General features: G+C 39.6%; 9 protein-coding genes and 1 long non-coding RNA gene across 12 annotated transcripts; 3 read left to right on the top strand and 7 right to left on the bottom strand.

The window, feature by feature from the left end:
* Positions 1-2982: 2982 nt before the first annotated feature.
* Positions 2983-20894, bottom strand: pex1 (peroxisomal biogenesis factor 1). The gene is made up of 24 exons (XM_041810014.1): positions 20702-20894; positions 17533-17679; positions 17345-17428; positions 17045-17159; positions 16167-16840; positions 15934-16053; positions 15664-15784; positions 15471-15577; positions 15240-15322; positions 15030-15162; positions 14021-14117; positions 13768-13938; positions 13519-13673; positions 12943-13129; positions 12692-12858; positions 9837-9971; positions 9697-9761; positions 9450-9592; positions 8013-8116; positions 7644-7820; positions 7129-7377; positions 5243-5428; positions 4989-5119; positions 2983-3150 (listed from the first exon to the last, which is right to left on the bottom strand). The coding sequence occupies exons 1-24, from the start codon at positions 20810-20812 to the stop codon at positions 3066-3068; spliced, it is 3747 nt and encodes a 1248-aa protein (XP_041665948.1). The 5' UTR covers positions 20813-20894; the 3' UTR covers positions 2983-3065.
* A 961-nt stretch (positions 20895-21855) lies between these two features.
* Positions 21856-24621, top strand: rbm48 (RNA binding motif protein 48). Its single transcript, XM_041809525.1, has 5 exons — positions 21856-21985; positions 23090-23280; positions 23370-23515; positions 23854-24398; positions 24478-24621. Exons 1-5 carry the CDS (start codon positions 21857-21859, stop codon positions 24538-24540), a joined length of 1074 nt encoding a protein of 357 aa, XP_041665459.1. The 5' UTR covers position 21856; the 3' UTR covers positions 24541-24621.
* A 29-nt stretch (positions 24622-24650) lies between these two features.
* Positions 24651-27226, bottom strand: efcab1 (EF-hand calcium binding domain 1). Its single transcript, XM_041809988.1, has 6 exons — positions 27144-27226; positions 26849-27007; positions 26663-26767; positions 26424-26575; positions 24787-24891; positions 24651-24701 (listed from the first exon to the last, which is right to left on the bottom strand). The coding sequence occupies exons 1-6, from the start codon at positions 27217-27219 to the stop codon at positions 24651-24653; spliced, it is 648 nt and encodes a 215-aa protein (XP_041665922.1). The 5' UTR covers positions 27220-27226.
* Positions 27227-28453: 1227 nt separating this feature from the next.
* Positions 28454-32408, bottom strand: LOC121524223 (zinc finger protein 480-like). 2 transcript variants are annotated; one of them, XM_041809497.1, is made up of 2 exons: positions 32180-32408; positions 28454-29449 (listed from the first exon to the last, which is right to left on the bottom strand). In XM_041809497.1, the coding sequence occupies exons 1-2, from the start codon at positions 32331-32333 to the stop codon at positions 28638-28640; spliced, it is 966 nt and encodes a 321-aa protein (XP_041665431.1). In that variant the 5' UTR covers positions 32334-32408; the 3' UTR covers positions 28454-28637. The 2 variants fall into 2 exon arrangements, with proteins under 2 accessions (XP_041665431.1, XP_041665432.1); XM_041809498.1 differs by having other exon boundaries at positions 32199-32408.
* A 2673-nt stretch (positions 32409-35081) lies between these two features.
* sytl1 (synaptotagmin-like 1) lies at positions 35082-56297 on the bottom strand. 2 transcript variants are annotated; one of them, XM_041809315.1, is made up of 16 exons: positions 56128-56297; positions 55652-55780; positions 52434-52582; positions 48594-48745; positions 48367-48484; positions 48229-48286; positions 48115-48151; positions 47556-47593; positions 44690-44800; positions 44371-44537; positions 44179-44281; positions 43118-43279; positions 42713-42791; positions 42532-42631; positions 40222-40427; positions 35082-35619 (listed from the first exon to the last, which is right to left on the bottom strand). In XM_041809315.1, the coding sequence occupies exons 3-16, from the start codon at positions 52556-52558 to the stop codon at positions 35477-35479; spliced, it is 1599 nt and encodes a 532-aa protein (XP_041665249.1). In that variant the 5' UTR covers positions 52559-52582; positions 55652-55780; positions 56128-56297; the 3' UTR covers positions 35082-35476. The 2 variants fall into 2 exon arrangements, with proteins under 2 accessions (XP_041665249.1, XP_041665248.1); XM_041809314.1 differs by having other exon boundaries at positions 55673-55780; positions 56128-56296.
* A 6005-nt stretch (positions 56298-62302) lies between these two features.
* On the bottom strand, positions 62303-65110 carry cd164l2 (CD164 sialomucin-like 2). Its single transcript, XM_041809719.1, has 5 exons — positions 64516-65110; positions 64028-64114; positions 63712-63878; positions 63300-63427; positions 62303-63064 (listed from the first exon to the last, which is right to left on the bottom strand). Exons 1-5 carry the CDS (start codon positions 64784-64786, stop codon positions 63046-63048), a joined length of 672 nt encoding a protein of 223 aa, XP_041665653.1. The 5' UTR covers positions 64787-65110; the 3' UTR covers positions 62303-63045.
* Positions 65111-70765: 5655 nt separating this feature from the next.
* gpr186 (G protein-coupled receptor 186) lies at positions 70766-76665 on the top strand. Its single transcript, XM_041809169.1, has 2 exons — positions 70766-71031; positions 72781-76665. The coding sequence occupies exon 2, from the start codon at positions 72809-72811 to the stop codon at positions 73799-73801; it is 993 nt and encodes a 330-aa protein (XP_041665103.1). The 5' UTR covers positions 70766-71031; positions 72781-72808; the 3' UTR covers positions 73802-76665.
* Positions 74819-92429, bottom strand: wasf2 (WASP family member 2). Its single transcript, XM_041809168.1, has 9 exons — positions 92317-92429; positions 88217-88380; positions 87870-88004; positions 87580-87733; positions 84707-84824; positions 84493-84614; positions 81010-81168; positions 80243-80721; positions 74819-77448 (listed from the first exon to the last, which is right to left on the bottom strand). Exons 2-9 carry the CDS (start codon positions 88347-88349, stop codon positions 77291-77293), a joined length of 1458 nt encoding a protein of 485 aa, XP_041665102.1. The 5' UTR covers positions 88350-88380; positions 92317-92429; the 3' UTR covers positions 74819-77290.
* A 5522-nt stretch (positions 92430-97951) lies between these two features.
* On the bottom strand, positions 97952-109284 carry LOC121524591 (methyltransferase-like protein 24). Its single transcript, XM_041810040.1, is given in 7 exon segments — positions 97952-98370; positions 98855-99122; positions 99294-99433; positions 104629-104727; positions 108674-109077; positions 109080-109157; positions 109160-109284. Coding segments are annotated over 7 exon segments (1320 nt in total). The 5' UTR covers positions 109185-109284; the 3' UTR covers positions 97952-98064.
* On the top strand, positions 100320-103637 carry LOC121524592. The gene is made up of 3 exons (XR_005993134.1): positions 100320-101779; positions 102487-102634; positions 103357-103637. It is a non-coding gene; the product is annotated as an uncharacterized LOC121524592 (long non-coding RNA).
* Positions 109285-112576: the final 3292 nt, after the last annotated feature.

Here is a 112576-nt window from a genome sequence, read left to right as displayed (position 1 = left end):
GCTGCTCTGCCATGGAAACCCATTCATGAAGCTCCGGCTGCACAGTTTTAGTGTTTACATTAATGCCAGTGGGAGTTCTGGACTCTTCAACTATGAAATCAGCAGAGCGTTGGCGACTTTAACACACCATGTGCCTCAGCAGTCATAAACCACACAGTGTTTTTACATGGTCTTCTACTTTCTGGTGGTTGTTCCTAAACGCTTCCACTTTCTTCTAATATCACTTATAGTTGACTGTGGAATATCCAACAGGGAACAGTCTTGTTGCAAAGGTGGCATCCATCACAGTACCACACTTGAAGTCACTGAGCTTATATAAAGAGCTAAAATACTTTTGTCCATATAGTGTATATTGCCTCTTTTCAAATTTCCAATCTAATATAGACAAAAAATGTCTGAAAATGCAGTATTTTTTATCTATTGCTGGGAAAAAAACCCTGTATTTAATTTTCACTTGTATGGTTTTCAGGATTTTCTATACAACATAAATGCATGAGTAACATCCCACTCTTAAAGCTTTTGCTGACTGTTATATTTATGTACAGAGGCTGTTTTAGAGGGCAGGTCTTGAAATAATGACATTGTCTTCTTGTAGCTTGATGTTAGTGATATTAGAGTTATGTGACTGTGGCATGGTTTTTAATGTTAGATCGTCACTTCAGGTGAATATACCCAAAGTTTTGTTCAAAAGTGCTGTTCATTCAGTTTGGATTCTCCTTTAAGCGATCGACACTGTTCTAACATGAACTGGACGAATAAACACAGTTAGTAACACCTAATCTAGGGGGGATACTTGTATTATTGAATGCTGAAAGTGCAAACCTTGAAAACTTTCCTCCCTGTATAGGCAGATGAGCAATGACTGTGACTGCTCTTCCAGCTGCTGCACCTGGGGCTGTGGACCAGGATTAGCAGGGCGGAATGATTGCATTAACCCAGACAGAGATCACCCCAGCAGAGGGGGAAACTGGGATTTAGATAAATGGATTCAGCTCTGAAATTGATTTCCATGTCCACCCCCAACAGTTGCTTAATCTTAGCTATCTTGCAGTGAATCCAAAAGTCTTATCTTCCCTGATGGAGGAGCTGATTGATTGAAGATGCTGCTGCAGAGAGCCAGTGTTTACAAGTGTAATACAAGCACACCAAGACTAATGCATTGGTAATGGGCTGCAATAGGAGTGTCAGCAAAGGCAGTCAGTCTGCATGACTGGAAAACTTATGGATTAAAGTCATTTTGATTTGTTTATACATCCAACTGCTTTAAGGACACTAACTCTATTGCTGAACATTGCAAACAGCAGAAAACATATCACCACAGAGACTATTTAGTCGTTTTCCTTCACATTGACTTCAGCATTGTTTAACAATCCCTCCAGAACAAGAAGGACCCCATGAGCTTCTGGCCTTTGTGTAAGAGCCTTTGTGTTTGGAAAATAAAGAAAAATAAGCACAGAAAAGAAAAACAACAGAAGCACCCTGAAAACTAGTGGGATGCTTTGTGTGTCTGCTGTCTTTGGATAAACGATAATATAAGGATTTATACATGTAGTGCTTCCACACAAAAACAAATCTCCTGAAAATCTTCCAAAATATCAGGGTGACTTAACCTGACACGCCAGATGGATGTTTCACACATCCATCTGGTAAACCTCTCATAGACAGCGTTTCTTGGAAAGGGCCTTTAAAAAACAAAAAATCAGAGTGATAGGATGAACGTTCTGTCTGTCACATCTTGTCACACAATCAGAGCAACACAACACGTGACATAGCCGCTACCGAGGTGCGCCCCTATACCGAGGAGTAAACTTCATAGAGAACTGCATAATGAACCATGGCAACTGTAGGCATGTCAGTACAAGAATTTTATGGTTTTAAAAAGAAAACCCAACGCTGTTCTTAGTTCTTTTCTTAACAAAGAAATGTCAACTTCTGATAAAACTGGCGCTTTAGCAGCATCCGTGCTTTCTTCTGCCATAATTGCACCAGCCTCTTTTTGCTGCTTGCTTACGTCATGACTCCGCCGCGTCTGAAAGTACTGCCCCTTGACGCTGATTGGTCCTGTCACTTTCTAACCAGGCCTAAACGGTTCAGATGGGAGCATTGTAAGATGGATTTGCCAGTGAGAAACAGGGAAACGGGCATATCCATCTGCTTTGCAAGGTTAAGGGGGACTTGCATGCTTGAGATGCAATTTATTTTTCTAAATAATTTTAAATTCAATTAAAATTTAATAGGGAGAGGGGTTGATGTCTTTTTAAAATTCAAAGTGTGAGCTCCATGCAATAAATGAAACTGCCTTGCTAAAGTTAACAAGTTTACTTGTCGTCCAAATGATTCATGAGACGGACTTGTCTGTGTTTTTAGATTTTAATCAGAGTGGTGAATCCCACCCTGACTTAAAATAACATAGTAATATGGATATACACAACAATAACTAGCAGTGAGCTCAGGTTTCATTTACGTGCTGAATGCTGGCTGTCTACTTCAATCATACGTTAGAAACTTTACCTGTATTTTAGAAATCTGTTCTCTTTGCTGAACTCATTTTCCCTCAACTTTGGTTTAGCCACCGTGGCCTCGTCTTCCACCAAAGATTGCATAATGACAAGAGGAGCACTCACTTCTTCCCCATTTCACGCACAATCAACGGTTACCTGAGGAGTGAGTCGCTCTGAGACCAAAACGGTTCGGGGCTTTTATGAAAACATCCCATAAAGCCAACCCCTAGCTCCGCCGATGGCTCTCCTCAGTGCTGTGATAACTGTAATGTGTGAGCAGACAGTGCTGTAATGTGATGTAACTTCTCTCAGCTTTATCATTCTCATTACAAACTTGAATCAAACTTTCTTCAACAGCATACAATGTACTGCAAGCAATGTAAAGCCATTTTAAAGAATGTAGATGCCAAATAATAAAAAACAATGCTGGACTCATTTTTAGAAAGATTTTAATTAAAATTATGACATTATTTATACAATTATACATATATACAGTTATTACAATTTAGTGCAGAGAATTCAAAATTAAGTCAGTAGGAGCATTTGATATTTTGACATGTGTGATCAAGCCAGAGTGACACGTTGTCCAGGTGTAAACAGGACAGAGGGAGGAGATTTTCCATCTCCAGCAGCACCAAAGGCTTCATACCTTCAATACACAAAAAAGAAAGGTTACTTAAAACATACTATACATTATCCTTTTAAAAAGGTCAGTCAGATTCAACAGCTCTATCTAGAACAACAGACAATCTATAACTTCCTAGATGTTTTCCTTCATCTGACATTTGAAGGATGAGTCAGCAGCTCAATTTAGCTGTTTGGTCCTACTTCCCCATTCAGCTTTGACTTCCAGTGATTCACAAAAGGCAAAACGTCATCTGTCTTGATTTTTAAAAAGAGTCAACAATTTTAGTAATGATTCATATTCCACTGCTACAGTTTCTTGGCAACAGCTCTGAAACACCAATTTGTCAAATGTTATTCATTTCCTCCTGCAGCCGAGAGTCGAGAAGCTCAGTACAGGTGCATGTCAAAAAATAAAAGTAGCCTGTAAAAATTTGTTTTGTTTTAATCTTGATGATTATGGCTTACAGCCGAGGAAAATAAAAAATCCACTACCTCTAAATATTAAAATATTGTTGAAAAGTCCAATTTGCAAAGGTTTCCTGTGTCTTCATTCACCCATGCTGGTTCAGTCCACACAACCACAGACATGGGGAAGACTGCTGACTTGACAAATATCCATAAGACAATCATTGACACCCTATACAAGGAGGGTAAGCCACAGAAGGTCACTGCTGAAAGGTCAGGCTGTTCTCAGAGGCTGTATCAAAGCATATTCATGGAAAGTAGACCGAAGGGAAAAGTGTGGTAAGAAAAGGAGCACAAGCAACAAGGATGAGCTCAGCCTTAAGGAGACTGTCAAACAAAGCAGATTCAAGAACTTAGAGGAGCTTCACAAGGAGTGGACTGAGACTGGAGTCAGTAGATCAAGGGCCACCACACAGACGGGTCCAGAAAATGGACTACAAGTGTGTTCTTAGTGTCGAGCCACTCCTGAACAACAGGCGCCATCAGTGTCTCACCTGGGCTAAGGAGAAAAAGAACTGGAGGTTGTGGTCTCAGTGGTCCAAAGTCCTGAAAGTAAATTTTCATTTCATTTGTAAATCAAAGTCTAAGAGTCTGGAGGAAGACCAGAGAGGCCCAGAATCCTTCAGGTCTTAAAATCCAGTGTTTCCAGTTTCCACTGTCAGCAATGGTTTGGGATGCCAAGTCATGTGCTGCTGTTGGTCCACTGGTCTTTATTAAGTTCAGACTCAACGCTGTCAGCCGTCTACCAAGAGATTTTAGAGCCCTTGGTGCTTTCAACCGCTGAAAAGCTTTTGGAGATTCTGATTTTGTTTTCACCTGCCCACAGTGAAGCCAAAACTACCAAAAACTGGGTTAACGACCATAGTGTTTTGTGTTTGATTGGTCAGCCGACTGGTCTAAAGAACCCCACAGAGAATCTCTGGAGGAAGATGAGAGACACCAGACTCAACAAATCCAGATGAGCTGAAGGCTGCTATCAGATCAGCATAGGCTTCATAACACCCAGCAGGACCACAGACTGATTGGCTCCATGCCACGCCACATAGATGCAGGGATTCGTGAAAAAGGAGCTCTGACCATACTGAGTGCATAAATGAGCATAAGGTCAACATTTCTTTATTATAAATCCCTTTTTTGGACTGATGTTTTGTAATAATCTAATATTCTGAGCTAGTGGATTTTTACATTTTCAAGATGCACCTGTATATGCTTGATACATTTTCCAGCCAGTTGAATGACTCAAGCTCAAACTTCACCAAAGTACACTGACAGCTCTGACAGGATTTCTTTACTTCTTGCGGAGCAGACAGTTTTTGTTACAGAGGCTTTATTTTTCAGCATCAGCGTGATTTTTTTTTTTTTTCCTGACTGTTCCTGTGCTGGCCTCATACTTACAGTTTTTTGTATTTGATCCAGTCGGTTTTGCTGAGAGACGGTCTGGTTCCAGTCAGGGCAGAGTTCAGGTGAGCCTGACACAGCAGAAGGCCCGGCTGGCTCGAGGCTGAATGCATCCTGACACACTCCTCCTACACAGAACGAACAACAGTTATCTAGCTTCTGTAGTTCTGGTGTTGTGTTGTCATAAAAATGAATAGAAACTAAATAATTTAGACACTGCACAACAGGACAGATCTGAGGTTTTTATTTACATTATTTCTCCTGTAGTTGTTCTTGATGTTTTTAATTTCTTGCTGCAGACGCTCCAGTTGCTCCGGGCTGAGCTCTTCGTATCCGCTCTGGAGGGAAGACATGTAGGCAGGAGGAACAGAGCTGCCATGGTCACGAGTCCCTGGTCTAGCACAGTCATGGGTCATGGAATTTGGTCCAGAGATGCACTGATGTGGAAGAAGAGAGAAAACAGATTAAAAAAACTAGAACAAAAACTGTGTTTTTTTTTAAACTACTGAACTGCACCACTGCACAGGGAACAGCAGTTACAGAGAGGGTATTAATACACAGTAAAGTACATTTTTCCTACTTTGGAAAGTGCACACAAATACTGGGAAATGTAATACATTATTTTTCTGACAAGACAAGTAGAAAATAACTGTTTTGCATGAATTAAGTTGATCATCATTAACTGAAAAGACTCTAAAATTATGATTTACAATTTTTTTTATTAAAGAATATAACAATATAGGAAGTCTTGAACCTCTGGGATGATGTTGGGGTTTCATTAAGATTATGTTGGTGTTTCTTTTATTGAAGTTTTTTGTGGGGGCTTTTTGCCTTTATTAGATCCAACAGCTGAAGAGAGACAGGACAGTAAACTAGTGATGCATCAATGTTTCTAAATGTTTTTTTTTTCAGGGGACTTTAACACTCTTCTGTTAATTTGAACATGACTATTATGTCATATCATGTAGTCTGGTTTGTTTTTAAACAATGATGGAACAATTGGATGTGGTTGCAATTAGCTGAAAAACAGGGGGACATTTAGATTCTCTAGTTCCCTTTCTGAGCAGCCAGGCTATGTAGGTTCTGTCAGGAGTGTAGCCACAGGCCACAGCAGGACGTGTTGACCTGATGGTGTAGAAAGTTCCAAGATGCCAAGCCTCTTGGAACAAAAGGAAACGCTCGCCATATATGCCTCTGACTACTACCTCCCTGCAACTTTAACTGCACAGCAGTTAGTTTGAAAACTTTATCACACTTCAGCACACCGGATTAATCAGCTGCTGGCGTGATCCCCTCCCAAACTGCTACTTTATTTGAGGCTGTTAGCAAAACATTCGACCAAATAGAGTCTGATCCACTTTTCTGCATTGATACCTTATTAGATCTTGGTGCAAGGTCCACTGTATTGCTGAGGATGCAAAGCACAGCTTGACACACAACTGGCTGGTATGCACGCCACCGGAGACTGGTTCAGCCATGGGGGCTGCTGCATATCCAATCACATCAAATCTAATCAAGAGGTAGATTTTAAGGTTGGACGGGGTGTTATACCAGCATCTTGGAGTTAGGGATGGTAAATATATCGTTTTTAATGATATGATTGTATTTTTATAGAGGATTTTGGATTAAATACGACTATAACAATATAGTTTATGTTGAAGATTATTTGAAAACTAAGTAGTGATTCATTTCAGGCTAAAGAGGCTATGCTGCAGTTATTTTCAAAAAAGTATCTTTGTTAAAAAAGTTTAAATAAAAAGTTGTATTGTGGCTTTCTGTGGTTGAATTTGCCCCCTCTTAAGTTGTGAAAAATAGATTTATAATGTTGTTTAATAATAAAAATTATATTCAGTCTGTGGCCTAATAAAGGAAGTTAAAAGTCACACAAATAAAACAACTAAAAACAGTTTACGGAAAAACATCGGTATCACCATCTGCCTTGATTTTCACAATTGATGCATCACAAGTCAACTGGAGGAGTAAAGCTTCTGTTTATGAGCATCTGATTTACCAACTGAGCTGAATAGGTGTCCTAAGTGGGTGTTCCTTTATATTTTTACTGTTGTTGAAAATGATTAAAACTAAATGTAAATGAGTTTAACCAAAGACTTTCCATTATTTAGCTAGTTCTACTTACCAGTCCTGAAAATGGTGAATTCCCAGACTCTGACTCACAGGAACTTCCGAAGTAAAGCCTCCAAACATTGTCAAAATACTGTTCCCCTTCTGTTTGAAGCTCGCTGGACTCAAGAAGAACCATGGACTGATCAAGACCCACGCCTGGGGCATCCCCCTCCCCTACTGAGTCTTCAGAGCCACTGCTGTTGTGGTTTGGGAAGATCATGGAGGAAAGACTCATTTCGCTTTCTGAGCCGGAGTTCAGCTCCTTAAACAGCAGATAACCAACAGAGGACAGCTAGTGAATCACTTCAATATGTATCTGCAACCCAAAACAGCGTTACTTATTTTTCATTCTGCCTCTGGTAGAGCTTATCTTTAAACTGTGCATCATGTCTATACAGACCAAAATGATCAGGTTTTGTAGTAGAAACAACAAGAATAAATGGCTTTATCATTAACATAGAACTTCTCTGCCTTTCTGGTTCGTAAACAGCTCCTCAATGACTTCTCTTTAAAATACAGCAGGCTTACATGCAGTGAGCTAAAGCCCAGACTGTTATGAACGGCCTCCAGCTGGGCATTATAAAGTAGAGCCTTCAGGTCTGCCCCCGTGAACTGCTCTGTCACTGCTGCCAGCTGCTCCAGGTCCACATCAGCAGCTAGGTGGACACCATCACTCAGAGCCTTCAGGATCTCCACACGGGCCTCCTGGAAGAGTAGCATAAGAGGAATCCCTCTGTCAGTAATAATATTTAAAACTAAACATCTGTGTTTAATCATAACATTAGCTTAATTATGTTTCTTTGCACATTTCCACTCTGATAATTATGAACATGGGTATGTCTAGTGTCATTAGTGTGTAACAAAATGATAATTGGAAGCGGTTCTCTTCAAACAGACCAGGTCAGGAGGAGGGCAGTAGAGAGACTTGTCCAGTCGTCCAGGTCTAAGCAGAGCAGGGTCAATGAGATCCGGTCGGCTGGAGGCTGCAAGCACATACACGCCTGCAGATGAAAACATGAAAAATTCCTTTTAACTTCAATAGTTTCTGATTTCCCCACATTTGTCTAATGAGTATGAAACTGCATGATTTGCTTAGCTTAGCAAAAACGCTGAAATTAAGGGAGAAACGGTCAGCCTGTCTGTGCAAAAGTACAAAACTCTGACTATAGCTCACTATCACAGGCTTGCATTTGGAGGTTTTTAGCTTTAAAGCTGTTGAGAGGTTTTTTATTCATCCTACAGACACAGGAGCGGCATCAGTCTGATCATTCTTAAACTAAAATGTAAACAAATGCATTCATTATAAAAACATGGTCATGTCCTGATTAAATATAATATAGGTCACTTTCAACAAGTGGTCTGGTTCAGTTTGATGCCATATGCCTACCCCCTACAGTCCACCCACCAATGGAGGGTACACAGCAAAAACTAGAGTGTTGATTTTATCGTCAAAGTGTAATTCTAACTCTATTCTGAGTCAAATGGCCTTCAGTGTTGGAGTGATTTGACAGCGTTGATCCGTTCAGTGTTAATTCAACTCTGTAAAGAGTCAATTGGTCAAAGCCTGTCCTCTATTTATTTCAAATCTGATGGATTGAGTTTTCCCATCATGCTCCAGGGCAGAGTGTTTAGATGTATTTATATGTGTTTGAATTTATATAGATAATGCGTGTTGTACGGCCATCACTGCTGGGATTCCCTTTGCTTTCTGATGGATTATTGTTTTTGATGCTAAACACTTGTGCACCATGAGAGTAGTGGTCCACTATATTGGTCGCTTTCTGGCTGTAGTTGGGGATGGTCTATACTGTAGGCGGGAGTGCTAGCTTGTAACTCAGTGCATCTAGTCAGTGCAGGTAGCTCTGAGTCTGTCTCTTTGCACCATAATTGCCATAAGACACCTGACTCTGTATCAGGAATTAGATATGAAGTGGAAGTTTTTTTGTGAAGTGTTAGAAGTGCATCGCTTTGTGTGAACAATTACAGAAGTAAATACCAAAATTAACAATGAGAGTGATAGGGAATAACACAATATTGTGTTATAAGTACACTTGAATGTGTAAAATATAACACTATAATTAACACTATAATTAACACTATAAGAGTAACACTTTCCAAAGTGTTATTTTAACTGGGAATCCATGAGAAATACATAAACTCAGAAAAAGAGTCAAATTTAACACCATGTGAGTTAAATAAACACCGATGATTTTGCTGTGTACAGGTGTCTGTGGAAATGCAAACTATTTCAGGGTTTACTGTACCAAACTGTACTCGACCACTGGACCACCAGCGCAGCTTTACATACCAGTAGTTTACTGATGTATAACTTACCTTGCAGACCCTCCACCCCGTCCAGCTGGGTGAGGAGCTGGTTCACCACCCGGTCGGTTACACCTGTGCTGTCGTGGCCTCTCCTTGGAGCCAGGGAGTCGAACTCATCAAAGAACAGGATGCAAGGCTTGGCAGCTTGTGCCCTGTGGCAAACAGAGGAAAGTAAGTTTTCAATTACCATTAAAATCAAAATGTAAAGATCTGAAGTAGTCAGAAGAAAGTGAAAGAGAGTAAAATGTTGACAAACCTCTGAAAGACATCACGGACTCCCTGCTCACTCGCTCCGATGTACTTACTCAAAAGTTCAGGTCCCTACAGAGAGGTTAAACTCATGTCAGTAGGAAGACACAGCCCTGTATTTTGACTGTCAGTAAAAGCTTAGCTTACCTTGATGCTGATGAAGTTCATGCCGCTTTCTTTAGCCACAGCTCTGGCCAGCAGCGTCTTTCCTGTACCTGGAGCTCCATATAACAAAATCCCTGAGCGATGACGAATAGGAAGGTTGGCAAACAGGACGGGATACTGAAACACATCAAAGACTCAAAATTAATAAACATTTATAAAAATTTTTTTTACTTTCACTACATGAGAGATTTGCATCGATGAGTGTGAGCAAAATTCTCAGTTCTCCTGTGATTTATAAATGAAAAAAAATCATCATTCTGTAACACATTCTTTATCCTAGTATAATATAAATCACGGTTTAACATCACTTGACCAATCTGGTGCTATAATAAACACAACACTATATAGTAAGTACACCAAATTCTCCCCCTTTTCTCAAACAGTCTAATGTATCACAGGAGATGTAAATCATGTTTGTTCTTTCTGCCCAGAATTTCCAGAACCTTCCCAAGAGTCTAATCCAGCCCAGTCAACAGCAGCAGGATGGAAACAGGAGGTTCGGAGGCATTCAAAATATTGACAAAAAAAGTTTAAAATACAGAGATGCCGGCTATGCTTAATGGTAAAATTTTGGGTCTCTTGTACAGATTCTGGACCTAGGTTTGACCCCCATACTCGACCATTTACTGCATGCCACCGCCCTCATCCCTGTTCGTGACTCGGTCCACTCTCCTGTCCTCTCAAACACAGCTCCTGTGAGGATCATTTGAACTGTGTTGATTCTAGCGCCCTCTGTTGACCAAGCAGGATGATTCAGTCTCTTTCTCTTCCTGTACTCTGAAAAAAATCTAACTCTGCTTTATTTTTATGCCTATCTTGCAACTCTACAAGACATGAGAAATTTTAAATAAAAGTATCCTTTAAATACTGTAGCCTACAGTACAGCAGGGCCAGACATGTAAAATACTAGAAATTAAAAAAATCAATCTTCCCTCTGATGGTTTGGTTTATTTGTGCTGATCATAACGAGTAATAAATTATAATTTAACTGCTTTTTATATCCTCCTAAATACGGCAAGATCCTTAAAACAGGGCATATGCAGAAAATCAGACAATAAATGTAACATTTTTTTCAGACCTTGTACAAGATCCTTTCAGTATAAATATTATATGACCCAGTTGCATCTTTAATTTCTAACCAGCTACACTGGTGACACAGTTATGTGCATGTTTTGTGTAGATTTTAAGATGAAAATGACAACACAGTCGAGAAAATGCAGATAGTATTTGTTATTGTACTAAAAAAAAATTAAGCTTTTTTTGAGATGCTAGCTGTGCTAACGTTAACAGACCCTGTGCTAGTGTTACACTAGGCAAAAGCTTCACTACAAAGCTGCTTTGTATTTGCAAAATCCTGTGAAATGTTAACAAGTACTGGCCCCAGTCTCAGCTCCAATACCTTTTCCTCCAACTAAATTCACCTTTCATTTACATGCACGTATCACTAGATCACACAGTTAACTTGCTGGCCACGGACTAAAGCCACCCAGAAGGGGGGAAAATGGGGAAGAGCTTTCTGGGGCCCAGCCAAATTGGGGGGTCATAGAGGTCAGCAAAATTACCGTTAAGCAGTAATAATTTTATTTGTAACCTGAATAATAACCACTATTGTCAAAGAAGCAAAAACAATATCTGATTTATTTATACTGTAGTAAAAGAAAGCCTTTTAAAAATTGTAAACCTCTTTTCGTAAAACAGATCGATCTTTTTCTGGTATGTTTACAATGTGAAAGGGCACATTCACTAAAGCAGTTGTTCTCAACTGGTGGGCTGTGAAATGTCCATGCTGTCTTGGAAAAATGGAAGTAAAATAAGACGTGCATGCCTGACCTTCTGTAATGAGGTGTTTTTTGAACATGCTTGTTGTGTCCTGTCCCTTGTTTAATTATGTTGCTCCTATCTGCAGTCTAAAATGCAACATTTTCTGTAAAATAACTTCTAGCCAGTTGGAAATTTTAAAAAGTTAAGGTCATGACTTCAATTAAGATGTCTGTTGGTGGGTCCTTAGGCAAAGCAAGTTGAGAAATACTTGACTACAGCATTTGAAGAGAAATATCAGACTTTATAGATAAGCCATGATGTGGACAAATGTCAGGATGCCAGACATTAAAGTAGAAGGACCTGAAATAACTCCAAGGGGAACATAAATAATTGCTAAAGAGACAGAAAAGTGATAACTGGCAAAAATGTGTTAAAAGTGGCAAGATCTGGCAGACAAATGTGGTAAAAAATGGTTACAGAGTGGCAAAAGTGGGAAAAAAGAAGCAAAAATTGGCAACAATGGGTTACAGAGGCAAAAAGTGGCAAAAACGTCAAAAAAGTGAGACTGAAGTTGTGAAAAAGGTGTTAAAAGTAGTGGAAATAGGTCAAAGTGGCATGAATTGGCTAAAAGATGCCAAAATTGAAGAGGAGACATGGTAAATAATATATACAAATAATATATCAGAGCCAATTAATAGCTTGACACACTTTCAGCTCCAAACTGAGGTAACTGTTAGCCAGGACACTAGCAATAATGCTACGGGTCCAACACACATCCATCAATATTAAACCAAAACTGGGGAGGGCCCATTCACTGGGTTTTTCAGAGGCCCTGCCAATTCTATGGGCAGGCCTGCTCAGGACACAGCGGTGCTTTAAGGATGCATGGATGTTTCAGTGCATCCTTAAAGCCAGAAAATGTAAACACAAAAGCAGTAAAGATCTTATAGCCCTGCATTTAAGACTTCAATTCTTCCTTAATTTTTGCTAAACTTATTTATCAGCTGTTAATATTTTCTAAAAACCTGCAGACACAGTTAACATTAACAGTTTGCTGTATGATTAGTCACACTGACCTTAGCAGGTAGCAGAATGGTGTCCATCAGCTGCTGCCGCACCTCCTTCAGCCCTCCCACTCTCTCCAGCCCCACTCCACTTGGGACATGGAGGTCTGCACCCCACAGTGAGGGGGGTGTGAATCCTTTTAGAGCCTGGCTAAAATCCCTCATGGACAGACACACACCTTCAGAGACACAGAGCACAAAAAAAACACAATAAAGAAAAACTCAAATCAACTTTAAACAGCTTGCAGCTTTTCCATCCTTACCTCGGTCACTGTGTCCTCTTTGTACTGTGCTGGCATGGACAGCCCGCTCCAAAAGCAGTGCCAGGTCTTGGGGTGTGTATCCGTCTGTCTCCTTGGCAACAGTTGCCAGGTCTAGAGCCTGCAGAGTCTCCTCTGACAGGCTGTTTTTTCTGATTATAAGACGACGTAATATTTCTGCTCTCTGAACCTACAGAAAAAAACGCAACAGCTGTTATCTTGATTTTATGATTTAAATTTTTGTTAACTTTTCTGGCAGTAGACAAGTATAAAAACACATTGAAATAAATATAAATCTAACAAAAGACAGAAAGCATTACAGACATCGATTAGTTTAGCAGAAATAGGGTATAACAATGCAAAACTGTCAGAAATGAATGGTCAGTGTTGCATGTATGTGTTTACATAGCACATAAGATCAGAATCTTTCAGTATATGGCTCCTAAGAAAAGTCATTTGCAGGCTCAATCTTAGAGAGACCAGGGCATCTAGTCACCTTGGCAGAGTCTATCTAAAATAATTCAACTATTTACCTTTCATACTTAAGAAGTATGTTAGTGTTCATGTGTGTGTAACCACCTGGTTGGGGGGCTGAATGTTCACAAAGCCCTGTATGAAGTGGGACCCCTGCACCTCAGTCAGGGTGGGATGGAGGGAGTGCTCGCTCTGGCTGGTAACGATCAGACACACAAGGCTAGAATGAAGCACCACATCATCCACGACATCCCTCAGACCTGCAGCCACACATTCAGAGGATCAGCATCAGGCCTGTCTGAGCTCAAACGTGACTACAGACATATCAACACAGGTAAAAGAATCACGGTTTACTCTGGGCAATGTGCAGCTGCAGCAGCGCCTCAGGACCATGCTCGTGTTCTGGCGACGTTGGTGCCCCGGTGATGTGATCCAGGTCATCAAGTAAGACAACTGAAGGCTGCCTCCATTCCGCCTGCTCGAAAACATCCTTAAACATCTGTCTCACCGTCTCTGCCCTTTTTCCTGAAAAGAGAAATCACTGATTTTATGAGAAAAACTTTCAACTGTTAATATTTACTACATTTTCAAGGAAGACTTTTTTTACCCTGAAGTTTTTTGCAGTCCACCACCTCCACATGTGCATCCAAGACTGCTCTTGCCCTTCCACAGAGAGCTCGGGACAGAGTACTCTTTCCACTTCCCTGTGACAATACCACTTTAGTTAATAGGGGGTACTTAATGTTAAGTATGAAAATGCTAAAATAATTAGACAGTAGCTAGTACAGTAGTTCAGTGTAACTGTAGATATTTTATCCATGCTTTATAAAGGGTAGAAATAACTGTATTTTAACAGGCAACTCCGAGATCCTGTAAATTACATGAGACATGAGACAAGACATTTTTAGAAAAACTACTTGAATTCAAATTTAATGCCACCATAACCTTTTTGTAGGTTTTTTGTGTTTTATGCCCTTATTTCAGAGATAAGAGAGTGGATAGAGTCAAAACCTGGGGAGAAAGAGTGAGTGAGGAATGGTATGCAAGTGGCTCTCTTTGAATTTCTGGATGAACCTTCTCACTCCAGTTCTTGACTCTTGGAAACGCTGTGATAACTTTGTAGATCCTACTCTGGCTTTGTGAGCATCAACAATTCTTTTAATCAAGTCTAAACTGTTTTTTTTTTTTTTTTTTGCCATGATGCTTTCTCCAGTGACAGCTCAATGTAAATGTGAAGATAACCCTCAGTTTAACTTGATTTTACAGCTTTGAGCATTTCAAAGTTAAAGATCATTATACCTTGGTAGTTTTTCTTTTTTTGTGAAAAAATCTGTTTCTGTGTCCAAGGTAAAATAATTTTGGCATCCAAAATAAACTAGGATGTTAAGAGAATGCTGTTTTCCATTTCCAGTTTCCATGGGGGAGTTATAAATTTCGCCCCCCTCTGTATGATGGAATGGCATTTTTAATCCTATGCAAGACCAAGAAAAAAAATAAGGCTATAAAACAAAACAGAATAATTCCAAGGCAATTCCTAGACTTGTAGGGCCTCAATTTGGGAACAGAAAGACCCTTTGATTATCCTAAATTAATATTAAGGTTAAGTAAAGACATACCTTAGCACCAGAAATAAGCAGCGCTCCTCCTTTGAGTCCCCTTCCAGATGTGCCAAGCTCCCTTGAGAGTGGACTACCCAGAAGGCTGTGCAAGATGAACTCAAATCCGGTCCGGCTAAGCTCATCAATTCCACTGAGAACAGAAGGTAACATGAGGAAAGGCATGAATGCTTAAATGATTCTTATTTAAAATGAGTAATACACTCTTACCCCAGAATGCTGAGGGAGGGGAGCTCTGGTGTGACGACTTCAGCTGATTTTACAGCCGATGTAGCTACTTGCTCTCGATCTACCTGCAGGTAAAGCACAGTGGCCTTTAGAGTATTTCTTAAGCACTGCAGCATCATGAAAGCTATAAACATCTCTCTGATTCAGGATCTATGTAAATTAATGCTGATAAAGACACATGAAGTGATCTCCATTGAACATGCATGCTTGTACCTGTATATCTTGCTTCTGGAGAACAGTGGGTGATAGTAAAAACAGCTGGTCTGGAGGGTCGTTTTCTGCTTCTGGTCTCAGCACAGTTAGTGCAAACTCTAATTTTACTGTAGACAAGAAGAAGGAGGCACAACCAAGTCTTTTAGTAAGAGCATTGTGTGTTTTTTGAACCATTAAGACTTTAATTAATCACCATCATTTCCATGTAGGAGGACATTGCCAGAGCGTGCAGTCAGGCAGGCTAAAGGTTCATGACTCTGAGTGTGCAGCCAACTGAGGAAAGCCGTCTGGATCTCCTCATCATCCTCCTCGGGCTGAAAAAAAAAAGTTACACTAGCTTAGAGAGAAGAGGCAGTTTAAAGCGCAAGCAGCTTGGAATTTAAGTCGTTTGATGACACAACAAGTGGCAAAAATATCCCTCAATGAAACACTGGAAGCTCATTATCAATGCTTCAAAACTCACCAGAGGAAAAAGAGACTGGAGGCGAATGGAGAACGCAACTTTGATGGTTGATTTGACAGGTTTTATTCTCACTGTTGAATGTGGGATGACATTTAACCTGATGGCCAAGGGCTGTGGGATCTAGTAAATAATATGTTGCGTATCAGACACAACAAAGTATTAAAAGCAGCATGCAAAAGACAGCAAAACATAGTCAGTTTAACGTTGTATGGAAAAATAAACAGCATACTCACCCATACTCGTCCCTGATGGATCTCTCCCTTGTTGAGACTTCTTTTCCAGCCTGTTAGCTTCTGGATATCATGGCAAACTGCCCTCACAACCGTGACCTCCTCCTCTTCTTTCGGCTCCTCTCCTTTGTCTACAGCCGCTTTAGTTCCTCCTGCATTTTTCTTTGTCTCCATTGCCTGCTTGGCTCTGATCCTTGACTCTTTAGGGGAGGGAACTCTAGTGATTAGGCAGTAGGTGATAGGAGATGGACCTCCTAGTAACCCCTCTTCCAAGCTTGGACTCCAAGGAAATAAATGAATAACACTGGTTGCTACCTGGCTAATTGTGCAGAGAGAGTCTGGAGGTGAAGCACAAACTCTATACACAGAGTCAGTGAGGAGGGGAGGGAGCTCCGGTACAGGCGGGAGCTCTTTCACTGGATCATAAGCCCCCTTTATCATGTAACGTAGCAGGCTCTTCACATCAGCAATGCCACCCCACTGGTGGTTCTGAGGGACAGGGGAGATGCTGTCTACAGATGGTCTTGATGGGGGGCATTGATCTGAATTTGGCTGCTTCTTTCTGGCTTTTACTGGAGAGCCACTGAGGTTGTCCGTTTCAATGCGGCTCTTCGGGGAGACGACAAGTTCTGTGAACTGCTCCAAGCGGCCGTAGGGGACAGGTGGTGAAAGCGATCCTGTAAAGAATTAGAAACAAAACATAATAATATAATAACCAAATTTATTACTGAGTGAAACATCTAAATTAAATCTTCAGAAATCAATCTCAAAGATCACAAACTACACAGGCAAGTTTGGCATATTCCACCTTGAATTTTACTACTTATCAGTCTGTTTGAAACAAACAAAAGAGATGTATGAATTTCTGTATTATCGCTGACCAATTCTGATATAGATTGGTGTGTGGCTGTCCACCCAAACAGGAAACACAGCATCTTGGAAAACCACTCGGATCTGATCCAGCAGCTGCTGCTCCAGTGCGGCACTGTGGAGCTCCTGGGGGTGTGAGTCACAGGAAACAAAGGATTTCACAAAGCACATTTAAACTTTTGCACTTTTTAATTTCATCAGAGTACACTCCTACACAAGTCTCTAAACTTTTAATGATTTATAATATTATACAAAACAGTCTTTCCATTCTATGAAATTGCTATTGGTCACAATGCTCCTCTAACACTCACCAAGATTTCCCAGTCATCAGACGACAGAGGCTCCACAAACACCTGATGCACTGAGGACACCTGGTGACATGGTCTCAGGAAACCCTGAGTTAATCAACACAGCAAGTCAGTCAATGAAAACACTTTCAAGTACAATGATGTGTTAGATGAGGGATTATTCAAGTCCAAAACTCAGATTGATTTAAAACCTGCTCTCCATCTTTCAGACCCAGCTTTTCCCCCAGTTGTCTACACAGCTCCACTTTATGACTGTCCAGGTTCGAGGTGGTTCGGTTTTGAGTCCAACTGAGGAATATGGGACATCCATGGCCCCAGGATAGCTCCAAAGCTTGGTTCTGAGAAAAGGCACACAAAATGCAGTTTACTGTTATGTGTTGTTTTGGTTGCTCTGCTGACTTTTTTTCCAGTTAAAGTCTGTATTAAAGTTGCCCTCTTGTGTGCCAAAGAGATCTAACAATTCTCCTCATTTGATTTAATTAATCGAATCCTAACAATAATGATACAGACACCATGAGTCCTAACGGGTGCTTGAAGTAAAGTCTCCTGAGGGTGCTGTTTGCCTGATACTGGGCATTTTCAAAGCAACGATAAAAGAAGGAGGTGACCTGAGTACAGATACATCTGAGATAGAAAAGATGATATGCATCGCCTTACATATGTTTAGTATTATACATCCATCATTAGAGTCTCTTTTAGATCAACAGACTGATAGATGTACTTTATTGATCCCAAACTAGGTAACTGTGGTATTACAGCAGAAAGTTATCACACAGGTTAAACAGCAGAATCATAAATACACAGTAAATAAACACAAAAAAATATGTAGAAAAAGTACAAACTAGGGGTGGCAAAAGTACAACTGCATGGAAAAAAATGATGAAAAAACAACAATTTAGCTGAAGCTCCATCAGTATGATAAACAACACAGAGCAACACAATAGCAGCAGGAAAACAGGAAGTGGTTCCATACACCCACTGTGTCAGTGGGTGCCAGGCTTAAGTGCTGATTGGCTGGACACCTAGCCAATCAGACTGTGTTGTATGCAGGACATTTTGTGAGACTAGGGGGAGTGGAAATAAAGCCAGAGGGGAAGGTACACCATGTAGTGCAGCTAAAGTGTGCACTTTTTGATTAAAGAGACATTTCGGGATTTTTGAAGTTGGGTTTTATGAGGTATTGGTTAGTGTCATTAGCCTCCAGTGATTTCTGTGAAAGTTGCTCATCTTGTTATTATGAGCTCAGAGAGATCTGGAGCATAGTGGCTGTAGTCCACGTGGTTTAACAAGTCTTTTTGAAAAAGAAGCCAAGAAAATATGTTGGATCGCCTGTACGCTGTGTCAAAAATGTACAAAGTGATTCATTTCTCCCCAAAAATCCCTCTGTGTCAGCCACTAATTTACGATGCAGCTTTCGCCATTTTGTCTCCTTCCACGCACAGAGGAACTTCATTTGAAAGTTTTGAGCAAGAGAGATCCCGAGTTACCGGTCAGTGTAGGTGTGGACCTACGAACCCATGCTTAGGATCTCTCCTGCTCAAAACTTCCAAATGAAGTTTCTCTGCTCTCTCTTTCAGCCCGCTGATTCTCCATCTGTACAAGTTCTTCTTTGGTATACTCTGGTTCAGCTAAAATGCTGATACTGATAATCAACCAAATGCAAATATCGGCCTCAATGATTGGCCTACCCATGGTACAAATATGTAAATACAGCGAGTTATACACTAGGTCTATTACTGTGTAATCTAGAATGTATAAGTACTTTTATTAAGATTCTAACAACTGCAGTAAAATAGGACAAAATATCATGCACAGGCTGATGACAATGTTTCTTGATTTACCCAAGGTCTATTCTAAAATGTAAAGTGTTGTCTCCACCAAGTGAAACTTCTTCGTAACTGCTACAAAAATGGTCATATCAAAATGGAATATCAGTTTAAAACTGGTGATCCTACTAGTGGTGTATTTAATGTAAAACATAATAACCCAATCCACCTGTGGTAAATTAAATTGATTGGACATGATTTGGAAAGGCACACACCTCTCTATAGAAGGCCTCATAGATAACAATGCATATCAGAGCAAAAACCACATCCTGAGATTAAAGGAACTGCCCACAGAGCTCAGAGGCAGGATTTTTGATAGGCACAGATCTGGGGAAGGCTAGAAAAATATCTTCTGCTGCTCTGAAGGTTCCCAAGAGCACAGCAGCCACCACAATTCCCAAATGGAAGGAGTTTGGCACTACCAGGACTCTACAAAGAGCTGGTCCACCAACCAAACTGAGCAATTGAGAGAGAAGGGTCTTAGTAAGAGAGGTGACCAAGCACCCAGAGGTCACTCTGACTGAGCTCCAGAGATCCTGTGTGGAGATGCGACAAAGCTCCAGGACAGCCACTGCTGCAGCCCCCCACTGATCTGGGCTTTATGACAGCGTGGCTGGACAGAAGTCTCTCCTCAGTGCAAAACACATGAAAGAGTGGAGTTTGCTAAAAGCAGCAGTGTTTTTCAGCAGCAGGGACTGAGAGACTGGTCGGGGTTGAATGAAAGCTGAATGGAGCAAAGTATAAGATAGCCTCAATGAATACCTGCTCAGGACCTCAGACTGGGCTGAAGGTTCACCTTCTAGCATGACGATGACCCTAAGCACACAGCCAAGACAGCACAGGAGTGGCTTAGGGACAGTTCTGTGAATGTCCTAGAGTAGCCCAGCCAGAGTCCCCATCCAACCTGCCTGAGCTTGAGAGGATTTACCAAGAAGAAAGGAGGACAATCCCCCACCTCAGGTGTGCAAAACTTGTGTCATATTCAAAAAGACAAGAGGCTGTAATTTCTGCAGAAGATGCTTCAACTAAGTACTGAGTCAAGGGTCTGAATATCTATGTCAATGTGATATGCAAGTTTTTAAATGCACAAAGTCTACAATTCTGGTTTCACTTTGTCATTGTGTAGATTAATGACAGAAAAAAAAGGTTTGTTTTCCCGACTATAGCATCAGACTGCAACATAACAACACTGATAAAAGTGAAGGGGGTCTCTTTCTGAATGACTTGTATGTAATCAGTCAGCTCGGTGTTAAAATCCCTGATGTCTCACTGTCAAAGTTTAAAGATGTGTCAATACAATATCATGCTGGTGAGGTCGTTGTCATGATAGTAAGTTAGATTAATAACAACAGGGGGTCACTTTGATTGAAAATTTAATTTTTAATGTCAGTTATTAGAAACTGACAACTCTTAAAATGCCAGGAACGTAGCAGCCATTAAGGATTACCGACATTTTTAAAGCTGTTCCACTAAAGTAAAGTTCTGATAATATGAGCTTACTCTGGCACTCGTATAGCTAGCTAAGCTAACTTACCTCGTTCAGAGAGAGGTGTGTTATCAGCCTCGATGGGAGGTGAAGGAAGCAGTTCTTCGTGTTGTTAAAAACAACAGTGACGTGCTGAATGCCCTGGTTATTAAACATCATTGAGCGGACGTGCACTGTATTTGCAAAGCAGGTTGCTCTGCTAGCATAAAACGTGCCATAAACTCATTGCCGATCGATGCACTCTGTGTGTATTCGCTTAGACCAAAGCTGTCGATACTGAGAGTGCATTTTTTCAAAATAAGATATCTCTGTGACCGTGGATGGGATCCACAGACGCAGTGAAGGGATTTCTTAAAAATGAACTTTATTAAACATTTAAATGCAAAACAATCTGAAGTTAACAATATTAACAATATAAAAAAGATTAAGTGTTCGCATGCAATGACAAAGAATGATTAAATAATTAAATACACAACTTGAAAAAAGGATGGTAGAAATAGATAAATGAATAAAAAATGGACAAAAATAGATAAATAAATAAACAAATGAATAAATGAATAAACGAATGAATGAATAAATATATAAATAAAACTACTCAGACTTAGTTACAGAATAGCCCTGTGTAAATGTGAATCACTGACATTGATTTTTTTTAGTTAGAAGTTAATTCGATAGACCTAAAATACAATTTAAGTTCAGTTAATCTTAAAAAGAAAGAAAGAAAGAAAAACAAGTTGTGTTGGAGACACTTGCCTTATGGATGTGAAATTTGGCTTACATAATAAAGAGGTTGACGACTGTACTTTTTCATCTTTACATCCAAAATACATGAAAGCATTTATTCTTCATTTTGAATGATAATCAGAGTCTTTATTTTAACTTAGACAGGATCATTCAAAATATCTTGTAAAGGGTACATTGTGGTTTCAAGTTCACCATTGCTAAACGCATATTGTTTATCAACATTAATGGATCTTGAAATGTAGACTTTTTTTAGATACAAAATTATATATTAATTTGGATTTAATTCCTTGTTTTGTTTGTCATACAAAATTTCAAGGGAACATTTGTTATTTGTTAAAATGGTTTTCCTTTGTTGTGATATCTCCCTGTTGTTTTGGAGACATCTTTGCGGCAATGGATGATTCGAGAGAGAATTAAGTCTTATTTTGAAACAGCAAACCGGATATTACTTCCAGAAAGATGGCGGCGTCTGGTAAAGACGGTTCGGGCTGTTGGGGTGTCCCAGTCGTGTATAAACATCACGAACAGAGTAGAGTGTGCATTTCGCGACCAAAATATAGAGAAGGGAGGAAGGCAAGAGCTGTTAAGGTAAGGATAGCCGTAATGTCAGTCAGGAAAATAATAATCTGAGAAGAGCGAGCAGTGTTTTGGTTTAACTGTGGATGTACAGCGAAATGTGTCTCTGGTTGTCACAGAAACTGCAGATGATCAACAAATCAAACAATTTTAAGTTTTTTGTTACAGTGTTAAAATACTTGTGTAATAATAATTGTTTTTAAATGAGGGTGACAAGTGGGATCATGTTTGTAAAAAGTTGAGGAGAGGGGACCATGTTTTTTTAACTCCTGAAAAAATATTTGTAAAATAACAGGAAGAGGTTTGAGGCGTTTGTTGAGAGATATGATTTACTGAATGACCGTCAGTGCGGGTTTAGGAGTAATCGCTCAACACCATTACTGGTGATGGATTTTTTTTAATGGGTCCATGACATGACTGACCCATATTTTTGTGTCTGAATCCACTGCGGTAATTAGTGGGGATGCTGAGCATCCACACCACTCCTTCATGAAAAAAGGTGATAATAACTTCATGGCATTTTTTCATCGAATTTTGTTAAAACCTACTTTTCTGAATACATTTTCACTTTATTTAAAACATATATTTACATACATATGTTTTTTCAAACCCTAAAAATGTCAGGAGATGCAACCGCCGAGTAAATTAACAGATTATTGACGCTATTTAAATGGCATTGTGAGGAATTCAAATCAGAATGTACTCAAAACCCTAGAAATTATGTTTGAAACTTATGTGAAACTTGTAAAATGAGAACAAATATTAAATATAGATATGTGTCAGTTTTGGGAGCGAAGTGTCATTGGGATTCAAGAAGACTTTAAAATGGAAAATATTCAGGGGTTACAGGTTGAGTTGAAACTGACTGACAGTTAAAGACTTCTTATATAAAGTGTCATGTTTTTAGTTTTTAGTCATTGTATTGCTGATTTTCTGGGTTAATCCTTCGATGGTAGAGGACAGGCCAAAATAAGTCAGTGATTGACAAATCTGATGTAAAATGATCTTGTCTGATGCTTGTTTTGTTCACAATAAAACATTAATTCATACAAATAACAAGGCATTGCAAATGCATTTAAAGTCATGTTTTATCACACTTCTGTCCTGCATCATCAGGTGTACACCATCAATTTGGAGTCTCGTTACATAATGGTCCAAGGAGTCCCAGCCATCGGCGTGATGTCAGAGCTGATCCAGCTGTGCGCACTGTATGGAGTTGTGGAGGAGTACAGACCCCTAGATGAGTATCCTGCTGAGGAGTTCACCGAGGTCTACCTTGTCAAGTTCCAAAAACTCACCAGTGCCAGGTTCAGGTGGTTTTACTTTCAAACTTTACTGCTGTAGCATTGTAGAAAGACTTGCTGAATGGCTTTGCCCCATTGTTTTTTTATTGCAGAGCGGCCAAACGTCACATGGATGAGAAGAGTTTCTACGGTGGTGTGCTGCATGTTTGCTATGTCCCAGAGTATGAGACTGTGGAAGATACCAGGCAGAAGCTACAAGACAGGAGGAGATATGTAATAAAAGCTACTCAGAATAAAGGTACACTCCAAAATCAAATGTAAAGTACAAAACTTATAAAGAGTCATACATTTTCTTTTGTATGCTTACTCAATGTTTCAGTACACATTTATTTGAAATATCACAGATCTGTTCATAGTTAATGAAAAACAAACAAACAAAAATGACTGATCTTCAGGCAAATTTTAACCAGAAACTGTTTTGCGCAAAAGAGAAATCCTGTGCAAACATGCTAACAATGTTCCTTTTACATGCAATTTACCCAAATCCTAAAAAATCTGTTGTTCAACATTTGTACATTATTCTGAAGTTAAACTGTTTGTTAACAATGCTTTATTTTTTTATTTTGTTTTCCAAAGCAAGAGAAAAAAAGCGGAAGGAGGCAGAAAATGAGCAGGCTACATCATCAGACACAGCTTCCTCATCAGAGACGGTCGCTGCCAGACGGGATATAACCACAGAAACTGATGAGGCAGGCAACCCTTCAAACATGAGCCAGTATGTAGAGTTTCCTCCTCTGCCATTACCTCCTCAGGAGCATTATAACTACGGACAAATTAAACAATTCACTAAACCAACAGAGGACAATATGGGGACATCACATAATGCCATCATTAACAAAAAAGAGAGGCCAAGACCAAGCTCTAGTCACACCTCTTCAGACAGAGACTCAGGGCACAGACTCGCCTCAAATCACTGCCCTGCTGTCAGATTTTTGCCAAGGACCACTCATTTAGAGAACAGGAAACGTAAGATTGAAGAGGCTATGGAAAATTCAACATCTGATGATACCAGCAGCAATGAGCCTCTTATTGGGCCAAAACTACCAGAATTAGCTAAAGTGGACATGGAAGATGAGTCACTAAACACAACTGTACACCTTATCAGGAACACAATGAAACAGGTAAGATATATCTGGAGGTTAAAGGATTACTAAATACCCTTTTATACTTCAGTAAAATCATTTTTCTCTTCTTTTTCAGGTGGGAGCAGTCTCTGATCTCAAACCAGTGGATAAAAAAGTTAAACCCAGACGTCGGATTTGATCAAAGGGCTGCCTTGATGCTGAACTAATGTCTCTTCCAAACACCTTCTTTTTTTTTTTTTTTTTAAATAAAGATTATTTTGCTGAAAAATACAAAAAGGACATGTTTCTTCAACGTTCCCATTGCTCCTCAAATACATGCCTCTCAAATGCCTCAATACCCTGAAAAAAAGGAACATGAAAAGTTAATGTACTTTTGTGCATTGGGATTTAAATTAAAGACATTAACTGCTTTCACAGTGATTACCGTCGAGTCTGGGAGGCAGTTTCCAAAACCTTCAAGTAAGAGAGTCTCTTCTTTCACTGCTTTCTCAAAATCAGCAAAAGACAGCCGACCATCATGGTCATGATCCTGCAAAAATATAAATTATGAGAGTGAATATACATTAGTAAATCGGTCCCTAACCTGGGGTCCAAGCACCGCTGGGAGGGAGCAGAGTCCTGTTTTTTCTGACGCTCTCAAAATTGGATTTGCATATATTCAATTTAAAATCATGACAAGAAAAATAATTTACAACGGCGTATCAGAGCCACCCTCAAAGATAAAAAAAAAACTAAAAAGGATCCATTAAAAATTTTTAAAGATATATTTCTGAAGACAGTGGAATCAGAAACAGGGATGAGAGAGTGGGCATGAGACATGCAGGAAAACAGCCGCAGGCTGGACCCGAACCTGGGCCACTCGTACGCATTGGGTGCAACCCAACCACCAGGCCATCCTTGCCCCTCCATTAATTTTTAAGAAAAAAGTGGAAATTATTTAGATAACTTGTAACTACTTGTGACTACAACAAAGTTGTTTATTTATAAGGAACCAAACTCAGGATATCTGATTTTAAAAAGTTGTAAATTTACAAGAAAAAACTCCAAGCCTAAAAGTTTTTAATTTTAACCTTTTAAATTCCATTATATGAAGTTTTTAGTCATAAATTTAAGGTACTTTGTTGCATAAATTTACAAGAAACCAGACTGAACACAGTGACTGGATGACCTCAGTCTACAGAATTGTCTCCTTTAAGTCCAGGAAGTAATGATAATGCTTTAAGTCTGGGCCAAAATCACAAGGATTTCTTTATTGATCAGTACCAGTAAACTGGTAATTTGATTGGGCTCTCAACTTTTAAACTTGTGTGAGAAGAAATGGCTTCATCTGGTCTGATTTTCTTCCACTCTATGGGTGATTTTGAACCTTTCAGTGTCAAAAATTGTAAGTTTTGGGTCATGTAAATTTGTGACTTTTAATGGGAAAAAGTTCTTTTCTTGCAAATAAACATCCTCTGTTTTTTTAAGGGGTCCCAATACACCTTAGTAATACTGGATAATTTATACACGGATCTTATGACAAGACCAAGTGTGTATAGGTTTATTATGTTGGGATTTTGACAATGGAAACAATTAAAATTTAAGTTTAACTTTTCACAGTAGGTATGGGGGGTGCTTAGGGAAAAAGTCTGGGAACCACTGTCTTACTATATGGGACAACCAGTTTTACAATGATCTTTTAAACTTTATATTGATCAATTTTAATAAAATTTGTTCTGTTAAAATATTTTAACTGTAAAATCATGCTAAAGAGTATTCTAATATGAATCCCTCACAGTTAAAATTGAATTTTAATAGCATCATTTACACTGACAGTTGCACCACCTGAAAGTTTTAAAGTTTGAGATGCCAAAATCTGTAATTATATAATATAAAATATACTGAAAATGTATTTGAACAAATAGGTTTCATAGAATAAACTGATATATGCCTTGAACTGATTCATTTTTTTTTCAAAAGGAAGTAATAGATTTGGACACAAAAATATGCATGTCATATCATTGACCCATAATACAGGTTCATGCATTTAAATCAACAGGATGGTGGCTTCCATCCACTTACCATCTTCTTGAGCGTGATCTCAACCAGGTCTTTGATTCCCTCATCAGGGTCCTCCTCTGTGGGCTGTCTGTTGAGGCTGTTCTTCAGCAGCTGAAACATCTCCTCTTTGGAGATGTAGTTGTCTCCATTTAAGTCATAAATATGAAAGCAGTCTGAGTTGCGCAAAGTAAACAGTTATGAGCTGGATATTATATTGTGAGTGAGTTTTATGTGAAGGATTTAAAAGGTTGAGAGCTTACACTTTATTTTCTCCTCCAAACTCCCTCTAAGGATAACAGACAGCCCCTCAATCCATTCTTTAACACTGACTGAGCCATCATTGTCTTTGTCAAACCTCCTAAAAACTTGAAGGCATGTAAAAAGTTGATGACATTTGTACATGTATCTCCTGTATGATGATAATAGGCAAATGTATTTCATATTACCTCCATCCATGATCATGTAGTCAGTCATTCCAAACAGATCATGCAGAATGCTCCTAAACCTTCCCCTGTCCAGTCCGCTTGCTGTATGTTTAGAGATGCTCTGCTCCTCAAGGAGACGGTTAAATCCACGAATAAGGCACTCAACCTCTGTTTTACTGACTGGGGTAAAATGATATAAATAATTTAAATGAGTTGTGTATGCATTTAGGTTTAGTAAGAAAGTATCATGGACATTTCTGAAGTTGCTTTGACTAGTTTAGCTTAATATGCTAACGTACAATAAAAAAATACTCACAGTGTTTCACTTGTTTTGAGATCGTTTCAGCGAGAGCTTGGATCACTTTCCGGTTTACAGCAGACATTTCTGACATTTTTAATTCAGTCACGACAGGAGAGGGGCGAGCAAGCAGGAGGGATGTTGATGTTTCGTCGCCATGACAACCGAGTGGCATGGCGTTAAAGATTTGCGCAGCCGCATTAGGAAACTTCCGTTTGTGTTTTCGAACAGCGTAGAAATTTCGTGGCTTTTCTTGTAAAAGAAGATTATCGTTATATCACAAGTAAACTACAGTAGTCATACACTTTATGGACAAAAGTATTTGGCCACATCTTTTAGTTATGGTGTTTTAATCAGACCTGTTGCCGGGGATGTAGAAAATCAAGCAGTTAGCCATGCAGCTGATACAAAATGGAACAGTGATGGACGCAGCTTTACAGTAAGACAGTTAGGGAAATTTCATCTCTGTTGGATATTCTACAGTCATTGTCAGTTTTGCCACTTCTTTTTGGCATTTATTGAACATTTTTGTCCATCTTTGCCACATTATGCCAATTTTTGCCACTTTTATCCAATTTTTGCTTCCGTTTTGCCACTTTAAAAAATGTGTGCCCCTTTTTACCCATTTTTGCTGCTATCCTCCATATTTGCCATTTTCTATCCATGCTTGTTACTCCTTTTTGCCAGTTTTAACCAATTTTTGCTTCTTTTCTGCCCATTTCAGTTGCTTTTTACTCATTTTACCTTTCTGGCCATATCTACCACGTTTAGCCTATATTTTTTTTTTTGTCTTTTTTTTACAATTCAGTAATTATTTTCCATTAAAGTTTTCTCCTTTTTGCTTTATTTTTGGCTTCCTGAAGTTTGTGCACATCATGGCCAGCCTTTGAAGTCTAACATTACTTTCCCAATGGTTTAGGTCAGTGTGACCATCCACGCTGTTAACTTTACCAATAAAAGGTCATTTTGTTTTAAGCAGTTTACATTCTGAAAAAGGCTATATTTGACCTACAGCATAAAAAAATACAATTTGTGTTTTGTTGCTTTGATAACAGTGGCTACTATTCAGGTTAAAAATAAAATTATCACAGCTTTACTTTAGAGTGGACTGTGATTTTCCTGACCTCCATTGGTCCCCAGTTTGGCTGGGCACCAGAAAGCTCTCTCCTTTATCCCCCCTTATGGGCAGCCATATATCCACAGTAAACAAACCACTCACATTACAAAACCAGACCTGGTCAGCTCAGAGGAAATATTTAACATTCACAAATGTGTTAAAATGACATGATACATTTTCAAAAAGTCAATCTTAAAAAAAAAAACAGATAGTTTATAGTAATACATTTATTACACAGTTATGAAAATGTACATGCTATCACCACTTTAAACTGTTACATAATTAAACTTTTACATCACTATTTCCCCTTGCTCCATAAACCTGAATAAGCCATTATATCATGAATTCATGCCAACTGAATTGCTTCTTTATACACTTCTCATGTTCAGCGTCATTTAACTGGTGTGTATAGCCATGTGTTTTGTCATCAGATAATTCCGACTGAATTTCTTCCCACACACCAGACAGCTGAACGGTTTCTCTCCAGTGTGGATTCTTAAATGTACATTCAAGTTGCCCACATGGCGGAAAAGTTTCCCACAAAACCTACAAGAGTATGGCTTCTCCTCCTTGTGAATCTTCATGTGAGGAGTCAGACTTTTGCCATGTCTAAACCGTTTGCCACACACTTCACAGAAGTAGATCTTCTCCTCCGTTTGGACTTGAGCGTGTTTCTCTAGACGTGCACTTTGGCTGAATTCTTCACCGCTGACATGACAGCAGTGGGACTTTCCTCTTCTTTTCTTAAGGTTATTTGGTGACGTGGGGCTGTGAGGCTCACAGTTTTCAGTCTGTATGCTTCTCTCTGTGCAGCTCACTTTGATTATTTCACTGGTACTGCAGCCTGAGAGCATGTCTGAACCAAACTCAGGGCTTGTTTTGTTCAGTGTTACAGAACAACCAGGTAAAAATGTAGAGTGTTTTCTGCTAGACTGAGACTTTCCCTCGACCTTTGTGTAAACAGGGAAGGTGTTCTGTACAGGCTTGACATCTTCAATCACAGTCCTGGAGCTAAGGTTCTCCACGTCCAGCAACTGCTGTTCTCCTGGGCTGCTCCATAGCTCTTGATCTTCCTGCTTGATTGCTTGATTGTCTGGGACCAGCCCAGTACTGTCCTCCTGGTCCTCACTGGTATTCTGGCAGCTCTCCGGACTCTGCCCAGGCCAGAGTTTTGGCTCGTGCGCACTGATGAAGACTGTTTGCACATCTGTTAAGAGGAGAACAGGAGATGTTAACTTTTTATCAGCTTTGCTGGATGCCGTAGTCCATCTTTCCCATGATTTCCTGTCATCTCTGCATCTTTTAGGCCCAGTTCACACCAAAGATTTGCAACGTCGCTGAAAACAGATGCAGCAGTCTGATGGATTCAAAAATCTACCAGCCACTGCCATTTTTACCACCCACTTTATTTTAACAAGCAGCACATTAACACAAGGTATCCTGTAAAAACCAAGAATTATTATATCATTTATGTTGAATAAAGGGAAATGTTCCAACTATTTAATAAATACTGGAATGCAATCGGTCTTGTGAATTTGACTTTGAGGCTGGTTTGAGTCTCTATTTCAGCGAGGTCATAAAACTTCAGATTAAACTGCAATTAAGCCTCAGCTGAGTGCAAAGATAATCAGTTTGTTGCTATGAGCTCATATTAGTAGAGTTATCGCAGTCATTAAGCTTATGCTGGAAAGTGTAAGTGCTGTAGTCTATTTTAAACCACGTTTCCGACCAGTTTGTCCTGTACCCCACCGTGCAAAAGTTTGCTGTATGACATACTGGGACACTGGAAATTGATTCGCCGTTTTCCTGTATTATGAGTGTCAGCCTTGCGATTATCAAACATTTTGTGCATGATTTCTGCATTACAGCAGAATTCAAAACATCGGTTTTTAGAGCGTTAGCAGGCAGATCAGCTGCAGCAATACTCAAAACATTCCAGCACACAGCTGCCTTTAAACTTTTGACAGCAGTTCTGACAAGGACAAGGGTGGGGCTCTTTTTTCAATTAGTGGTGAGGGCCGCTAACCTTATATGCCAGATGGATTTGTTTCACACATTCATCTGGTAAACCTTCCATAGACAACGTTTTGGACAGGGCAGAGCTTTTGAAAAAAAAAACACTAGGAGGGTGATTCGATGAACATTCTGTCCGTCACATCTTTACAGGCCAGTCAGAGCAACAACACGTGTCGCCGTAGCCCCAAACCGAGTTGGGTTTACCGACAAGTAAACTCCGTAGAGAACTGCATAATGCAAACCATGGTGACTGTAGACATGTCAGTACATGGCTATTATTAAACTGTTCAGATGGGAGCTTTGCAAGATAGATTTGCCAGTAAGACACATGGAAACAGGCGAATCCATCTGCTTTGCAAGGTTAGAGGTCCGCTGGGTTCTGATCAGAAAACTGTAACTTAACTTATGCCATTTACTGTTAAAAAATTAGCCTGTTATGTAAATGTTTCATTTATCTGCATCAGTGGCTGGTAGGTTGAGCAAATTCACCAGACACTGCTCAAAAATACCCACATTTGGCTGGTGGCGGGTGCTGATTTCCCTCCCCTATGTACATTGAATTTTGCTGCCACTCTATGATGTTTATAACAAGTAGCACTGTCAACTCTCACTGTTCCCACCATCAAACTCTGTACCTATGGTGACAGAGCCTTCAGGACTACAGCCCCCATCCTCTGGAACACCCTCACTAGAAACATCAGCAATGCTCCATCTTTGGACATTTCATGAACTCTTCAAGCACCACCTGCTCACTGAGAGTCTCCAAAATCTGCTCTCTTCTAAACTTTATACTTGGCTTTTGTCTTTTGTGTTGTCTTGTCTTCTGTTCTTCTGTAAAGCAACCTTGAGTCCCATGAAAAGTGCTATATGAATCCAAGCAATCATTATTATGATTGTTATGATTATTATTATGTCATTGTAAATGAGACTCTTAATGTCAATGAGGTTTTCCTGGTTAAATACATTTACATCAAATAATCATGAAACAATATATATCATAATGACTGTAGTTATCATCACGTGATTATCATGAACGTAAAGATGCAAAAAAAAAAAAAAAGTTTATGTGCGGTGCTGTCCCTCTTGAAGAGACGTGTATTATGCAGTAACTTCTGAAATAATTCATCATCAATGGAAACTATGCGTAGTCTCCTTCAGTTGCAGAGGTGTGAACTGGCTGGAGCTTAGAAAGTTGCAGAATGGCGGTTCCAAATTTCAACTCATCTCGTCTTTGGCCTGAACTGGACTTTAAGAGAAATAAACATTTAAGAGACATTTAAGAAAATAAAAAGAAATTCAAGAAAAGCCCCAATGATTTATTCATTAAAGTTAAGGCTCAAACAAATCTGTTTTCAGCAAATACTTGTATTTTAGTGAAGTGTCACTGATCTTTAAATAACAAGTGTGCCGATGAATCTAACTGTCCTACTCCCAAAGTTTTTTCTCTTTGATTAATGGCACTCTCACACATACAGAGGACTCCTGAAAATGTCCTGACCTTGTCCAAAAGAGCTGCATGTGTGAATGTAAACAGAGATTTTTCACTCAAGACTTCTTCCTGCTTTCTGGTATTGCCCCCTCCCCCACCCATATTTCTTCACAACTGCTGTTAAAGACAAGTGTGAACAAGTCACTCAGGAAATACTCCCGAGAAATCTCAGAGGTGAAAAACAGCTTATGATTAACATTTGTTGTTTCAGGCACAAATGGCGTATGGATAGGTGTTTCTTTATTTGTCTGGTCGATATAGCTTTCTGTGATTCTGGTGTATTTGCCTAAATAATAAACACGTTAGCACTACGTTAAACCGTTGTAAAGCGCCTCTGAACACAACAGTTCAGCTGTTACTGCTTGAGTGCATGAAACTGCTGTCTTTCCTTAATGAGAGCTAAAAGAGGGAACAACATGAGCAGAAACATACCTTCATTGCTTAAATGTACCTCGTGTTTAGCTCTGTGCTGCTCACTGTCCTGTTCATACTCTGTTAACGTCCTGTGAACAGCAGCAAAGATCTCCTCTGCTGCCACACTGAGCCTCTCACTGATAAACAACCTCAGCAGCTGCAGATGGGACATCTTCACCGACCGATAGCCCTGTATCTGTAACAGCCTGTACAACCTGTGGTCAACTACAACACAGCGTCCATTAAAGACAAGCTACATCAGCGGGGACGTCAAAACATCCGGCTGGAACCTTCACAATAAAAGTAGCAATACGGTTTGTTGTGTGATTTATTTACATAACAGAGTTATTACAATACGATACATTACAAATAATAAAATATCAAAGGTATGTTATACAGGGGATAAAGTGAACATGCAGATGCATCTAAAAACAGAATATCAGCAAAAAGTTCGTTTTTCCTGTGATTTAATTCAACAAGCAAAACCTCCATATATCCTACATTAATCTCATACAAAGTTAAATATTTCAAGACTTTTTATGCTTTAATCTTGATGATTAGGGCTTACAGCACATGGAATCTACTAGCTGTTAGCCATATTTATCAAAATTAAAACAAATAAAGTCTTGTTATATTTCAATTTGTTGGAAAACATTTTTCTTAACATGAAATCCTTATATTTTTAGATGCACATGCAAAATCTAGAGGTTGTGCCACTTCACCTTTACTGAACTGTTGTATCCTTTATATGAAGTTTTGACAGCTTTCAGGAAACTTTTTCCAACTCTAAACAATTCAGTCATTCCTAATTGATGACTGATTGTATCAAATGTAAAAAGCAGCAATATGCTGAGAAGTGGAAAAGATATTAAAAGAATAGAAGTCATTTTACAAAATACAGTATAGAATAAAGAAATTGAGATTAGACTGAATAATTCCTTATCTCCATAGTATTCTCAGATCCCCCTATAAATAGTAGAGGTATTTTTTATTTCCCTAAATGGGCAATGATTTCATGCAAAACATTACAAACTAACAGCATGACAAACAACATGGTAAGCACTAAAATATCTACAATTAATAAACTTTTATAGTTGTTGAAACATGATTCAGATCCACTGTATGGTATCCGTAAACAAAAAAAGTTTGTTTGCTTATATCAAAGGACTTTTAGGAGTTTTAAGCCCGTTACCTTCACAAGACTTTATTTTGGAGGGAAATAGCATTACTTCCGGTCCCTCGCCATTTTAATGCCAGTATCTATATATTGCCATCTACTGGACTGGAGTGTAGATTCTTTTATGTCACTGCTGGAATCGTTATTTCTACTGTGTAAATATACTGTAATTCTTGGAATTACCTCAGTCTCATTCTGTATGCACTATGCTGTAATACTATTATTACTCTCATTACCACTGGTTCTTTTATAAAAGAATTCAATTAAATATTTTTTTAATAATTAACAGTGTCTTAGCTGATTATCAGCCAGGTTTTAGAAAGAGGCACAGTACAACCACTGCTGCCTTGAAAGTAGTAAGTGATTTTACTGAGTACTTGGACAATAACGAGCACTGTGCAACACTTTTTATTGATTTATCGAAGGCTTTCGATACTGTGGACCATGTCATTCTGAAAGATAGACTGCGCTGTATTGGTCTGTCTGGAAAATCTGTTTGTTGGTTTGAAAATTATTTATCAAACAGAACCTAGTGTTTGCAGGCTGAAGGATTTACCTCTAAATATCTTGGAGTTAAAAATGGAGTGCCTCAGGGCTCAGTCTTGGGACCGCTGTTGTTTACGCTTTATATCAACAGTACAGGAGACTTTGTCTTGGAGAGCTGGTGTCTTTGAACAATTTTTAAAAGTAGATTGAAGGCATTGGTTCTTAATGCCTTCAATGGACCAATGCCTTCCAGTTGTAGATGTTTTGACCAGTGATTTTGAGCTCTGTGATTCAGGATTTGTTTGATCTGTATTTATAACTGTTCTATTTCATGTCTGTAACTCTGTTCATTGTGCTGCTGCCTTTCTTGGCCAGGACACCCTTGTAAATGAGATTATTGATCTCAGTGAGGTTTTCCTGGTTAAATAAAATAAAATTAATTAATTAATTAATTAATTTTATACTACATTATTTCATATATTATAGTATTTCAATTATTATTATATGTTATTATATTATATTATAGTATATTATATTATAGAATATTATATATTACACCTCAGCTTTTAACTCATACATGCTTTTCTTATAATATTTGTATATATTTGTGATATTGAATTGTATTAATCAACACCAAACTCTTCTGTTTACCTATATATATTTTGTTTAATCTTTATTTGTTGTTTCTCTATACTGCACATAGAACACCTCATTCTTACTGGACTATTTTTTCACAGTCCCATCTACATGTCTTACCACCAGTGTGCATAGAATTGGCTGACAAATGCACTATGTCACGTTACACAAATTGGTGCCAATTTAATACTGACTCCATAGAATGTTAATTGTACGTCCTTTCCTTTTGAGTTTAATTGTATTCAGTTTATTTTTGTTGCTTATTTTTATTCAAGTCTCCTGTTCTATTTGACCTCCTTTGTTCTCTTCTCTTGTGTTGCCAGGATTTCCCCTCCATCCATCCATCTACTAGGAAGAGGTACATAATGCTGTGTATTTTCCTCTGTCCTTAGGCTCTTAATCTTGGTATTTTCCACTTTCCAAAAATATAAAGGCAGTATAAAATCTGACCACAAGGTGGTAGAAAAGACTAACTGCTTCATCTTTTTCACTGCCTCCTCATTTATGATGCAACACCTTAAGTTTTAAAATGAGGATTTTCTGTATTACAGCTTTTATGCACATTTGAGATTTGGGGAATTAGAACCAATTTTTGGCTAAATGTTTTAGATGGGCTTCGGGATGAGCAGGTTTATCTGAATCAGAAATTAGAAATTGATTCCTTTATCTCTCCTCTTGTCTTCTGTTTCTACTGAAGGGATGAAAGAGCAGCACATACTGGTTTGTTATTTAATTAATAAACTACAGTGGATTGAAAACAAAGACATTGAGTCAAATTACACAAAGACAGACCTCAAACATAAAAGTTAAACATTTAAATTGCAGACAGATTTGGTTTCAAAACTAAATTTTTCTGATCTAACCGCTATTTCACAATATTGCCTCCATTGTCTGAGTGTACGTGTATAAAAACAGTAATTCATTGTGACAGAGAGGCCAAGTGCACCGATGTGCTGAGGGTGTCCATTCAGTCAATTCATTACAGGAGAATATTCTTAAATGCCTTGGTGTCAGTGTCAGTCATATCGGTGTGTGAGGTTAGTTCTGATTGGTAGTGTTGCGTCGATCCAGTGGTTTGGGTTTGTGATCATGGAGGTCCAAACAGCTACCTCCTCCTCTGAGGAGTCCATCCAGCTGACCGCCTCACCATAACTCTGACCTGAAAACAAAAAACACAAACATTTATTACTATCGACATTTAAGACCACTGAAGTGTTTTTAGATGGACACATGGTAGTGATTTTGGGAATCAAGAATGTTAAATCTGGTCACAACACCAGTAAAAATCAAATGTTATTGATAATTGCTTCAGTATCAAAGAACTAAAAATTTTGACAACCATACCATACTCTTACTGAGGCCATATTAATCAGTGTTACTGTATTTACAGTCATAAAGGCTATTTTCCTTTTCCACTGTGTAAAATGTAAGCAATAACAGCTGACAGATGGAATGAAAAATCCCAAATCCCAGCCCCAGTGCTAAACTCATCAAGACAAAGGTACCCCAAAAGTGAAAGAATTAGGTTCTGTCTGTTTAATGTGAAAACTTTATGCTCAAAATCTGTTTATAACAAGCCAAACTTCATCAAAGTTGTCACTTCCTATCACTCCTCTTTTCATTCAGAGACAGACACAGACGCTGCTCCATCAGCGGTTTGATCTTTAGAGCCACACACTCCCTGTCAAGCACAAAAAACAAGAACTAGGAGCAAAACAACACCATCTGTAACGAGGCAAACAACTTCACAAAGATAAATGATCTGAAATAAAAACTGTTTACCACATAGGTGACATGTAGAAGATATTTAGCATTGCACAGTCACAGGTGACCTAAAAGTGACCTCACTCTGATGACAGGACTGTCTGAAATGCCTCTAGTGCTGACAGGACAAAATGCAAAGAAGTAAAGTCCTGGACTGAAACACTGTCACCATAAAGCTTCAAAACAGCACTGTAGATAAAGCATAACACTGCTTTTATGGCTCCATCTACAAGCAAACCATAAAGTAAAGCAGGCAGACAAACATCACCTTTAATGTGACATCCCCTGATGCTGAGTGCTATTTTCCAAGCAAACAAAATGTCAGGGGACTCATGAGAAAGTATTTAATCTGCAATCACAACTCAGCTCAGACGATGAGATGAGACGTCAGCAGAGTTTAATATAAAACTTTTAAAACTTCACATCATGAGGACAGCAGGAGGACAATTACTGACCGAGGACAAGGTAAATAAAGGTGTGTTTTCCTCTTATCTGTTACATCCCATTTTACAAAGAGTACACTAAAACAAACAGAGCCTGGTTAAAGGACCAGTCTGTATATTATTTGCCATCAGTGCAGAGGATTAAAATTAGTTAAACACAGCAATATTACATATGCAGATACACTTATGTATGTAAAGATTCATAATCATATAAAATACATCAGCACTAAAGCACTTTAACTGTGATGGTCACTTTATTCCTGTTCAATCTTAAGTATGGTCACAAAGTCAGCTTCTGTATTATTACAGTGGGTCTTTGTATATGTTATTGTACTGTTTATGTTCTTTGGTCACTGCATGATGTCTTGTTTTATGTCTATTTTTTATTTCTCATTATGCACAAGCTTGATGTACACTTTTATATGTACTAGGTATGTTTATTAAATCAGGGGTTCTCAAACTTTTTTACCTGAAAAATAACCACTCTAATCAAAGCAACAAATGTCTTTTTAAAGTCATTTGTGCTGTAGTATATAGCCATCTAAAAAAAACACTTTTCTTAAAAACGGGATTAAAATGGGCTAAAAATGGCTAAAACAAGATAAAATGGTAAAAATTGACAGAAAAAGTGGTAAGATTAGAATTTTAAAGTAGCAGATATGGGTTTGAAGATGAAAAAATAGAATAAAAGTGGCAAAAATTGCCTTAAAAAGAGATTAGAGGGGTTTGAGTGGCATTACTGGCTTAAAAGTGGCAGAAATGGGTGGCAATGTAGTGAAATGGGATAAGTGTGCAAACTGGCAAAAATGGTTAGGGTTACTGAGGCTACTAAGGCAGAAAATAGGCATAAAGTGGCAGAATTGGGATAAACAGGTAAAATGGGCATGACAAATAGCAAAATGTGTTTAAAATTGACAAAAAAGGGCATAAGAAGTGGTGAAAAGGGGTTAATAGTGGCAATAATGGGTCAACAGAGACAACAATGTGTGAAAAGTGGCAAGAATTGGTTTAAAAGTGGCAAAACAGGCAGAAAATGTGGTGGAAATGGTTTAAAGGGACAATCAACGTTTAAAAGTGAAAGAAATGGGCAGAAAGGGTGGTGAAATGGGATTAGAGAGTGGCAGAAATGTGTGAAAAACTGATGGAAACAGGTTAAAATGTGCTAAAATTGGTTTAAAGTGGCAAAAATGGGTAAGAAAAAGGCAAAATGTGCCCAAATTGTGCAAATCTGATGAAAAATGCTAAATAATAGTGGCAAAATTGGGTAGGGAAGAGCAGTTAAAAAGAGGTACAAATAAATACCTTCTACATTAGAACCCAACAATAGTTCAGCACACTTTTCAGCTCTAACCTGAAGTATCAGTTAGCCAGGATGCTAGCACCAATGCTACCGATAATCAACAAATCTTAACAGGGGAGGGCCCACACTCGAGGTTTATCAGGGGCCCAGCCAAATCTGTGGGCGGCTGCGTGCAGACTTACTTTTTGCAGATTTTTTAAACATTACTTTCATTTCAGCAATAGTCTCACCAAATGACCGTGTTTTTTATTTGACATTTAACTAATTTTATGCATATAATTTCATTAAAATGGGTAAAATATACAGTTTGAAATCATTTGAAAAATATTTTTAGTTTTTTAAGGTATCTGGTGACCAACTCTCAGTGTCCTGCGTCGCCCAAAGGTGTCCCAACCCCCATGTTGAGAACCACTGTATTAAATAATGGTTTCCCTTTATCCTTATGAGGATAAAATCCCGAGGTTCACAGTCACACTGACTGTTATTAAAGGTTGGGTATTCACTGCTGTAAGTTTCCAATCAGTGACGTCTTTAGTTTACTGCTAGTTACTGATTGAAGTGCATGTGTTTTTTCTAAGGCATCAGAAAAGTATTTGCTTAAAGTTGAGCAACACATACCTTGAAATTTTTGGTGAAACTGAACAACAACCGCACTTGAATCTTTTGGTGCATGAACTCAAGTGCACTGGGAACACTGCATGTCACATGCATGTGTGTTTGAATGGCACTAAAGATTTAGTGAAGGTGGAGAGGATGTCCAAGACGAGGGATGTTCTGAGCACCCCTGCACATCAGAAACTTCTGATAACGTTCAACAAATTGAGCAAATCATTGGAAATGATTGGTAGCTCAGTAAAGAATGAGAGCAGAAATGACCGCCATTGATAAAGAGACAGTTCGGCTAATTTTGCATGAAAATCTGAACATAAAAAAGTGTGTGCTAAACTTGTCCCAAAACTTCTGACTACTGATAAAAGAAAAACTCAAGCAAAGTTGTGGAGACATTTAGGAATACACTGAAGGAAACCATAATTTTTTAGAAGGAGAGATTACAAACTGGATGCGCCAATATGATCCTGAGACAAAACAGCAGTAAATTCATCAGAAAACACCATCGTCACCAAGGATGAAGAAAGCACCACAAAGCAAGTCCACATTTAAGGCCATGTTGATTGTTTTCATTGACATTAGGGTATCATTTTGTCAGAGTGGGTGAATCAACACTATTGCAAACAGGTTCTAGAAAAACTGAGAAAAAGTCTGAAAAAAGAGGCCACAATTGTGGGAAAATGGTTTCACTGTGCGCTCTGAGTAAAGCAGTTTCTGGTCTAAAAACAAATCACAGTGCTTGATCACCCTCCCTAGTCACCTGATGTAGCACTGTGAGACTTTTTCCTTAGATCAGGAACATGTTTAGAGTCTGTGTCAGAAGTTAAGAAAAGAACCACAGAAGCTCTGAGACAACAGTCTGAAGAAGATCAAGTGCACTGCTTTGATCAGTGAAGACCTGAATGCAGCCGTGTGTTGATGTAGAAGGGGGGATAAAGAAGGAGGAAGACAATGAAAAATATTTATGTTCAATAATACTGGATTACAGCATTCTTTTAAAATAGCCATAACATATACATGCCACTCCTGTGCAATAATACAAGCATAAATGCATCTGTATATGCAAAGTGTGTGCAATGGGACTATGTGCAATTATACCACTTAAATAAACAGGCCAAAGGCATCAGCACTTAAACACTTCACCATCTACCTTTTGCCTCATTTACATGTCCATGTTCATTAATGTGCACTGTCCCCTATAATAAAAAACTAAACATATACTGTACAAGTGTAATATTATCAATAATTGCATAAAAAAGCCTCTTAATTAACCTGTAATTTGGATCCTATCACAATAAAAAAATCAGCATCTAATCTCAAAGGTTTAAGGCCATTTTGCTCCCTGTTTACACATAATTAATCCACTTATTTAATCCTAGTGGGTTCCTAATCCTGAAGTAAAAGACAGCTGTGTATGTGCAGCAACAAGCATAAAAAGACTGCATTCTGCGTGGCATTACTGTGTTTTTATGGTATGTTAACCGACTCTAAAGTATGCTTAATCTGTCACTGGAGCCACATACATAAAGAATCTCTTACATAATAATCCCCTACAGAATTTCATGAATCTCATTCTGTTTATTAAGGACTAAAGAAGCTGGTCCTCTTAGTGTGGGCATAAACTGTAGCAGAGAGAAACACTCACCAGTCCCGCAGCTCAGACGAATCCCACCCAGGGTGTGTGTTTTTAACCCTTCACGCTGCCACACAGTCAACTCGGCACAGGCCTCTCTCAGGTCGCTGGTCTGGAAACCGTCGTACACCATGGTGTGGTTGTAAGTGGGGCTGATGGAGCGTTTGATCATCCGCGTCTTCTGACCGCTTTGTCGACTTGCATCTGGGAGAATGTAGCTGGGGGGAAGTGGATTATGACAGTTAAATTATAGTTAAAAATATATATATATACTGATTAGACCTTTGGAACGATTTTATTTCTAGATTTCACAGCAATAAGACTTAGGAAGTACAAATGCAAGATTTTTTCCCACTCTATTTGTAAATTCAACATAAGAGTCTAGTATCTGTATCAGTCGTTTAGTGATCACCATAAACAGCAAACCAAAATAAGCTAAAATTCCTTCTTTTAGAGTTTTTTGTCCTTTACCTTTATTAATGAGACAGCTGAGGAGAGAAAGAAAGTGAGGAAGAGAGGACAGGACTGTTTGCATGTTAGAGCTGAGTCAGTGACTATGGCATCAAGGAATATCACACCTTATTGTGAGAACATGCTCCATCAAATGAGCTGAACCATGAACAATAGCAAACATGGGCAATATATATACAAAAGTATTTGGCCACACCTGTTGATTACTGAATTCAGGTGTTTCAGTGATCAAATTATACTCCTACTACATCATACAATATATGGACAAAAGTATTTGGACACACCTGTAATTACTGATGGTTACTGGTGTTTCAATCAGACCTGTTCCCACAGGTGTATAAAATCATCACCTAGCCATGTAGTCTCCATTTGCAAACATTTGTGATCCTAAATGGTTCGTTCTGAAGAGCTCAGTGACTTCAAGTGTGGTACAGTGATGGATTCCACCTTTGCAATAAGACAGTTCATGAAATTTAATCCCTGTTGGATATTCCACAGTCAACTGTAAGTAATATTGTTGGATTGTGGAAGCGTTTAGGAACAACAGCAACTCAGCCATGAAGCAGAAGACCATGTAAATTCAGAGAGCAAGTTCAACGACTGCTGAGGCACATGGAGCGTAAAAGTCACCAACCCTCTGCTGATTCCATAGCTGAAGAGTTCTGAACTTCCACTGGGAATGGTGGACGTACAGTAAAGTCAAACATGGATTTTTTTTTAGGTTTTCCGATGATGATGATGAGTAAATTCCAGTATTTGCCACAAGCGTTCTACTTATGTGTCTCTTTTTCTTTGCCAAAATAACAAGGGGATTCTCAAGAAACTAACCAATTTCCATGCACTCAGAAAAATGGAAAAAAAAAAGAAAAAAAGAGGAATGCATGCAAGTCCTTCTGTAATAAAGCGCTTTTTGAATATGTTTGTTGTGCCCTGTTTTTTGTTTAGTTAAGTTTTGTTCTATTTGGGGTCTTAAGTTTGATAGAAGAGGGATAATGGCATGAGGCTGTTTTTCAGGGTTTGGGCTAGGTCCCTTATCTCCAGTGAAGGCCAATCTTAATGCTTCAGCATACCAAGACATTTTGGACAATGCTATGCTTCCAACTGTGTGGCACGGTTTGGGGAAGGCCCTTTTCTATTCCAACATGACTGTGCCCCAGTACACAAAGCAAATACTATAAAGACACGGTTTGATCAGTCTGATGTAGACGAAGTGGCCCAAACAGAGCCCTGACCTCAACCCCATCAAGCACCTTTGGGATGAACTGGAACAGAGATTGCGAGCCAGGCCTTCTCATCCAACATCAGTGCCTGACCTCATAAATGCTCTACAGAATGAATGGGCACAAATTCCCAAATTCCCACAGAAATACAGGAGACTGTTATAAAAGAGGGGGGGTGACTCCACATTAAAGTACATGTATTCATATACATTGTCATTACAGTCCCAGTTGGTCGAATGGTTAGGCAGTAGTTCCCCCTAAAAAGATGTTACAAAAGCCTAAGGAACAAGTCAGTTTTTTGCTCTTCCAGGTTTGCTTCAACACCAGAGGTTGCTATCTGGGCTTAACACCCAGCAGACTGTCTTTAAAAGGTGAGAGGAACAGCAGTCACATGACCTTTTTTGGTGCATTTTAATGACTAAAAACCACTCAGTGCTTGCAGAGCTTTGACCCATTGAAATTGTGAAATATTGATTATAGGCGTTCTAAGATATGATGCAATAAGTATGCCTATGAATGTGTGGAATTGTGATAATTTTGTGCCCTCTTCTATTAAAATACATATATTACACAAACACTACTGTGTTATGTAACCGATGAAAAGAAGACATATGCTGCAGAACTGACACACCTTCTGACAAAGGAGTCTATAGCGCCGCCTTTATTGGACAGGAGACCTTGAGCCTCCCGAAGCCAGATGTGAAGCTCTCCAGTCAGAGGCAGACCACCACCTTAACACACATAAAATGTATGATATTTAGGTGACTCCTATGGGACACAACTTTCATCATCAAAGTGTGTGCTCTGTTCACCTTCATATCCATCTGGGATGAACTTAATTGAGAACACAAGGGTCCCGCGACTGCTAATGGAGTCTGGATTCAAATGAACCTGTCACGGGGGAGAGTAGAGAGGAGGAAGAGATTAACGCAGACAGAAATAAGAGGAGGGAGGGAGGGAGGCAGAAGTGTGGAAGCAGGGAGATATTACGGTTACATAAAACCTTAGTTGAAATTCACAGCATGTCTTCCTCTCTCTTCACAGCTCTCCCAGACACCAGAGACACCCCTCCCTGTTTTCTGTGTCTGCAACAAAGCTGCCAAATCTGCTGCTACACAAGTGCTCAGATACTTAACAGCAGTGGATGCAGGCTCTGGAGTTTTTAAGTAAATATTTGTGTGTGGGTATTTAAATATGATCCGTCTGCTCTTTCCTACCCGAGGCTGCAAGTCCTGCCACAGTGGCTGAGAGCAGGTCCAGTCCCAGAGGCCAAGAGCCACCTCCACCTCCCCCAGAAACACATTCCTCCCCAGGGGCTCAGCGTGCCATACGGACAGGTTTAAGGTTCGGCTTCGTAACTCTCCTTTTCGCACTTTATACTGCAAAATGAGATCCAGAATCAAACATAAAGTACATCATAAAATAGGAGTGTAGGACATGTTCTATACAACACTTTAAAGCTCCTGTGAGAATGTTTCACTCTATTTTCTCTTTGCTGTCCTTGTCTTGAACATGTTTGAGTTAGATTTTTAGACAAAAATCCTCCTTTTAATGGCCAAATATTCTTTGCAGTGCAAAAGAAAATGCAGCGTTAGTTCATACAGGACACAGAAGTCATATGCCCAGCTGTGATCAACTGATGGCGAGCTGACCCCAATTATCATCTCCCACAGCCAATCACAGCTCTTTCTCTCAACACAACAGTGTATTTAAATACGATGTCCTTCTGCTAGCATTAACGCTGATGCACAACGCTGCTGATGGCAAAGCTTAACCTCCTCCACCCTAGCATGCTCCTTTATAGCATACCCTCATATTCAGATTCATGCTACCATGGATAAATTACTTTTGAACTAATTTTATCGTATTCAATATGCATTGTCATAAATGGGGTTTTCTAGCCATGCACTCCCTGGAAAGTCAAAGCATGCTGCTTGACTAACCCAGGGAGCATCTTTTGAGAAGAGCCTTCTCAAGTTAAACTGTAGATCCATTTTGCAATAAAATGTTACAATGTATGACGAGAGCGTTCCTGACTGAAATGACTTTATCTGACACTTGCCTCCCGGCTGCTGTTTCAGGCAGCAATAATAGGAAAAAAAACAACCATCCTCCTCCTGATGGTTCTGTTTGCTTTAGCAGGTTGTGTAGAATCATCAGTATTCATTATAGCATGTTTCATAACAACTTAAAACCTCCTCACAGAAGCTTTAAACTGTGCATCTTACACACTGCAGACTAGCACTTTATGTAATATGTAAATGACAAAGCATCTCACGCGGAGTATCTGATCATAGATCGGGTTCAGTGTCTTCTTCTTCACTGAGGTTTTCTTCTTACTTTGACTTGACTTGTCAGGCAGGAGGTAGGATTTAACATACCTGTGAATAACACAACCACAAGTATATTTAGACTGATTTTATGTGTCACTGCAGCTGCAAAGTGCACCTCCACCTGCACCGTCACTCACGGGTCAGAGCGGTTCTTGCGTGCCGCAGCGATGTCCTCACAGCGACTCACTTTGACCTGCAGCTCCTCCTTCTGTGTGTCGTAACCTAATGAGAACTGAATACGGCCCTTTACCTCCACCAGCCCAAAATCCCCCGAGCTGAACAGACTCATCATGCTCCCACTGAGCTACAACACGCACACACAAAGACAGACACGCAGAACGGAGATCAGCTCCTGCGTCATTGTCCTGAGCTGAGTCATCTTGCGACGCTGGATAGACAATTAATCAAGAGTGCGCGTGAGTGCGTGAACGTATGCTTTAGTGAGTGTGTGAGTACCGTGTAGCCTGATTGAAGGCTGCCGGTGGAGCTGCTGTTTTTCAGAGAGGCTGGTTCTGTCAGGCTGCTGCTCAGAGACTCAGTATCCCCGTTGTGATAGTCATAGTCTTCCTGCACACACATGTATACAGAGTCACAGTCACAGTCTCACACATAATTATAAAACACATCTATCAATGCCACCACCCTCCTGTACACACTGAGCTCTTCTCTAACAATGCAAAAAATAAGAATGATGTGTAAGAATTGACAGATTTATGTTGCATGAATGTGTTGTCAGGGTAATCAGGAAAATTACCTCCTGGTTGGATAAATTCCCTTCCATTAAAAAAACAAACTAGATATAAATCAGATCACTTTCAGACTTCCTGTGTTGCCAGGTTTGATGCGAAACACAGTAACTAAATCACATTAAAATATTCTCACACAATATTTGGGTGGTAAAACATAGTTGCTTTCCATGTAGTTACTTACAGTGCATTAAAAAAGTATTCAGACCCCCCTCCCTTTTCTCAGTTTTGTTATGTTTCAGCCTGATGCTGCAATCATTTAAATTCACTTTTTCCTCATGAATCTACACTCAGAACCCCATCATGACAAAGTGAAAACAGAATTAAACATTTTTTGCAAATATATTAAAAAAATAAAACAGACAAAGTTATTCAGACACTTTACTCAGTACTTACCTGAAGCAACTTTAACAGCAATTACAGCCTCGTCTTTTTGAATATGATGCAACAAACTTTGCACACCTAACCTTGCAAAGCAGATGGATATGCCCGTTACCATGTTTCTCACTGGCAAATCCATGTTGTAAAGCTCCCGTCTGAACAGTTTTGGCCCAGTTAGAAAGTGACAGGACCAATCAGCGATGAGGGGCAGTACTTTCAGGCACGGCGGAGTCATGATGTAAGCAAGTAGCAACAAGAGGCTGGTGCCGTTATGGCGGAAGACATTAGCGAAGCGCCAGTTTTATCAGAACTTGACAACATTTCTTCGTTAAAAGGACAAAGAACAGCAGTGAGTTTTTTTCTTTTTAAAAACCACAAGTCGTGTACTGACATGTCTACAGTTGCCACATCACGTGTTTTGTTGCTCTGATTGGCCCGTAAAGATGTGAGAACGTTCATCCAATCACCCTCCGAGTTTATTTTTAAAGGCTCTGCCCTTTCCCAAATGCTGTGTATGAGGGGTTTTCCAGATGGCCGTGTGAAAAAAATCCGTCTGGCGTGTCAGGTTATTGCACACCTGGACTGAAGCATTTTCTGCCATTCTTCTTGGCAAATCCTTTCAAGCTCAGCCAGGTTGGATGGGGACTGTCGGTTGGACATTTTCAGGTCTCTCCAGATATGTTGGATATGGTTCAAGTCAGGGCTTTAGCTGCCCCTCTAGGACATTCACAGAGTTGTCCCTGAGCCACTCCTGTGTTGTCTTGGCTGTGTGTTTAGGGTCATCATCATGTTGGAAGGTTAACCTCTGGCCCTGTCTAAGGTCCTGTGCTGTGGAACAGATTTTCATTGAGGATATTCCTCTACTTCGCTCCATTCAGCTTTCCCTCAACCCTGACCCCTCTCCCAGTCCCTGCTGCTGAATAGCACCCCACAGCATGATGCTGCCACCACCATGCTTCACTGTTGGGATGGTATTGGGCAGGTGATGAGTGGTGCCTGTTTTCCTCCACACATAACATTTAGAATTGAGGCCAAACAGTTCAGTCTTGGTTTCATCAGACAAGAGAATCTTGTTCTTCACAGTCTGAAAGCCCTTCAGAGGGTTTGATTCAAACTCCAAGCAGGCTTTCATGTGTTTTGCACTGAGGAGAGGCTTCCATCATCCTTCTGGAACTTTGTCCCATCTCCACACAGGACCTTTGGAAAGCAGTCAGAGTGATCATCTTGGTCTCCTCTCCTACTAAGGCTGTTCTCCCAGGATTGCTCAGTTTGGCCGGGTGACCAGCTCTTGGAAATGTCCAAACTTATCCTATCTGAAAATTCTGAAGCCACTGTGCTCTTGGGAACCTTCAGTGCAGCAGAAATTTGATTGTAGCCTTCCCCAGATCTGTGCCAATCAGTTTAATTTACCACAAGTGGACTCTATCAAGGTGTAGAAACATCTCAGCAAAGATCCAGAGAAATAGGCGGAACCTAAGCTAAATGTACATTCTTGTTACAAAGGGTCTGAATACCTATGCCAATGTGATATTTCATTTTTTTTTCTAAAGCATTTGCAAAAAATTCTAAAATTCTGTTTTCACTTTGTCATGATGGGGTACTGAGTGTAGATTGAGAGAAAAAATAATTTGAATGACTGTAAAAACAGGCTGCAACATAACAAAACTGGGAAAAGTGAAGGAGGTCTGAATACTTCATGAATTTTATCCTGAGTATTGAAATGCTACACTTCTTTGTTGCTTGTATGTTGTTTTGGTTTTATGGCTTAAAGTTTGTGGATATATAATTGCCAGTAAAACTACTGAATTTGAGGAGTGTGTGAATGTAGCATTTAGTACTGAATAGGTGTCACTGTTTTTAAATCAGGGCTGTCAGTATTAATGCCTTAATTATGATCCAATCAAGGTTCATAATTAGTCCCTTTCAGCACACTTTAGTTAAGCTACTCCAACGTCTCTCTGCAGCCACAGAGATGTAAAACTGAACTGCGCTGGGCTATTTAAGTCTGAAAAACCTGCTGACTAATCAGTGTAAGTCAAACGTCATCTGCACATTGTGTTATAAAACATTTAATTTTTTAACTGTTCCCTTATCAACTTTTAAACCTATAACAAGCTCCTTTTTCCATGGTTAAGTTATGTTATATTCTTCCAGCCATAGTTTCTTACTGTCTTTCTCTTCTGTGTTATAATTACCTCAATTTCCTCTGAGTGTCCATTGAGTCTTTCATATTCTATAAAAGAAAAATGAGTTAATAATGACACTAAAAGACAGCTAGAGAGGTAGAGAGAGACACTAAAAAAGAAGATGGATTTACTGTATGCCATAAATTCCCTTGCTCTTCTCTCTTTCTGCACCCTCCTCTTCTCTCTTTAAGCATCACCCTCCTCTCTTTCTTCCTGCAGCTCCCTCTTTTGTCTTTCTGCAACTTTGTTCTCCATTTTTTCCACACCTCCTTCATCCCACTTTCTGCATCACCCCTTCTCTCTTTAAACACCTCCCTCTTCTCTCTATCTTAATCTCCCTCTTCTCTTTAAGCACCTCCCTCTCCTCGCTTTCTGCATCTCTTTCTTCATTCCTTCTACACCTCCCTTTTCTCTTTTTCTGCACCTCTCTCTTCTCTCTCTTGCACCTCTCTCTTCTTTCTTTCTGCATCTCCCTTTGGACCTGCCATCTTTGTAAAGTCTTGAGATTCCTTTGGTTGGTGCTAAACTAATAAAGACTGCTTGATAGAGTGAAGAAAGATGCTTTCACCTTTGGATGAGGTGGTACTAGTTCTTGATGGTTGGCCCTGGAAATAAAGATGATGATTAGTTTTCAGATGATCTTTTCAAGAATAGGAATGGAGGAAAGCATGCACACACAGACCTTTGTTATGGAGATTTTTGTTCTGGGTGTGGGAGAAGTTTTCAGACTCTCCTGACTTCTGAAACACACATAAAAGAAAATGTGACAAACTGAAAAGAAACAGTGGGATTACTTTGGTGTATCTGACTTCTGACTAACCCCTCGCTCTGCTCCCCTTTCCTGTCCTTCACTCTTTTGTCAGCCTCAGGAGAGGAGTTGTTGTTGTTGAGTGAGGTTTCCTCTCTCTCGCCACTGAACAGTTCAGTCAGGGACACATCTGTTGCCATGACAACAACCACAGAGCCATCACTGGGATATCCCTATAGCGGTTTGAAAAGATACCCCCACAGGCCGATAATACCTGCACCTGATAACGGAGAACCAACCTCTGTTCTTGGGTTTCCTGTGCCGCAGGGTGGCATGGACAAGGGTACAGACCGATGCTCTGTTGTGATGGCGTTTGCTGCGCTCCTCATTGAACCACACCCCTGTCAGCGAGCGCAGACGTGTCGGGTCTTTCTCTGTCTGCTTGAGGATCCTGCAGCGTCGACACAAGGCCAAGTTACACAGCAAACAATCACAACCGCAAAGTCAGCTGATGTCACGCTAGGACTCAAATCAAACAGGCAGTGTTGTCACTTCTGTTATATAATGTGCTGCTCGTAAAAACCTGTCTCAGCCCTACTAACAGATGAAAAGAACGTAAAGTCCATGTCAGTAACAAAGACATTTACTGCAGAACTTCACGTGAATGCAGGCACCCTTTCAATGACAAAATAATAGGTAAACATGCTGATAATCTACTTAAAGTCTAGAAAAATCCTAAAGACTCGCACTTCTATTTTCTACATGTTTACAGCAATGGCACCTGTGATGAGCATGTCTTACAACTCACTCAAAAACTGATTGATTCTGGAGAAAACTTACAATTTATTTTTAAAGACAAAGTTAGAATAAAACAATAAAAGAAAACAACAGGTCGACTTTCTGACAATTTAAACTAAACCAGATGATATTTGGGGCTTTCTGGACAGAATGTCAGCAGTTTGTAACGTTATCATTGTTGGAGCGGTTTTGCTCTGTAGGTAAAATAAATTTCATTGTACAGTTTTTGACACTCCTCGCAAAGGCTCAGCAAAAGGTAAAACTACCCCAACATGCACTCAGAGCCCCAAGTTCACAATTTGGCAACTGATTTTAGAATTCAACAACTTGAAAGTCTGACATCTTTCTTGATTCTTCTGTCTTTCTTGGAAATGAACTGTTTCGCCTATCTGCTACAGTGGCTGATGGATTCAAAAATCTACCAGCTCCTGACTACTTTTTTTTTTTATCAGCCACTTTATTATAACAATCAGCATAAGGTACATATAGTACAATAGTCAAGGCATATAGTTCTCAAGTTATGGGCTGTTTAATCAATGGAAAGCTTCAGCTATACTGGCATGCTAAGGATTTAATTACAATTTAATCCATGTGAACATATGTCTTCTTCTGCCGCCACCTTATTTGACACTAAGAGAATGGTGTTTAACTGCCACAGTCAAACTGTTGCCACAAAGTTGGAAGCATAGGCCACAGCAACCCATCCTAAACGATGCCCGCCCCACCTAACCTGGCACGCCAAATGGATTTGTTTCACACATCCATCTGGGAAACCACTCATATACAGCATTTGGGAAAGAACAGAGGCTTTGAAAAAAAACTCAGAGGGTGATTGGATGAACGTTCTGTCTGTTACATCTTTACAGGCCAATCAGAGCAACAAAACACGTGACGTAGCTGCTACCAAGGAGTAAACTCCATAGAGAGCTGCAAAAAATGAAAATGAAAGTACTGCCCCTCATCGCTGATTGGTCCTGTCACTTTCTAGCCAGGCCCAAACGGTTCAGATGGGAGCTTTGCAAGAGGGATTCGCCAGTGAGAAACACAGAAACGGGCATACCCATCTGCTTTACAAGGTTAAGCCCCACCCACCCCTTTCTGTGTCAAAACATTGGTTGAGCAAAAATTTAATAGCCAGTGAAACAAACAAATAATGTAGGCCATTTATGAACAAATCCTTGAATCGGAACAATATGAAATAAACTAAATTATAGAGATGTACATGAGGGTGCGTTCAGGTTCCCTCCGTCAAACTGAACAAACAGTCCCATCTTGTGACCGGAGATGTCACAAACAAGCATCACATACCTCATGTGTGTTGGATCTTTGCACTTGAATGTGGTTAATAATCTGAACTCATTTCACCTGGAGCATTTTGTTCTGGCTTAAATGACACACAACGTGAGACCATGTAACAGCATCTGTGTTTATAAACTTGTTATTGTGAGTCATTTTTCCAGCACTTTATCTTCAATTTACCCATGCACTTTCCAAATTATTGTCCATTTTAACTTATTCTTGTAATCTATCACCGAAATATATTATTTATTATGACATGTGCTGCTGACCTCTTGGCCAGGTCACCCTTGTAAAAGAGATCTCAATCTCAATGGGTCTTTAAGTGGTTAAATAAAGGTTAAAATAAAAATAAAAATGAGTTAGTTAATGTGTGAAAAAGCTGTTAACAGGCAGACAGACTTCAGTGTCTGCTGTCACGGAGTGACTAAAAAGTCATTAAGAACACAGCACCGGTCCAGCTATTGCCCTTTAGTCCCCTCTACTATCAGCCAAAAGACACAGAACTCTTGTTCTTGTTCTTATATGTTATTCTCTTTGAGAACAAAAAAACATGCCTTAAATTATGGCTTCTTCATTAGTTTAAGACACAAAACACAACAAAATATCTTCTAATCGTGTTGTTACAGGCGTTTTCTAACCTACTGCCATTTAATGTGAAGGTTTGTTTTCCCCCAAATGGGGGCGTGGTCACAGTGGAAAGTGGGTAGTGACGATGCACTGCTCTGATCTATAGCATTGTCCAAAATGTCTTGGTATGCTGTAGCATTAAGATCAGCCTTCACTGGAGATAAGAGGCCAGGCCAAATCCTAACAAAGCAGTCTCATGCCATTATCCCTCTTCCACCAGACTTCCCAGTTTATACAATGCAGTCAGGCAGGTAACATTCTCCTGGCATCTGCCAAACCCAGACTCACCATCTGACTGCCAAACAGAGAAGTGTGATTGGTCAGAACACATTTCCACCGCTCCACAGCCCAGTGTCGGTGTGATTTACATCACTCCGTCCAATGCTTGGCATTGGACTTGTTGATGTGAGGCTTTCATGCAGCTGCTTGGCCATGGAAACCCATTTATGAAGAACAGTTTGAGTGTTTGCATTAATGCCAGTGGAAGTTCAGAACTCTTCAGCTAAGGAATCAGCAGAGTTGGAGACTTTTACACACCGTGCCCCCTAGCACTCGTTGACCCATCTCTGTGATTTTGCATGGTATTCTGCTTTGTGGCTGAGTTGCTGTTGTTCCTAAACGCTTCGACTTTCTAACAATACTACTTTCAGCTGACCATGGAATATCCAGCAGGGATGAAATTTCACTCAGCCTATTGCAAAGGTGGCATCCATCACGGTACCACGCTTGAAGTCACTGAGCTCTTCAGAACGAACCATTTAGGATCACAGATGATGGCAGATGGAGACTACATGGCTAGCTGATGGTTTTTTACACCTGTGGGAACAGGTCTGATTGAAACACCAGTAACCATCAGTAATTACAGGTGTGTCCAAATACTTTTGTCCATATACTGTATGATGCACTAGAAGCATATTTTGATGGGGAGCATTGAGAGTACTATAGTAGCATTTTCTGCATAGGTGTTGAAAATTAGCACTTGCAGCAGTGCATCTGGGACCTGTGCATGATTAACTGTCACAGCATCAGTGTTACTATGAGTCCATGATAAATACACTTTGAGAAAATATTTTCAACAAAACAGGACATCTTGACAGAACATCCAGATGACTTTCTTTCAGGAAGTCTGTTTCTGCTTCAGGTTTCCTCCAGGTAAAAGGAAGTTCTTCTGTTCAAAGTGCTTGCTCGCCGTTAAACTAATATACTTCTATAGGTAATATTTATCAGAGTACGCCTTGGCCTGCTCTCTATGTAAAGTTTTAGTGAGAACAGATTTTAAGGCCCCTGTCCCATCAGTCCCTGTTTAAAAACAAGTTTATAACAAGTGTGTTGTATTGTGTCAAAGGATTATTGGAATCCTAAACTACATCAAACTGATTTTAGTGTCTTTACAGGGTAAAGCGTTCACCTCTGACCTTACACGTCCTTCATCGAGACGTCGCAGCTCAAGGTCCCGCTGTATGACCTGCAGGATGCTGGACTGCTCTTCATCGGTCAGGTGACTCAGGTCCAGAGAAGAGTCAGTCAGCTTCTCCTCCATCCCGAGTGAGGGCAAAACCACAATCTTTAACAAACACACAGTGCTTATTAATCTGTGTTTACACTGAGCCTGTTGCATAATATAATTAATGATGACGTTTAGAAGAGTAAACATGTTTGGGTACTCTTGGGACTCGGTTTGTATCGTTTCAGTGTTGAATCATCCAGATCACATTTGGGAACATGCTAGTCTTCCTCTCTTATGGCCATTGAAATTAACAATATCTTTATCAGATTACTTCATTTGAATTATATATCAAGACTAAAGAGGGAAAAGTGCTTAATTTTCTGGGGTTTTTTATATCAGTGACAAAATTCACCACAGGTGCATCTAAAAAAATAAAATACCATGTAAAAATTCATCTTTTCCCCATAATTAATTTAAAAAAGTTAAACTTTTATGCATACTAGCTTCATTGCATACAAAATGAAACAATCCAAGACTTTTTTGTTTAATCTTGATAATAATACAGCTTTCAACTTAAAAAAATAAAAAAAAACACTACCTCTAAATATTAGAATATTGTCGAATAGTCCATTTCTCAAAGCTTCCCTCAGCCTTCATTATCACTCTGGTTCAAAACCACAATCATGGGGAAGACTGCTGACTGGACTAATCACTGACATCCTCCACAAGGACGATAAAGCCACAGAAGGTCACTGCTGAAAGGGCAGGCTGTTCTCAAAGGCTGTATCAAAGCATATTCATGTAAAGCTGACTGAAAAGAAAAGTGTGATAAGAAAAGTAGCAACAGGGATGATCTCAGCCTTCAGAGGATTGTCAAACAAAGCAGATTCAAGAACTTAGGGGAGCTTCACAAGGAGTGGACTGAGACTGGAGCAGTGTTAATTTGGGCAGCTATTTTTAATTTTAGTCTTAGTTTTAGTCTTTAAATGAAATGCATTTTAGTTTTAGTCACATTTTAGTCATTTCTATCCTTGTTAGTTTTAGTCGAAGAAAACTCAAAACACTTTAGCCTAGGTTTAGTCCATAAAAAGTCCTCACATTTTAGTCTTTACTTTTAGTCCAAGCATTTATTCTCTTGCCTAAATCTGGTACCAAATCCTGGTAGTGTGTTCTCTGTACCCTGCCAAACCTGGGGTCCCTGCTTTCTACAGTTGAGAGGCAGAATAGCTACAGCTGCATCGTTTTTGACAGATTTACCCACAGTGGAGAAGTATCATAGATTTTGAATGTCCGACCAAAGCTAAATTACATTTTAGTCTAGTTTTAGTCGTCTTGACGAAAACTAAACTTAGTTTTTGTCAGTTGTAGTCATCACAGATCTATTTTTGTTAGTCTTAGTCTAGTTTTGTCAGGGAAAAAAAGGCTGTCGACAAACATTTTTAGTCATAGTTTTAGTCGACGAAATAAACACTGGTTTGGAGTCAGTGGATATTCATCCACCACACAGACGGGTCCAGGAAATGGACTACAAATGTCCTGTTTGTAGAGTCGAGGCACTCCTGATCCACAGATGTCATCAGTGTCTCACGTGGGCTAAGAAATAAAAGATGGACCGTTGCTATCTCACCAAAGTCCTGTTTTCAGATGAAACTAAATTTTGAATTTCATTCAGATATCAGGAGTTTGGAGGAAGATTGGAGAGGCCTAGAATCCCTCAGGTCTTGAAGTCCAGTGTTTCCAGTTTCCAGTGATGGTTTGGCGTGCCATGTCATCTGCTGCTGTTAGTCCACTGGTCTTTATCAAGTCCAGAGTCAACGCTATAAGACTTCTGCCAGGAGATTTTAGAACCCTTCATGCTTCCATCTGCTGAGAAGATTTATGGAGATGCTGATCTCCTTTTCACCTGCCCACAGTGAAGCCAGAACTACCAGAAACTAGTTTGTTGACCATAGTACTACTGTGTTTGATTCTAATCTGAACCCCATAGAGAATCTCTGGGGAAATGTCACGAGGAAAATGAGAGACACCAGACTCAACAATCCAGATGAGCTGAAGGCTGCTATCGATCATAGATACAGGAATTTGTGCAAAAGGAGCTCCAACCAAGTACTAAGTCATAATCAAGCAGAACTTCAGAGAAGGTAAACAATTGTGGATTATAAATCCTTTTTTAGACTGATGTTTCTGCTATTCTAATATTTTGAGATAGTGGATTTCAGGTTTTTGTGAGCTGTGAGCCATTAAAAAAAGGCTTGAAATATTTCATTTTGTACGAGATTAATCTAGAACAGAGATAGGCAACTGGAGCTTTTTAAAAACCAGCAAATTATTTACCAAGAGAAAATCTGCCATGAAAACAGAAATATTTCATTAATAATCTTTGATTACTTATTTATATTCAGTTTTTTACAAGAAATAAGAAGATACTGCAACTGCTTCTGTAAAACTTTTTGCTTGCATCATTAAATTAACCTGTAAAAAGGATAAATATGGAAGTAAAACATATTTAAATATCAAACAACCATTATGTCAATACATAAAAAGCAGCTAGAAATTAATGCAATACTGTGTTATCTAATGAAATTAACTATTTTCATTTTGCACAACATAAATGTGGGTATAATATATGATCATGAGAGCAACATATTCTTCTTTTCACTGACTTCCTTGTAGTCACAGAGATCAAACTGAGCTAAAATAGTTCATTGATAATAAAATAAAGGCAGCTCTCTTAGCAACTAATGCTGCTCGCCCCTGATCCAGAATATATGCAAGTTTCACTACTTGAATCAAATCATAGGAATTTTTTTCCATGATATTCTAAGATTTTTAGATGCATTTGTATGTTCACACCAGAATCTTCTATCTACCCTCTCTTCATCCTGAGCATTAAGTCAGAAATTAGGTTGTAAAACCTTTAAAATATTTCAACCAAGTCCCCTCTCTAAGCTTCGGTCTTTGTAGTGACCTTTGTCCATTTTTCCAAGAGCCAATTAAAAAAGAAAGAAACAATGAAATAAAGGTATAATTTCCATGTAAACCGTGTCTTCTACCTTATTTGACACTAAGAGCAAGGTTTTAAAGTGCAGGAGAGTAAACTTCTATGTTCATTTACCTAACCTGTAGCACCATTATGCAATTATGATTATTGTGTCCATAAATGAGCGCGAGACTGTGCATGCACACCTCTTTCCTTGGGCTAGTTACCTTGGAGGAATTAACGCATGCGCAAAGAGATTCTCCTGTCAGCGTTTAGAAGTTTAGCAAACAGGATGTCATGCAACCAGAGCCCCCACAGCATTCACAGCCTGACACCTAGAAACACAAAATAAAACCATGTTTTAGTGTTTAATACATGCTTTAATTCATAATAGTTACAATGAGCAGTAGAGTAGTCTTAAACTACGGCTGCTTATCTTTTTAATAAATGCTACAGTTACTGACGCTAGAATTTCAGTTCTTATAAAAGTTTCAGTTTGGAGTAACAGACTGAATTCTGTAGAGACATTGGCCAACACAAACACCCTTTCCTCCTGAACAGCGCGAGAGAGAGCACACCTGTCGCTACTTTTCCTCTTCTAGAACAAAGATAAAACTCTCCTCTCTCGTGCGCGAGTAAATAAAAAAAACAGAAAAACACACAAGCAGTGAAACTGAGTTACCTTACTTCACAGCTTCCTCTGGTTCCATCTGTGAAAGTTTGGAGCTAGCTTGTCCTCAGTGCGGTCCGGGTCTAGGTCTGTGTGCGGAGTAATCTCTGTGAAACACGCCCTCCTGTTTTAGCCCGAACAGGGTCAGCTGGGAGCCGAGCGCGAGGCGGAACAAACAGTCAAATACACACTGACAGTGTTAGTGTGTGCTGTTTGTTTGAGTGTGATATGACTCACACACACACACACGGATGTTTTAGTAAATGACAGCAGGGTGGAGGTGGGATGTTAACCTTCCTCCTTGGAACTGTCCACACCTGCTAAACACACACATGGGCTCACAGAGAGGCTGCACCTCTGCTACTGTAAACACAGATATAAGTAGGCTGGGAGGAGAACGACGATTCAAGTAAAAGTACAGGTACTAAGGTTAAAATTAACTGAGGTAGAAGTAAAAAAAAAAAACGCAGCAAAATCCACTTAAGTAAGTCATTTGATGTTTCAAAGTACTGAGTAGTCGTTTGATTTCCATTATGTTAAAAAAAAAAAAGAGAGAGAGAGAGAGAAGACCAGTGGTTTTCAACCCTTTTTTGCCCAAGGCCCACCTAAGATCTAGCTAAAATTTCAAGGGCACCCCTGATCCATATCTATACCATTTGAGAACCACTGTCTTATGCTGTATAATTTAATTAAAGTCATATATTTGCAATTAATAGTGGTGGAAAAAGTGCATGACTATTATACTCAAGTAAAGTACAGTTACTTGTATCCAAATTTGCTTAAGTACAAATAAATTACTGGACTGGAAAAATCCACTCAAGTGAAAGTAAAAAGTAATTGATTTGAAGTTTACTTAAAGTATTGAGTAGCTAGAGATAGAAAGAGTGCATGACTAACATACTCAAGGAAAAGCCCAGTTACTTTGGTGAGGCTTTGCACATAGAGCAGGTGAGTAAAAGTGCTTGTTTATAAATCTACTCCAGTAAAAGGAAAAAGTGATTCCTTTGAAGTTTACTCAAAGTACGTAGTAGTTATTTGATACCAGAAGGAGTTGAAAAGAAAAATATTTTTTCCTATATTAAAAAAAAGGAGAATATGTTTCCAACTATAAATTTTAATGAAGTATTTTCAGTAAATATACACCCGCAGATTCTGAATGAAAAAGGGAAACTTTGGCTCAATCCCATTCTTTTTTTAACCTGACCCCTTGATTCTGAGCGGCCCCTTATCCCTTTAGACAGAGTTACAGGGTGTTGTGGTGAAATCTTGCCCTGTAAAATGGAACTACACTTCAAGTTCTTACTACACTTTACTGTAGCGACATTGTAATACAATGGAGTGTTTCTGTGGGAATTTGTGTAGAGCGTTTTTGATACTGATGTCGATGTCCATCCCAGTTCATCCCAAAGGTGCTTGATGAGGTTGAGGTCAGGCCAGTCAAGTTCTTCCACACCAAACTCATCAAACCATGTCTGTATAGTCCTTGCTTTGTGCACTGTGGCACAGTCATGTTGGAATAGAAAAGGGCCTTCCCCAAACTGTTGCCACATAGTTGGAAGCATAACATTGTCCAAAATGTCTTGGTATGCTGAAGCATTATGATTGGCCTTCACTGGAGATAAGGGGTCTAGCCCAAACCCTGAAAAACAGACCCATACCATTATCCCTCCTCCACCAAACTTCACAGTTAGAACAATGCAGTTAGGCAAGTAATGTTCTCCCGATATCTGCCAAACCCAGTCTCACCATCTGACTGCCAAACAGAGATGCAGGACCGGTCACTCCACAGTTAAGACCCCAAATAAAAACTAAACTAAACAAAAAACAGGGCACATCAAACATCAAAAAGCACTTGATTACAGAAGGACATGCATTCATTCATCTTATTTTTCTCCATTTTTGTGAGTGGCTGTTGTTCCTAAACTCTTCCACTTTCTAATAATATCACTTACAGTTGACGGTGAAATATCCAGTGGGATGAAATTTCACCAATTGGGGCACACAGATGGCTTAGTGGTTTAAGGCGTTACCAGTGTACCTGGCCTGTGGCTCTTTCCAATAAAGGCAAAAAAATGCCCAAAAATAAATCTAAAATCACTAATTATCTTATTGCAAAGGTGGCATCCATCACAGTACCATGCTTGAAGTCACCGAGCTCTTCAGAACGACCCATTCAGGATCATAAATGTCTGCATGGCTAGGTGATGATTTTATACAGCTGTAGGAACAGGTCTGATTGAAACACCTGAATTCAATCGTTAACAGCTGTGGCCAAATACTTTTGTCCTGATAGTGTATGCCATTGATGGCATGTACTTAAACAGATGCTATAATAATGCATACACTAAAACATTAAACGATGATATTATGATAAAATGTTGGGATAGGACTACATGGAAAGAGAAGGGGAGGAATTGGAATTAGGTTTCTTTTGCTATGTGCTTCTGAAAGCCATGTAGTACCTTTTAAAACCAGTTTCACACAGTTCATGGAAGCTTGCACTTCCTCTTTTTCATAATTTAAGTATCATTTCAATCGGTAACTGATGCTATTATGATACAATTCCTCCCCCAAAAAATACTTAAGTAAAAGAAATATGACTGTTTTCTAAGAAAACTAAAAATATTTGTTTTAAAATGAGAGGAGAGCCTTCTAGAGCACATGCATGAATGCTGCTTGAACTTTACGGTGGATTCAAACCGTGTGTGTACTAGACTTCCCTTTCTCTTCTCAGAAGTGTGGTTGTGTGTGTATTGGGGGAGGGTACATGCAGAGTGAAAAGGACCTGTATTCAGTCTCATCCTTTGTCAACAGACTTGGAAGACAGCCACACTCGATCCAGTTGGGGAACTTTTTTTTGTGCAGGCTCATTCAGGCCTGTGGGTCCTGGCTCAGAGAGCGACCGGTGCATCCAACCAGCCACCCTGCTACTCCCTGAAAGGCCTCCATCTGCGCTCTGTCCTTGCTGCATGCTGGGGTCCATGCTGACATCAGATATGCGAGGATTGATGGGCGAGTCCTATCTGGAGATACAGGTCATTCAGACCGTATTCAGACACCCTTCACTTTTTCTCTATTTTGTTTCGTTGCAGCAGTGTAGTAGTAAGTATTCAAACCTTTTACAACAAAACTGTAAATTTAGTTCAGGTTCCTCCTACATCTCTGGATCTTTGCTAAGATGTTTCTCCACCTTGACTGGAGTCCATCTGTGGTCAATTAAATTGGTTGGACATGATTTGGAAAGGAACGCACCTCTCTATAGAAGGCCTCACAGCTGACAATGCAGATCAGAGCAAAAACCAGGCCATGAGGTCAAAGGAAGTGGCTGCAGCGCTCAAAGACTCAGAGACAGGATTGTTGACAGGCACAGATCTAAGACTGCAAACAAATTTCTGCTGCACCAAAGGTCCCTTAGAGTGGCCTCCAGAATTCTCACATGGAAGAAGTTTGGCACAACCAGGACTCTTCCAAGAGAGGTGACCAAGACACTGATGGTCACTCTGACTGACCTCCAGGGATCCTGTGTGGGGATGGGACAAACTCTGTCGGGGAACTCTGTGAATGTCCTGGAGGGGCCCAGCCAGAGCCCTGACTTGAACCCTATCTAACATCTCTAGAGAGACCTGAAAATGATTGTCCACCAACAGTCCCCACCCAACCTGAGGATTTGCTCAGAAGAATGGAATGCAGTGGAATGCTTACAGCATCATGCTGCAAGACAACAAAATAGAAAACAGGTGAAGGAGGTCTGAATACTTCCTGTGGTCACACCCAGAGCACAGTAGAACTGCCTCCTTCACTTTGCAGGTGTGTTCAGATAAACACTCTGCACAACACTGTTCTATGATTAACTGTTAGCATCACATCATTCAGACCAGCACACACCCATGGAAGGACAATAGGATGTTCACCCTTAGTTTATTCAGCCCTTTGAAGCCTTTTCATCTAAAGGCACACCCTTAAAATCAAACCAAGGCAGAATCATGTCTCTTTGCTGCCAGTTATGAAACAATAAAATTAACAATTATGCTTCTATGTAACCTACAAATGCAAGAAAGACCTTCTGTGGCAAGATGAATAATTTCTACATGGCTATTCTAATGCCTGTAAACTCTTAAGCAAGGTGTCAGACAAAGATATGATCACGACATTGCAAAACAGACGTCTTTATTTTACATTTTTCACCACAAAGATTCTCATTTTTGAATAATAAGGCAGAATAAGTCTTTACTTCAGAAAAGCCTCCCTTCTCATGTATGGGACAAGATAGGCCCAAAAAACAAGATTTACTATTTTGTGTACTAAAAAGACCAAAATCAATGTAAAGGAAATGTTTCTCACAGCTTTCAAGGAGTTAAATTTTACACTGATAACATGGATAAACGCTATAAAACAGAAATCTGAGGTTTGCAACTTAAGAGAAAAACACCCAAAATTAGAGGGCCTGTGCCACAGCCAGAAGTATCATTAACATACAGATGATAATTTTGTATATTTCCCTGATAAAAGTAGTAGTTATAATCATATAAACCAGTGTAACTCAACCCTCTTAAACCACAGAGCCAGACTGTTGAAAAAATAACTTTACACAAGCATATAATGTATGTATGCAGATGTTCAGATCCATCAGATGTTTGTCAGCTCTTTTAGATGTTTGTCAGCTCTGAAAGATGTTTGTCAGCTTAACGAGATGTTTGTCAAATCAGCCAGATGTTTGTCAGCTCTGTCAGATATTTGTCAACTCTGTCAGATGTTTGTCAAATTAGCCAGATGTTTGGCAACCCTGTCAGATGTTTGTCAAATTAGCCGGATGCTTGTCAGCTCTGTCAGATGTTTGTCAGCTCTGTCAGATGTTTGTCAACTTAACGAGATGTTTGCCAAATCAGCCAGATGTTTGTCAAATCAGCCAGATGTTTGTCAACTCTGTCAGATGTTTTAAAACTCTGTCAGATGTTTGTCAACTCTGTCAGATGTTTGTCAGCTCTGTCAGATGTTTGTCAAATCAGCCAGATGTTTGTCAGCTCTGTCAGATGTTTGTCAACTCTGTCAGATGTTTGTCAGCTCTGTCAGATGTTTGTCAACTTAACGAGATGTTTGCCAAATCAGCCAGATGTTTGTCAACTTAGCCAGATGTTTGTCAACTCTGTCAAATGTTTGTCAACTTAGCGAGATGTTTGTCAAATCAGCCAGATGTTTCTAAACTCTGCCAAATGTTTGTCAACTTTACAAGATGTTTGTAAACTGTGTCAGATGTTTGTTTACTCCATCAGATGTTTGTCAGCTCTGTCAGATGTTTGTTTACTCCATCAGATGCTTGTCAGCTCTGTCAGATGTTTGTCAGCTCTGTCAGATGTTTGTCAACTTAACGAGATGTTTGCCAAATCAGCCAGATGTTTGTCAAATCAGCCAGATGTTTGTCAACTCTGTCAGATGTTTTAAAACTCTGTCAGATGTTTGTCAACTCTGTCAGATGTTTGTCAGCTCTGTCAGATGTTTGTCAAATCAGCCAGATGTTTGTCAACTCTGTCAGATGTTTGTCAACTCTGTCAGATGTTTGTCAGCTCTGTCAGATGTTTGTCAACTTAACGAGATGTTTGCCAAATCAGCCAGATGTTTGTCAACTTAGCCAGATGTTTGTCAACTCCGTCAAATGTTTGTCAACTTAGCGAGATGTTTGTCAAATCAGCCAGATGTTTCTAAACTCTGCCAAATGTTTGTCAACTTTACAAGATGTTTGTAAACTGTGTCAGATGTTTGTTTACTCCATCAGATGTTTGTCAGCTCTGTCAGATGTTTGTCAACTTTATCCGATTTGTCAGCTCTTTCAGATGTTTGGCAACTCAGCCAGATGTTTATGAACCTTTTCAGATGTTTGTTAACTCTGTCAGATGTTTGTCAGCTCTGCCAGATGTTTGTCAACTGTCATATGTTTGTTAACTCTGACAGACGTTTGTCAACTCTCTCAGATGTTTGTAAACTGTGTCAGATGAATGTTTTGTTGATTTTACAAACAATGCATTATCCTTTATGAAAGTACAAAGTCAAGTTTGGAGCCTGTTTTGGACTTTTTTTCTAAAATCAGTGATATTTATGTTACATGTTTTTTCTAGCACAGATCCATTGGAAATATACAAACAAAATAAAGGCTGACCTTTATTTAAAGTCTACTGTATGAGCGTGGGAAAGAAACTGATTGGAGTGACTTGCCATGGATCATTTCTGGGAGAATTGCTTTCACAAGTATGACTTAAAAGAGCCACAAGTTACAAAAGAGCCACATGTGGCTGAAGAGCCAGGCGTTGAGTATTACTGCTATAAACAAATCAAACAATTCAACTCACTGCAAGTTAACAAAAGAAAGAATTGCATAACATGTACATATATTTACTTTTTAGTCTTAATGAAACAGTAGAAACTTATGCAGCCATCATAAGGATGGAGAAAATCAGCCTTGGATCCCGTTTCAGGCTATTTAAGGGTTCTAAATGCCTGTTTTAACCTTGTCTGACCTACTGTCTGCAGCTGATTATATCACCCTTTCCCACAACAGCACAATTCAAACAGTTAAGTTAATGCAGATGTCTAAGAGATTATCACTTAAACGTAATATTTCAGGCCAGAAAGCAGAAAAATTAAAGCTGTTTTTTGTCTAATTTGTCAGATTATGTCAAAAGAAGAGCCTCTGAAATATAAAGACTATACAAACACAGTGATCATGCACAGACACTCGTTACACAATAAATTATTTTGGGGTGGAAAAGTCCACTTAATAACACACCCATCCCCCAGGGGTACACATTATAGGGACCAAACCAAGAATGACAGGAGCTCAGGGGGGGGAGAAAAAAAACACTCTTGTCATCACAAATCGATGAGTCACTGCTCGGCTGTCCTCCAGGATCGTCTGTTTGTCCTTCACACATCTTTTCCTCACTGTGCCGGCTGATCTCTGCCAGAAGATTAGCAAAATCTTAATATGGAATGATGCAAGATTAGAATCAAAATGTAATCTAGGAGGATGTTAGAGGTGAATGGCACTGTGTACAGGCTGCTGGTAAATGCTCCTGCCACCAGAGGCTGCTGTTGCACCAACAGACCCATCACTTGACACAATCACACACAAACGTTCACCTCTCTGATGCTAGAGTCTTCATTCTCTAACACCTGCATGTATAAAAACTCACATGGGGTCATAGCTGCTCTGCTCTTTGGATTTGAGGAAGCGCATGGCAAAGAAGCCCCCCGCCTGCACACACAGCACCAGTATGATGCCTCCAATGAAGCTGGACATGTCAAACTTGGCCTGTGAGAACTCTGGGGCTGGATTGGATTTACTTCCATCACCTGGAGGCAAAAAAAAAGACAAGCTCGATGGGTTAAAAGTGACAGTATGTAGAGAAATTATAAGAAAGGGGTGGCTTGGGTGGGTTTTTACTGGAAATGACTAAGCAGCAGCCAGTGGGGAACATTTAACTCAGCCCTTATGGGAATAATAAATGTCTGACGTAAAAGAGAGAGGAGAGGGGTGTTTGAGCAGTGTCGATGCAATTTACCTGAGTCACCTCCTCCTCCTCCGTCAGTATCAGTCTCTATAACTGAGATGAAAAAGAGCGAAGAGTCAGGCTGCACATAAACATTCTGTGTTGACTTTAGAGTGTGTTTTCTGATACCTGTGCACAATTCAGACAGTCTAGTCCAGCTGCAGTTCATGGCTAAGTCTACAGAGTCACCCTGATCCGCCACACACATGCCTGTGTCGTTACCTGACACAGAGAATGAGCTATTTAGTGTGTTAGCATGAGCATTACTGACATGCTAAATAATTCAGTCTTCTTGTACAATCCTGGGTAGCTTCAGTTACAGCAGCCATGATGATTGAATTACTATCAGAGGTCAGAGGTTTGTTTGTTACCAGTTGGACAAAGCCTCCAGATACAGCCAGTCAGGTTGAGCATAGAGTCTCCAACGCACAGGTCGCACGACTGGGCCTGAGAACAATCTGCAAAAAAGACAAAATACAGGCAGACGACTGGAGGTGTCACTCAAAACAAATCATTGGCAGACGCACAATTATCTTCCTACAGACACACAAAGACTGCTTTATTGTTGCAAGACGTCCCACGAGTTTGGATGGCGTCGAGACAGGCAGAAGTGAGGGGGCAAATTCAAGACTAGTGCCAAAGAATAAATAACAGATACACTGAGAATTTAACAGTTTTGTCTGCTTGAACAAAATAATAGAAAGAGGTTTAAAAGGACAGATAAAGGTACACTTATGAGGCACAATCACGGACATAGAAAGGAAGTATCAGAGGAAAGGTGAATGAAAGCATGCTAATATGCTTCCAAAAGAGGCCTTAACACAATTAGATACTGATACAGTAAGAAATGGATCCATACCTGACTGTGAGTACACAGAGGGCATCACTGCTAACAGCAGGAGAGCAGAGCAGAGAACCTTTAACATGTGCTTCTGCATCCTGATAACCTGCAGCTTACACCTGGAAACTTTGATGCTCGATGAAGTAATTTCCCAATAAAGTTCCTCCAAAGGACATCCGGTAGTTGCAAATAGCGATATGACTCCTGGCTGGGACACAGAGGGAAAGACAGGCGACACAGAGATCTGTGTAACATGAGCGACACCAAAACCTGGTGTCCTGGCAACCATCTGGCCCACCTTCACCCTGCTGTAACACACACCAGATTAAACGCAGTGAGGCTGGTTCACTTTAGCAGGCATGTGCATGCACGCAAACATACATGCACATGCCCTTCAAAACAGCAGTAATAAGACTGCTAACCACTAAAGGTCCATAATATAGTTTTGGTGCAGATAACCTGCCATCAAGATGCTTTTGAGGCTAAGTCAAGTTAAATTTACTACCTCAGAGCTCGGCTGTTCAAACTGGATGTACCTACTTCACTGTTTTCAGTTTTATGTTTCAGCCTGATGCTGCAGTCATTTAAATTCATTTTTATTCACATTAATCTACACTCAGTACCCCATCATGACAAAGTAAAAAACATATTTTTTTGCACTTTTATTGAAAATAAAAAACTGAAATATCACATTGGCATAATTAGTCAGACCCTTTACTCAGTACTTAGTTGAAGCACTGGCAGCAATTACAGCCTACTGTCTTTCTGAATATGATGCAATAATCTGGAATGGGTGATTTTCTGCCATTCTTTGCCAATTCTCTCAAACTCACCCAGGTTGAATGGGGATTGTCAGCGAACAGCCATTTACAGGTCTCTCCAGAGATGTTTGATAGCATGATTGTTGAGTGGTCATCAGAGTGACTTTGTGACTGCTAACTGGTCATCAGAATAACTTTGTGACTGTTGAGTGGTCATCAGAGTGACTCTGTGACTGCTAACTTTTCATCAGAGTAACTCTGTGACTGTTGAGTGGTCATCAGAGTGACTCTGTCACTGTTGAGTGGTCATCAGAATAACTTTGTGACTGTTGAGTGGTCATCAGAGTGACTCTGTGACTGCTAACTTTTCATCAGAGTAACTCTGTGACTGTTAAGTGGTCATCAGAGTGACTCTGTGACTGTTGAGTGGTCATCAGAGTGACTCTGTCACTGTTGAGTGGTCATCAGAGTAACTTTGTGACTGTTAAATGGTCATCAGAGTGACTCTGTGACTGTTGAGTGGTCATCAGAGTGACTTTGTGACTTGAGTAGTCATCAGAGTGACTCTGTGACTGTTGAATGGTCATCAGAGTGACTTTGAGACTGTTGAATGGTCATCAGAGTGACTGTGACTGTTGAATGGTCATCAGAGTGACTCTGTGACTGTTGAATGGTTATCAGAGTGACTCTGTGACTGTTGAGTGCTCATAAGAGTGACTGGATGTTGAGTGGTCATCAGAGTGACTTTGTGACTGCTGAATGGTCATCAGAGTAACTTTGAGACTGTTGAGTGGTCATCAGAGTAACTCTGGGACAGTTGATTAGTCTTTAGAGTAACTCCTTTGAGCAACATTAACACTCAGATAACATTTCATTGTACTCTGTCAAAAAGATGTTGAGATATTTTGGCAGAGATCAAGAATTAGACTGACAGACTGACAGACACTGAGCCCCAAGCAAACACAGCTTAAAAAGCTAAAAATATATCCCTGTTACACAACATTTTATCCAATGCTTTAAACCTTTAAAAATGCATTAAAGTAATTAACCTGAGGGTAAAATCTTTCCTTTAGCTTAAATTTGGTGAAAAAAATATGTGCTGCAATCAAACGTCTGATGCTGCAATAGGAATGATCTCTCAACACTTTATAACATGAACATCATTGATGCTGTAACCAAATCTCTACATAGTAGATCCATTAGACGTTGAGATATTTTAAAGTGGATTGATGATGTGGACTGACAGGCTGACAGACAACACAATCCCTAAAGGCAACACTGCTAAAAATATATCCTGGTTACACAACATTTTATTTTACTGAATAATTTAACCATAAAAAAGAAGAAGGGGTAGAAAAATTCACTATTTTATCAGCAAACATGTTTACTTCTCTGTCATCATCTAACAAGATGACTTGGCCATCTTTGTTTTGGACAAATAAAAGGTGACAAACTGATTTAGAGAATGAAACAAAAACCAGAATGGCTCTGACTCTGCTCGCTGTTGTCCTGAAGACTTTAACAGGTAGATATTATAATCAACAAAAGCCTCATGAAGACCGTTCATTGGTAATAGCACTGTATCTGATCCAGGTGTTAATGTGTTTCATGAGTTATCCAATCAAGCGAGGACAGGTCTAAATATAATGTTAGTGTGAACATACAGTGACGCTGGTGTGAGGCGAGACTGTCTGAATCCATGAGACCAAGTGGTAGACAGCATGTACGTCAATAGCCAATCGTCACTTCAGATGTGTCTGTTTGTGATGAAGAGCTGTCCAACCACTCGTCAGTCCTCTCAAACATGATTGATTTGATACAGATAATGATGTCAGGCTGGGTTTTAGTCTATATATGGTGCAGGTGTATTTAAAAACACAACTGCAGTACTTGAACAATCTGTACAGCCAGCTACAAGCCTGATAAGAGCAAATGTGAAATCTTAAAGGTCACAAACTGAGTTAACTGGTGTCGACAAGTCTTATTTCAAGTCATTTTTCCTTTTAATCAGGGTAACCCTTATTGAGATTGAAAATCTCCTTTTCACAGAGTAAATGTTAAACATCAGACATCAATTTTTTAATGCCTTTTCAATACACTCTCAGCGTATCTTCAGACCTATCTTTAGTTTTTCACAAGTCATATTAGTTTTTTTTGTAACACTTATTACTGATCTATATTTTTTAGTTCAACATAACAGTGTTAACAGTAAACAATACAAAATGCCTCATATCTGTCAGCATCACTTGCATTCTGCTTTTCCTATGTTCTAGTATACTAGACTAGTCTGTCTTATCATGGTGTACTCTTAATCACCCTGTGTAAACAGGTATAAAACATAGAGTGGAGATAAATGGCACAGACCACAAAAAGTAAAAAAATAAGTTACTAAGTAGATGAATAAGTAGATAAAATAAATACATAAAAATTATTTAAAACTAAATGAATAATAAAAATAATAATACATTTAATAAAGTAATGATAGAATTAAAGACATTATAGAATAACAAGTGAGTAAAATAACAGGTAAATACAAAAACAAAAACAATAACAATCCCAAAACTTTTGGGGGAAAAAAAAGATTAAGTCTTGACTCAAATGACTGACAACCTATGGGTGGCCTTTGCAATCAGGATACTGGGAAGCATACATTTTCAACATTTTTTCTGCTCAGGAGAAGCATGAGCAGAACCTTAATCTTGTCACTCTGATTGGCCCTTCATGAATATGTCAGACACACCGTTCCTCCAATCACATTCCGAGGATTTTTTAAAAAGTCCCGCCCTTCGCAAAATGCTTTCTATGGGAGCTTTCCCAGTTGAATATGAAATACTGTATATGAAACACTCTGGCGTGTTAGGTTACAAAAACCTGTCAAAGCTCAGAAATGTATCTAATAGTAATAAAACAAGTAACCAGTTACATTAGTGACAGTTATGGTCATTTTTGTGCAGTTTGTAAAAATAGAAATTTGACAACATGATCAGAAAAATGCAGAAAGCATTCGTTACTTTATTATACAAATAAAACTGTCCACTAATGCTAACATTAACAGACTGTGCTAATTTTACACTACTAGGGATGCAGGATATTATCAACATGATATTCATATCATTAAATATTTGCTTTTAAAGCGAATTGTCATCATGGTGGATATGAAAATGCCTGCTGATATTTACAAATGATATTTTGGCTATAAAAAATTTTTCTTATAGGAGCTGTAAATATTGGTTGTATGAACAATAAGTTCATGGAGTTCTAGGCTAGGGCAACAGATCTATGTCAGCTTAAGTCCTTTTCTTTTTTCATTCTCATTCCTTTAACTTGAAAGTTTGTTATAAAGCTTAAAAGTGTGTATGTACTCCTATATACAACATTTGTGCCAGAACCAAAAACAGTTTGGACCAATCAGCATCATTTGAAGAGAATGAGGCAGTGGCTATGGGCAGAGTTAGGTTCTATTAGAGGCCAATAGCAATGGCTGCTGCCGATGTAGCAGTTAGCTTGGATGTACCTATAGTATGGCAGCAGTTCTATCTGAACTGGACCGTACTTTTTAGTTAAACAAGAACAAAGAGCCACACTGCAGCTTCCCTTGGCAGAGGAGAATTTTTTGCATGTCTCCCGATAATCATGAATGTGACACAGAATGTTCATCTAATCAGTTTTTAAGGATTTTTTCCTGCTCTTCCTGAACACTTTGTATGAATGCTTCAATGAATGAATGTGAAATATTTCCATGACGTGGATGTATGAAACAGTCTATCTGGTGTGTCAGGTTACATTAATACGGCTAACATTATCAAGTGTGACTCCTTTGTTCCTGCTGAAACTGAATATGACTAACTAAAGCTTGACTGATCACTTTGTACATTTGTGACATTGAAGAGAGCTTCAGGTGCCTTCCTCTCCAGAACTATCAGCTACATCCCTGCACTGAGACATGCTAATGCACCAACACAAAGCCTTCACTCCCTCTGACCTTCAAAGTGTGTAGTGATGCAGATGATCTGAGTCACAGATCTGGGCCAGGCCCTCCAAACCCGGTCTATTGAGTTGAGAATCACGACACACTTGTGATCTTTATAGCTACAGTGAAATCCATCACCATCCTCACCTCCTCCTCCTCCTCACGTACACCCCCATCTCACACTTTGTCTGTGGACATGTATGCAGCCCCACAGCACGGCTCGTTTCTGTGTCGGCGTGTTGGAAAACACAAAGGAATATACCACAAAGGCGAACACGATTTCCTCCTCCACTGAGGGTTCAAAAATCCACAACCTAGCGAGGCAGATAGCTGTACACAAGACAGCAATTTACGACCTACAGAAGCGAGGAATAATTAGTCGTGTGTGTAGACATCAGTGCGAGGAATTTGGATTCACAGGTGACAGAACCCATTCACATCTATTCCCCCACAAATTTTGCTCCATGCACTTCTACGGGTGCCGTCTGTGAATGCCTCTATGTTGAAAACAGGTCGAAAAATTCATGAGAAGTCCGATAAAATAGTCGGCAACAGTAAAGGTGACACATGTTGCTCTCCAGCTTCAGCTGTGTGACGTAGGGGGGACTCGATCGGCAGGAAGTTTGTCCTAATAAGGCGCGAGCAGGACGAGATCCCCCTCCTCCTCCTCCTCCTCCTCCTCAGGGCCGAGCATTGATATGCGCGACCACGTAGACTTCTGCGGCGCCCACGCTCACTATCAAACCGGGGAAGCCACGAATCCCCTGCTGCTGCTGTGATAGGCTACCGAGGTGGGGTGGGGGGATCTTAAATCAAGGGATAAAATCAATACATTAGATAACAGGGGAGAAATTATTAGAAAGGCTTTGTTTGATTCCAGGAAACCTCCACTCTCACTGCATGTTTTTATGTCAGCATGAAAACAGGTCATTAACAATTATAAAAGGCTGAGGATGATTTAGGGCATTCATTTCTACCCATTGTTCATAATGATATTAAGAATGCTAATAATAATAACTAATAAAAAATAATAATATTAATAAGACATGCACATTGGGATTATTTTCCCTATTTTTTCAGATCTTGTGCAAAGTCAGAATTTAAAAATTAATTAAGGTGGTTCGTTTTTCCAATTAGCACCCGTTCCAGTCTGTCTGTGCAGGCCGTCCCCCCATGACTCATCCTGATGCGTTTCAGCACCGCGGACAGCTCCAGCCGTGAGCTCAGTCCTGCAGCTCCACATCAGTGCCTGTCTGACACAACAGTCCCCTCACTCATCCAGGCCCCGAGCCTGATTGAGAAAACGTGCGTAGCCTTTGAACAGGAGGGGCCCTGGGGTGGGGGTCTAATGGTGCTGATTATTTACGAGAAGTGAGAGAAAGAGAGTGAACCGCAGTGGGAGGGGCCACAGAGATGCCGCATTTTTCTGAATGAAATTACTCCCCATACATACCCCCCACCCTCTCTCTCCCCGCATCCCGAATCTAGGCAGCTGATTGGTCGAGCCTCCCAGTCACTGACGTCAGGCAGCCTCTCTTGTGGATGAGTTCGCGCGCAAGAGCATCCATTCTGCATCCCGTCAGCGCTCCGGTGAGACTGAGGAAGAGAGCCATGCAAAGGACGCTATAAGAAAGAGTGTGGAGCGACTTTTCATGAAGACAGCACGAATACAAGAGCGCGACAGGAGCCAAAGACGAGGACTGAGCACTTTTTTATAAGCTGACAGAAGACAGCAACAAATCTTCATCATTTGGACTTTACAGAAGATTGAACAGACCTGGAATCTGGATTTGCGTTAGTAAGGTAAGAATAATAATCCATTATGGATATATTAATGGGTTTGTGTTGCTTGCGTGTGCATGTGTACGTGCATGTGCTGGGGACATCCTCTGTTGGTGCAATGAACCTGCAACTGTTATACAACAAGAGGCGGGATATACCACCTCACCCTGAGACGTGACAGGGGGGAGGAAGAAAGACTCTTGGTTCCTAAAAACTCCCCCAAAAGATACGTAATCTTTAAAATAGAAACAATATTTAATGTTGATGATGCTGCAATGTTCTCTGCAGTTTACTGGCTGCACATTCCGTAATAACACAGCAGATAGGACAAGCATCTTAACCTTGTAATAGGCGCATTCCTTAGATAGCCAAATTGCAAAACAAATTAACAACACGGGCTTTCTAGATGTAATTTATGAGGCTCTGCTTGGTTTTCTTCAAGGAGGATTTAACGAGGTTTCACTGTAACTGAGCTGGACTCTAACAGAAGAAACACCTCAGACTGGAGCTCCATGATTTAATGGAGTCAAGAGAGTACATTACCATGAGGGATGTTTCTTTGCCGCTCTGCTGGAGCAAACCAATGAAAGCATTTAAAGGCATGCGCATTAAAAGGCTGATTTACCTTTGGATTTACTGTCTAGTTACGTTGATAAAATCAGAATTTAACCAAATAAAGCATATTGAAGCATAAACCCTTATTTAACAGCTTCTATCAAGCATGCAAGTTGATGCATTTTCTTCCAGCTAGACTACAACATAGTGACGTCACACAGTGCTTGTAATTATCAATTTATGCTTCTTGTTTTATAAGGTAGCATGTTAAATATACTTCCTGCATACTGTTACAGAGTTAATTGTACAAGTAATAAAAATACTGTATGCTCTTTATGTCAATTCCCATAATAGAGTGTTTCCCAAAGTGTGGGTTGGGGCCCACCGGTGGGTCGTGAGAGGTCATGTACAATAACTAAAATTACTAGAAAAATAATGAATAAATTACACTTTTTATTATGATAAAAACTTGCTCACATGTTGTTATCTTAAGTCTCAGAACAAACAAAATACAGCCAGAAGTTTTTAGCCATATCACCCATCTATCATTTATTTTGTCTCTGGTGTCACAGTTGAACTGGTGCTGGATTAACTTGTGACACTGTTAAACATTCCCCTGTGCCACTCAGGACAGAAATGCTACTTGAGGAGAGTTTGCTGGGCCATGAAGTATGTCTATACGGATAAATATTAGAAAAAAAAATTGAGTGACTTTGCAGATGACTGATCTAAACAAAATAAATGGCAGTGACTCACTGATTACACTATGACAATTTAAGAGACATGTCAATGCATCTTAAAGCAGAGCATCTTGATTGAAATTTCCTGTTTGTAAAACACAAATTTGATGGTATATATTCAGGTCTCATTGTGATTGCACAAGGGTTTCGGTGGGCCTCGCATCATTTTCAGGTCTCATTTTGGGCTGCAGCATACTGCAGTTTGGGAAAAGCTGCAATAATAAATCCATTCATAATCCCCTTTCATAACAGAAGACTTACAAGCAACGCATTCACTGATACCCATCAAGTCAATCACAGCTTTTAACAGCTGAATTTCTTTATGAAACAAGATTGTACCATCTTGAGTTCTTCATAACCACAGTGTTTCCTCTCCAGCCATCACAGGCTGAAACCACAGCTGCTGTTTAACAGATGGAGGACCTGATGGCTCTTTAGCGCTAATGTCCATGTTTCTCCTTTTCTTTCTCCTCAGGCTGTGTTCCTGTGACTGCTGATCAGCCATGATCCTGAACGCCTCTGATCTGGGTCTGGATGAGTCCTCAGGTGCTGAACCCTTCTTCCCCCTGGACCTGCTGGATAGGTCCCCCAAATATGAAGTCCCCCCTCTCACAGTGTGGGGGGTGGCCCTGTGTGTTTCAGGAACTCTCATCGCAGCTGAAAATGCAATAGTAGTCACAACCATCTTGGCCACCCCGTCTCTCCGCGCCCCGGTTTTCCTGCTGCTGGCGAGCCTTGGACTGGCCGACCTCCTGGCGGGGGTTGCTCTGATCCTGCACTTCCTCTTCCTGTTCTGTGTGAAGCCCAGCGATTGGTCAGAACTGCTGACCTCTGGACTCCTGGTGACATCACTCACTGCCTCACTCTGTAGCCTAATGGGTGTAGCTCTGGACCGATACCTGTCTTTAAGCCACGCCCTCACCTATGGTTCAAGCCAATCACGACACAGAGCTGCCATCCTGCTGCTGATTGTCTGGGTGGGGGCTTGTGCCATCGGGGCGGGGCCTGCGATGGGGTGGCACTGCCTAGGAGAGCCAAATTCCTGTTCTGTAGCAAGACCTTTGACCAGGACGTACCTATCGCTGCTGTGCGGTGGCTTCCTGGTGGTCGTCATGATAACTCTACAATTGTACGCCGGGATCTGTCGTGTGGCGAGGCGGCATGCCCACGCCATCGCCACCCAGAGGCATTTCCTCCCTGCAAACCAATCATATGCAAGCAAAAACAGCAGTGGTAGAGGCTTCTCTCGGCTGATCCTGGTGCTCAGCGTGTTTGTGGGCTGCTGGATGCCTTTCTCGCTCTGGGGGCTCCTGGGAGATGCCTCCAGCCCTCCTCTGTACACCTATGCCACCTTGGTTCCAGCAGCGGGGAGCTCGCTGCTGAACCCAATCCTCTACAGTCTGAGACACAAAGACATCCGTAAGGTGCTGCTGCAGGCCTGCTGCCCCCACAGATACACTCACAATACACACATCCACTACCCCGTGGATGTGTAGACTGCCAAACCTCGCCAAGCCAACACACACGATCTATGCCAGACATATCACTGTTGGTGTGCCAAGATAGAAACATCGCTGCATTGACTCTCATCCAGGTCCAGAACATGAAGTCCCACACTCACACTCCCACACGCGTGAGCAGCAATTCTCCAAGAGATGAAGGCCTCCTGCGAATCAGAACGCCCTGAATCGTCTTGGCAGGCGGCCATCTTTGGACTGAGTCAAAACGTACTGTCTTGTTTATACTTTGTGCCTCATCAGCCAATTGTAGATCCACTGGATCCCCAAACTGAAACAATCACAGGGACACTTCATGAATCACCGCTCTCTAAGAGTGGATTTAATGACCAGTGGCACTTTAACATGAGAGGAAAGGATGTTTTTAATGTAAACCTGTCACAGTTTAATGATGTGTGTGATCCAAAGCCCAATTTTATTGACTTGAATCTCTAGAAAACACAATGTTCTAGACCCTTGAGATTCTATTTTGCACATGCTATTGAAGACACTTTGAAAGTTACTGACCGTATGTTCATGTTGCACAGCCTTTTTTGAAATGAATGAATATTTTATACAGATGAATAATAAATATGCTTTTTTTCTACTGGGCGACGTCAGCACTTTTTCTCTGCAACCAAAGCTTTTAGTGTCTTTCTCTTACTCTTTAACTCAATTAGGTACAGACGGCTGTTTTTCTATTCTGGTGCTCTGAATTATTTGGTGGTTAAGCAGCCTTCAATGTGGTAATCATGCACCCACTGCGTCCTTTTCAAAAACCCATCCTTAGCATGAGGAGACACTGGTTATGCAAGAGGTTTTTCTCACAATCCTACTCATTTACTGAACTTTCATCTATTCAAGTCTTTCTCACAGTCAGGACTCTGAGCAGGTCTGCAGCACTGTCATAAAAGAGGATGAGTCATGGTTAAAGCATGAGAAGTCTAATGCCAAGGCCTGACATTTTCAGGGACTTCATTATTTAACATCACAGAAACGAGCTCTACAAAAGGTCACTGCATTCACTGTCTTTATTGAATTTAATATAATCATTTGGAAATTCAAGGCAGGAGAGACAGAATGTTGGCTAAGCATGCTGTGATTGTGTTTTCACAAAGGCACATACAAAATAAAAGGCACTTGAAAATAATGTGGTCCACACTAGGGATGAAACAGTATCAAAATGTAACGGTTTGGTAATATCGTGGTATCAAAAAAGCCAAAAAACAACATATAAAGACTTGAAAAAAGTGACTTTGGCATTTGTCAAACAATTGCACTCTGGATATTAGAATATGTGCAAAAAAGTGCCGTAGGTATGCACTGGACTGAAAATAGCTGTAGGTTTTTGGTGATATAATCACCAATACACATTGTGAGCCCTCATGCTGTTGTAGGGAAGTGGGATTGTGAAGAGTCTGTTTCCTTGAGAGTCTTTGGCCTGGCCAGATTCTGCTCCTTACATCTGCAAACCTTCTCAGGGGTGAGGACTTGTGACACCTCATGTTACTTGTATTCCCTATCAAGGGTGTCAGTCTGGCAGTGTCAGATTTAAGTAGTTCAGGCAGGCCATGGAGTCAAGCACTGCCATAACTGAGATCAGCTGATCTCATGCAAGCCCTCATCCGCTGACAGCCAGCTGATTTGCGCTAAGCCTGCTATTGGCTAATCGGTTTCATGCTGCCACATTTAAACTGCTCTTACCTGGCTATGCTCTGCTGCTCTCTCTGCAAGCTGCTCTTGCAACCCTCCTCTACCCCAGCTCCTCCTTCATTCTGCTTCTGACTTAATCAGTGCCAATTCCACCCTTTTGGCTGCCTCTCTCCCTGCCTCAGGCTTTCCTTGTAGGCAGGAATGTGTGCTGTTCCTGCTTTCCATGAAGGCTTGTGGAAGGGCAGGGGATCCCAGAACAGTCAGACTGCCAAACATACATAACAGTATAAGTGCCAATTAATAACTGCTTAAAAGAGAAAATTCATAAACCACAAAGTGGTCCTGACTGAATCTCACCCAGTTCCCCTCGTAGGATCCACCATTTGCATGTGACATGCACTGGGGTTGCATCTTGCAGTTATATGACTGCTGCCATCTGCTGGCTTTTTTGTTAACTGCAGCACAAAAGGATGTCTGATATAAAACTGCTGTCAAAGCATATACGACGTATTGATTCTGTAAAATCTATATAGATATGTGTATCAGCAAGGTGTGTGTGATGATACACTGCCATATCGATCTTTTGAGCACAGGCTCATGATAACTGTAGTTCCCACTTCCCTTCACTCTTCACCTTCTAAAAAAACTCAACTTTTCACCCTGAGGACCTATCATTTGAAACCATCAAGTCTGTGACGGTATTGAGACTCTTCCGTCACCATGATACCGTGAAATTAAAGATACTGTTACATCTCTAGTCCACACTAAACATCAGTCACTTCCACATTTGACTCCTGAATGGCAGCTGTTAATATTCATGGAAGACCAGGTAAAACAAACCTTCACTGACACTGAAATGCAGTACAAAAAAGGCACTTATCATGCAGGTAAAGGCAAAAATCTGCCTGATTAGACAAAGCACAGTGGCTAAAGCACTAGTTTATCCCACAAAGAGGAGCAACAAAAATACAAAAACAAATGAAATACAAAATAGAGCTGAGACCCAGAGAAAAAGAATCAGGATATTTGTTGTTGTTGTCTGCATATGTTTCGGTATGATCTCACCAAACACCCCAGGTGTCTGCAATGAGCCAGTATCACACTAAATTATTCATTCATTAATTTGTTAAAAAGCTATGACAATATCTCATCCACAAGTCAATTGTTCCCATGACAACTGAATAATAAGTAAAGAAAGAGTGATTAAAAAAGCTCTAAAGGCATACAAAGGGATTGCATTAATTGTCTTTAGTAGATACGGTTCAATAAGCAATATAAACTTTACATCTTTATCATATAATCTATGAATGAGCAGGAAGACTCTGACATTACAACTGAGTTCATACAATATGGAAGACGTTATGTGAGTGTGTTCCCTCTCTCTTGTGCTTGGTATAATAACTAGATCAGATAAAGAGCAGTCATTTAGCAGTTCCTGCAGGTATCTGAGTCTGAGGAACACTTACATAAAGAAAGATGTGGTGTGCTTACGCACGGTCTCAGAGAGACGTGCATCACATCACAACACTCATCCATTACAGCGATGTGTCATCTAAAAAAAAGTTACTCCAAATTGACTCAGAGCCATGCACAGTCACACTCAATCTTCTGATCTCATAGTTTGAGTTAAAATATTAATAGACGGGTTAAGGAATGTGATTAGTACCACACATTGTGCTCATACACCCAAAACCTGACACACCTGCACGCTGTGCACCTCTGCTCCGTGACGAGTGAAGAGCTACAGAAGAGTGTGATACGAACAGAAATACATGGATGACATTTACAGCTGAGGAAAGATACAAAGGTGGTAGTGAAGGTGGAAAGAGATGAAGATCAATCGGACCACTCATCATCATCAAACTCTGAAGAGTCATCCTCGCTGTCGCTGCACTCCACGGCGATACGGCGGGACAGGATAGCGGCCACGTCGTTTCCAAAGTGTTCCCTCTTCTCCTGCTCTCTCTGGGCCTCCACCTTACGCAGGTTGAAACCTGAAAGAGAGCGGAAGAACCGTTACAACTGGGAAGAAAGAAGAAAGCCAAAAGGAGATCTTTTTTCTATTGTTCTTCTGTATTTGAGGCATTTTGAGGATAAACTTACAAAAGGTATTTTACCTACAGTAGTCTTTAACGTATAATATATCTTTCTATCGTTTCATGTTACCTTAATGAAGCCTACAAACCCAAACAGCTGTTATGCTGAGGCGGAAGGGCAGTTGGCCGGTAGACAAAATTCGCAGTGCAAAATAGAGACAAACACAGGCTTTCTGGGTGAAAAATAGCTTGCTGCAAAAATGTTCTATATAGCATACATTTGAGCCAGCATTGTTTATTGGCCTATTTCTTTACTCTAAACTCATTCAATTATGCAGAGAAACTTTACCAATCCAAAGCCTATCTTCCCCAAACGTGTCATTCTTAAAGGGCCAAAGCTCTCTGAAATAACTGCATGCCTATATGATTGCCAAGTACCTTAACCCAACTACAAAAATACAGAAATATCCCTTTAAAAGGTGGTTAGGGAAAGACTTATGAAGTGAAACAAGATAAATATCTTGATTTAATCAATGTATTATTGCTTGCAGAGTATTTTTTTCTTCTTAAATGTTTGTAATTTTTAGTCTTTAACCGTGAGATCAGTCCCCATTACCTATACTGAAGCCAGCTACATGGGGGCAAGTGAGATATTTTTGCTACATATTTCTGGGGCCGTCCTTTTTGAGCACCACTAATATCTAAAACTAAAATGATGCATTATTAGTGGAAAACCAGTGCAGGAAACAGGTCTTTTGGTTTTGTTGTCAGGCAAGGAAAACTGCACTCTTAAAAAGCCTGACGCAGAAGGCTGGCACAAAAAACTGCTTTGATCAAGGGTGCACGGACTAATGGGCTATTTGTATCATGCCATCCTCCTCACATTTTCTGAATGTGATCATCTTCTGGGGGGGCCAGCTGGTAAGCTATGGTGGATCTCATGTGGCCCTCAGGCCACTAGTGGATGATCACTGCTCTATAGTGGTAAATTTATTTGATTGTTTGATTGGTAAATAAGTTATTTTTACAGCTCTGAGGAAGTAAAGATGCTCTCTAAACAATTAAACATATGGTCACTACTGAAACCAAAAGCACTTCCAAAAAAGGGTCATTATTTTAGCAAAAATACTAAAAATACTCAATCATATCTAAAAGCAACACTTTACTTGGGAAAAATATGTGTAAACTAATCAACCAAACAAACAGGGAGAGAGGAACAAGTTTGTTAGGCTTGTTTTTTAGATTCATACTTTGGCCCTCATTTATTAAACTTGTGTAGAGACCAGCGCAGATTTGCATGAAGAAATCATCTCATGTCAAGGTAATTTATGAAACCTGCATATCTGTCCAATAACAGTGTACCACTGACTAGTCAGTGATAAAGGCAGTGGCTGAGAAAATGTATTATTTAAATAACTCGCCCCAGCTTTGCCCTCAGAGTTTATGACAAGTTCCACATGTGGTTATGAAACATGCGTATCGAGCAAATCACAGTAGCTTAAAACAGTTGTCATTTAAATAACACTCCCCTATATATTCACGGCTTAACCGGCTTCACCCAAGGAGTCTGCTCCCCTTATTAGGGTGTCAATTTCCAGGTCATAGGAGTGAAGGAAAACTCTAATATTTTATGTTTTTATGAAAAAAATCCCTGCAGTGGTCAATGAGCTCCAGCTGATATTAGAACATTTAATTTATACATCTGATATACATAACTTTCCTCTATTATCACAATTCAACAAAAAAGGATGTTTTGGCTCAGTATGTTGACAGGAGGAGGCCTAAAACTGTCCTAGACTGAGAAGAGTGTGGCTGTGATACCTCAGGTATTTTTATTAATGTAGGTTATTTACATATGCCCAAGGGCAGACAGTGATAAATGCCGCTTTACAGCAAAGATGAAATGCTCTCTTCTGACAGTTCATGAGACTCATAACAAAATTTAAGAAAGTCCATAATAATAGTTTCTATTTCTAGTCTAAATAGCTTACATGCCAAACATATTAACTGTGATTCTTATATTCTTGATCACTGGACGAGCTCCTGTCTCTTACAGCCTCCAACTGTTGGTCCAAGCAATCATGCTCAGTAGTGGATTAAAAGGATTATTTGAGTCTCCAGCTTGATTGATTATGATCCAGTGTAAATTAATGTTTTGTGTTTCTTCATGCACACTCCAAGTTTATACAGCAGTCTAAAATAGCCTGTTTCCTAAAAAGCTACACATTAAATTTGTTTCCTCTCAAGTATTTTTTTCTGAATAACTGCAGTTTTTTCTGCTTAGTTCTCCCACAATACTGTGATATTACAGTGAACAATGGAACTTTTGCAATTACTGAGGGCAGCCTCTCTATTACGTTTTTAAAGTAAATCAATAAAGACACGCTCATTCATCAAATATAACTATTAACGAGGAAATCAGGTGAAAGCTTGCGCTGCTTAACACCATTTAAAAAGCGTTGTTGCTCTTATGAACTGCCAGAGGTTTGTTGCAATATTAAATACATTTTAAATGGCATCAAATCTAACACCGTCACATTCATGCTGGACAGTAAGTCCAGGCATGGGATTGGGGTGTGTGGTATATTCATGTCCAGCTTGATTAATGCCAATCTGTGCATGGAAATGACCCTACACTTAAATTTCTTCCGTAGCATATTAGATAAACGAGGGCCAGAGTTATATTTCCTAATCAGCCAATCATTGACGTCTGCAGATATAGTCTTTATATCAGTATCTTGTGGTATCTCACCTTGTCGAATAGCCTGCAGTAGATCACTGCGTGCATCACCAGCAGGCTCCGGCTGAGGTTTGGGAGCAGAGCTGCCTCCACCAGAGGGAGGAGGAGCAGGAGGAGCAGGGTTGTTAAAGGATGAAGGAGGAGGGCCAGGGGGAGGCGGAGGTGGAGGAGGTGGAGGTGGACCACCACCTACAGGTACAGGAGGTGGAGGAGGAGGACCAGCAGTGCTCATATTAGGTGGAGGAGGAGGAGCAGGTGGGGAAGGATAGGCGGAAGGAGGTGGGGGAGGGGATGGTGCGGTGTCAAAGCCAGGGGGTGGAGGAGGAACCCCGAAGCCAGAGGGTGGAGGAGGGGGAGGAGGAGCAGGAGGAGCTAGGTTGGGACGAGAGTTGGGTGGAGAAGAGGCCATGGGTGGAGCAGGAGGTGGGTGGCTTGGGCTCAGCATGCTGACACGCTTTGGGGCAGGTGCTCCATACTGTCCGTCATTATACCTATGAGTGACAGAGTAAAGGTTAATAATCAAAACACACCATTAATTAGTCTCCATTTAGTTTATTTATCGGCTCATGTTCATAAAGAATCACAAGCTAAAAGGATTTCCCATGATCTGGAGAATATGTGCTCCAGATCATAGGAAATCCTTTTAGCTTGTGATTTCCTATGATCTAGAGAATATGTGCTCAAGACTGTACAGCCTAACAGTACACGTGTAGCTGGGTATTCAGCATGTGTTTGCAGCATGTGTGGGCTTTCATACTACTTTTTTAGGCGCTACTTACGCCATGTCTGGAGGTGGAGGAGGCAGGAAGTCATCACCGCCAGGAGGAGAGAGAGGAGAACCGGGATCATATGAGTAGGAGCCGGTACTCTGCTCAAGGCCTTCAGATTGGAAGCCTTCTCCAGATCCGATACTGCCATTCAGACCCTCAGAGGAATTCCTAAAAACACATTTAAGAAATCACTGTTGGCCCAGGATACAGCATGCCACCTCAAATATTCTTAAGCATGAATAATCAAACAATATTAATAAAAAGTAGTGAGCATTTACAACTGTAGGTCAAGCAAACAAAAGAAAAAAAACCCTGAAAGATTTAAGGCAATGTTTCACAAATAGAATTGTAAGCAGAAGACACAAATAACTTTTATGTCCAAAAGAATCCTTCCTATGTGTTAGAAAATCTGTTGTTTCAGCTTTAAATGGGGTGAAATACCCCTCTGACAACAGGAAAGTTGGAAAGGAACACAGAAGGCCATTAGCTGATTCTGATTCCAAGCCTAGTGGCAGAATCAGTCATCTGCTCCTTCATGCGAGGAGGAAGCACTGCTGGAGCCCTACAAAATGACCTCCAGCAGGATACTGGTGTGCAGTGTACTGACCTAACTGTCAGAAATGTACTCCGTGAGGGTGACATGAGGACCTGTCATCCTCTAGTGTAGCCTGTGTTCACAGCCCAGCACCATGAAGCTTGACTGGCATTTGCCAGAGAACACAGCCAAATTTTCTTCACAGATGAAAGCAGGTTCACACTGAAGACACGTGACAGGCATGTAAGAGTCTCAAGACACAAGGGTGAACATTACACTGCATATAACATCATTCAGCATGACTAAGTTGGTGCCAGGTGGGTGACACTGTGGGTAGATTTATCTTTGGAGGGTAGCCCAGACCTGCATGTCACAGAAAGTGGTGCCCTCAGAGCAACTGTCAGACTGTGCATTGGGGCCTGGATTCCTCCATTTACAGGACGTTTCATGTGAGGAGGAGGTTCCTGGATGACGAAGGCATTGATGCCATGCCCTCCCACTCCCTTGACCTGAATCCATCTGAGCACCTATGGGATGTTTGGTGCATCTGAGGCCACCAAGTACTGCTATAGACAGTCCAGGGGTTTCTCATCAGGAGCATGCCCAGATGTCCTGAGTGCATACAGTTGCCATGATCAAATTTCATGCAAGTTACACAAATTAGCCTGTGATTCTAATTTTCTACTTTGATTTCTGGAGTGATTTTAAAGCCTGTCCAGAAGTTGCATTAACCAAAATTCCCTGTTATTATTTAAAGGTTGATGGAAACTTTAAAAGGCTGTCTGTCATTTTGACAGACTGTAATAATGAGGATGACCCTGTGTGCCAGCACACTCAGACAGATGCACAGACCTTTTCAATTATGCATGCATAGCCCATCGAGGAGTTTATTCAATCTAAAAATGATTCCTCTTATAGCATGTGGGCTCTATCCCTGATTTCAACACTGTGGATTACTGTATGCCCGTTCTGATCTCTGCTGACAGTACATTGAGAGGCTTGGCTGAAGGTGAGGGAACGCGTCAGTAACAGAGAGCTAAAGCTGCTGTGACGGTGCAGCCTGTTGGCATGCTTTACACTAGAGTTTTTAAACGTTAGGCATATTGCACAAACTATAGATGAAGTCTCATAAACGGTGGCTTTAATTTTAGATTTCCCCATCAACACTTTGCCACAGTTGGGGGGATTTTGTGCCTCAGAGACCCCTAGAGCTATTCCAGTGGGAGCACAGTCTCCTAGTAGGGTCACCCAAGCTGGACAGGTCAAAGGATAAAGGCCTGACAAATAGCAATCTACTGGTCCTTCAGGCTGGGGGTTGGGCATAGCGCTAGCAACGTCACACTGTAAAAAATCTAACTGTTACACAAACTACAATGAGCAAACCTAAGAAAGCTCACTGAACACTTATATCTCATAGGGGATGAAGAAGAGTAAGTGAGTTAATTTTAGATTAAAGAATTAGTTTGTCTTTGTGAGGGATTTTGTGTGCATCGTGGCTGGAATATAGAATTATCGGCACACAGAGGCTGAGCTATTGTGCAGCTATTTTAGGGAAATAATTTGCATGTAGTTTACCTTATTATAAAAAGAGTGACAGCCTTGTGCAAAGGAGAGTAGGTGGTGGGTGCACTGTAGTATTTATGAGATTACACAGCCAAATTTTTTCAAGAGTCAAAGGTACACTTAACTATGACTTAGTATGCTCTGCCTGAATAAAGTTTGTTGTTTTATTTTTTCTTTGACATGATCAAAATAGAAGTTAAATAGGTTGGAGACTGTCAGCTGCTTCACATATTTGCAGACAAAGCCGCTTTACATCGTGAAAAGGATGTGGTTGTTGCATTTAAAAAAGTCCTTCCTTATTTCATTTCTACAATTCACTAATTTGAATGCAGTCTGATCATTATACTAGAATGGACTTAAGTTGTGTAGGTGCGTACATCTTTTCCACATACGTTGCTTAAGCTTGTAGCAATGGCCAAAAGTCCTGTATGCAGAGCAGGCAAAAACATGCAGGGCTCCATCGTCAAGCCTGTTAACTTAATTTGCTATGGTCTTCAAACTACAGCATCCTGATATTTAAAACAGTAATGATACCTTAAATGGCACAGTTCATATTTGCATGCTTGAAGACAGGGTTTGTGCTCCACTGTCACTGCATAAAAAAATGACATGAGCAGTAAACGCTGATCTGCTATGTCAATATTTTCTCTCATGCCATTAAAAAATGCATGACCTAAAGTATAAATTGGGAAAAGGGTGCTTTTTAAATTGACTGCTAGAGTCAATAAAGTCATCCTTTATCTAAAATAACAGAGAGAAAATTAAAATAAAGGATTTAAAAATGGTATGACTGTAATTTTTTTTTTTACCCTGCCTGTCAAAATAACAGACAGCAAAAAAAGTCTAGCGCGACCTCTGATCCTGCCCTCATTAAGTTGACTAGCTTAACTGCTGTTGTGTCCCTGTGTTCTCAATATTAGGAAAGATTTTCACCTTGAATAATACATTTATCAAAATCTGATGTGTGATTTCCTCCGAATTTTTTGATATGTGCTGATGATTAATTGGGATGAAACGCAAAAAATTCGAACATCTTCTTTGTTTATAAAATTTGTCCTGGGACACAGCAGTACAGCATTTCATTTTCCCACCCTGAGTGCCACATCACAGAAAAATTTCCACAATGTGAATTTGGGGGCTATAATCTGTGTTTTCAGAGCGCTGAGTTCTCTCTCCTATAAGTCAACTACAGCAGCGAGTACTACACCCAACCCCCTGTGAACATGTCAGACAGGACATACCAACCAAACTGCTGTTTGCAGATCAGCTGATAAGACAAAGAAGAATGGTGTTTACATGTGAGTATCCGATCTGTGCTATACTAAATTGGCTAATGAGGACATTCTCAAAGCTACAGCTGAACCACGGATTAAAACAATTCTGCATCCACTTACATCAATTCATTCTTTGGCACCACAAATTCCTCCCCCATCTTTCGGCGCTCCCACTCCTCCTTCCTGGTCTTGATTTTTCGTGGGTTGAGCGTCCGTTGATTCAGGTGGTCTTTCTTCTCCTTCTGCTCAGAAAGGAAATATTAAGAGGCAAAATGCTTTCCGTTGTTGACTGTCATGTTAATTCTCTGTGTTTATATAGTCATTTGTGTCTCACTCTGTGCTTGCGTTTCTCCTTCATGATGTCCTTGGTGTCCTGCAGCATCTTCTCCTTCCACAGGTCAAAGAAGTAGGAGGGGTTGGTGTAAAACTTCAAGGCTTCTTTTCCATCATCTCTGCAGAGAACCAAGAATAAATATCATGATTATAGCTGTTTATCCGCTCACTTTGCCATCTTGAGTTCAGTTAAAAAGTGTCTGCAGATCTTTGTCTGCCGTCCTTTAGGTGTCAGTACTTGGGCTGGGTATAGTTAGGGGTTTTCACAGATACAGGTGCTAAATTTATACTTTTAAAATGGTACCAGTGCCTAATTAGCCTGAATCGATACTTTTGGCTGAACAAAATAAGATAACGGTTTATTGAAAAAACAACAACTTTATAATTGTGAAGGCAACTTTAAAATTCAAACGGCGCAACACATCGTCTGGACTACTTGTCTTAAAAAACTTATAAAACATCAACCCTGTAGTGCAAAGTCAAGCGCTACACATCCTTTTTAAAGGACAACCTGGGCTTTAAGAATATGTGTGCTGCAGTAATGTCATTTGAATTAAAAAAAATATGGGACTATAAGGACAAAGGAAAAAACTAAACGGAAATTAAACTCAGATTTTTATGTATTACACACAGTTAACAATAACACTTTTTGCACAGAATTGTTCTCCCATCTCTTGGAGACCAAAATTGAAAAAAGTAATCAGTCTGTGACAAAAAGTCTTCAACATATTCACATTTTTACAAAAAAAAATGTGCTTTTGGGAATTTGAGTCAGTGCAAAGCATTTCCTTTCTGCAGTGATATGGAGAGACACATCACAGCCTCTCTGTGTCTCTTTCTTTCTATTATGAGCCATTCAGGCTCTTTTCTCCAGTTTCAAGAGTTTACACATGAGCTGTTCGACAAAGCATGACATGACGACTGAACAGCCTACCATTGCTTGTCACATCCCATGTGACATCTACTTTGGGAACTCAAGATGGTAGCTAATGCTAAGCTAGTGGCAGAGACGATTGAAATGGAATAAATCATGGATAAAAAGACATTCAATATGGGAGTTTCTGGGGTGGATTTCACAGAGAGTCATCCTAATTCCAGGATTGATAGAAAAGCTTCTGTAAAAGCTACAAAGGCATGGATAGCATCATTAGAACGGCAATTCAGAGGAAAAAAGGAGTGGCTACAATTTATGCTTTGAGCTATTTAACTTTGAATAACACGTCTCTTCTTGTCATATATGACAATTCTGGGCTCCAACTGTTAAATCATGAAGTTAAATACTACAGTGATACATGATAATCCATTGTCTGTATGCACCCAAACTTCATTTTCCCCTGCACTAATGAGAGCATGGGCCCCCAACCACAAGGTCTAGATTCACCCCTGCTCTTAAACTAATGAATGCACATTATGGCATTAGATTAATAACCAGTGTGCTGATAGGACTGAGGGGGAAACATTAACAACTGAGAAAGAAAGGGACTAAATGTTGATCAGATAAGATCCAGACAACTTTTTCTTCTATTTCTTTTTATTTTAAGCTGTGTTGATACCGTAGGCCTAAATTGCTCAGAAAAAAAAAACAAAAAACTGGGGCCTCTTGATGTAAAGACTCAGACAAAATTGTGTGGTGCTGCATCAGAGAAAATGCATAGTCAGTAGGATAAAGGGGAACTTGAGCAGAGAAGAGACATTACTCTGGGCAGCAAAATGAATAAAAGACATTCATGCTTTGCTGAAATTAAACGAGTGTGGGCCTATATAAATAAAATTATGTCAATTACATCTTTTGTATCCTTCATTTAGACTGGTGGGGGGTCACATTAGAGGCTGCACTGGGGTCACAGGGTACCAAAATGAAAGACCAAGATCAGCTTGATTTAACTCAGCAGATATTGATGTGTTGGCACTGGTGCCATGTTGGTACTGGATTTCAGTACTCATCCCTAGTCAGTACAGCACCAAACCATTAAACTTCTATTTTCAGCTTCCTTTAATAGCAAGAGGTTTCATTTAGTTCATATACTCCCTTACGTGCAAAAAACTGAACACATTTCCAACTATTTTTAAAGATCAATAGTAATCTCTCATTTTACATCCAGTAACACACAGGGATTCTTTAAATTAATTCTTAAAATCTAAAATATGTGACTGTTTATGCTTTGATTTTGCACATCATTGATGCCATATACTGATTATGACACAGACTTAAGCCTCTTCTACCCTAGCCTCCTCTTGCTCGTGTTTCAAATTAATCTGAGTTCTAGCGACTTATTATGCCCCCTGCATATCTATTTTGAAGATCTCATTGATGCCTTTCAGCTTCCTTCTACAAAACCATGGAATTTCTTTAGAACTGCTTCAACTAATGAGCAGAACCATTTTAATTCAAGTGATCTAATGGATTTTCTAAAGGCCTAGCATTTTGCGTTTGAACCTTCAAAAATCACTCATTACTGATACAGAAACTGTCAAAAATTACACATTTTCTAATACTGACACACCCATAAAAAATGGCTTTAATAATGAGTCCACAACTATGCAGATGTAGGCAGGCAGGGTAAAGCAGGATAAATGATTCCACTTATTCCTCTGAATATCATTGAACGTAATTATATCTCCGCCAAGCTTTTAGTGGGAATTGAGCATCATTAAACCAAAGACTGTCACTGTTCTGGATTGACTTGATGAAGTTTGAGAGCTTGTGCATCAGAGAGGTAGGTTTAAATAATGTATCGTCCTGACAAAAATATGGCATGCATGTGTGGCTCTGCCCTCATGTGCATGCACGTGTTCCTATTATTGCTTCAGTTTTATGCTCCTGTGAATGAATATGAGCCAAGAAAATGCATCTGTGAGTCTGCTTGATCTCACCGGTATTGGCTGAGGTGGTTCAGTGGTGGGGGAGGGTTGCAGGTAATGTAGGTGTCCTGCACAGGCATGGGCAGAGATGGCCTCGTGAACAGCTGCTGATCCTGGGTTATACTGCTGCGGAAAGCCTTACGGGTGGTGATGGCCTGCAAAGAGACTGAGAGAGAAGCATACAGGTGAAACAGAGTATTTGTGCCGCTGAAGGAGAAAGATGTTAGAATTTAAGACACTTATGATGATTCAACTGGAGTCGGTGTGGCATAATAGTTAAAGTCAAACTTGGGAGTGCTTACCCTCCTCTTCTTTGGGGTCCAGCTGGGTGACTTTAACCTGCAGACGGTCCACTCTTTCTCCCAGTGTATTTACTCTGATTGCAAATGCTCCAGCTTGGACAAAGAGCTCCCCGAACACATCCTCTGCATATTTACCTACAGGTGCACACACATAAACACCGGTTTATGGTTTACTTTTAGTCATTTGTCTTATGCATGCACAAAAAAGTAACACCTCAAGTAAATGTAAACATGTATAAATGAATTATGCATCCTTGCACAAGTTGCAATATTTCAAAACCATTTTCACCAAATTTCAGTGACCGATATAACACGATGACACCTAACCACACACAGCAGACACTCACTGAGGCTGCCCAGCTGGCGGATGATGTTAGCCAGGCTGATATTGGTGACACATTCCAGTTCACTACGGATGGTGGAGGGGAGGGTCTGGCGACAGACGTGCCGCGGCTCTATGTTCCTGGTAACAAGAGGCATGGTGGGGTGCTGTGGGTGAGGGCGCCCAACCCTGGTGATAAAGAGAAGGTAAGTCATTTGAGGCAGGGACACACAGAAAAGGATCATTATTGAGCATTATTGTGGTGCTTCAGAGGAATAATTAAGAGTTCAGTTCCTCTACTCACAAACACATCCCAAACATTAAAATTCTTCCCTCTCTTGCTGAGTTTAAGACTTTGATTTTGAGGCACTGTGCACTTCTTTTACTCACACTGGATAATAACTACACAATTTTTGCAATATTAAAGCATTAGAAAGGCATCGGTTCATACTACACTTATAGTCTATAAAACATTACCAACTGTTGATATGTCATTTATAAGCATGTATAACCCTAACACTTCCCCTAACCACAACCCTTTAGTCATGCTTTACTAATGCACCAATAAAGCATTTATTGCTGTTTTTAAGTGGAAAATCAATGTTAATCAGGCTTTATACAGGGTGAGTTATGTAGTTACTACTGCTTTCCTAATCCATTAATGACGCTATTACAGTTGTGTTTATAAATTAACAAAAAATAGTTAAGAATGCCTTCCAAATTCTAAGCATTTACTGACACTTTGGTAACAGTGTGCTGTATTTATTTAAGAAAAAGAACAATGCATATCAGCAGATATGAACATTTCTGTCATTACTTCTGATATTTTGGCTATGAAACCTGGCTATATCAGCTGTAAATATTGGTCATCTGAATGAATAAGTTAGTAGAGTTTTAGGCTGAACCAACAAACATCATTCTCTTTATTCATCTTCATTTCTTAATCTTTAAATTTAGTAATTTTTTCATGCTCAAACTTCAAATTGTGTGTCTGAAGTTTAAGGTCTGAACTACATTTAAATATCAGTATTGGCTAACATTATTTCAGAAATATCAGCCTATCCGATATCAACAAAAATCCAATAAAATGGGGCATAGAATGCCTCATGGTCCTGGTATGTGGGCAACTTGAGTTCAAGTTAGCCTGCGGCTTCTTTCCTGTATGTCTCTCCCCCACTCTCTCATCCCTGTTGCCAACTCTATCCACTGTTCTCCTCTCTGAAGTAAGGCATAAAAAGCTCCAAAAATTTATTGTGAAAATTAAAATTCAATATCGAGTATCACCACTCTTTAGTCCAAAAATATAACTGAACTTTTAAAAAAGCAATGTCTAAGGAACCACCCACAAAAGCAGAATGGATAACAATTGGGAAGGAACTGTACGACATGGAGAGGCTGACCTTTTTATTGAGACTTTTTTTTGATAAATTCAGTAGATACTGATCCAAATGGATAGAATTTCAAAACATAAATATAGTATAGCAGGTAGTTGGTACATATCTTCATCTGTCTAACTACAAATGTAGTACTTAAGTGCCTCTAGTCTTTATGTGACTAACTCAGGTATAATGATCGATTTCGCATGTAAAATGTTTTGTAAAGGTCCTACTCCGGATGCACACTCATATGGAAGATCAGATGGACTAATAATGACAACATCTGGACACTGGAGAAATCAACCCTGACTTGACCTAACTGGAAAATGAACTGTACTGTACTACCCCTGATGACATGTTTGTTTCTCTTGTTCTAGTTTGCTGTAAAAAGCAAAAGAAATTTCAATAAACAATATAGTTTAAAAAAGCAACATCTTTTTCATGACACAAGTGCAAATGAGAAACATACACTGCCTGGCCAAAAAAAAGGTCGCCACCAAAAAAAGGTCACACACTCTAATATTTTGTTGGACTGCCTTTAGCTTTGATTACAGCACGCATTCGCTGTGGCATTGTTTCGATAAGCTTCTGCAATGTCACAAGATTTATTTCCATCCAGTGTTGTATTAATTTTTCACCAAGATCTTGTATTGATGATGGGGGAGTCTGACCACTGCGCAAAGCCTTCTCCAGCACATCCCAAAGATTCTCAGTGGGGTTAAGGTCTGGACTCTGTGGTGGCCAATCCATGTGTGAAAATGATGTCTCATGCTCCCTGAACCACTCTTTCACAATTTGAGCCTGATGAATCCTGGCATTGTCATCTTGGAATATGCCCGTGCCATTAGGGAAGAAAAAATCCATTGATGGAATAACCTGGTCATTCAGTATATTCAGCTAGTCAGCTGACCTCTTTCTTTGGGCACATAATGTTGCAGAACCTAGATCTTACCAACAGCAGCAACCTCCTAGTTAAATCCTGGGGGCGACTTTTTTTTTGGCCAGGAAGTGTATATCCAATAAAACACAGGCAAACTCCTAAACAATGTTCAAATTGCACAAATACAGTGGCAATGTTTAAGTCTATGTGTGTCGTAGGCAGTGTGAAGGAGTTTACTTGCAATTTTTGACGATTTAATTTTGGATGCATAGAACTTGTGTTCCATCGATCATGATATAAAAACAAGCATTATCATAGTTTGGTTTCAAGTGTTTATGCAAAGGGTCTGACGGCTCATGCCAATGTGATATTTCAATTTTTTTATTTTTCATAAAATCTGTAAAAAACATATCTAAAATTCTGTTTTTGCTTCGTCATGACGGGATACTGGTAGTAGTTTAATGAGAATAAATGTGAATGAAATACTTGGTGGTCCAAATACTTTGTGAATGCACTGTGATACAAGCACAGTTAGCGATATAACACTTCTTGCAGCACCTTGTAACTTCCACCTAACTGCTAACATCTAACACTTTATCTGCAGCGCATGCTGACGGCTGCAACCATCTTTGAGTTTGATTATTATTATGCTAAAATTACCATTTGAAAGAAGGAATTTAGGAGAACAAGAGACTTTAACACAAAGTGTTTTAGAGAGAAGGTCAGCTGTTTGTCTCACATAATGTGTAGAAATGTCCCCACTTGGTTTGAGTCACACAGTGAACAATTTGGAGGAGGGTCAATCTAAATCAATGCAAGGGCTTTTAAATGTACGTTACTTTATAGATGAACATGAAATGTTCAACTTCAGCAAAAAAAGAAGTAAAACAATGATGTCAATACGGCCTCTGGGAAAGTATGATGAGGTATGATTATATACCAGTATATTACTTTATGTAGTTCGTTCCACCTCTACTTTAGTCTGTCTCATGTGACAACCAGACATGCATGTAAAAATAAACACTGGGCCAGAAGCAGAAGCAAAACTGAAGCCTTCAGCAAACATTCAGCATCAGCCAAGATGAAATGAAACTGCACTTAAAAGGAGAAAAGAAATGCATGGAGTAAACTCTGCAACATAAGGCTTATATTTCATATGATAAGGGAGAAATCACAATCAGAGAGACTATGGAGGCGGATCTGAAAGTGACAACTCCCATAGGTGGTGAGAGATCTGCACTAACTTCACACTTTAGATGGTGCAGGCAGACAGCAGAATTTAGCTTACTGTAAGTACAGCCTGCAGTGCTTCCTATTCCCCATTTGGTTGCCTAATTACAAGTTTTACAATGTTAAGGTTGAGGTTTCACAAAATGGTGAGGTCATTACACGAGTGTTAATGGGTTGATTCAGGATTTTAGTTTGACATAGACAAAATTATAAGTATTTTAAAGTTAACTCTATTGCGACTGCGACAAGTTTATTGATTTCTTTAGAAAAAGTAGAACTTGTTAGAGCTGCCTCCTGAACTGTACTGTACCCTGCTGTGGTTAATGGTATGCTCGGCACTACAGTCAACCGCTCTATCAAACTGACAACAGATATTAAAAACGTACGTATAAAGACGTATGAAATCGCAGCAAAACTTCAATTTGTCTTCCAAAATAACAACAAAAGAATAAATAAGTGGGACATGTCAAACTCGCACGCCCTACACATCAGCTAGCTAAAATGTAACTTGGGATATCGGCCTTGTCAGAGCAGGAAGTAACTTGTAGACGCCTAAAACCTCGAAGGAATCACCAAACAACAGTAAACCCACACCCTTGACTTAATGGAAACACTTCCAACTTTACATAATTCACCTACCGTCAAAGTTTTCAACCGTAGACTGTATCTATGCAGACTTCTCGTTGTCTTGTCTCAAGATTTCCACAAGAAATGCTCAGCGGTACAATATACGAACGAGCTCAACTGAACACACAAGTCCCGGGATTCTGAACTTCTGATTGGTCGAGCCGCAGAGCTTCTCACAGCTGATTGGCTACTGCGGCTGTCGCCTTGTTTACGGCGGAGAACAGGATGTGGAAGTTTCAACGTAAGAAGCGCACCACCACCCTGACTAGTGGCAAACATCTGTGCGTAATTTGCGTAACGGAGGGTGGAGGCAGAGGCACATTCCAACGTATGCTCCAACGAGTTGGAACGCGTCCGAAGAATGACTGGCATCGACCTGAGTTAGAGCCAACTGTGGAGAAAAGCACTTATGGAGATGAATTACTGACCTGTGAGCCTCACAGGGTGAGTGTTAAGCGCTTCCTAACATCAGCTCAGTGTGCTCAAACTGAAAGTAAACAGGCTTTGTGGCAAGTTATTTTGCTGGAAAGGTTTAATCCTTTGTTTAAGTGTACACGAGGTGGTGGTTGAAGGACAGCCTGTTTGTTAAAAGGCTTTAATTAGACAGTTTCTCTTGTATTGTCTTGTGTTTCACACAGCCTACATGCAGCTAATTACATTTACTTATGTTTTTAATTGAGTAGCTTTTAAGTGTACAGGTGCATCTGTAAAAAATCAGAATATCATTAAAAAGTTAATTTTCTTCATGTTATTTAATTCAGGAAGTGAAACTTCCATGTGTTCTAGATCCATCATTACAAAGTGAAATATTTCAAGACTTTTTGTTTTTATGTTGGTTACAGCTTTCAGCTCACAAAAATTAAAATCCACTAGCTGAGAATATTAGAATATCACAAAACACCAGTCCAAAGAAGGATTTATAATACAGAATTGTTGACCTTCTGGAAAATTGTGTTCATTTATCACTCAGTAATTGGTTTGAGATCTTTTTGTGCAAACGACTGCGTCTATGCTACATGGCATAATGGAGGCGATCAGTCTATGGCACTGCTGGGGTGTTATGAAAACCACGTTGGTCTGATAGCAGCCTTCAGCTTGTCTGAGTTGTTGTTGAATGTCTTGACATTTCCCCAGAGAGTCTCTATGGGGTTCAGGTCAGACCAGTTGGCTAGCCAGTCAAACTCAATAAAACCATGGTCAGGAAATCAGTATTGCCATAAAGCTTCTCAGCAGATGGAAGCATTAAGTGCTCAAAAATCTCCTGGTAGACAGCTGACAGTGTTGACTCTGGACTTCATAAAGACTAGTGGACCAACTGCAGCAGATGACATGACACCCCAAGTCATTGCTGACAGTGGAAACTGAAAACACTGGACTTCAAGACCGAGAGGGATTCTGTACCGTTCTGATTTTCCCTTAGACTCTGGGACCTTGATTTCCAAAATAAAATTCAAAATGTACTTTGTTCTACTGTAGACTGAAAACGGGACTTTGCACCACTGAGAACCAGTTGAGCTATTTTTCTCCTTAGTCGAGGTGAGACCCTGATGATTTTGCTGTGGAGATGTTGACACTTACAGTCCATTTCCTGGACCGGTCTGTGTGGTGGCTCTTGATCCACTGACTCCAGTCTCAGTCCACTACTTGGGAAGCTCCCCTGAGTTCTTGAATCTGCTTTGTTTGACAATCCTCTGAAGTCTGAGCTCATCCCTGCTGGTTATGCACCTTTTCCTACCTTCAGTCTACGTTCCATGAATATGCTTTGATACAGCCTCTGAGAACAGGCTGCCCTTTCAGCGGTGACCTTCTGTGTTTGTCAAGTCAGCAGTCTTCCCCATGATTGTGGTTGTGTGGACTGAACCAGAGTGAGAATGAAGGCTCAGGAAATCTTTGCAGATTGGACTTTTCCACAATATTTTGAGAGAGTATTTTTTTTGTTTGTGAGCTATATAAGCTGTGATCACCAAAATTAAAACAAAAAAAAAATCTTGAAGGGTTTCATTTTGCATGGGATGAATGTAGAATTCAGAAAAGTTTAACTTTTTGAAGTAAATCATGGGAAAAAATAAACTTTTACATGATATTTATAATTTTTTGAGTTTCACTAAGATTTTGAAAGAAGTATTGTACCTAAATATGCTTTTTAAAAAGCTTTAAGTCCTGAGTAAAGAGTTAGCTCTAAAGGTCAAAACAAGGATGTCTAAGCATTCTGTCAATGACATGAAACTGTCCAGAAGTTTGGCTTCAGTTGCACAATGTTCAGAAGCACATAGCGAGAAAACTATTCCTTGTTACATCCAAAACAGCTGTTGCATTTCACTTTATTATAAACATGTGCTTTAACAAAACAACCTAGTTGAAGATTTTATATTCTATTGTTAATGTACAATAAGTAAATATCATATGTAACTGTACAACCCCCTTGGGACTCATAATTATCTACTCAGTACTCTGAGTAAACTTTCAATAAATTACATTTTACTGTTACCTGAGCAGATTTAAAGACCAGTACTTTTACCTCTACCTAAGGACATTTTAATCAAAATAACTACTTTTACTCAAGTACAAACGCCTTGTACTCCTCCCACCTCTGTCTGCATGTTAAGCCATTTCTGTCTATGTGCAAGATCAATAAAAGTGTCTCGTAAATCATAATTATATTTCTTCTCACATTTGATACACAGTTTTTATTTTATGTGAGTCAATATTTGGCCTTTTCTCCTGTGAGGAATTTCCCATCATGCCCTTGGGCAGAGTGTTTAGTTGTGTTTGGATGTTGCCTGTTGTACAGCAATCCTTGCTGGGATTCTTTGGCCTATGTTTGCTGGGGATTGTTGTTGTTTTTGATGTGAGACACATTTGCACCATGGATGAAGTTATCCACTGAGTTAGAGTTCCGCTTGTGACTTTAGGTGCTCTTAAAGGATGCATAGAGCATATTCTTAATGGTATGCATTACCATGCTATGAGGTTGACTCTCTGCTTAGTTCTTGTCAGAGGAGAGCCACCATAGCACAGATTTTCAAGAGTTAGAGCAGCGCTGTCATATTGGTAAATACTTAACACTTTCAAAAGTGCAGTTTAGCTATATGAAGCATGGACTAATATAGAAACTTTTTAAGTGTTAAATTTAACACTATATGGGTTTAATTCACAATGTCAATACTGCTGTGTATTCGACTCTAGTATCAACTGACAAAAAGGGGAAATTTCATTAATCATCTTACATCTTTTATCAACAAAGTTTGTCTTCATTTTTTTAATTTCACATATGGAAGAAACTGTAGGTGGTTGTGCTTTACATGTGTCAAAACACCAGTGGAATATGATTATATGACTGTTGACCCATTCTCACGAAGAACAACAAGTGTTTCTTTTCCAATAACAGTTTTTGTCATAGGACAAACAATCAACAACTTGTGACTTCATTTGGTGTTTTATTTATTTATAAAAGCTTGTGACATTGTTTCCATTCACTTTTACCACACACAGTCGAGTGCAAAAATGCATCAGTATAATGGGCACAAACCTCAACAGAAGTCATTATCATTCTTAAAATATTTATCTTCTTTTAAACATAAAAAAGTTATTGCACTTCAAATATTACAGCCTACAGAGACGTGCAGAAATACAAATCTGCTAGATCTGTATTCAAGATGCAGCAGGATCAAATAAGCTTAAAATGGGTTACACTGTATGGTCTAATGGTATGACATAACAGTGACAGATTTAGCTATTCTGGGGCCCAAGGTGAACACAGGAATGGGGCACTTCACATCCAGTGTTCTCTCTCTTTTTTAATTCTAATTTATAAGACTTATAAGTTGAAGTCAAATCAACTATAAATAACTGTTGAGCCAAGTTATTATTTTTTATATAAAAATGTCCAAGCAGGGTGTTGGTTTGGCTCAGTGGGTGGAGCAAGCGCCCATATACAGAGGCCTTAGCCCTCCAGGCACTAGTTGCGAGATCATTCCTGGTTGCAAATTGGTGCATGTCTTTATCTACCCACATTTCCTGTCTCTCTTCAGCTGTCTTATAAAAATAAATGCAAAAAGCCCAAAACATTATCTTAAAAAAAAAAAAAAAAAAGAAATGTGAAGGTGGATTTCAAAATGTCAATTTGGAGACTCTAAATGGACACGCAGTAACCAAATGACATGAGGAAATACTAAAATTTTAAATTTGTTTTCAATAACAGATGACAAATCACTTAAAAATCTTTTTCCTTCTTCTCCTTTTTGTTCATGTTTTACCAACCAGAAACCTCTGAAAAAAGGGACCAAATCTATATAATCTATAGTCTTGTGGTGTTTTTCATACATCATAATTCATGGAAATGACTACATTTTATTTACATTTGATCATTAACAGCTAGCTTTTATGCCACTACAACAGTGGTTCTCAAATGGTGTGGCAAGGCACACTGGTGTGTCTAGGGGCATGGAAACAAAGCATGTTCTCATTACAACAACAACAACAACAACAACAACAGATACTTTAAACATGTGTTTTAGGGACTTTTTTGCATGGATATGAACATAGTGAGCCCTGAGATTTTTGCTTTGTCTTAGGATTGCCCTGGGCAAATAAAGTCTGGAACCACATCACTATAGCATGGCAAACTTTACTTAATATTTCTAGCTTTAAAGAGTGTGTTAACACCTTAAAATTCCAAATGACCAATATACAGGCCAGTGCAGGAGAAACAATTAAGTTAATTATGTGTTCACAGGGCCCCTGGTAGTAATTGCTTACCTTTTTCTGATAGTAAAGTCCACCTCTGCATGACCTGATAACATAAAGAAAAGACTAAAAAGAAGTTGGTCCCTGCAAAAAAAGCTGTTTGATATACACAAGGCTATATGTTTGTTTGGGAGCACTTTATTTTAATGATCCATAATAACCTAGTAATATTACAGTGATATGTTGTAATTATCTTGTTTTTCCTCAAGCATAAGGTGGTGATTACCTAGTGATGACATGTATTTTACAAGTACAAATTGTTAATATTCAGGATATATTATCCTAGTAATAATGTATTAATTGTCAAGTAATGCCTCATAATGTTGTGGCAATTCTCTGGAAATTAAGGTGGTAGTTTACCAAGTAATTTCTTAGAAATAAGATTATATTTTTCTACATAGGTTGCAATTCCTTTTGTTTTGGCCCACTAATTAAAGTAAGTCCTCCCTGAATCATTTTCAAGTAATTTTTAGGGTTAGGTTAAGGGTTAGGGTAAAATACCATCTAATTACTAGAGAACTGCAACAATATTACAAGGAATTATTCTGTAATTAATACATTACTACTAGGTTAATACTTTCTTAATTACAATATTCTGAGTTAAAATGTGGTAAAATGCCTTCTTCTTACAAGGTAATTACCTCCTCATTCTTGAGAAATTACTAGATAATTACCACTTATTTCTAAACAATAACTTGGTCATTAGGGCCCACTAAAATAAAATGTTACAGTTTGTTTTTGTTTCAGGTGAGAATATGTAAATTGGTAGACATTCTTATTTGCTGAAACCAATCAGTAGCAGATAGTCATTACAGTATTTCCCTTTGCTTGAGCAGCCATAAAACCTTGCATCACCACTAGAGGGAGATGTTATGTAAAGAACTGTGTGAGCCTCGAAAGACAAGGGAAAAAGTTCCTCTTTACTTCAGCCAAGTCTCAGTTGTATAATCCTCTACTTGTATTTGAGGCTGTTCTGAGCGTCTGCTCCCCTCTTTGTCCAGACATGTTTAAGCATCAGTGACTTGTGTTGACCCAGCTGAGCGTGTAGGAACTGTGAGCATTTGCTACAGTCTGTTTTAGGACGCTGTGACCCTCTCCTGCAGAGCTGTGGATCAGCTTGAGTCCAGAAGCTCGGAGACCCTGCAGGACGCTGAACCAATAGCGGAGCACCTCCTCGTCGGTCCCGCCTACCTCAAACCCGGCCCATTGCAGGTGCACTGTGGCAACCAGATGGTGGACGCTTTGCAGAGTTCCTGACTCGATCCAGTTCTGGAAAACTCTCCACTCGGCGCTGAGCAGGTCGGCATACAAGAAGTGAACCTGAGAGAACAGAAGACACACAGAAGAGATAAAAGATCCAGTATTTTTTTTTACAAATGCCTAAAAATAGAAGACAGGTCTTTATTGATAGATTAAAGGTTTTACTTAAAAAAAAAAAAAAAGTATGATTGTTTTTTGCTTTATAATAATATATTCAGTTTTTCTTGCCAAATATACCGAAACAAGTCCAATTCAAGTCCAATGGTAATGTTTTCTTTGTGTTTTGGCCATCCTTCAGTAATGTCCTCCAACAACTAAAGGTATGTAGTTCCCTCTTGTGGCTGAAGGCGGTAACGGGGCCAATGTCTGACTCACTGACTTAAATTGTTGCCATGGCAGCCAGGGATGGCGCAGAGCCCTGTTGCTATGGAAACGTAGAAGTAAGAGAGCTTTCTGGGTATGTTGGGTCGGAAAGACTCTAAGGTATGTTTGTTTGGCACTGTTTCTCCAAATAACTGTGCGTGTATGTTTATGCGTGTCTTACTGTGTGATGTCCCAGGGCTGCCATGATATCTGCCAGTGTTTGAGAAACACTACCCATGCTGCCTCTCGTCTTCTGCTTGCGCTTCCTCGGCACTCGCCACTCCAGCCACATCTTGTGCCGACTTTCCCCGCCTCCATCCCCATGGTTACTTGCCAAACTGTTGCCAAGGTGACGGCCAGATGCGTCGGAGTTGCTGGGATCAAAACTGTGGACTTCACATCCCAGCCCCGACACGGTCTTCAGAAAGTCAGCGTCTCCTCCATCCATGCTGGAGAGGCAGACAGACAGGGAGGCAGAGGAGCACAGAGGTGTTTTGAAGATTACTGCATGCATGATTAAATATGCATTGTTTATTCCAAGTCTGCCAGCGACATGAATGCATAAGCATGGCAGTACATGCAAAGACTCATGTACACAGAGTAAAGATGTATAAGCACACCTAAAGGAGTAAGCAACACATGGAGAATCTCCTGCTGGAAGGAGCCAGTCCTCGGCACAGAGCAGCCAGCGAGTGGGATCTGCAGCAGCAGGCTGTGATGCCTGAGTCTGACCAGGAGACAGAACCCTGGAGCAGTTGAGCTGTGGATGGACAGAGGAGAGCACACATGAGATGAGTTTGACGGAGCTCTGAGAACAGGCCTTTGTAGCATAAAGTAAGAGGAAGTTCAAACAGAGGAAGTTGTGTGGGGGCTTATGTTGTGAAACTTGTGAGACCAGAAGTACTGAAAGAGGTTCTAAGAGTGTAAAAAAGACTTCTTTTAGTGTAAAGAAATATGTGAATGAGGTATGTTCCAGTAAATATATTTTTAGTTGTTTATAAATTGAATTTTCTTTGCTAAAAATGCAGAAGGCTGCTCAAAATTGTGAAGCAGTTTCCTTTTGCAAGCATCAAAGATTATAATTTCATTTAACATTTGCATTTTTATGCATTCTTGTATAATTCAGTGGTCTTATAAAAATGACTGTTGGATGTTCCTAATGCATTTTATTCAGTCGATGAGGATGCTAAAACCTTTACAGCAAAAATCACCAAGATAACAGTAACATTTTTTCCTCCTAGTTCTGCAGAACTTGGCACTATTTTCAAGTTTTAACTCTTGTATGGGAGTTTCCAAGCTGGAACTGGAAGTTCTCACTGGCTCCAGATTTTGCTGAATTCTGCTGCCAGGACACAGGCAGCGCTGGCTGATCATATTACTGCTATGTTAACCCCACACACTGGAAGTCTGCAGTTGTCGAAGTGAAGTAGAACACAAAGTAAAGTTTTTCATTTATTACTCTTAAGGCCTGGCAAGATCAGACCCCTGGAATAGTTTGATGAATAGGTGAGACCCTTTAAAGGAGCCAGAAGTTCCTCACCTGAGGGTCAGAGTTTTTTGAAAGGGTCATGAGACAAGCCTGCTGGGAGCCATAGATCCGAGCATCTAGGGTCTGTTCAAGTAGTCCTTTTTTGCTTAGGAAGGTTCCCAACTGAGTGAAACAACCTGGACGTATTTTAGTGTCGGCTGTTTGAATTGTCTAAATGATAAGGAAAGGAGCTTTATCGCTTCCTTTATCCCCTCCTTTAGCATAAGATACACTGGACTGTCCTTCAGCAAAGGAGAGAAGAAAAGCCGACCCACATTTCTTTGCGTCAACTTCATTTAAAGTGACGTGCCTGTTGACCTATTTTTTCTCTATTCATTTTTTATCCAAACAGTTAATCAGTCGATCAGCCATTATTTCAACTGCATTTGTTTTGCTATTTTAATTGTTAAAGTTAGTGTGGTAAAACTTTATAAATGACTCTTTTAAAGTGGGGTTTCTGATGTTCAATGACGATAAAGTTGGCATATTGCCATATTGTGAACATTGTTTCTCATCATGATTATCAAAAGTAAGATGAAGAAAATCTGTAACCATTGAAGGTTAAATTGTAGTTTTTACACAGTTAAACCACGTCATGTCCATAACATTCACTTAGGGAAAGTGCAGTGCTGTTGCTCTGTCTGCTGCTACTCAGACCTCCACTTCAGCTGCTCTACTAAAATCCCCCAAACTTTCAGACTCTTTATTCAAAAATATTAACCCAGCTGTAAAAATCTGCTTTGGAATCTGCATTGAAACTAGCAGATTAAAGGCTGTTGCCCAGTTGAAATTAGCTGTCTGCACGTTAGCTGAGAAAAAGTAAATTATGATACGTCCTTTGTCCAATGAATAAAATCAGTACTAAGAAAGAAAATTGATATGACATTAACTTAACCATGGAAAAGTGACTGGTTGTGGGTTAAAAAAGAAAACAATTCCATGAGTTGTTCTGTAGTTATCTTTACTTTGTTGTTTCTGATGTCTGCCAGTGTGTGCATTTATTATGTACTTCAGCCTTTTGTGTTTCCTGTTTTATTTTGTAGGTCCTCTTGTGTTTTGGGTCTTTAACCTCTTTTTTTGCCCATTGATGATTATTCTCTGGCATTAGCTCCCAGTATTTTCTGTTTCTTTTCTGCTCTTTTCTACTTTGTGTGATCCTGCAATTTATTCCAAAAGTTCTGGTGTTTTCTGGTTTCATACTGTCTTCTACCTCCGTTTGTGATGAGTATATATTTCCCACATTTTAGTTTCTGGTATTTTAAGCCTTATTTTGTCATCTTCCCTCCCTGTGTTTCTGTGTGTTTCCTTGTAGTTCTTCTCTTAAGTTCCCCCAGTTCTATTTCATTATAGTTAGTTTTACTTCCTGGTGTTTTCCCTCCACTGTTACTGTCATTAGTCTCACCTGTGCTTGATTGCTTCACTCTCACCTGTGTCTAATTATCACTGTGTGTATTTAGTCTCGGTGCTCCAGCCCTTCTGTGTCAGATCGTCATGTCTTGCTCCCTCTGGATTTTCCAAGTATTTTTCCTTTTTTGGCTTTGTGTTTTTGCCTTTGGATTTCCTGTGGACTGAGGTCTAGTAAGTGTTTATTTCTCCTTTTTGAGCTTTTATTTAAATAAATCCTTGAGTTTTGTTCTGCATTTGGATTCTCTTTTGTTATTGTAATTTTTGTGACAAATAAGGGAACAGTTTATTTAGTAGAACAGTTTAGTAGAACAAAATAGATCACTATGGGGTATCACAAGGTGCACAAGCCCTCTGACTTGTCCACTGAGCTGTCTATACATTTTTAAAGTGAAATGAGACATTAAGGAGCAGTGGTGGACTTATTTTACATCACTGTGGCTACCGTGAGACACTGCAGGGGCTTAACCAAAATGTGCTGGAAAGGACAATAATGTATTAAATTAGAGGGATTTTTTAAAGAATTAATGCACCAATTAAGGGCCTTTATTAATTGTGATTAATGCATGAATGTTGACAGACCTAATAAACACATTTAACAGAAGGGGAAATTTGTTTTCTTACACCGAATAATTGCATCAGTTACTGAGTTCGTATTTTGAGAATTTCCGCCCTCTACTTATGTACTGCACTGTCAAACTCTGTGAATAAGCTGTAAAACACTTAATAAGTGTGTTAATTCCCATAAGTGAACACATTTAATGAATGATTCATCACATTGTGTAATTCAATTGTCTTGCTGCATTTTTTGTTCTGCTGTGTTGATCATTAAAAGTGCATTGTTGACTCAATAAAGAGGATTTTTATGCTCCTTTTATCAGGTTACTCTTCCAACTGTCAGAGGTTTCAGTACACTACAAAACCAAGTAGAATGACAGGCTGCTAAACCAACCATGATTAATATCTTATTAGTAAAAGGCTGATGTCTTTGATTGGTTGCATCCCTAGCACATCCTCTGAAACCAGCAGGTAAGTGGCTCTCAACTGGTAGGTCAGGACTCCAAAGTGGCCTATGAAGCATTTTACAGTTGGTTGTGAATATAAAAAAACAAGCTAAAAGTCTGTATGAAAGCCCTGAGTGGATGTTTTTAGGTTATCCTGAAAAAATAGTACTTCTCTCATGATTTCTACTTACTTGTCTCCTTTTCTTTGGATAAGAGGGTTGGTTTTCCCAAGAGAATGTTAAAATTTCTCAGGAAATTACCAAATTTCCATGCTCTTGGAAAAATAAAGACAAGATGGATGTATGCATGCAAGCTCTTTTGTAATAATGTGCTTTTTAGACATGTTTATTTTGCCCTGTGTCTTTGTTCAATTATGCTGACCAATTTTCATCTTATTACTAAATTTGATGCCATGTCTGTCTGCATGTCTTGATGTGCATGCCACACCCTTGCTCCAATTGCCCTTGCTCCAATCTTATCCAGTTGTCCTCTCAGAATACTGTTTGGTTTGAAGCAGGTGCAATAAAAACCATAAATATGTATAAATTTTCTATAAAATCCAAAATGGTCTCACCTTTCACTTCAGTTTGCTCCCCTCCCCATCCCTGATTATGTCACTTCACCTGTATAGCACACAGGCTCACTCAGGCGCAATTCCAAAGAGGAGACCGTCTTTGCTCTCAAAGTCATGTTCAAAGAAGGAAATTACACCGGCCTCATGAGTCTGTTTTTTCTTTCTAACTCTAGAAAGAGAGCTGGAAAACAACTGGACTTTGTTGAAACACGTCCACAAGGAAACATATTTTACACGCCTGGATGTGATGACACAGCTGATCCAGGATCTCTTTGAAGCACTTCTCCACACTCATATTAAACAAGATAACAAAGGAGATGTGTCACACACTGGTGTTAGAAATCATTGTTTATTTGCTGTTTTTGTGGTTGTAGATGGTGATGCACATGTATGAACATGTGTGTGTCTCCATGCAGCCAAATGATGTAATGCTTTGTTAAAGCTCCACAATAAATAAGTCAAAATGCACAGCTTTATTGCTCCCCTTATCATGTTGTAGGCTTATCACCAAAAGCACACACCGGCATGCAGAGACACTGAGCCATTATGCTGTGATTTTGGGGGAGAGCCCTCCTTACCATGCAAATTGGCCTTATTGCATTAAGCATTAAATGACGAGGTTGATAATAGCATGGCATAAATACGGTATAGATTAGCCTACTGTCTATCTAAGCCGATGGAAGTACATTGCAGTTTTTATGCTGCACAAACTTTCCAGATATCAGGAAATGATTCCACATCAATATGACTTTAAAATAAATGATGATATATGATGTGTACATAAGGTTGGTAAATACAACTTGGACATTGATATTACTGAGCCATAACCAGGAGTTAAATCAGTCTGACCCTCCCAGCTGCTTTTTAATCCATGTGTGGCACCAGTATGCAGGACAAGGACGTGAGTGTTGTGGTTGTTTTCAGGGAGGAAACTTTGTTAAGGTGGTGCTTAAGTGAACTCATTCATATAACCATTCCTTTGATTAAATGCACTGCCTGTTATTCTGAATAGAAAACATGGATTGTCAGAATTTGTGTGAGATGAGGGCGGGATTAGACAGACTTGTTACGGGTGCAGGCAGGAGTGGATGGCACTGGCTGCAGGAGCGAGCAGTAATGTTCAGTGGGATCAGGATTAAGGAAAGCGCTAAATACATTTGAGTGGTTGGAAATGTTTTAAAATTTGGGTCACGATTTCCCTTCAGGAGGTAGTGCTGGGTCCTGATGCACGACCAGAGGAGATCCACGACAAAAGGGATGTCAATAAAAGTCCATGTTTTATATAGTCCATAATTTGCACTTCATACACAGCTCTGGGTAAAGTTTGCTGTATTTGAGGACTTAAAATGCCTCTTCAAATGTTACTTTGAGATGTTTTATTTTTTAGTTTTGTTTTCTATTTTTTATGAAACTCTGGTTGTAAGATTTTTTTTTTTTTTTTTTACCTGTGGCCTTGTGATATATGTCATGATCCGACTGAGTTCTTCTTGGAAGGACGGCTTCTCCATCACCCACGGCTGCACCTCCAATGTTCTGGGTCCCACCTGGGAACAAGAAAATTCACATATCAATATATATCGATGCTGCAGAGGGAGAAACCAAGTCATGGGATTGGTGAAGTGACTGAATAATGCATAGGAATGAGTGTAATGCGCGAGAGTGTTTGCCCCTTGCCCCAGGTATGAGTGTGGAGGAGGCAGGTCACAGGCTCTGACCTCTGTCCTGCTGGCAGCATATTTGCTTGAGGCACTGTATCACACAAAACACACACACACACACACACACACACACAAAGCCCCCCAACCAATTCAGATAGAGCCCTGTGATCACCATGGCAACCTTGTTAAGGAAGGGGGGGTTGATGATTCACTAGAATGAGTCAGAGAGTTTAGCCTTGGGCAGAAAAAGAGACAGTGAGAGAAAAGCAGAATGAAAGAGAGAAATGGGGGTGAGGAGAGAGAGGAAGGAGGCTGAGGTAAAGGGAGGATACCGGCACTGACATGCATGAAGTTTGAAACTCTGTGCAGCTCAAAGTCAAACAGAGAACAGCTGTTTCTTCTCTCTGATCATGGGTCGGTGCTGCACACACCCCCTGCCCTTACCTGCTTTATCATGTCTGTAATAATTCACAGAGCTGTGCACTGACCCAAAATAATCAATAATCTACAACAGGCCACAGAAGTAGGGTTCCTTTTGAAGTGCATTCTTGAACTGAACAAGAACAGGAAATGTAATGGCATTATCCTTTAATCCATCTCTTCTCAGTTCAGTTACAGTAGCCTAGATCTGAGACGGGAAAGCAATAAAATAAGCAGTTTTTGAAAATGTATTATCTCAGAATGTTTAACTGCTAAAGGTTTCATCTTTACTGCTTAAGGCATGCCTATTGTATTGTTGACAGTGTGTAAAATATAGTATTGTTATCGGAATGATATCAGTATTGGCAAAGGTGGACAAAGTACCCGACTATTGTACTCAAGAAAAAGTGCAGTTACTCTGGTTAAAATTTACTTGTGTGTCAAACTTTTGCAAGGTTTTATTGTTGATATTATCTCTACCTACAACTTTTTAAACCTCTTTCAAAATAACTTTTGACAATTTTATTTTTGCCCCTTTTAACCCTTTTTACTTTTTTTTTTAACCTTTTTATGCCCCTTTTTTGCCTCTTTAAAACCTTGTTGCCACTTTTTGCCCATTGCTGTTTGTTGCTCTTCTGTGCCCACCTTTTTTTTTTTTTGCCTCTTTACGCCCATTTTTGCTTCTTTCGGCTCATTTTTTGCCACATGATGCCATTTTTGACACTTTGTCCCATTTTTCTGCTATTTTGTCAGTTTTGACTAAATATTGCTGCTAAGTCCGTTTTGCTGCTTTTAACCCACTTTACCTGCTGTTTGTCAATTTTTGCTGCTTTCCCTCCATTTTTGCCTCTTTTCACCCATGCTTGCCACTTCTTTGTGCCAGTTTAAACCCAATTTAGCTACTTTTTGGCCATTTTTGCCAGTCTTTACCACATTATGCCACTTTATTGCTAGTTTAGGCCAATTTTTGCCACTTTTCAACCATATGTGTCACTTTTGGCCAGTTTTTTTTCCCATTCTCGCTAAATTTAACCCACTTATGCAACTTTTTGATATATTTGCCACTTTCTTTGCCACTTTTAACCCAATTATGCCACTTTTCCCCAAACTTTTTTTTGCCTCTCTTAATAGTTATGTAACTACTCTACAGTCAAGTTTTTCTGCTCTATTTTCTGGTATCCTTATGTTTGTGCACATCATGGCTTAGCTTTGAAGTCTGACATCACTTTCCAAATGGTTTAGTTCCATAGGCCCATCCAGATTGTTATCACCAATTAAAAGGTAATCATTTTTCAAGAGGGAAGGTTTACATTTTGAAAAAAAGGTTATATTTGTACTGCAGCAGATATAAATACATACAATTAATCTTTTGTTGCTTTGATAAGAGTGGCTATTATTCAAGTAAAAAATAAAATGTGTTTACCACAGCTTAACTTCACAGTGGACTATGGTTTCACTGATCTGCATAGGCCCCCAGTTTTGCTGGGCCCCAGAAAGCTCATAAAGATTTCTGCTGATATTTACAACCAATATTTTGGCTATAAAAACCTGCCAAAATCATCAGTAAACATTGGCAGTATGAGGAAATAAGTTAGACTAATTTTAAGACCTGACCTGCATCAGCTGAAGTCTTTTTCTGTATTTATCATCATTCCTTAAACAAGCCTTAAACAAAGCCAAACTTCAGAATGCTGCAGCACAATTTGACACCTGAGAATCTTCTGGGGCCCACCATATCCCTTGAACAGCCATAGCATGAGACTTGAATATTTACCTTTTATTTTTCATATTTTGGCTACATAAACAGGGGATTGCAATGCAAGTGTTTTGCTTTTAGATACATTTACATTACTTGGAAAGTGTTTGTGGGCCCACAAAGTAAAATTAATGAGCCACTCTCATTTATTTGTTTTAATCCGGTATCTACAGAGTCACTTAAATTTTATTTTCCAATATTTATCTCTGTATTCATACATTGTGGCCCAGCAGACTCTTTTCAAATAGCATAAATGTCTCTGAAGACACAGATGAATTCTTCAAATCGGGAAGTGAGCAGCATTGTAGAATGTTTAAAGAGTGTCATCAGTTAATCCAGCACCACTTAAACTGTGACACCGGTTGTATACATCAGAACTAATCAATAATAAAAAGGTGGGATGAGTTAAAATTTCGGACTGTGTTTTGTTCATTCTAAGACTTTAGAAATAACATGTAGTCAGGTATTTTATGAACATTTAAAACAAATTAAATTTTGAATATCTATGATTTTTTTAGTCATTGTAAATGACATCTCACAGCCCACCCCCAGTACCTATGGGGCCCAGACTTTCTTCAAACTTTAAACTGTGTTTTAAGGACTGAAGTTTTAGTTCTGAACTACATTTATAAATCAGTGCTGATATCTGCTAAACAAGTTTTGTCAAATTCAGCTTATCGGATATCAGCAAAATCTAAAATTGTGCATTCCTAGTTATGTAGGATATGCAGTGTGTAACTTTAATGAACTAATGAGCAAGGGCCTTAAAAGTAGGCTACATTTAGTCATCAATTATACTGAGAACATTTTAGACCCTTTGGGACAATGCTGAGTTAAATTTATATTATCCCTACTTTCATGTCTATTACATGCGATTCTGCTGAAGCTGATATTTTTCTAAATTTGATTAACTATTGTGGCTGACATGTCAGAAAATCCCTCCCTCCAAAATAAAGAAAACCTAATTTATTGCAAAATGAGTCAAAATAATACAAGTTAGATTTTTTTTTTTTTTCAAAATTGTTCAGCCCTAATTTTCATGATGATTTCTACAAGGCTTTAAGTTAAATAAATCGGTCAGTTAACTGCTGTGATTGACGCAGATAAATAAAGAAATGTAGTTCATACTGATTCATGCACCATCTAATTTCATCCAGACCTGGCCTACAGAAAATAACAGTGTATGTTTCATCTATCAAATATTATGTTGGTTTTGATATAGAATGATGTTTGCTTGTGTTTGTTGAAAAATACATGAATTATGGAACCTTGAAAATATTGCATGTCAAATCGCAAATGTAATATTAAGAAAAATATAGCAATTTGATTATTTTCCCAAATTGTTCAGACCCAGTAGCTTCTCAGTATTTACAGTAAATGTTAAATTTAATACTTTTTACTTTTACTTGAGTAGATCTATAGACTTTTACTTTTCATAATTAAACTCAAACCAGCATAACTGCCCTTTAACTTGAGTATAATAGTTGTGTACCTTTACCACCCCGGATTGTTTATTTTATCTCAAAATGTTTTCCTACGTTCATTTTTTCTTGTTACTGTATTTTTAAATGTATATCTATTAGGCTGCTAAACGGGATATAACCCAATTGAACGGGTGAAATCTTCACATCATTTCAGTTGAGCTAGTGTGCTTACCTGGCGCGAGAGCATCTCGTTTTCATCCTCATAGGCTCGCGCCCCCTCCCACCCTTCTCCATCTTCCACCTCCACCTCCTGCTCCTCCTCTTCCTCCCGACCCGTTGGCCGAGACGGGGATCCCCGTTGGCGCGAATTCCTTACCGGTTCGATGCTAATAACGGAAAACGCCACTCCGCCTTCCCGCTCCTCCACCCCCAGCCGTGCGGCTCGAGGTAACCGTGGCCCGACGACGAGCAGCTGAAGCGCGAGGAGGAACGGCGGGACTAAAAGAAGTAAAATTCCCGAGCGGAGGGGGAAACCACCGCGGCCCCACCACCACGCACTGGCCCGCATACCTCCTCCGTGGCGGTGGCAGCAACGGGGAACATCTCCGGCTTGGTGCCCTGTGATTAAAGTGTTTAGGGCAGCGAGGAAAGTCCCAGCTGAGAACACCCCTCCTCCTGTTTCCTCCGCGACCTCCTTCTTCTCCTCCTCACCCCCAGGGCAAAGTTGTGATGACGAAGCGCATTCCTTGGTCAACGGTGGCCTTACTGGCAATGGCGACCGTTTTATTTAGCCCATAACTAACTGTAGAGTCACAGTTAGCCTCTTTGTTTAGGAAATGTCCATTTAAGGCAACGCAGTACAAGGAGGAACAGGCCCAAATCTTCACAGAAATGAAAGTCATTCATTGACTACTAAACCTGAATAAACTGTACTGTAATAAAGAAACAGGTAAGTTAAAGGTCAAACAGGAGTTAAACTATTAGCTAATACTTAGCTAACAATTACTTCATTAGCATGATGGCTACTTTTGGCATCAACATTTAACCATTTACAGAGGTGGAAAGTTATATTTACTCAAATTACTGTAATTGAGTAGCTTTTTTGTACGTTTTGAGTACATTTTGAAATCAGTACTTTTAATAAAGCAAGTTTTCACCAGAGTAATCTGCTTTTACTTGAGTACAGTAACTTTGTATTCAAGTAAAAGCACATTTCCCACCTCTGTTGTCCACACTGTAACAAGTAGGGATGCATACTACCGACAGGTATTAGCTTAAGAACTGAAATATCATTATAGGGAGACATGAATATTTCCCCAGATGTTTACCAAGATTTTGGCTATAAAAATCTGCCTATATCAGCTGTAAATATTGGCCATCCGAACAAATAACTTTGGTGTTTCAGGCGGGGACACCAGCTGAAGTCTTTTTCTTTACTCATCATTCTTTACACTTCAAATTTTGTGTTAAGGACTGAAATTTTTGTCAGCCTCAAACTCTGAATTGTGCATGTTTTCAGGCGTTTTAGGTTTAAAATTAATTTACATATCAGTATTGATATTGGTATTGGTTAAAATTAATTTTTAAATAGTGGCATATCAGATGCTGGCAAACATTCAGTATCCTGCACCCCTAATTTAGAGAATGATTTCACATAATTTCCCAAAAGAGCTGTTGTATTTTACATTATTATAGAGGTGTGACTTTACCTAAACAACCTGGTTGTAGATCTGTATTCTCACGCTGCTATTACTAAAAAAGAAAGATTATATTCTACTGTACAACTCTTACGCAGTACTTAAAGTAAACTTTCAATTAAATACTTTTCACTTATACTGAGTAGATTTATAGACCAGTTCTTTTACTTGAGTACAATAGTTGTGTATTTTCTCCATCTCTAACCATTTAGATACATATATTACATTTTTATTTATGTTTAGATGTTTTTGAAATAAAATAATTACTATTGCGAAATCAATCATTTACCTCGTAATGTGGAAAGATTTGAAGTATTGAAAGTCAGGGAGTCAACTGTTAAGTAGAGATGGGCCGATCCACTTTTTCCAGTTCCGATCTGATTCCGATAAATATGTACCGATACCCGATATTAATTCTAATATTTTTTTTTAGATAATGTTTTTTTATTATTATTGTTTCTGGTGGTATAATGTGTAAGGTTACACAACGCTGTAATAAACTCTACACAGCAATTCTTACCTCAATGCTAAAATCATTTTTAAATGCATAATACTCAGTTTTTCCCAGTATTTAAACTTTGAACTTTGCTTCACATAGAAATGGGTAGCAAAAAGAAATGTAATGTTCTCACATTAAGTATTTGAAACTGCAGTGATCTGTAAAAACAGAAGCAACATTTGTAAACAACCAGCAGTGCCACAGGGCAGCAAAATCAATACAAAAAAGTACTTAAGTAGTAGTAAAATATTTAATAAAAGTCTAACACTGTATAAAAAGTAAATATGTAGTAATAGCATAAATGAGGAAAAAAACATTTCAAATAAGTAAAACGATGATTCAGCTAATTAGGATATTTCTAGGGACTATTACAGCAGGAGGCGACAAATGAAGCAAAGTTTTCAATTTAAAATTTGACATAAAAGCGCAAGCTGCTACTGAAAACTAAATTTCCTGATGTGGAACAACTACATATTTTTTTGTTCATGATTTGTCGGCAGTACCACATTTGTCATTGATTTAACTTAGCTTTAGCAGTGGCCACCGTGTTTACAGTCAGCCCTGCTGTCAGTCTTTATAGCTGCTTTTCGACCTTGCTAAACGCCACAGCTCGAATCATCATGGCCTTAAAATAACAGAGTCATGAGTTAAAACACCTTTAAACAGCTGTTTAAACCTTTGTAATTTCAGTCCCTCATATTTAAGCCACAGACAGGCAGATAGAGTACCATTGCTTTATGTTGCTGTTATTACAAACATTAAACTTGCAGAGGGGAGTAGACACCTTTAGCCTTGTCACTTTACTGCACATAAATCACAGGGACACATGGTTGAGGTTATGGTTGTTAGACTATTCCGTAAAGTCTGAGTGGATGAAATAGGATGATGAGTGAGCTTAGACTGAGACCACACGAAGACGAATTCAGAGTAAAGTTTTTTGTCGTATCAGCAATTCATCCACATGGAAACGGTTCTGGGAGGCTGTAAACACAACTTTTTGAAACTGGGTCCCAAAGTGGACAAATCTGCAAACGCTTACCGTTTTGTCTCCGTGTGGACAGCCAGCCGCATCTTTCTCGAAATGATTACATCATACATGGCATAGCCCACTTAAGCCGCATGCAAGTGTTGAACCAAAACAACTATGGTGGATTACAGGGTTGTGTTTGTGCTGCAGAGGCTATTGAGCTTATTATGGCTTTAAAAGCAAAATCTGATGCTCCTTTACCACCACCAAGAACAGTTCTGTTATCTTCTTCTCTCTTTTGGTGCATTTCCATGGCAGCATCACAGCGCCACTTACAGGCTTGGCATATATACTACAGCGTTTTCAGTCGTTTTCAGTGGTTCCGTGCTCATGTGGACATTTCCTGAAACAGTCCTTTTTTAAAATGAAACAGAAATATATCGTTTTCATCTCCATGTGGACAAGGCATGAGCTGGTTCTCTCACATAATGCTCTGCTACGATAACAGCAGCATTGTTTACAACACAATGTATGCTACTGCACTTATGGCCCTGAAAAAAAGGTTGGATCGGCGACTTGGATCAGTGCCATTACTCCGATAAAATAACGTAAATATCGGATCCAGTATCGATATTGGATTAGATCTGGCCCATTTCTACAGTTCACAGTTTTAATGTGTGCTTCTTCACTTAATTGTTTACAATTTACTCTGTTTCCATTCTTTTCATAATGATATAACCAGACAGTTTAAATCTGTAAATGTAGGCCTGTAGTTGACACATTTAGATTTAGCCTGATAAGGAAAATGTAGGAAATTTACTTTAAGTAGATTAAGCCCTTACTGCCTCTAATTGTGGTAATTGTACAGGTTTTGTTAATAGTTAGCAGTAGTTTTAAACACATACAATAATAATATGTACTTTAAATGCTCTCAATTTGTATAAATTTGACACAGGAAATGACTGACAGAGA

This window comes from Cheilinus undulatus, linkage group 16, assembly GCF_018320785.1.
Source record: "Cheilinus undulatus linkage group 16, ASM1832078v1, whole genome shotgun sequence".
Lineage (NCBI taxonomy): Eukaryota > Metazoa > Chordata > Actinopteri > Labriformes > Labridae > Cheilinus > Cheilinus undulatus.
Note: the sequence above shows the minus strand (reverse complement) of the source record. Positions and strands in the feature narration are given on the sequence as shown.

Bases quoted from the DNA above. Each gene is read 5' to 3' on its own strand.
- pex1 (XM_041810014.1), bottom strand. From the start codon at position 20,812: ATGATGTTTAATAACCAGGGCATTCAGCACGTCACTGTTGTTTTTAAC. The intron at 9,593-9,696 runs GTTTGTCAACAT...TGTTTGCCACAG, and splicing joins GTCCGTGATGTCTTTCAGAG to GGCACAAGCTGCCAAGCCTT. The intron at 3,151-4,988 runs GTAAGTATGAGG...TGTGTATTGAAG, and splicing joins TGGATCAAATACAAAAAACT to GTATGAAGCCTTTGGTGCTG.
- rbm48 (XM_041809525.1), top strand. From the start codon at position 21,857: ATGGCGGCGTCTGGTAAAGACGGTTCGGGCTGTTGGGGTGTCCCAGTC. The intron at 21,986-23,089 runs GTAAGGATAGCC...CTGCATCATCAG, and splicing joins GGAAGGCAAGAGCTGTTAAG to GTGTACACCATCAATTTGGA. The intron at 24,399-24,477 runs GTAAGATATATC...CTTCTTTTTCAG, and splicing joins TCAGGAACACAATGAAACAG to GTGGGAGCAGTCTCTGATCT.
- efcab1 (XM_041809988.1), bottom strand. From the start codon at position 27,219: ATGTCAGAAATGTCTGCTGTAAACCGGAAAGTGATCCAAGCTCTCGCT. The intron at 27,008-27,143 runs GTGAGTATTTTT...ATTTTACCCCAG, and splicing joins CTCAAAACAAGTGAAACACT to TCAGTAAAACAGAGGTTGAG. The intron at 26,768-26,848 runs GTAATATGAAAT...CATGCCTTCAAG, and splicing joins CTACATGATCATGGATGGAG to TTTTTAGGAGGTTTGACAAA.
- LOC121524223 (XM_041809497.1), bottom strand. From the start codon at position 32,333: ATGTCCCATCTGCAGCTGCTGAGGTTGTTTATCAGTGAGAGGCTCAGT. The intron at 29,450-32,179 runs GTATGTTTCTGC...TCCTCTTAACAG, and splicing joins GGTACATTTAAGCAATGAAG to ATGTGCAAACAGTCTTCATC.
- sytl1 (XM_041809315.1), bottom strand. From the start codon at position 52,558: ATGGAGGAGAAGCTGACTGACTCTTCTCTGGACCTGAGTCACCTGACC. The intron at 48,152-48,228 runs GTCTGTGTGTGC...CTTTATTTCCAG, and splicing joins CAAAAATCTCCATAACAAAG to GGCCAACCATCAAGAACTAG. The intron at 44,801-47,555 runs GTAATTATAACA...ATGTGTGTGCAG, and splicing joins GACACTCAGAGGAAATTGAG to GAAGACTATGACTATCACAA.
- cd164l2 (XM_041809719.1), bottom strand. From the start codon at position 64,786: ATGGTTGCCAGGACACCAGGTTTTGGTGTCGCTCATGTTACACAGATC. The intron at 64,115-64,515 runs GTATGGATCCAT...TCTTTTTTGCAG, and splicing joins CTCTGTGTACTCACAGTCAG to ATTGTTCTCAGGCCCAGTCG. The intron at 63,428-63,711 runs GTTATAGAGACT...CCAGCCCCAGAG, and splicing joins CTTCGCTCTTTTTCATCTCA to TTCTCACAGGCCAAGTTTGA.
- gpr186 (XM_041809169.1), top strand. From the start codon at position 72,809: ATGATCCTGAACGCCTCTGATCTGGGTCTGGATGAGTCCTCAGGTGCT.
- wasf2 (XM_041809168.1), bottom strand. From the start codon at position 88,349: ATGCCTCTTGTTACCAGGAACATAGAGCCGCGGCACGTCTGTCGCCAG. The intron at 81,169-84,492 runs GTAAGTGGATGC...ATGTGTTTTTAG, and splicing joins GTGCCAAAGAATGAATTGAT to GAATTCCTCTGAGGGTCTGA. The intron at 80,722-81,009 runs GTAAGTAGCGCC...TGTCACTCATAG, and splicing joins CCTCCACCTCCAGACATGGC to GTATAATGACGGACAGTATG.